Source organism: Sciurus carolinensis, chromosome 2 (assembly GCF_902686445.1).
Source record: "Sciurus carolinensis chromosome 2, mSciCar1.2, whole genome shotgun sequence".
Classification (NCBI taxonomy): Eukaryota; Metazoa; Chordata; class Mammalia; order Rodentia; family Sciuridae; genus Sciurus; species Sciurus carolinensis.
In genome coordinates, this window is record NC_062214.1 from 159,680,097 (window position 1) to 159,791,960 (window position 111,864).

Genomic DNA, 111,864 nt, shown 5'->3' on the forward strand with positions numbered 1-111,864 from the left:
TCACACTCGGCAGGCCTCCATGCTTTCCTATGAGTCAAACATCTTTCAGCGTGCGGAGTCAGGAATGGAGGCGGCAACCAGGTCCCTGCCACTTTGCGCACAACCCGTTGCTTGCCGGGTCCTGGGAGCCAGCGAAGACGGGTGAAGAGATGTGCGGTGGTACCAGGAGACCGGCGACCCAGATGCTCCCTCCCCCAGGAGCACCAGAGGGTCTCCCGCGTGGTCCCTGCCTCTGCTGATTGGTTGGAGGTTGCCGCTGCGTGACGCAGATACGCGCGGGCCGCTGCTTTCCCCGCCCCCTTTTCCCCCTCTCCACCCGAGGTCTCGGCTGGTGGAGAGCGGGTTTCCTAGGCAACCGCAGCGGGCAGTCTGTACACACCAAGCCCGGGGCCAGAGACGGTGTCGCGTCTGCTACTACAAGAGAGGAATTGAGCAGTCGAAGTCGCTCCAACCCGTCTCGGATTGCCCCAGAATCCCTCCTCTTTCTGGGATAAGGTGAGTATCTGTCACCTGGTGGCATAAGTGACCAGAGAGGTCCAGGGAGGTCCAGGGAGCCTGTTCCGCTCTCCTCTCTCTCTCAGCCACACCTGAAGAAAGACGTGAGTGAAGCAACGTTGAAATTTAGGGAACCACATAACGGTGCACTAGAAACGATAATAATAACGAGATAGTGACGTGGTTTTAGAGACCGTCAGAGTGACTTATAGGGAGAAAGGAAGGGAGTCTGACCCACAGTCACCTGTGCGACTCTTTAAAACACCCATTAGGTACGGGACTGGGAGAACCAAGTCCCCATTACCCAACCTAATACTGCGCATCTAGAGCAGGAAGGGAGTTTATTTGTACCATCGGTGATAATTGATGAATTCTAATGTGCAAGGGAGGAAATAATTCGACCATAGAGGATTTCTACTTTGCAGAGATTATTTTTCTCGGAATGACTTCTTACCCAACTCTCATGACAAACAGAAATATGGTCCTCTATAGTCTGATTATTATTATTATACTCTAAATGGTCATGTAGAGCACATCGTTAAAGTTATACCATATAGGAACCTGTGGCATAGCAATTAATTCAAACTACTTAACAGAATTTCACTGAACATCTAGCATGTGCCAGGCATTGTGATAGGTTCATAGTTTCTTACCTCCATGAACATGTAACCTGATATGGAGGAAAGACCTGAGAGCATCACAATACAGTGTGACAAGTGCTGTATTCAGAGCACCCAAGTCTCAAGAAGTGTGCTTATACTATGACCAGAAAGAATTAGTCTTCAGAGAAGACTCTTGATTAAAATTGTTTAGGGGTGCATGGAATATGCTGTAGAGACAAAGAGAAAAGACATTTTAAGGACAGAAAACAATACGCAAAAGTACAGAAACATCTCAGCCAACAGATAAAACTACATTGTGGGCAGAGCTTGGGGTGCTCTGTGAAAGTTGTGGTTAATGAGGAGCTTGAGAGGTAGGCAGGAGTCAGAGTATGGTGACTGAATAGCAGATTTACCTTTTAATGGTGTAGAGTATGGACTGAAGGGCAGTGAGACAACAGGAAGGCATCCAGGTAGGTTAAGTGAACAGGGCCTGAACTGAAGCAAAGGCAATTGAAATGGCACACAGGAAGAAATGTATATATATTCATGACATATGCATAAGGATGAGTAAACCTGGAGAAAAAGCTGAAGATAAGTTTCAGATTTCTGACTTGGATGATAAGAAGGGTGTCATTTATCCAGAGAAGGCAAACATTAGGAGAAATATACTAACTGGAAAATATAATAGCCAGTTTTGGACAAACTGATTTTGACATGCTTGTGACACATCCAGATGGAGTTTTCCATGTAGCAGAAAAAAAAAAAGACAATAAATATTAGTAATTTTTCGCTGAGAACAAAACAATTGATTTGAAAAGTAGGCTTGAAATAAGTGGAGAGAAACCAAGGAGGGGGAAAAAAAAAACCAAAGGAACAAACAAGAGCGTCATCAGCATTGCCAAATGCCGTGTCAAGGCAAAGTTGACAGTTGAAATATGTCCAGTGTCTTTGGCAATTAGAACATTATTGTTGACACTGTTAAAATAAAGAAGCAGAAGGAGAAGAATTAGAGGAAGGATTAGAAGGAAGAAGAAAAGGAAGAAAAAGAAGAGAAAGCAGCAGCTTCAGAAGGAGAAGAAATTGCTGCAGCTTCTGCTGCAGTGGAATGAGACATCTTCAGTTAGTTTGTAATGAGTTGAGTACTGAATGAAGGTAGTGAAGTGTTGCTAATGATTACCTAGAAAGCTTTCTGTGAAAATATCTAAAACAGCTATTCATAAAGGAATACAGACAGGATAGGAGGGGCTTTTTTAAAGATGTGAGACCTAATGTCTATACACAGATGAAAAAGATCTTAGAGAAGGAAAAGTGGGAATAAATGAGGAAGATGAAAATTTGACAATGCAATACTCTGAAAGAGAAGATGGAACATCAGTACATAGGAAGAGAGAGATTTGATTAGGAGATAATGAAGAATACTTCTAAGGAGTCGTAGGAGGGGAAGTATCTTTAGGAGGAAAGAGAATTGAAGGAATGTACATCCAATGATATCACTGTTCTCTGTGAAGATGCAGACAAGATCATCTTTTGAGAGACCTTGAGAAGAGGCTTAGAATAGTTAATATACAATGAATCCTAGATCTTTATCTTTAGTCCTACTCTCCTAGGAAAGGAAATTGATGAGGAAAATAAAAACAAATGTTGCTGCAGATTCAGTTGTAGAGGCCATATAGTTGAAGTGACTTCAACTCCATACCAGTTTAATCCAAACTGGAGAAGAGTTGTGATTAGATCAATCCAAGATTGTATTTTGAAGGGTGAAAGCTCTAGAAACCCCTGGTGACTTCTGGTTCCCTGGGTGAACTAGAGATGACCTTTAATCTCTTAGTTTGGAAGGCCACCAAAAGATCCTTCCCAAATGCGAGAGTAGCCAAGGTGGCCAATAGGACATTTACCTCCTAATAGAATCAGAAATTCATCTGGAAACCCTGAATACATTCATCACTGGAGAAAGCACATGAGGCTAGGCTCCAATTTATACATAGTTTCATAAAATATAGCATTTGGGAGTTTTAAACTTAAAAATTTTTGCCAATTAACTATTGAATTAGAACACGAGTTTTTTTCCTAAAACTCAATGAAGAGAAAGATGAAATGAAAGGTAATGGGCATATTTATCTACTAAGAAAAAGTTGTCTCCTTGAATAGACAGAGAGCAATACCTTGTGCTAGAGGACGACTCAATACTGTAAAGATGGACCTTCTCTCTATATTAATCTTTAGAATGCAATCTGAATCAAAACTCAGCTGAATTTTTAAAACTAAATACAAAATAATCAAAAATCTTATTTAGAAAAGTAAATATGAATGAGCAACTGGGAAACTTCTAAAAAAGGAATCCAAGGTGAGAGTTTACAGTAAAAATCAGAATAATTAAAACAGGTTGATATAGTACAAAGTAGAGAGTGTTAAGGAAGAACACAGATTAGAAAGTACAAAAGTAGGACAAGCATATGTGTATACTGAAGGAAACAGTTTAAGTCCTTCTGGAATATACAGCTTGGACATGGACTAGATTACTTGGCTTCCTGTTTGGTGACTTTGTATGTTCTGAAGCCAGGCTTTCCTTTACTGCTCACATGTATTAAATCAAAACAGGGGCTTCTTTTCTGTTGAGTAGAGGGACTATAAAAGCCTCCTGTACTTGGTACACCATCCAAGTAAGCTTAGGTAGAGAAAACTGTGGCCTGCATCCGTACTTGAGCCTTTGATGATAATATCTTTCAGGTTGTTCTTTACGGAGTGCTCCTTTGCTTAGCCACTCCTACAACCTGGGCTGCAACACCTTGGAGTTATCCATGAATGAGATAAAGATGCACTTGTCAGGGGAGTAATAAGCAGCAATTTCCTTCCCTATAGATCTGTCTTCTAACCACTCTCATCACCTCCATTACTACTACCCAACTCCAACCAATATTTTCTCTTAGGTTGTTACAGCTGCTCCTTGACTAGTCTCCTTGCTTCTATCTTTGTAGTCTATATTCAACAAAGGAGCTGGAGAGATCCTATTCAGTACTTAATACAGTTGGTGTTACTTATCTACTCAACATCCTCATACAACTTTCCATTTTATTCATAAGAAAATCCAGTGTTTACAAGGACCCACAAGGTAGCACATGGTCTGGCCCCACATATCTCTGACATCACATCCATTTTTCTCATTATGCTCCTGCCATGTGATTTTTCTTGCTATTCTGCAGACATGCCAAGTTCAACTCTCCAATATTTAGCATTTACTCTTTCCTGGTCCTGGATGCACCTTCCCCAGATTCCCTCATGACTCACATTCTCTTATTTATATTAATTCTTTTCCCTGATTTCCCCTCATCAAAGAAGTCTTCTCTTTCCTCCCCCACATCAGTGTACCTATTAGACCCTCATTATTAGTGAGTGAATAAGCACAGAGTCCAGGGTACTTTTTTTTTAATTCATTTTTATTGTAAACCAATGGGATACATCTTGTTTCTCTGTTTGTACATTAAGTAAAGGCATACCATTTGTATAACCATACATTTACCTAGGGTAATAGTTTTTGATTCATTCTGTTCTTTTTCTCCCCCCCCACCCCTCCCACCCCTCTTATCCCTCTTACAGTCCCTCCTTCCTCCATTCTTGCCCCCTTCCCACCCCCTATATGTGTCATCATCCACTTATCAGTGAGATCATTCGTCCTTTGGTTTTTTGAGGTTGGCTTATCTCACTTAACATGATATTCTCCAACTGCATCCATTTGCCTGCAAATGCCATAATTTTATTATTCTTTGTGGCTGAGTAATATTCCATGGTGTGTGTGTGTGTGTGTGTATTTATATATATATATATATATATATATAAATATTTATATATATTTATATATAAATATATATATATTTATATATATTATATATTATATATTATATATAATATATATAGTATATATAAATATATTATATATAATATATTATATTATATATAATATATATTATATATTATATATAATATATATATTTATATATAATATATATATAAATATATACCGCAGTTTCTTTATCCATTCATCAATTGAAGGGCATCTAGGTTGGTTCCACAATCTGGCTATGTGAATTGAGCAGCTATGAACATTGTTGTGGCTGTATCTCTGTAATATGCTGATTTTAAGTCCTTTGGGTATAGGCCAAGGAGTGGGATAGCTGGGTCAAATGGTGGTTCCATTCCAAGTTTTCTTAGGAATCTCCACACTGCTTTCCAGAGTGGCTGCACTAATTTGCAGCCGCACCAGCAATGTATGAGTGTACCTTTCTCCCCACATCCTCGCCAACACCTATTGTTGCTTGTGTTCTTGATAATCGCCATTCTAATTAGGGTGAGATAGAATCTTAGTGTAGTTTTGATTTGCATTTCTCTTATTACTAAAGATGGTGAACATTTTTTCATATGTTTGTTGATTGCTTGTAGATCTTCTTCTGTGAGAGTCCAGGGTACTTAGATGATTTTCAGTTTGTGTTGCTAGCTGGCGTCCCTCTCCCTCCTATTTGACTCAGTGTCTTTGTTTTGTGCTGCTGTAATGAAGCAGAACAAACCACAGCTACCCTTTCACTGACCACTGCTACTTTGAGTTTGAGGACATTTTTAGAATAGTTTTGTGAAACTTTTCCTCCTGGTACCTTGAATTTTGTCCTGGTTTGCGTTAATGGCATTTCTCTCAATCTGATGCCATCCACATCATTCTTTTTTTTTTTTTTGCGGTGCTGGGGATCCAACCCAGGGCCTTGTGCTTGTAAGGCAAGCACTCTACCAACTGAGCTATATCCCTAGCCCCACGACATCATTCTTGAAAGACCTTTATCAATATCTCTGGCAATTGATGCTCTTTTCCTAGTATGGCTGTCCTTTTTTTTTCCCCTCATGTCCATTTCTTCAACCATTCTAATGGAATTTGAGGAGGAAAGTTAGGTAAATGCAGGACTCAAGTCACCATCTTTTTTTTCTTAAAAATTTAATTTATGCATGTAATGCATATGTACATAAATTTTATGAAACTGAGCATATAAGTGCTTTTAAATAAATATTTAAGTATAAATGTTTTAAACTATAATGAACATCTTAGACATTTAATTTTTTCTCAAGGTGAGTGTATCCCCTTCTTTTGTAGAAGCCCTTCTTTTGCCTCCTAGTCACTCACCTCTGAAAGATTATCTGAAAGATAATCATTAGCCTGTCTTCTAATACTATAGTTTATTTTCATATTTTTATGAATTGAGTCATATATGTGTACTCATTGCATGTGTATGTGTTCTTTTGCTTCACATTATTCTGTGAGAATCAGCCACATTGTAAATAACAATAATTGTTTCTTTGTCATTCTACTCTCTCTAGGTACAAACCCCAAAGAAATGTATGGTTATATCCCACATAACAAAATATTCAGAGAAGCACTATTTAGCCCCCAGTTGGAAACAGTCCAACTATGTACCAGTAGTGGAATGACGAAAATCATGATTATACAGCAATAGTTTATAATACTAAACATTCTCTTCAAAAAGTGTCTTTTTTTTCTTTTCCATTTCTGCCTGAATCAATCCTAACTTTCCTATTCTAGCCACATCAGCTTTTACTTGCATCCAAAGTAACTTATGCTAACAACTTAGTTTCTATATTTCCACATTTTCTTCTTACACAATCACACAGACCCACTCTCACACACAAACACGTATCTATGGGGAAGTTATTATTGAAACAGGTAAGGATTATAATATACGTAGTTCTCTATATTTTGTTTGTCATATAATATTACAAATAGGATTTCTATACTTTTTCGGATAATTAATGTCTAGAATTATATAATGGAAATGAAAATGTTAAAAACTATGAAAATGGGGTTGAATTTTATTAAAATAATTTAGGTATTAATTGCTTCACATCACATATAATGAAGTTGTTGAATTCATTTTAATAAATAACCATGCCAGTTAAGCTCTCTAAGTATACTTAAAGAACTGTGTCCAATTTGGGACCACAGTTTAATAAGGATAAGCTGGAGGCTATTCAAAAGAGACAAACAGGAATATCTACCATAAGAACTAAAAGACTTGAACTGGGAGCAAGGTAAAGGTATAAATGAAAGATGACTATTTTCTTCAAGTATTGAAGGTTCATTATACAGAAGAAAAATTATACTTGTTTTATTTGAACCAAGGGTAGGATGACAACGAAAGGACAGGAGTTTTGGAGAGACAGGATTAAATTCAGAGTAAAAAGTAAATTTCTAACAGAAATTTTCAGAGATCAAATAGACTGTCTTGGGGCCCAGACAGACTGTTAGTAACATCATACTATGTGAAGATTTCAAGTCAGGGTGGGTGGTTCCACTTAAGTAACTTTAAGGTCTTTTTCAACTTGGAATGACATGACCTTAGTATTCATTTCAACTTTTCATCTTCCTTAACAGATATATTATTATGACCATTATTTTTAATGGAAGATGATTGAAAGTGAAAATCTACATCAAGAAGAAATAATTAAAGAACTGGTGAGTCAAAGCCAAATTTCTTTTGAACAACATTTGAAGAATATGAAAGGGGATATTTTTTATTCTCTTTTCTGGAGCTTCAAGGATTATCTAGTGATTTCTTCTGCAGTATGACTTTTGGAAGTACAGAAAAATCACATATGTAGTAAAACTTTCTTTCTTGTGAGAGATATAAAAATGGTACCAGAGCAATCAACAGTTTGTAATTTCAAATGGCAAAAGTCATTTTCATTATTTAAAATAGATAATAATGCAATTTCTTTTTTTAAAACAGTGTTTGTGCAATGGTTTATCTTATGAGATGGTTGGAAAAGAAGGATCAAATGCTTCGAAACTAGAGATGTTTTTCTCAGGGTATCCCCATATAGTTGGATTATCATTATTTCCTAATTTAACAAGTCTTACAATTGTTGCTCAAGATATAAAAGAAATTTCAGGATTAGAGACTTGTTTACAGCTTAAAGAACTTTGGATTGCTGAGTGCTGCATCGAGGTAAGTTTAAATATATAATCTTATAATGGAATATCTTACACTGAATTCTTGACTTTGGGACAATAATTCATTGAAATATATGATAAGGCATAGAGCAAAACAGATAAGTGGGCACAAGATAGAAATTGATTTTCACAAAGGAAAAATTAGAAATAAGTAATCAAAGCATAAACTTATTTTACTTTTTAGTTATCAAATCAAATCAAAGCCAGCACTGTTTAATAGTAAAATTGGTTTACTTACATACTATTGGTTAGGTATCAATTTTGAAATTCTATATTGTGTAACATCAAAAACCACAGAAATGTCCATACATTTTTAGCTCAGAAATAGTGTAGCCACTCTGGAAAGCAGTGTGGAGATTCCTAAGAAAACTTGGAATGGAACCACCATTTGACCCAGCTATCCCACTCCTCAGCCTATACCCAAAGGACTTAAAATCAGCATACTACAGTGATGCAGCCACATCAATGTTCATAGCTGCTCAATTCACAATAGCCAGATTGTAGAACCAACCTAGATGCCCTTCAATTGATGAATGGATAAAGAAACTGTGGAATATATATATACAAAGGAATATTACTCAGCCATAAAGAATAAATTTACGGCATTTGCAGGCAAATGGATGCCGTTGGAGAATATCATGCTAAGTGAGATAAGCCAATCTGAAAAAAACCAAAGGACGAATGATCTCACTGATAAGTGGATGATGATACATAATGGGGGGGTGGGAGGGAGGCAAGAATGGAAGAAGGAGGGACTGTACAGAGGGAAAAGAGAGGTGGGAGGGGTTGGGGGAAGGAAAAAATAACAATGAATCAAACACCATTACCCTATTTAAATGTATAATTACACAAATGGTATGCCTCTCCTTCATGTACAAACAGAAACAAGCTGTACCCCATTTGTTTATTATAAAAAAAATAAATAAATAAAAGATTTTCTCTTAGAGAACTAATTCAACAGCCGAAGACAAACATATGCACAAAACTATTCTTTGCAGTATTGGTAATAGCTACAAATTTTGGAATGTAAATATTCCACACAGAGTAATTTTTAATAAAATTATTATAAAGTTCATAAAATATTTTATAATTATTCTATATTATAATTTGAAAAATTATAAATACATTTTAGATGATCTTCAGTAAAAAATTCCTCACCAAATTATATACATGTTATGGTTATAGCTATAAAATAGAGTTGATTAAAAATTTAAATAAAGTATACAAAATTAAAATTGTACTTAAATGAAATAATTATATGCTTTTTCTTTTAAAAATTTGGTTCATTTTGTTGGATATTAATTTTGTAATAAAATGTTATATTTGAGAAAATACATACTTAGAAACTTTATTGTAAGGATTAATGGCAAAACATAACCTAATACAATTTAGTTTCCCTTTTAACAGAAAATTGGAGGTCTTCAAGAATGTAGAAATTTGGAAAGATTGTATTTATATTATAATAAAATTTCTAAAATAGAAAATCTAGAAAAATTAATCAAATTGCAAGTCCTTTGGCTGAACCACAACATGATTAAAAATATCGAGGTAAGATAATTTCAATGATTTGTATGTAAAACCAATTACCTCTATAGAGTTTAAACTACAATGTCTAAGATCAGATTTTGGTTAGAGACCACAATATTTATCACTAGTGCAATTATTATGATCAAAATAACTAAGATAAACATAGCATTTTATAATGCATGGAGGGCTTCATATTCATCAATATGATTACTGCTCACCACAAACATGAGGGTAAGATGATGATGTTATTTGAAGATTTTTTTTAAAACAAGGTTTAGAGAAGTTAATAACTTGCTTAGGTTATGAACATGTTGTGTAATATTCTTTTTCCACTCACTCCTCCTCTTTGGTCTCCACTCCCCTTCTGGTTCTCTCTTACAATAATTCTCTCCAGGTTCCAATATGGAGAAACAAAGATGGCTTCATTGAGATACCCATTTCCCTCTGTGCTTGTGAAGCACACAGCACCCAGTAAACAAAGCACCCAGAGAACTTACCAGATTAATCAGAGACACATTGGAAATGAAGATTTTAATGATTTTTTTCTAAATAACATGTTGTCTAAATTTTCAGGGCTTACAAACTTTGAAGAATTTAAGTGACCTCAACCTTGCAGGAAATCTAATAAGCATCATTGGTATGTACTGTTTCATTTGGAATTTGAGATAATACTACAACAGTTATTTACCAGTATAAACAAGCATATGGGTAGATTTATTTCAGGTTTTTTTGTATAACATCTTTGCAAAGTATTTTTTATGTTTATAGAATATGAAAATATTAGCTATTAATGGTACAATTAATTTTGATGATATGCAGGAAATGATGGCTATATATAACTCAGAGATAGAAGATATTAAAATGAGGTAAAATAAGAAATTTGATTTTTCTTTTATCTTATTAAATTAAAGGTCGGTGTCTTGACATCAATGAACAACTGGAGAAGTTAAACCTTTCTGGTAACCAAATATATTCTTTCAAGGTATGTTTAAGTGGAATAATTTGTTTCTATTTATTAACCTGAATCATGAACCATATCATTGAAGAAAAATTGACCAAATAGTCCCTTTTAAAGGAATAGGTTCATTATTTCAAGCTACCTGATACTTCAGGGAATTTCAGTCATCTGACTAAATTGACTTTATGATCCGACACTATTAAAACCAAACAAATAGGCTGGGGTTGTGGCTCAGTGGAAGAGCGCTCACCTAGCATGTGAGGCACTAGGTTCAATCCTCAGAACCACATAAAAAAATAAATAAAGTAAAGGCATTGTGCCCATATACAACTAAAAATAAAATAATTTTTTAAAAAAACCAAACACATAACTATTTACTTGACTCTCAGGGTTTCATTTTCTCTTAATTTTCTTCCAGTCTTTCTGGGAGTCTGTGAGGTTTCATCCTCTCCTAGCATCTAAAAATGAACTGCCCCTGATCAGTCCTGGAATCTTTTCTCATTTGTATCTGCACTCATTCTCTAAATAATCTCATCATGTCTTGTGCCTTTAAGTATCTTTTATCTATGGGTTACTCCTAAATTGGTACCTCTACTTTTGCTGATAACTCCCTATAATTATCCTTGCCCAAACTGATTTCCCCTCCACTAAACCTTCTCCTTCAGGCTTCCCCATTTCTCTAAATGGCATTTCCATTCTTCCAGTTACTTAAACCAAAATCTTATAGCAATGTTTTACTCCTTTTATTCCTTCATATCCCACATCTAATCCATCAGTGAATTCCATGGGCTCCCCCTTCAGAATATGTCCAGAGTCTGGCCATTTCTTACCACATGTATCACTGCCACCATAGTTAAGGATACCATCATCTCTAACCTGCATATTAAGAGAAAAAAAAATCTAACCTCTCTTCCTCTGTTTTTCTTTTGCCTACTATCAATTTCTTCTTCACACAGTATCCTGATGAAGCTTTTAAAACTATGCCAGATGAAATCACTCTTCTGCTCATAATCCTCCCTTGGCTTCTCATTTCTTTCACTGTGTCAGACAAAAGATACTATTCTGGTAGTGATGGAATAACTGCTGTTCCCACTTTCCATTCATACCAGGGACCCCAAACACTAATTTTGAATGACATTTTGTGCCTTCCAGGACTCCAGTGTCATCTGACTCTTGAGTGTAGGTACGGGGTTCCCGTGTAGGATTTCTGAATTCATACCCACCATTTCCTAACCCAGACTGATGATCAAATACAACAGAGCCACCCAGTAGTCAAAGGGTATCTTTATTTCTTGGAACAGCAGATGGTTTACCCTCTTTGCCCCTGGAGAATTCAGCCAAATGATAATGTGCATAGCTCTGTCCATAAATCTCCCTTTTAGAGAACTTCTACTTAGTCCCACTCCAATTGTGGACCCAGTCCTAGCCTCAGGTCAGGCCAGTGAACCATTCTCACTTGTCCAGAGAGAGTTTGGGCACATATTGGTAACCCAACCCTGTCTTACTCTTCATTCTAGCAACCTGACTTCATTCTCACCTTGCCATTCCATTTGTAATTTATCTTTAGAACTAATACTTCCTGGTTCTTCCTTTGAATTTCTCCTAGTTATGATTCTGATTCTACTATCATCGCATTCTTCTAAGTTTCACCCCACCCTAGGACCCTCCTATCTCAGGCAACATCCTAGAAATAAGGAAGGTATAAGAATGATTTGGAAAGAGGTTGGTAGAAAATAATAATGATTCAATTCACATGTTTATTTAAAGCCTACTGTGTTTTAAGTGCTGAGTATTGGGAATACAACATTAAGGTACAAGCCCTGCTTTCAAGGAGTTTATCTCAGTGGTTAGTACACTTTTTTTATACAAGGCCAGATAGAAAATATTTTAGGCCTTTTGGATCACAGATGGCCTTCTGTTGCATATTCTTCTTTATTTTTATAACACTTGAAAAATATAAATACAATTCTTGAACTGTAGTCTGAGGGCCAAAGCTCATATGACTTGCTGGCTTCACAAGCAGTTGGCTATACAGATTGATAAATTCTGTAACAAAATTAAGCCAACTGGCTAAAAGAGCTCCTAGGTGGAGCATCTACCCCAACCTTGGGCCCTGAAATAAGGTTCCCAAAGAAGATGAAAACTGGGTTGGGCCTAGAAGGATTAATATATGAAGCTGGGTGAAGTTCAGTCAACTCAAAGTGAACAGCATATGAGTAAAGGTCTAAAGACAAAATAGGTTCTAGTACATTCTGAAACTACAAGTAGTTCAGTATGGCTACATAAAATGTTAGAATTTAAGCAGGGAGGGGCAAGACTGAAGAGTTAAGCAAGGGCCAGATGACAAAAAAAGAAAATGTAAACAGTGACTTAAAGATCAGAATAAAATATGTTAAGGAGATCTGGGGAGCAAGAGAGAGGGAGAGCAGTGTTTCAAGGTGGTCAGTATAGGACATAGAGCTGAAGGAAGCTGAACCCTCCAGGAGCCCTGGGGCAATTAGTAGCAAAAGGAGCTGTGCAGAGTGGCAGCATGTTTGATGGCTCCAAGGTTCAAGTTGGTAAATTTACATGATTTGGTAAATATAGAAAAATATATAGTTGTACAAAGTCTGATGTTAGTTATTATTGATCTTTTCTTCAGTAGTTTAACATGTTTTCTATAAAGAACATTTTAGCCATCTGAATTACTTTAATGTGTTTAAGTGTGTAGTTGGAATGCACTGTATTAGATTATAGGTGACCTCAAGTGATCAAATGCCTCCTTTAGAAATGGACATTCACACTTAATTAATTGAACATTATCATTACTCTTGTTTTAGGACCTCACTAACTTAACCAGGCTGCCTCACTTGAAGGATTTGTGTCTGAATGATCCTCAATATAAAACCAACCCTGTTTGTCTGCTGTGTAATTATTCCACACACGTATTGTATCACTTGCCTTGCCTTGAAAGACTTGACACGTTTGATGTGTCAGCCAAACAAATCAAGGAACTGGCAGATGTAAGTGTATTCCTAATCAAGTATCTGTGACTTAAGTTTGATAATTAACTTCTTTTAATGTGTCCCATCGGTTTTTGTCTCTAATTCTTCTTTTACCCAGTAAATGAGGTGTTTCACATAAAAGCATACAAATAATAACATTAATACTAGAATTTGATGATAATACTGGAAGGTGAAATACTTTTAAAAATACTGTTTATAAACTATACAAAACTAAAGGAAAGAATTCTGAAACATTATCATTAGTGTTAAAATATAAATGAGTAAAAATGTAACAAGTAACTACCTCTTATCTGAAATATTACATATAAAAATTAGAAAGTATACATGGTTGATGGTAGTATGCCAAAAAATGGGTAGATTTTAATCTAATTAAAGATGGTTAGAGATTCCCTGAAAGTGTAAGTGGCTCTCAGTTCTTGCACTCTTGAAATTGTGAAGAGAGTGGTTCCTGGGCTGCTGCTGACAATGACCCTTCCTGTAGGAACTTTTCACATGTCACCAAGGGATCTATAATTTCACACTGCAGTTCATGGAAATTCTCCATGCTCATTACTAATATTTCTATATCATTTTTCTACCTCTCTTTTCCATCCAATGCCACTCTCCTTGCTTCATTATTCATTCAGTTAATCATAAACTAACTTTGAGTAACTAGAATGTGCCAAGAATGTGGATGGCCCCACATGAGGGACCTCCCACCTTGTGGCCCATGCATCTTATCAACATAGATAATGTCTTTATCCATTTATCTTGCCTCTCTTTTCTTGCTAGGGATTAATTCTCAAGTTCCCCCTCTTTCTTCACTTTTATTCTAAGATTGAGATTATTCTGTTCTCCATTCTCAATCTGAAAAGTGAACTGTCTTGTAATATGAAGCAAAAGGCTAGTGCCATTGTCTACTTGCAGATGTTCAGTCATTGGAGGCCCAGGGAGGAATGTTTTCAACATTAATGCTTAAAAAAAGAAAAAAAAAACCTGCAAAACTTCACAGTATCAACCATATTTTTGAAATTTCTAGTATCTCTAATTTTACATCAGACAAAGATTCTGCAAAGGTGAACAGAATGAACATGCTTCACAAAGTTAGTTTGTTAGCTCATTTATCTAACAAATATTTAATGCCTATTATATTTCTGGCCACAGTTTAAGACACTAGAGATGCAGAGTAAGCAAATCAATCCCTGCTTTCTTGAAGTGTATAGTCCAGTAAAGGCGGCAGATAATAAGCAACTGAATGAGTAAATGATTGGCGTGTCAGATGCTAATAAATGCTATGGAGAAAAATACAACAAAGGTAAATGAAAAGAGTTTGTTAATAAGGACATAGAAAGGCGTATTGGCTCTTTGATTATAGAATTGTCAGAAAAGGATTTTCTAATAATGCAGCATTTGAGCAGAAACCTGAAACAAGTAAGGGAGCAAGTCATGTGATTATCTGGGGAAAAGCTTTACAGGGATCAGTAAATATGAAGTCCCTGATGCAGAAGCATGCCTCTCATATTTAAAGGGCAACAAAGAGGGCATATGACTGGAGCTGAGTATGTGAGGGAAAGAAAAGTAAGGAATGAAGAAAGAAGTGGTAGGGGCCAGATCATGTAAGACTCTGTAGAACGCTCTAAGTACTTTGGCTTTGACTTTGAATAGGGGCCACTGGAAAAATTTGAGCATAGGAGGAATAAGGTATATTTTAAAGGAATTCTTTGGATAATGGATTAAGAATAGAGGATTAGAAAATTATTCCAGTAACTCAGATGAGAAATGTAGATGTTTTAATACAGGGTGTTAGTGGAAAACAATGTAAGAAGTAGTCAAGATTCTTTTAGTAGTTACAAGGTGGAAACCATCTGGATTTGCTGATGAATTTATTGGGTGTGAAGTGCAGAGGAAATAGGTAGAGAATAATTCTAATTTATAAGCAATTAAAATAGTGAGTTATTTGATAAAAGAGGAAGAGTATGGGAGAAGTAGATTTAGGAGGAAGAATAACAATTTAATTTCAGGCATGTAAAGTTTGAACAGTCTTTGAACATCCAAGGGGGGATATATTCAATGAGTGGTTGGATATGTGGGTCTGATATTTTAAGAGTTTCCCAGGTTGGAGATACAAATATGAAAATTGCCAGCAGAAAGGTGGTATTTAAAGTTGTGGACTAGGTGAATAACAAGGGAATGTTATGGATGGGTTGTGTGTCATTTGGTATTTTGCTGAGGCTGACTTTGAACTCATGATCCTCTTGCCTCAGCCTCCCGAGCCACTGGGATACAGGCATGTGCCCCTGCACCCACCTTGATACAGATTTTTAAAATGCTTTCTTTATTACCAGTCATAAGATGTCAAGTTGCAGCACTTCTCTGTGCCAAACTCTTCAACAGAGTGCTGTTGGTTCTTCAGATTTTTACCCATGACTGTGAAATAATTTGTGCATTCAACCTGTGGCAAGTAAAACCGAACCTACCAGGAAGAGGCAGGGCATCAGCCTGCGATAGAGGGAAGAGGAAAAAGACTTGGATTGAATCTCTGCCTTTTCTTAGGGTAGATCCTTCACCAAACTTCAGTTTTCTGAACTATTAAAATGATGAGAAATAAAATATCTATCCTTTACCACCAGGTTGTTGTAGGGATCCTATGGATTAATATGCATAAAAGTCCATCTGAATTGTTAGGTTCTATAAAAATGATTTCTATGAAACCATACTAAGTATACTTCTGTATGGTTTTTAATTGGTTTTGGCAATCAAAGAAGCAAAGGGATCAAAATAGTCTTAGTACAAACATGCAACTGAATTTGATATTAATTAGATTAATTTTGTAAGGAAAACTATTGTTTTAACAGGCAAGCAATTATACCAAAGTTCTTGAAAATGACTTTGGCATCAATTCTTAAAAGTCCAAACACAAAAAACTACAAAGTTGATTTGCTATATATTCATAGTTTATAAAACAGTCTATCTTACTTTTCCATAATCTTAATGTAGTCTTAAACAACAATCCCTCACAATAAATGTTTTATTGTTGTAACACACCAAAGTGATTTTGAAAAAGTTTAGGAATAGTAAAAATAACAATTTATAAAGACATAGATATATTCTTAATAAAATGGGAAAAAAATAGAAGAAATGTGAAAAATACATTAGAAACTAAAATCAGTGATCACCTATGAAAGATGGGGCAAATGGGAAACGGGAATAGGTGTGGGAAGTACAGTTTTCTTCATATCTTTTAATATTTTTGTTTTTGATACATGTGAACATATTGCTTAATCAAAAAATGTTTTAAACAATGTAACTATAATATTTTGAATCTCTTTTGTCTCTAACTTGGGGGATCCAAATTAAATTTGAATTTCATAGAAACAATAATGAATGTTTTAGTATAATTAAATAAGTATGTCTAGTAAGTATAATATTAAAACATTGCTGCTTATCTGAAATTTAACTTTGCATCTTGTATTTTTTTCTGGCAAAATAAACTCCTTCCACCCCATCTTTTTGTTTGTTTGTGCCTTTTGTGGTTTTAGACTTAAGAATTACTTACAAGGGGCTGGGGAGATAGCTCAGTCGGTAGAGTGCTTGCCTTGTAAGCACAAGGCCCTGGGTTTGATCCCCAGCACCCAAAAAAAAAAAAGAATTACTTACAAATTCTTTTTAGCTGTCACTCAAATAATATTGCATTGGATTTTCCATTTTCTCCAAACATGCAAAAAGAAAAAAAAAGAGAAAGAAAGAAAAGAAAAGAAACATCATTTGCTATTTTGAAGTTACAGTCTTTTCTTCTCATTCAGTTGTACCTCAGAAATTAAGTTCATCTTTATCAGGGATTTTTAAATTAGCTTATTATCATACTAAAACATTTTTTATCTGTCCTAAGTTACAAATACCTTATTTTTGGCAGAAGACTTAGTGATTTCAGTTTCAGAACTTCTTATGCACATGAAAAGGAAATTCTTTTGGCCTCCTCATCATACCATATATTTATTTCTATTCTGTGTTTTATACCAAATAATTCTCTCAGCATCTAAATTATATACTCTGTACTAAATGAATCACACAAAAAGAGCCCACAGTTATAGAAATACATGTCTAAAACTGTGAGTCTTTCAATTTATTCTAGATAGTCTTTCAAATTATTCTCTTGATAAGGAGAAACATCATTATTTCAGGTAAATGGTTAAAACCAGGTTAAAATCATTTTTACAGCAAATACCTAATTGGTTTATTTTCTCCCCAGATGGTTCTTTTTGGCTAATACAGTTCTCAAGCACCATTTCATAATGATGGATTTAATTAACTTATCATGTTTAACTTATTAATTACTGGATGATCCACTGGTATTAAGGAATTCAAGGTGATTGGATTAGATTGACATTTCAGTCATTTGCTCAGTCTAAAAACCAGTTCACATAAAGCACCCTTTTATAGATTTGGGAAAAAAAAATTAAATCCAATTTCTTAGGATCTTACAAAATGAATTGAGTAATATTACATTTACTTTTAATTATTTTGTATTTCTTTATTTTTCCCTGAGTTATTCAAATAGGAGTAATGTAGTTATGTTTTATTTAGTAGTACCGTCTCATTAATCAAATGATACTATTTTATAAATTTAGTTCTATCTATAGTTTCTTTGTGTTGTCATCCTGGAAATAATGTGAGTACGCCTCACACATAAATATTATCCACAAAAAGAATCTTTGGAATGTCATAGTCTGCATATTAAATTTAAATATAGAATCCTGTGAGCCATTGTCACTGCTGCTATTGTTATTAGTGAGTTAACAAAACTTCCAAATTGTTATGTAGAACATGTCATACTAATAATCACCTGTAATTTCTTTTTGGTGATCTTTTGCTGTTCTCTTTCTTGCTTTTAGACCACAGCAATGAAAAAAATAATGTATTATAATATGCGTATAAAAACTGTTCAGAGGCATCTTAATGAAGACCTTGAAAAACTGAATGATAGAAAATGCAAATTAGAGAAGTTGCCAGAAGAACGAATAAAATTATTCAGCTTTGTGAAAAAAAATGTAAGGTTTAATAATGCAAAATTTCAGCAGCTATGTCTTAAGATAACTGTAGGATAAGATAGTGAAAAAAATATATATATACATATACATGTGTACACTTACATAAAATGTTAATGCCTAATTTCAAGTCAAGTTTCCCCTAAAAATGATTTGATTCCAGATACTTAACTAAGCTGCATTCTACTTCTAGACATCTGCAATTCAAAAAAGATATAGACTTATATAATTGTGAAATTTTTAAAAAACTGTGTGATTCAATATGATTTGGAAAGTTAGAGGGCCATTAAACTTATTTCAGCTGCATTTCTATTAGACACCAGCAGGCTGTGCTCAAAATTCATTTTCTTATTTATTGTGCTAAGGTATTCCTTTATGAATACTTTTGAACCATACAACACAGTGGGAACTTTAAACAAAGCCATACTTTAGTATTAAAATATGTGTGGCTTTTATTTAGAATAAGTTGGATTTCCTTTTTTAAGCCAGACCCCCCAAATTAAGAATCTGCCTCAAAAACTCCTTATATATATAAAAACTTAATGAATGTTTTAAAAGTACAAAGAAATAACAGATGGTTCAACAAATTACCTTAGAAAAATAGTCAAGCTATTTGGAAGCTGGGTCCTTAGTTTAACTTCACCAAAAGTAAATGGGGCAGGGGGAGGTAAGTAAATGTAGAAAATGAAAATGTGAAAAAATTCAAGAATAAATATATAGAAAAATGTATTTAGCTCTCCTCAGCCTATCTAAAAGGAATACTAGAAATCACAGTGAAATGTAGATTAATTATAAAAAAGTAAAATGATTTTTTACTTAAAAGAATTATTAATGGAAGTAAACAAATGCAATCTTAGAAATATGTTTCAACAATCATGATGGACAAAGGGACTTTATCCTTAGTATAAAAGTACTCATAAGTGAAATGAGATGGAAAAAGTAAATATCCAAGTAGAACAACTGATCTAAGTATGTAAAGTAGCACTTGAAATTTGAAAAAGACTAATAAATACTTGAAGAAGAGTTCAACTATTAATTTCCAAGTGTTAATTAAGATATCAAAAAACCATTTCACTTATAAAACTATCAAAGTGTACATGACAGAATGCAGACTGGTGAATGTGAACATGATAACATGATACACAATGCACTGCTGAAGAGATGTAACTTAGGTCACACATATTAACAGCCTAAGAATACTCACAGCCTTTGGCTTAGTAAATCTACTGCTAGTACTCTATTCTGTGGTTAGTCATCAGTGCACTATTAATAGCAACAAAAACTTGGAACCTCCCTGACTGTTTAACAAGGGGAAAAAAAGTTATGAACTCTTAAGATAGAGTAATATGTAGCCATTAAAAAAACAAGACTTTGAAATATTTAATGTTTTTTTCTAAATCAGCAGGTTTTAATAATTATAATCAGAAAAATATTCTTAAGTGTAAACCATTAATAAAACTTAAATTATTTGAATAAAAATTATAGGAAACCAATGTATGAAAGTCATATTTTCCGTTTCTTTATGTAAATTATATACAAGGTTGAGTGACCCCTATCCAAATGCTCAGGATCAAAAGTGTTTTCAATTTTGGAATATTTGCATAGGTTTTACTGAACATTACTACTCTGAAAATCTAAAATCTGAAATATGTAAAAAAGTTCAGGATTTTGGAGTATTTTGAGATTAATTTTCAGATTAAGAGTGCTTAACCTGTATTAAGTTAAACCTTCAAATTAAAAAATAACAGCTGTAGATTATATAGACTATAGTCACTTTTATAAACATGCCTAATTTGTTTCCAATAGATAGATATAGATGTTTTAGTGAAGAAAAATAGATAATGAGTAAATTTCTATTTTTTATTTTATGTGCAGTACAATTTATCTTGAAATCCTATGAGATTGAAGTTAGAGTAAGTTAAATGAAGCTCTTGCCTTGGGCCCAAAATTTTGAGAGTGCCCAAAGCCTAAAATAATCGAGATAAATAATAATTAGTGCAATGTTTTTACATATCCAAGTTAATGCAAAAAGATTCATTATGAACTAAACTCTCCAATATATCAAAATTTAAAAAAAAGAACATTGCTGTTTTGAGCCATATAGGTGACTAAGGCTAAAGGAAAAATGTGTACCCCTGTATACAAGCTTTTGGGTTTTTTTTATGGTTATCCTTTTTTTCAGAGTCCATAATTGGAAAAATATTGAAAACTGAAAAGGAGACATGTTTAAAATTATATTATTTGATGTTTAATTTTTTATTTATACCAAAACCAGCATTTATTTTTTATTTTTACTTTGTAGCATAAGCAAACTCAATATTTCACAATCTATATTTTTGTTTATTTTCAAGTGAGAGCCTGCCCAAGTTGAAGTATCTAAGGTCATCATTGTTCAAGAGAAATTAACTGACCAAACTTGCATCAAAGTTGAAGTCATGTGTTTGACATGCTTATATGAAGCTTGGCCTATTTATTACACTGATTTCTTCTTTGTTAATTTAACTGTATGCTATATGTCACTAGAAAATTAATCTGAATTCAGACTTTGCCTTTGCCATGTTTTATTTTTATTTTGCTCTCGGGTATTTTTTTTTTTTCCAACAGTTGGAACGGGAACTGGCTGAACTCAAGGGAACTGGCAAAGGGCACGGTGATAGAACCAATAACAACAAAGTAACTGAGGTTGATAAACCAAAAAATTGTGAAACTGTCACAGAAGACCCAAGTCTTCAACAGAAGATACTGACCAAACTAAATGCCTTGAATGAAAGGGTAACATTCTGGAACAAAAAACTAGATGAGTATGTTTAATGAATTGTCTAGTTCAGTTTTAAAAACATGAGAATAAGAATAAGAATGTTTGGGCCTATCAGTTGACTCAGTTCCCTTCTTCAGGATGGGAAAGAATTACAATGTGAAGTAAAATGTGAATTGTGTTCTTAGTTCAGGTTCCTTGTACATATAAGCATTATTGGTTTAGAGCTGGCATACATTGTTTTGCAGCTTTTGATTAGAAACAGTGAGCTTCCTCTGAGTGACTATGTGACACATCATTGCTACTGGGGCTACAAACTAAAAGCAATAAAGCATTACTGGTGCAGAAACTCACCAACCAGGTGAAACCCAGCAAAGTACATACATAGTTCCTATTAGTTCATAGTTTGTCCTTTGTATAATTTTTATTTGTTAAGGTAGAAAGTTTGCCTTGTACTAATTTTAATGGCAGCATCTTAGACTCTTTACTAAGAGTTTTACACATAATCCTCACAACAGCCTTTTAATATATAAGCACTATCAACATTGCTATCTTACTGAGAACACTCGGGCATAAAAAGGTTAAATGTCTTGTCTAAGATCTCAGAGCTGGGGTACTCTTTTCACCTTGGAATTATTCCGAAACTAATTAATTTCAAGGTGATTTTAATTGCCAAAAATAGAATATCCTAACTTTATTTAAATAACAGCAAGTCTTCTCTCATATGTGAAACTAAAAAGAAAAAAAGAGTAAAAAGGAACATCACTAAAACAGAAGGGAGATCAGTAGAGTAGAACTGGGAACAAAGTGGGAGGGAGGTGGGGAAGGAATGGGGAAGAATTTGAGAATGAAATAAACCAAATTATACTAGATGATGTACAAATATCACAATGCATTCCTATTTTATACATAAATCTAATGTATCAATTAAAAATAATAAATAAATGGAAGATCTGTAGAGTAGAGGAAGGGGATCAGGAGTGGGAGGAGGGATGGAAGGAGTAGTACTAAGGATTGAGATGGAGCAAACTATGTTATATGCATGTATGAATATGTCAAAATGAACCCCACTATTACTTATAACTATAATGTACTAAAAATAAAAAGAAATCACAAAAATAATTTTAAAGGGGAAACTGGTATATTTTAACATCAGTTTTTAAAAAAACTATCATGAATTTTAGTGTTGTGATTTTTAGATTATTCCAATAGTTGTATACCTATTTTTCTTTAATAGAATTGAAGCAATTTATCGCATTGAAGTAAAACAAAAGAAGAAAAGTCATGGCTTATTGATACCATTTTTGCTAATTGAGTTGGAGACTGTGGGAAACATCCATTTTGAAGAAGGCACTCGATCTGATGACTGGTAAATCTGTTTGAAATTTAAGTATAACTTTAAAAATAAATACATAGGATCACTAACCAGAATATCCATTTATAATTTTAAAATGTCCCATTTTCAAAACATTTCTCATGCAGCATATTCAGCTATTGACCAATTGAAACTAGTCAGTTTTTTTGCTGTGCTAACCAAAAGACTTGACAAGAACAATTTTAGAGGAGAAAAGTTTATTTTGGGGTTCACAATTTCAGAGGTCTCAGTTCATAGATGACTGACTCTGTTCCTCAGGACCTGAGGTAAGGCAAGACATCATTATAGAAGAGTAAGGTAGAGGTAAAAGGCTCAAGACATGGCCACCAGGAAGTAGAGAGAGCTCTGCTCAACAAGGACAAAAATATATCCCAAAGGCACTCCCCCACTGACCCACATCCTCTAGTCACATCCTACCTGCCTACAGTTACCACCCAGTTAATCCCTATCAGGGTATTAATGCACTAATTAGGTTAAGACTCTCCTAACACAATCATTTCACCTCTAAACTTTCTTGCATTGTCTCACACTTGAGCTTTTAGGGGTACCTCATATCTAAACCATAACACCTGTTTTCTCACCTGTTTGTTTATCTGCTTACACTATTGCCTTGAGCCAAGGTTGAAGATATCCTAATAGTATATCATTGCCTGCATGTAGCAGGTTGTCAGAATTAATCAATCAGAAAATACTCTGTTAAAAATAAAACCAAACAAAAACCTTTGTAGTTATCTGTCATCTTCCAAATTGCATTAATACCTTCTACCTACAGTGGAGGATTCATTGTCTCTAAATTATTATTAATCCTTTTTAAACTTTTAGAGTCAGCTAAACTGTTTGCTTCACTGTTCTAAAAGCATGCATGATACCATGTAAATGGTTTTGTTCTGCTTCCTTTACCCAAAATGACTTTGCATTACTCACCCTTACTTTATCATTGCTCAGTTGCCGAATTCCTGAGCCAAAAAAAAAAAAAACTCTGTGAAAGGAGCATACTTCATAACTTCATGGAGTTTTCTATGCCCAGTCCTGGTTCTTGGAGGACTAGACTAGAAACTGGGTATTGTCTATTCATCACTTCTACCAATTCTTGAGAACCCTTGAGCCCTACTAAGAGACCTGCTAAGTAAAGAAATCCTTATCTAAAATGCCTAAAGCATTATTAACTCCGCTAGAGTGCAGGAGTATCATGATGAGTGGGTCAGTGGTTCCAGGCATGTTATTAGGGGAAACTTGACTGATTTAGGCCCAGAAAATGATCCCTCTGTAGGAAAGTCAATTTCCCAACACAAATGATAATGTAGCTGTTAAGCAAGACATTTGAACTGGTTAGCAGGCTTCATGCCAAATTACAACAGTATTCACATCTGTCGCTTCTAATATATTGTGATCTCCTCTGGGATTGATTTGATTTGAGAAAATAATTTTTCAATTCTCAGGAAGGATTGATAGTCAGCTCCTGGGTGCACTAAGTAAATCTTTAGTAAGAAAAAGAGATACTGAAGACTGAGAACTCAGATATTAGGATCAAGGTGAAACTTATGTCACTTTAGCTCAGTGTCACTGTTATATTCTGGCTCTGATTGTACAGGTAAGGGCCTTAGGCATGTCATTGAAGGGAAATGTATCCCATACTGGATCACTAATTTCCTTGTCAAAATAATTAACTTTTTAATTTTATCTTTATCTAGTTTCAGTGCTACTTTAAAAATGGAATCACAGTTTTATGAGTGACCAGGTGAGAGAAGCAGAGAGCTAACAAGCACTCCAGTACATACTTGTTCTGGAGATTTTCCCATAACTGGCCCCTCCTCTTCCTCCTCCTCTTGCTCTCGAATCAACTATCTTTTCTGAAAGATCTTAACTCATCTTAAGTAAGCCTCTCTCCACATTCAAGCCTCTCTTTCTTTAGAGCCCCTATCAGTTTATAAATTATTTTATTTATGGCTTTACTATATTTTGTATCTACTCCTCTTGGAATAGGGGACTAATAGAGTCAGAGAGACTGCCTCTTTCACTTCTATATCCCTAGTTAGGAAGTTATTGCAATAGTCCAACTGAGATTTAGCGGTGACTTAGACTAAGATGGTAGCGGCATGATGAGGAAAGGGGATTATATTCAGCATGTTATTTTAGATGGAAAGATAAATAGATATACAGAAGAACTAGATCTGGGTAAGGAGGAGAAAAGAGGGTTATTCCTGGGGTTTTGACCTAAGCTGTGAGTTTAGATGGTTGTGCCATGTACTGAGATAGGAGGAGCAGGTTTAATATCCCGTGATGGGAAAGTTAGGTTTGAAAGACCTCTTACATACGTGAATGGAGAGTGGTCCTATCAAGTAGGTAGCTGGATATTCAAGTCTGGGCATATCCAGCTAAGTTGGCTAGAGATAAACGGTTAGAAATAAAATGTTGTAATTTATTATCATATATATAAATCCAAGGAACCAAATGAAGTTACATAGGGAGAGTGTTTGTGAAAACAAGAAGGCCAAATACTGGTCTCTGAGGAAACCCAGCATTTAGAAGTCTGGCAGAGTCCTGGGAGTGTAGCTCAATGATAGTATGCTTGCCTAGCATGCTAAAACTATGGGCTCAATCCTTAGCATTAAAAAAAAAAGTCTTTAAAAAAGATTCTGCAAAGAAAACTGAAGGGGCAGCAAATACGAGGAAATTCAGGAATGTGTAAGTTTCACTGAACCCCAAAAGAAAGTGTTTCAGGAAGGGATACTTGCTCAACTAACATGCCTTTTAAGTCAAAGAAATATATAATACACAATAAAATAGTTTTTTAAAAACGTATTTCAAAATTAAGCATCCTTTTATTGACTGAAACAGCATGCCCAGTTTGAACCAAAATAGATCTACTCTATGTTTAGCAAAAAACCACAAAATAAAAGCCATAACTTTTGTTATATGTAACTTTGTGTTCACAAGCATTTTAAGAAAAATCTGTTATTTTCTTTATGTCAATTTTGTATTCACACATAGGTTTAATTCCTGCTATGAATTAATTCTATCACGTTTCTGTACATGGGACTTCAGAACATATGGTGTTACAGGAGTAAAAGTAAAACGTGTCATTAAAGTTAACAACCGTATTCTGAGACTAAAATTCGAAGAGAAATTTCAGAAGTTTTTGGATCACGAAAGCATGCATGATGCAGAGTAAGAAGTTAAATTTTGTAATGAACTAATTTTAAAAGTCTGCCTTCAATTTGTAAAAATTCTTTGTTTTAGAAGTTAACAATATTAAGAATATACCCTTTTAGTAAACATTTTCTCTTAATGCATCTTCCCTGTGTAGGATGACCTCATAATTTATCCACATTGGGCCTCCTTTTGAGAGTAAGAGTAGGGTGGAGGTATTAATAATGATCCTGGAACATCCAATGCAAACATAAACTATCCCCATAGATACACCATTTGGTTATCTATGGTTGAATTTTTGTGAAATCAATTCTCAACCTTTAAAAATTTTTCTGTTTCAATTATTCTTAAGGAGCTATCGCAAGATGTTGGAGTGCCTTTTTTATGTTTTTGATCCTGAAGTTATGGTGAAGAAAAAGCATCTGCTACAAATACTTGAAAAAGGATTCAAAGAGAGCGAAACAAGCAAGGTAGCATGTCACTTAGAACAAGGCTTTCTTCCTAATGAGTGCAGCTCTGCCACCGGTTAAGCATGATTCCCAATCCTTTCATCCATATTTATAGCAAATGTCTGCTGTTTCACAAAAAGCTTAGTCACATCATAGAAAGTATAGCATCTTTCCTTTTTGGATTAAAGCACAGTAAATCCATTAATCACTTTATCTGCCTGATTCTACTTAATCCTTCTAGGCATCTTATTTTTATGTTGCGATCTCTTTGTTGATGTTTTTAAATCTCCTTTAATTGGCTATAAATCCATTATGAATCTTCTATTGTAAACTCTCCAGGGCCTTCTCCATCTTTCAATAATCCTTACCTTAATTCTACTATGCTTTCTAACTATCCTCCTGGTTTATCTTTCCTTTTACTGCCACCATTTCTTTTTCTCTGTTTCACTTTTCCCACATTGTTTTTCTCAGTCCTCCATCCTCTTAATGAAGCAACTATAGCACATTGTCATAGAACAGTGCTTTCCAGTCCTTTTCACATCATGCTGCATTTGAATTCTGGCCTTACTACTCATCAGCTATGACTTCACCTCCCTGTGCATATGTGAATAATATTGGTATCTATTTTGCAGAATTGTTGATAGGATTTAGTGAGATAATGCATTAGAAAGTTCTTGGATCCTTGTACACCAGTGTTCATAGCATCACTATTCAAATAGCCAAAGAATAAAAACTACTCAAATGTGTGTCCACAGATGAATGGATAAACAAAGGTGGCATATGTAAGCAATGGAATGTTATTCAGCTAAAAATAATGAAAATACTGATGCATGGTACAATATGGAAGAACCTTAAAAACATTATAGTAAATGAAATAAGCTGGACATCAGTATGAAAATATTGTATAATTCCATGTATATGAACTACTTAGGATAGGCCAATCTAGAGACAGAAGGTAGAACAGATGTTACCAAGGACTGGGGAGATGAGGGAATGGGGACTTAATGTTTAATGGCTATAGAGTTTCAGTTCAAAATAATGAAAAAAATCCGGAGATGGATAGTGATGATGGTTGCACAGTAATATGTGCAACCTATGCAACAGAATTAAGTGCTTAAAATAAGTAAAATGGTGAATTTCATCTTATGTATAATTTGCCACAATAAAAAATGCATTCTGACTGCTCAGTGGAGAGTGGAGGGAGTAGGTGCAGATGGTGGGTACTACGTGGGAGTTACTGCAGCAGCTCAGGCCAGATGTGATGCCCCTGGCAGGATGATGGTGGTAAGTGTGCTCTGGTACTTTCTGGAAGGGAAATAAGAGGTCAGGAATTCAGTGTTCATGTTTACTTCTGAAAATTATAAACCATCTTGCCACAGAGTGACAAAACAGAGTTAACACTTCCTGTGTGTTTTCTATCCACCAGACTCTGTGTTGAGTACTTTATCTCTGGCATCTCCTAAATGAGATGAACTACATACTTTAATTCTCCCAATAGTTCTCTGTGCTGCTATGTCCACTAAAATAGCCCACATGTGACTCCTGAGCATTAGAAATATGGCTAGTCCAAACCCAGAGTCTAGTAAGTGTGAAATAAACACTCATTTTTAAAGATGTATTGTAGAAAAAGGACTAAAATTTTGGCCACAAATAATAATTTTTTTTTTTTTTTTTTTTTTGGCAGTGCTGGGGTTTGAACCCAGGGCCTTATGCTTGCAAGGCAAACATTCTACCAACTGAGCTATATCCCCAGCCCAATAATAATATTTTTATTACATCAGATTAAATAAAATGTATTATTAATATTTACTGCAAAAGTTATTGGACCAGTATCTGGTACATAGAAAGTTTTATATTTTATTATTGTATGAAGCATTTGATGCTATTGATTGCACTTTCATTCTCCTGTATGAGCTCTCTCCTTTTTCAAACTCTCCTTCTGTTTTTGTAATTGTCCTATCATTGTTTCCTTTTTGTTACATGTCTTGCCTCTTGACATGACTATACCATGAGGTTAAAGTTGACTGGTCTGCCCTTATTTCTTGAAATACTGTCAACTTCTCTTAATGTGAAGATCTTACAAATGGGGGAACCATTACTGAGTAGCATGTAGAAGATCAGATGAGCTAGATTTCTATGCCATGAGATTCACCCAAGGAATAAAGATAAATTCATATGTTTTGCATTCTGAGATGGGTTCTGAGTTAACAGATAGCTGTGTAAGCAGTTTAAATGAAGGATTTGGCTTTGGTTCACTGTCTTTGAAGGTAGAAGGCTGGCTGGAGTAGAGAGGAAAATTGCTTCAGTGTAGTACAATCATAGAGCATTTGCCTAGCATGTGTGAGGTCCTGGGTTCAGTCCCCATTGCTACTGAAAAACAAAACAAAGCAAAACCCTGTTACCAGATAGATTAAATATTCCAAATGAAGCATTGTGATTCCCCTAAACACAACTCAATGCCATATTTCCATTTAGTAAAATGCTGTTTCCTTCTTTTTCCTTATGGCAAACCACTCATCTTTCAAGTTAAGAAATTAAGCTAGTCACAATGCAAACTAGAATTTCAATGCATTAGCACAATAAGAAATGTTTTGTTTTGGGAAAACAATGTAGATTATTAGACCAAAAAATTATGATGTAAATAAAGCCTTCACTGATGTAATCTCATTCCCACAGGACTTTGTTTTTGGAGTTAACAAGAATGCTAGTGGAGTACTCATTGAAAGCTGTTGCCCCGGCACCACACAGTGTTCTCAATCTTGACCTTGACTTTTTCAGGAACAAATTTTGTTCTTTATCACTTTTTAATAAACCTATTCACATATGAACTTACAATATTTAAATGATTTTGCAGAATAAAGCTGCACCTGGAGGTTATCTACTTCTTTTCAGTGACTCTGCCCTGTAGGTTTCTTTGCCCAGACACATAAACATAAAATAATAAATCATCTGTATTGAAGTCAAAGTGTTGTCAATTTTGTAAAAAAAAAAAAAAAAAACTCAGATTCTTTTTCTCTTTGCAGCTGCCTCTCAGAAAAGAAGCTGTTATTCTTGCTAACAGCCTAAGTTTGTGTGAGTGTCCTCGAATTGAGTTTCTACAGCAAAAGTACAAGGATGAGAAGAAAAACTCTCTTGAGCATGAGCTCTTCAGACATGGTAATACAAATTATACAGTGTCTGAACTGTTAAGTTCTAAGTCTTCAAATGCATGACTTTCATAACATTTTTATACTTGCTCTTATCAACCCAAGAGATTTTCTTCAAACCATTTTCATGTTTACCAAAGTAGTAATGCATAATTTTCTCATTCATTAATTAGCCACACTGTCAACAAATACTTAATGAGTGATTATTATGTGTCAGCATCAGTAGGAAGAGACCCATTAGTTACTCAAATATTTAATCCAACTCACATAAACTTTACACAGCCTGCTTTTGTTCATTATGTTGTCATAAAAATAAACTCAACATATATATGTTACATACACACCAAAGTCACAAGAAAGAGAAAACAGAATTTGCCTGTATATATTATAATCAAACAGAGCACTCTAGAAGGTATGATTTATTCATGTGTTGAATCATTACAATGTAAGATGATAAGAAATCTTGGTTCTAATTTAAAACCAGCTGTGGACAAATTGTGAAGTATATGGATTGTTTAGTAAGTTGTCTTGTAGAAAATGGAATTTGGGTATTTTAATTTTTCACAATTATCAACTTTATTTGCAGCTTCATTATATATGTAATATATAAGTTACAGGAATCAATTTACAAGATACTTCTGAGTTTACTCACAGATATCATGGCCTCTCTTGCCTCACCTTCTTCCACTGTTCTTTCTTTACTTCTACAGTATTTATTGAATACTTATTTTGTGCTAGGCACTGGTAGGTCATAGGGATATTGTCTATACAAACCAGACAGTTTCTTCTTTATGGTGCTTACAAAAATTAATAATAAATAAATGTAAAATTACAATTTTCATAAGGGCTATGAAATATTAATGAGTAGTGCCAAAGAAATTTTGATAGGGAGACTAGATCAGATCAGGGAATATGGGGCACTTATTCTTTGATCTTAACCATCAAGCCTACTGAACATTGGATACTCAGAAATTTATTTAATTCTGTAAGAATGATATTATAGATTCCAAACTGTAGCTCTGCTAAAATGATTCACATTGAATTAAATGATGTGTATTTTGCAGTCCATCATTTGGTTACTAAGAAATTAATAATAATCAGAAATTTAAGTTGATTACTGAATCAAAATAGAACTACTTAGTTTGAAAACCATTTGCTACTTTTTATCTTTCTTCTCTATTTTCATCTTAAGAAAAATTTCATGATGCCGGGCACAGTGGTGCACATGAGTAATCTCAGCTACTCAGGATGCTGAGGTAGGAGGACCGAAAGTTTGAAGCCAGCCTCAGTAATTTAGTGAGACCCTGTCTCAAATAAAAATTTAAAAAGGGTTAAGGGTGTAGCTTAGTGGTAGAAAATATCCAGTACCATGCATACACACATACACACACATACACATGCACACGCACACACTTATACATAGTAGTAAAAAACATTTGAACATTTGATTTTATGCACAGTGATTAGAAATTATTTTTCATATTCACTTATTCTCAAGGATCCTTAATGTTTCATGAATTGAATTCCAAGGATCATAAGAATCTAAAGGGAAAATAAATGATTATCCATTCAGTCAATTGTATATGCCAGGTATAACTTGACCCAGAGATAAATTTTACTCAGTTAACATCAACAACCAAAAAAATCCTTTTTTTAGACTACTTAATAAAAAGCATTGCTAAATTATTGTGTTGGTTTTTTTCCTTTTTCTTTTCCTTTTTTGGGGGGGTACCAGGGATTGAACCCAGGGGTGCTCAACCACTGATCCACAACCCCATTCCTTTTATATTTTATTTTGAGGCAGTGTTTTGCAAAGTGTTTCTTTCTGTAAAGCCTTGCTTGATGTAATCACAGGGTTCTCTTACATAACCTATTTATTTATTCAACAAATATTTATCGAGCTACTATTTTATATCAAGTATGTACTTTGTGCTTTATGGTGGCAAATAAGATAATCAGTATCTCTGTCTTTATAACATATGTCAAGTCTAGAGGCAATAAAGAATGTTATATTGGAAAATTATTAAAGCGACTTCTTAAAAGTGATTTATGTTTTTTCATATTTAGGCATCCTCCTCATTACAAAGGTTTTTCTTGGCCAGAGTGTTCAGGCTCGGGAACAAGAATCTATCAATCAAGCCAACTATCCAATGGTTAATTCAGTGTTCATTCCTCAGAAGTATTTACTAAGTATGTCTGCCACAACAAAAAATATGCTTTCATTTCTCTGAATGAAAAACATTTATATCTAATACACATTCTTTCAGTTTAACCTCCACCTAACAAGATTTGTAAACTTTAAAAAAATTTATTTCTGGCCACTAATAATTTTTCTATTCCATTCCTCAAGACTTATTTTTCTGCATGCGTAGTTTATTTTGCAAAATTTAATGATGTATTGTGGGTGTATACACACACTCACACACACACACACACACAGACACACACACAGAGTTTTCCCTCTATCTGTGGGTAGTTTATTCTAGGACCCCCACCCTACAGATACCAAAACCCATGGATGCTCAGGTTCCTCATATAAAATGCTATGGCAAGCTGCTTTCAGTGATAGAGCATTTGCCTAAGATGTGCAAGACCCTGAGTTCAAGCTACAGCACCCACAAAAATATAAACAAATAAAATGGCATATTATTTGCAAATAAACTATGCAATCTTCCTGTATACTTTAAATAATCACTATATTATTTATAATACCTATAGCAAATGCTATAATACTATAGCAAATGCTATGTAAATAGCTATTATATTATGTTGTTTAGGGAATAATGACAAGAAAAGTCTGTACACATTTAGTGTAGACAATATTTTTGAAAGTGTTTTTGAATTCATGGGTACAGAACCTGTGGATGTGTATGGAAGGTTGATTGTGTATATATGTGTGTGTGCACATGAATGTGTTGTATTAGTTTTCAAGGGATAAAAATTTGACTTTTGACAGTAGATTTAAAGTCATACATTTGTGAAAAATACATGGCCATATTTTCAATACTAAAGTAAAAAAGTATAAAAAAGGAGCAGGATATGAATAAAATTAAGCCTCAGTCTATGTAGTGAAAGGATGATAGTAAGTATAGAATTAAGAAGTTGTTTGGGGGAATGGGAAGATTTTTTTAAAAACTTCAATAATATAATCATTGGAAGCTCTTGATAATAAGTCATTATTAATCTATGTAAAGTTGAAACGGTATAGTATGTTTTATTTTGAAGATCATTTCACTTGTTTTTGTTTTTATAGATTCGATCATGGGACAAAGAAATTGTGATTGTGGCTTTCGGCAGTGCAAGTGGTTTGTCTTTGATCATGACCTTGTCTTGCCAGAATACATCGTTGAGTTTGAGTATATTACAGTGGTATGAATTATTATATTAAAAAAGGAACTCCTTAAGTGAGGACAGAATAGTAATTTAAAGTCTAATAATGTTATGCCAAGTTTATCCTATATGTATATATATGTATATATATATATATATATATATATGGGTGTGTGTGCATGTGTGTATGCATATAAAATGGTTATTCTACAATGTACTTAATTTTTAAAACAAGTCATTATAACACCTAAATGTTTTCATTATGCCAACATATGACTTTATTATCAATGGGAAAGATTCAGACTACATTGAGGCAAATAAACATGAAAATCTGCCTTTACTCTGCCCCCACCACTCTCTTTTACCAGAGTATCCATTGCCAACAGTTTTGCTTTCAATTCTTTTTCTATGCATTTTACATATGTAACAACATATACATTTTATTGAGTACAATCAAGTTCTAAGTCTTCAGTGATGTTTTTTGCTTCTAAAATAAATGTTTCAGATCTAAGTTCACTTTAGCACATGTAGATGTATACTTCATTCTTTTGGTGGCTGAATATTATTCAGTAATACTCTGATTTATTTGACTATTCCTTGTTAAAACATATATAAGTTATATCTAGGTTTTACTGTTTTAAAAAGTATTTTAGCAAACATTGTGAAATGTATTTTTATATAGATGTAGAAAACACAGGATAGATTTGTAGAAAAATTAGAGTCAAAGGAAATATGCATTTTAAATTTTGTTAGATATTTTCAAATTCTTCCACAAAGACTTGATCATTTTACAAATTTCCAACATAGTGTGATAGTGCTTATTTATTTGCATCCTCATCAACATAATATTATTAGGGCATTTCCTTTTTTTAGCCACTCTGATGGGCAAAAATTGGACATTTTATTTTTTAAAGGCCTAAAATTATGTATAGTATTATGAATCACCTGTTATCTCCTTAGACCATTTTCTATTAGACTCTCTTTCACGTTGTCTGGAAAAATCCTTATGTGCATTTTTACTATTAATCCTTTATCTTATGTACATATGTTACAAATATTTTCTGTCACTTATCTTTTGTTTGTAACAAAACTTGTCATTTTAATTTGTAATTTGCAAGTTAATTTTAAAGGGTTAGCTCTCAATCTTTTCCTATATAAATTCTGAATTTTATGTCATTTTTCAGATATTAAAATGTTCTCCTTTATTTTTTCCAGTGTTCACATAGCTTGTTTTAAAGCCTTTAGCTTTTTTAATCCATCTAGAAATTGTGTTTATTTTGTGAAGTAGGGGTGGGTGAAAATCGATTTCTTAAAAAATGGTTACTTAGTCAAGCATTATCTTTTGGCCGTATTTTGAAATACCATCTTTATCATTAAAATTATAAGCAATCTAATATGCAATCTATATAAGCAATCTATTATGGATATATATTCTGTTCCATTGATCTCTTTGTCTAATCTTGAACCTTGCCACACCTGTTTCTGTTATTACAACCTTATTATGTTTTGGTATGTGACAGGGCTATTGTTATCCTCCTGCCCCCACTTATTTTTTAAAAAAGCTTCTTAGCTATTCTTGAACATTTTCCTTTTCAAATAAAATTTAGAATCAACTTGTCAGGTTCTACTTTAAATCATACTGGGATTTTATTGAAATTGTATTGAATTTAAAACTTAATTTGGGGTGAATTGACCACTTTGCAATATTGGGCTTTCCTGATAATTTAATTGCTCAGGTCCTTTCTTATAGTTATCTTTATATTTTCTTATCATAGATAGTTCTGGGCATTTATATTTTATATTTCTATCATGAATGAGATTTATCAGTCAAGAATGCTTTTGGCAAAATATACAGAAACCCAGACAAACAGTAAAGTGAAGTTCGTTTAAGTTATGTAACAAGAAGCTCAGTCATGTTCAGTCCCCAGCTCTTGTGACTATTCAATGGTGTTAGCAAAGACTCAGCTCCATCATCCTTCTTGAAACTTGATGCTCTTCTTATCTGAGGATTTAGTTCTTTATTTGCTTCTGGGAAGTTTTCTTCTCTTAGTTCCTTGATTATTTCTTCTCTTCCATTCTGTTAAGCCCTTCCTATCTTCATTTTTACTTTTATATGTTATATTTCTATTTCTTAACTCTTTGTACTAGATATCCTCAATATTAGCTTCCAGATTGCTTTTATTTGATCTGCTGCCTTATCCATTTTGTTTCTCACCATTTATTATATACTTTATTTTAGTGGTTGTATTTATCTTAGTATTAAAATGTTTACCCTCCTGTTTCTACAGCAGTTTATTTCTTTATTAGAGATGCTTTATTCTCCCAGGTTTTAAAAACTTCTCTGATGAACTATTTTGGTTTCTTCTAGAGTTAGTTGTTTTTTCATGTAGCTCTTGCTCATTCATTCACAATTCTTACTGTAATTACTTAGTTTCCTATAATTACCTGGAGCATCCTCCTGCATTTTTACTTATTCACTCTGAATACTAAGTTTCTCTGGATCTGATTTTCAAAGTGATTCTCTCCTACATATGTTTTGGTTAGAGCTCATATTCTGCTCCTATTTGTCAGTTAAGTCCCTTCTGATTTGTGTTTCACAATTTATAGTACTTTTGTTAGGGCCCTTTCCATTGTTACAAAGTATTTTAAAATTACATTTTGCCAGTTTTAAGAAATTTTTAGTGGGTGAGAATGGACATACCCATACTTGGCTTATAATTTCAATCTACTCTTATGGACTTTCTAATGTAATTCTGATCATCATAGATATTGTTGATAATGGAAAGCCAATTCATCTTTTCTGCATAGATTGTTTTCCAAAATGATAAATATAGCAACCAAATTTTCAACATTTTTACTAATTTTTTAGGTCAAGGCTCACTCTTTATTTTCTTCATTCAACAATGTTATTCTAGAAGAAAGCAAAAAATTTTCAGAAGGATCAATATTATCCCAAGATTTGAAAGTTGATGATGATGTTATGAAAATGGAACCCAGGATTAAGCCCCAAGCAAAACTTTTAGTTTGGATGATAAAACAATACTTTCCCTTGCCAAGACTAACATTTACAGTCATATTGTGGTGAGTATTATGGGGAATAAATTTGGAGACAGTAATCATGAATTTAGAATCAGAATCTAGCTTATGAATTCTAAACGATACTAAGCTACCTACTTGACGATGCTAGCCTAGGTATCATGCTATCTAATTTAAAAGTGCCCATATGTCTCCTAAGTAAATCAGATTAGTACTCTTCAATAGTAGAATATGACAACCATGCACATAATTTTAAGATTTCTAGAAGCTATTTTAAGAAAGATTTTTTTAAAGTAATTAATTTCAATAATATATTTTATTTAACCCAAACATCTAAAATATTATCATTTCAACATGTAATCAACATGAAAATTCATTAATGAAATAGTTTCATACTAAGTCTGAGTTCTGGAGTCTATTTTACACTCAGCACATCTCAATTTAGTCTAGCCATGTTTAAATGCTCAGTTACCACTTGATGTGGTTTTCCAAATAACAAGTGATTTTATTCTGAGTAATTATAAGCACTCTTTAAATGATTAAGATGAAGGCAGATAAGTTTCAAATTAGTTTCTAGGATTAATCAAATAGAAAGTGGGACCTCTATCTTAAAAATTATTAACAGAATTTGAATTACTTATTAAAGCAACTTAGTTCACACTGGGGTAATTCTAATGAGATGGTTAGAGCCTACTTCCATATCTGACTTTCAGGTCTGTCAATTTCTGATCTGCTCCCACAACTCTGTCCAAACTGTCATCTCCTAAATTACTGCCATAGCCTTCTAAACATATCTCCTGCACTTTGCCATGGCAATATTGCACAACTCCAGGAGGCACTATTCACATTATATTCCACTAACGTGCCCTTTGGAAAGAATTCACTATATAATTGGATAATCCTCAGTGCAAAGGGGTTGCCTTCTACAGTTATGCAACAGAGGTCCTATCCTGCCCCGACTTTCTTCTTCATGTTGAAGCTGGAGTAATCTTTTCACTGTACAAATCTGATCGTGTCACCTTAGCCCCCTCTCACTGCTCCTACTTAAAATCTGAATGTCTTTCCATTGCTCTAAACTAAAGCCAGCATCCTTAATATTACTGATAAGATTTTTCATGGCCTGGACATGGTTACTTTTCCAGACTTTTTTCACATTATACTCCCTTTACTTCTCTAGGCTCAGCCTCTTGCCTGTTTCGAACATATGCTTTCAGCTAACATGGGGATTCTGCACTTGCTAGACCTGCATATAATGATCTCCCCTTACTCCCTTCTCCTAGTCAAACCCAATGTATCTTTTAGATGTTTACCATGCATGTAGAGTCTCTATTACCTCTGACCTAGGTCAAATTCTTTGTTTTATGCTCTGTGTCTTTCATATACTGTAAATTCTATAGAAGCAGAGACTGTTTCTAGTCACGTGTCCTCAGCATGAAGAGAACAACATAAGGTTGTGCAGGGTGTTTTGCAGATGAAGTCCACATCAGAGGAGTAATTTTTAAATCATAGAGTACTATATTAATATAATTACTTTCTAATAACTTCTGGCAAAATTTATTGTTCTGACAATAAATTGTGACTTTTTTAAAAAAGCTAGACATAAAAGCATCTTGAGGAAAGATAGATGTCTTTTTCTAATTTACTTATAAGCCCTGTGTGGATTAGCATCAACTCCCCAATACCTAGTACAATACCTGGCACACACTAGATATCCTGTAGCTCCTTGTTTAAAATTAAAAGAATATGTTTACAAACTGGCATTGGTTCCTGCAAAGAAAGTGGATTATTTGCTTGACCCTGCAGACGTAGTAAACAAATTGATGTGTCTTGAGGAGAAAAGTTATTTCTATGACACTGTCTTCCTGTGTGTGCAGTGAAAGCTAAGATACAGATTAAAATGCAGAAATACTTTTTTTTCATCTTGCAAGTCAACTATATTGCTCCATTCCCACATTTCTAGACCCATTAAGAGGACAAATTTTTCTCAAGTGATTGTATAAAGCAGAAAGAGAATGTAAAAATATGTTCAAAAAATAAATGAGGTTTTAAGTCTGCTTCTGAAAATATTCAGGAAAAAAGTCCTTTTTAAGAAGTTTGGGGGCTAGGGTTGTGGCTCAGTGGTAGAGTGCTTTTGCCTGGCATGTGTGAGGCATTGGGTTCAGTTCTCGGCACCGCATATAAATAAAGGTCCATTGACAACTAAAAAATATTTTTAAAAAAGAAGTTTGGGATTTCATTGATTTAATTACCTTATCACCATCCACTGCATCTTTAAGTCTGGGATGTAAAGTGGTGAATAAGTCTTTACCTTAGCCAGTTATCATTATAAAAGGAGGAAAACTTCATAGCATGATGACAGTATCACCTTCTTTAACATAAATTTGCAGAATAGTGATTATATGAGCAATCTTCTAGCTAAAAGTACTCAGAAACTATTATTTTTGTACTGTAATGTCAAGATTTAATATATGAGTGATACATTTTTGTAATAAAGTATTAGTAATGATATGTTAAAAAATTAATGTGCTCTGATTGGATTGAGTTTCCACAATATATGTTTTTTATGAGTTTAAAATAATTAAATAAAATTTAAAAACAGCAATAAAGAGTTGCCGTTCCAAGCCAAGATTTAAAATTGGAGAGCATAAGACTTTATAATATGTTGGCCTGCTTGTGGCCGCTACCTGATTCTGCATTTACTTGATCAACACCCATAACATATGAATAGATAGGCTTTTTCTTCTTAAAGTTGCCTATGCTGCTTGAAAGTCAGCAAAATTCTCATGTCTTCTAGTAAGAATATTAGATATTAACAAAGAACATTTAGATACCAATAGCCCTTGCACTTCTTCCTTTGTGCCATCACTGTAAACATAGTAAGATGGTGTCATGTAGAAATAACTTGTCTCCTCAAGACATATCAAAAACAAAACAAAACAAACAAAAACCCCCTGAAACTTAGAGTTTCAATTATAAGTTTGGTTTTTGCAGTGATTTGTTTACCTATAATTTATTGAGGATTTGCTATGTTTTAGGCAGTGAGGCAAGCTTTAGGGGTTCAAAATGAATAAATCATTCCTTGCCTCAGTAACATCAGTTTAGTAGAAGAGATAGATGGGTGAACAAATATAGGAAACTTGGAGGTGGTGGGAGAGCCTCACAAAGGTGAGTTTTGAGCATATTTTTTGAGGAAATGTAGTTGTTTACATCTTCAAGAAAGAGAAAATACTCTTTTTATAGGCACTTGGTTTTGAAAGATACTGAATCATCAGGGAACATAGAAATTCAGGATGACTAGGTTATATAATGTGATGGTGGAAGGTCAAGGTAGAGGTTGGAATTCAAGGAAAACACATAAGGCTGAGACTGGAAGAGTAGGAGGTTGTAGTCACATTAGCATGGATTTTGGAAGCCAATTTAAAAGTTTAGATTCTTCTTTATAAGGAATAAATTCTCTTGGCAGCTAGTGGAGTCTATCCAAAGTAAGACTGGAGGTTTGGAAATCCAGTGAAAAACCATTGCAGTACTTCAAAGAGAAATAATAGTCTATACTAAGACCCTGGTAGGAATGGAGGTTTGAGAAATGTTTCTAAATCAAATGTATATGAACAAAAGGGGAAATGGGGTGATCAATGATAAAACTCAATTAAGACTGAAAACACAAGCTTCCAGGCAGATTCAAGGAAGATGTATTCAGTTGCAGTACTGTTAAGTGTAAGGTATCTGTAGATCGATCCTATCGTGGATGATATCTGCATAAGTTAACCCTTCACAATTTTAGTTTTGAGTGCTATTTTTGAGTACACTAGTTTTGAGTGCTATTTGAAATTTAATTGTTTTTCTCTTTGAGAATTTAATGATTTAATATCATGGTGATGAGTGAAGATGACTGGGTGTAGACACCTAATTTGATTATTGTAATACTCACTTGTGAATACTATAGTCAATTGTACTAATACATTTAATTGTGCCATTGTTTATTTCGTAGGCTATACATAAATATAGTCTTAACTTGATAACATTCACAATAGACAGAAAACCATGTAGGCATCAAGATCTTCCCTAAATTTAAAAATGTAAAAGCATTCATTTTTATAAAGTTTAGAATGAAACATACAGGGAATGTCTGGGACAAAATCTTGATGTTCTCCCACCATGTTCTTTGATGTTCTGTGTTCCAATTTTGGTACCTTCACCCTTTCTTCGCTGATCCATGTAGTGTTTTCCTTGTACTTTCCTTCCATGAAGGTGTTTCCTTGCCATCTCTTTGCTGTGAGGTTTCCTATCTGATACCTGAAATCTTGAGAACTCCCTTGTTCACTTTTCAGCCTGAGAAATAGATCATCCCTGATAAATATCTTAGCACATATATTAAACTATTTCCTAAAAAGAATTTCATGCCAATCATTGATAAACTTAGAACCAGTGGGAAATCATACCAGTCAATAACCAGGTCCAAAGATGCTATTGTAAATTATTTTTACCTTTAATATCATATATTAGATTAGTTTTTCTATTGACGTTTTCCTAATGTTATTTAAAATAAACACTTTTTAAATTTTGTGTTACATTGATTCAAGTAATTGTCCTAAACCATTTAGATAGTCACAGTATGATTTAGAATGTAATCTCTTTTATTTTTTAATTTTTATTTTATTTCAGAGTCTGAATCTACATGGAAACAGCTTGAGTAAATTGAGAGATCTCTCTAAATTAACAGGACTTCGAAAACTGAATATTAGCTTTAATGAATTTACTTGTTTAGATGATGTATACCACTTGGTAAGAACTCTCCTTTTGAAATCTAAAAAAGTCAAACTCAGAAGCACAGGGTAGAATGGTGGTTACCAGGGCCTGGGGGGAGGGGAAAATGAAAGGATTGGTCTAAGAATAGAAACTTTCACTTAAAAGATGAATACACATGGGTGGTAATGATTGTGCTAATTAATTTTATTATAGTAGTCATCACACAGTATATAATACACCAAATCATTAAACTAGACACCTTGAATATAGTCAAACTTAATTTGTCAATTTAATGTTTTTTAAAAACTGTTGATGCAGCAAAAAACTAAAAAGATAAATGATAAATTGGAATAAATGATTTTAAAAAGAACCTGTCCTTTGAAACTTTTTTGTCCTTTTGAAACATTTAAGTAGAACAATTAAAGGATAAATTATTTTTGTAACTATGACTTCATACATACCACATGCAAGGTTATATGGCCTAAATCAGGAATAAAGCACATATTCACTACATTATGGTGCTTTCTCTAAAACAGATCTTAGATTTAGATTTTATTTGCACATGAAAAATGCATTTATAGTCTTAGCTGATATCTAGCTACTTAAATTAAACATACCAATATATCAAAATTAATTGATTCATTTTTAAAATGTTCTTTGGTGTATGTCATTCCATTTCCTTCTGCCCTTGTTTTCTCACTCTTCTTGTGAGTCCTATCTTCTTCACTTTATAGTTTACTACTTCACATCTCATGTTGTCAATTCTTTTCATCTGTTCATTATCCAGGTTGCTATTTCTCTTTCTGTCTTTTCTACCTGAATGTCACATGCACAGATCTTATTTGATTTGTGTTTTCCTTCTCATATATCATAGACAAATCCAATAATGTCTGTGTCATGGGCATAAATCTTGTCTGACTTTTGTTTTTCTTGTTATATATCACATAACAAAAATAATTACATATGTGTTTTCAGAACTTCAATTCAGCACCCCCTGTTTAACTGGGTTTCAGGTCAGTCACATACTTTTCAGAATATATTATTTTCAAATCTTGTTCATTCTCTACCTCTTTCACATATAAAATCCTTTCATTGCTGCTTCTGCCATTTTGCTGACAGCTATTATTTTGCTTGCTGGCCCCTTCCTTATTTCTTTTGGTAGAACTGACTCCTTTTAAGTAAGTAGAACCCGATAGTCTGGGTTCAGTAGACAAAGGAGGAAAAAGGTAGTTGATTAGAAGTTCCACACCATATGTAGATTGTCAGCATATTTTATTTATTTCTAGTGGCCTTGCTGGCAATTCTAAAGGTTATGACCATCATTATAATTTTGCTTAGGCACGCCTTCAAAGACTCAGATACTAAGCTTAACGAGCTGCCCAGAATTTATTTCACAAAATGACTTTATGCTTCTGCCACACAAAAGTGACTGTCATCTGTCAGCTTCATGGCCTATTTGTTGAATTAATATTACCATGGTCATTTCACAGATAAAGGAAGTGTGTACATTTTATGCCCAAGTGGTATTTTTTTAATTTTAGGATTAGCAAAAGTGACTAGATACGGACATCTCAAACACTGAGTATCTAATGTGTGTCTTGAAAGAAAAGATACTCTATATGGGTACATTTGTGTAATTTTAAAAATTGTTTTATTGTTAAATAATACACAGATGCAGAAAACTAAATACTACAAATGCATGGCTTGTTGTAAGGTCGAACATATATAACCAGACCTGGATTAATAAATAGAATTTTGCTACCTAGGACAAAAAACCCTGTATGTGTCTCTTCCCTTCCTCTCCCCACAAGAAACAATTGTCTTGACCTCTTTAGTAATCCTCTCCCTGAATCTTTTCCAGATAGCTCTATCACCAACATGTACATCCCTAGCACAATAGTGAGGTTGTTTTGGTGGGGTGGGGTGGAGGTACTAGAGTTTGAACTCAAGGGCACTCAACCACTGAGCCACATCCCCAGCCATATTTTGTATTTTTATTTAGAGACAGTGTCTCACTGAGTTGCTTAGTGCCTCGCTTTTCCTGAGACTGGTTTTGAACTTGCAATCCTCCTGCCTCAGCCTTGGAGCTGCGGGGATTATAGGCGTGCACCACCCTGCCTTTCTATAGTCTGGTTTTGCCATTGTAAAAATGTACTATATTTTTTGTTGTTGGTATCTAGTTATTTTATTTATAACATAACTTACTATTATTATTATAATAACTTACTGTTATTTCAGAGGCTGCAGTTTGCAACATACACAACAGAAATTGCAGGCTAACAACAAACATACTCACCACTCAGAAATCACTCTACTATGCCTTTTAAGTTTCTCTTAAAGGTATTCCTTTTATCCCATTACATTCTACGTTATTTATATGTAGAAATACTTGGGCCTTCTGACCCAGAGTTTCCCATAGCCTTAACCCTTCTGATTGACTTAAGATACAATTCTACATGCCTTCCTTAATGATTATATCCATTAATGAATTAATGGATTGGGAATGACAAAATGGTGTTATTGTATCTTTGCTTTTTCATTTGGAAGAATTGGGCTTTATAATTGATTATTTTTACAAAGAGACATTTCTCCCTAACCTATTATTTCATTACCCAGTAATAGACTTCATGTGGAAAGAAAAGATGCTTTATTATTTTACCTTTATTTGCCAATTTTCAAGATAATTAATTGGTTCCCTATCAATTCATTGACTTTGTTGTCATAGCCTTTACAAGGACCTATAATAGAAAATATTTCAGATAATCAAAATATTTGGAGAAATACCAACATAAGCACTGGTGATGAGAATTAAGTATAGAATTATCAATGAACCAATAACAGCTTCTGGCATCACAAAAATGAGAAAATTAAGTATTATGTGCCTCCTAGAGTCTTGTCAGACATTAGTCTTCCCAAAAGAATAGAACCTGGGTCTGGTCCAATCTCTAGATCTATTTGCCTATCTGCAGGAAAATTTGGAGAAGGGAAAGTTGTATCTAAGGTACAAAAATAAATCAGCAGGTCCAGGAACCATGCAGATGCAGGTCTAATGGTTGTTAGTCATTTATTTCTATTAACTTCTTTTGGGACTTAATGGAGTACATAGTCAGGTAGTTTTATTATATTGTCATGGGATTTTGTTTTTATCTATTTGCTCTGTTTTTATGTGGGGATTCAGAGAGATTGAAAACAGGTTCCCACTGCCTCTATATTCTCAAATAAGAATTGAATTCCTATGTGTGTTTTATATAAATTATATTTATCCTAATATTGTAAATGTTATGACTTAACTTATTTATAATTCCTATCTTCTTCTGAGTTTGTAATTTGCCTTGGGCTATCTCATTTTTACTATAATTTTATTAAGCATATATCTAATGTGTACAGTTTCCACGCTCTTCTTGCATGCTTCTCATATAAATGAGTTCAGTTGGTTCTACTAGGTTGAAAGAAATACATGTATTGTTACTACAGTGTTCATCATTCTAGCTTTCCCTTATGAACCAATTTAACCAACCTAAGACTTTATTTATACAATGGAAGGATAGGGCTTCATAGTTGATGGAAAATAATAAAGACACTATATAGTTTATATAGACTATTTTAGCATTCTAAACAAGGTGTTCCACATTAGGTAAATTACAATACTCTAAGCTGCATATCTATCATTCACTTGCCTAAACGAACAGGACAAAAGAGTTCCTAAGAGACAGGAATGGGAACACATTTATTTCCCTGAAAATAGCTCCATTATAGTTGGAATTGACAAGGGAATGACAAATATGAAGGACTAATTGCAAACTTAATCTAGATTATATCTCTAATTTTTTTATTGAAATGATACTTCTCACATATTATCTTTTGAGATAAGAAATCTGTTGTGCAGGTTTTCCTGATATCTAGAGATAGCCAGTATGCTTTTAGAGAATGAATCAGGATTCCTAAGAACATTTAAATAGGGTGCTGTGGGTTTTAATATTTATAAATTGGACTATACTGTATTGTAAATTAAAGAGATTTTTTAATTGAGGCACAAAATATATTAAAACAGAAAACACTACTTCAAAACTGAAAATACCATTCCGTGTATACTTATGGAGTTCCTGAGGATACAAAAACGAAGTATGGTTCCCAAATGCTAGTCAGAAGGCAAGTGTGGTACAAATATGATGCAAATTGGGAAGAGTCATGTAGTAATTTTTTTGTAAAACTAAATTGATTTTTATTTAAAAGACTGTTCTGTTGGAGCTTATGCCCTTTGTGCTTTTTAACTGACAGATATTCTTTTGTTCAAGAAATGATGATAGTAAATTATAAATTTTGTTTTGTTTTACTATGCTTACTTATGAGAATAAAAAGTCAGTAACTCTATTTAGTTTCCAGAATTTTTTATTTAAGTCTTGATGATCTTTGTATTCAACTCTTAAAACCTGAACCACTATAATAAGTGCTATTCCACCAATACAAACTAGCATTAATAAAGGATTGATTAACTCTATGTTGAAATAAAAAAAAGTTTGAATTAAACTGTGAAGAAGTCAAGTTCATTTTAAATTTATATTAATGTTATTTTTATTTTTATGAATACATTGCAAAATAACTTCTTACAGTTCTCTTTATCTCTTTGTTGATCTGGATCTGGACAAGTATATACCTTAAAAGCAAATTTATATTTGCCACAAATATGTAAAGAGTCTTAGAGATTTCTTATAGGCAAGATGAATATCTGAATAGATACATAACCAAAGGTCAGACTAACAATAAGCAAATGAAAGGAATTTTAAAATGGCTAGTGTAAACACGAAAAGATGTTCAACTTTACTGCTATTAAACAACATGAATTATTTATTTGGCAGGTGGATGTTGAGTATTGAGGAAATGAGAATTCTCATATGCTACTACTAGAAAAAAAATTAGTACAAACTTCCTTGAAAGCTATTTGTCATCACATATCTAGTCTTAAGAATACAGAGACCTTTAGAATCAGTGATCCCCTTCCTAAAATCTGTTCTGAAAAATTTCAGAGTTGCAGTTCAGGTGTCATCATGCTCACTGATGTTCATTGCAGTGTTGCCAACAATTAGAAACATGAAAATATCTATAGAATGTTTAAAACAAGTATAATAATCTACATATTATATTTGGTCTCAAAAAGTAATTTTGAAGAATACGTAATGATGTGCCAAAATATTAAAAGGATATAAATATATATGTTTATGTAGGAAGAAATATTTCTGTACAAAATATAAAACACTGTTTTCAGTGGTTCTTTCTGAGCAATATGATCATATATGCTATTTTTGTTTTCATTTATTTACCATTTTTTCCAAATTCCCAATAAAGAATGTGTGTTACTTTTATGATTTAAAAATTCTTATTAGCCAGGCCATGATGGTGCACACCTGTAATCCCAGCAGTTGGGGAGGCTGAGACAGGAGGATCTCGAGTTCAAAGCCAGCCTCAGCAAAAGTGAGGCGCTAAGCAACTCAGTGAGACCCTGTCTCTAATTAAAATACAAACAGTGCTGGGAATGTGGCTCAGTGGTCGAGTGCCCCTGAGTTCAGTCCCCAGTACCAAATAAATAAATAAATAAAATAAATAATAAGAATTCTTATTAATAATTCTTAAAGTTGTGAACAGTTTAAAAAAAATTATAGAATCAAATTAATAGGTTTATTTTCTATCTTTGAGGATGAATCTTTTAAAACCAGTTTGAGTTCAACAGTATAAACCAGAAGCTGCCTAATTAAAAGTATATTTTATTTGCTGGGGACAAATTATCTTGCCTGTTTCTTTTTGCCTTCTCTCCCATGAAAGCAAATATTACTGTTCTATGTTGCAAGAGTCAGTGTGAATTAAGAGAGAATTACTATGAAATGAAATACTTGTAGTTCTTTAGGAGAAAAAAAACATATTGATACCTTTATTGAAGTTTAACTACTGTGTCTGTTTTCTATGAGGATTATAAGAAAGCACGCAAGGCATCTAAAGAACCAGAGAAAAGAGATAATATAAATACAAACCATGATTCTGATCATCACTTCTGTTTGTATGTGCTGCAGTATAACCTTGAATATTTGGATGCAAGTCACAACCATGTGATAACTCTTGAAGGATTTAGAGGTCTGATGAAACTAAAGCACTTAGACTTGAGCTGGAATCAACTGAAAAAATCTGGCGATGAAATAAATGTGTTATGTAAACAAACTACAAGCCTTCTCACTCTTAACATTCAACATAATCCATGGCAAAAGGTATGCAACAGACATGTTTTTGAAAAAGTAAACACTTTGAGGCCATTTTCTCACTACTTTAATTTTCAATAATAGCCAGAAGTGGGAAAACTATCTTTGTTTTCTTAGACTTAAAATCCTTCATAAGTTGAATTTAGTGTAGTAATCAAATGAATCAAATACTACCATAAGAAAAGGCTATACTTTCATGTTAGGGTTTTTTTTTTTTTTTTTTTTTCGTAACCTCCAACAGTTTGAAAGCATTATTGCTTTAAGAATGATTGACATCATTGGCTTCTGCACACCTCCAGAGAATACATTAGGCTGTGTGCCAGAACCCTACTATAATGAGGCACAGGAACCAAAAATAATATGATACAGTGAAAGAAGTATACTATTAAGGAGGAACCATAGTTTGACATGTAATTTATCCTAATCTGTGTTTGAGAAAAATGTTTTACAATTATACTTTGAATTTTGTGTTATTCTCTATTTTAAGTCCAGAAATCACCTCTCTTCATAAAACTGCATAATGAAGTCTTAAGTTATAAGATGAAATGTGATTGAACTTTATTTTATCATCATGAAAATATGTAATTTCAATATTCAGTGATTAAATATAAGTGTATCTCAAAATATTTTAAATAAGGCTCAAGTTCATAATTTCAAGAATCTTCCTTTCTCTGCCTCTGAAATGTGTATGTTCAACTTTTCGAAGGGGACTGAAGATTGATTCATTTATTAAATTGGCTATATTACTGAATTTATATTGTTGTATTTCTTCTTTTAAACTCGCAAAATTGAATCTTTTTCTTTTGCCAGAGCAGACCTTCTGAATGATCACAGTACAACAATCTCCCTGTTGCCAAATTGGATGTCAAGGGCTAACTATCCATATTGAATCACACAATATGGATATGCTGATCTAGATGAACAGGATTCGTTGCAGTTGTTCTTTTAACTCTTTTCACCATAGCCAATTTTCAAAAGTTCATGGGACTTCTCCCCTTCATAAAAGTAGAATCATCCACCTACAAACAAAACAGATTAACTCTTAAATATGATTTAATTTTAATTATTATTTAAAGAATTAAATGAAGCCTTTATATTTAGATACATGTAAGAAAAAAGGAGATGGATAATTTTGAATTATGTGGAAAGAAATGAAGAAATGCTTCTTTCTATGTTATAACCTATGTAATATTTTGTGAAAATTAACTTTTTGCTATTTTTCCCAAGCCAGCCACATTGAGGCTGAGTGTCATTGGCAGATTAAAGACTCTTACACATTTAGATGGGCAAATCATTTCTGAAGAAGAAACAACAGCAGCTATGAAATTTATTACTGGAACAAAAATTACTCAGGTTAGATTTTACTGTTTAATATTTCTTGTGCTATTGGAACATATGAATATTTCCCATACTTATTTTTAGTCATTAAGATTTTATATTCCCTCTTACCATATTAATTAAAAAATATGTAACAATTATACCACTTGATTATTTTCTTTTCATAGATACCTTATTTAAATACCATCTGGTTGTATGGACTCTTTTGATACAGCCCTGCACACAATCCCACAAATACCTTTGGGGTAATTTTTTTCCCTAGTCACCTCAACTTAGCAGAGTCTGTTCTAGAGCCTACAAAAGCAAATTTGTGAGAACAAGGTTAGGGTTAAAGGCCTTGAGAAAGCATTTGTGAATTATCTGGTTTGTTTTGACAGATGAGCCCAGGGAGAGGGGAGAGAGAAAATACCTATATTATCCAGATTAAGAATGCTATATTTTAGCCAAATAGCTTCAAACTCCTAAATATTACTATCTACTATTTACTTTTTGTGGGGTACTTGAATATTAATTCCTTAAAGTTTAACTTTGGATCTATTCAAAATGAAGGGAAGAAATATTTGGTGATAAAAAAATACCTTATCAACACTCCTGAAGACTTGGGAATTAGCTCTACCAGAAATCAGTTTACTAAAATTTTTTAAGACAGTGTGATATTAACATAGTTAGACAAACAGACCGACAGAACAGAATAAAGATGCAACAGATCCATACAGCTGTGGAAACTTGATAAATAACAGCTACCTTTGCAGATAAGAGGCTATTTGATAAAAGTACATTAAAGACTTCAGTGCAAAAAGCAAAACCAACCATATTTTAGAAGAAAATATCAGATTATTATTACCTTGAATTAAGGAAGAATTTTGAGACAAGAAACAAATAGCATAAACCATAAAAGATTGGTTTTGCCTAGTTAAAATTGTTATGTCTTGTTCTCAAAATATACCATAAAGAAAGTAAAAAAAAAAAAAAAAAAAAAACAGCCTACATTCTAGAGAAAGAAATTTGCAACACAAGTGTCAAAAGATATTCTTTATATATCCAGAATATTTAAGGGAAAAGACAACCAACCAAACAGAAAAATGAGGAAAAAATTTGAACAGACATTTCACTGAAGATGAAATCAGAACAGCCAATTAACTTAGGAAAAGATGCTTCGCCACATTAATGTTCAAGAAAATGAACATTAAAACTACAATGACCTACCATTTATTAAAGCTGACAATATCAACTTTCAGCAAAAATATAAAGTAACCATTATAATTGGTACAATTTGATGCTGTTATACACACACACTCACACCGCCCACCACAGTCCAGCAATTTTACTTAGTGACATATACTCTAAAGAGCTCTTACATGTATGTATCAGGAAACAAGCACAAGAATATTCATGATAACAGATTCAGCAAGGACACTGAATCTACCTGAGTGTTCACTGGCAGGAGACTCATTAAGGGAATACTATTTAGCAGTGACATATAGATGAACTACAGCTACGTAGAGAAGCACAGATAAAATCTCATGAATAAAATGTTGAGCAAACAAAACAAGTCATAGGAAAACTAAATTATTCAGTTTTTCATAAGATTCAAATATATTCAAGACTAAATGATGTATTGTTTGTAGGCATAAACATAAGTCTATAAAGCAAGCAAATGAATGGTAGATGATAAAAAATTGGCCCATCCTAACATGACAAGGAGCTTGTAGGGCATTAGGAATATTCTAACTCTCAAGCTGCTTTAATGACTGGATTATATTGGTGTCTGTATTATAGTAATTCTCTTCAAAGTTTTATAAATATTATCTTCTAATAGTTCAATATTTGCTAAAATTAAAAAATGCATACTTAAAAATACATCTAGATATTAAAAATATGTTAAGGCAAATGAAGTGCCCTGTTTTAAAATTATGTATCATACCATTTATTTTACCTAGGAAATAATACCTTTTAACTATATGTAAATGAACTATTTCTTTTATTCATCACATTTTTTATTTTATTAGTTATCTATCTTAAGGCATTCTAGTACTAAAGAGGAGAGACCACGGATACTTAGCATATGGCCTTCTGCCAAAATTCTGACACAGATTTCAAAGTTCGGACCACATTTACATATGAGTGGAAACTGGTACTTGAAGGTAAAGGCTAATTCTATAAAACTTAATATAAAGCTTAATTTAAATTGATGTTGTATGTCAGTCTTGGTTTATCATAAAGAGGGCATAGATATGTAAGGGGAAGAAAATTGAAAGAGAGGAATTAAAATAGGGAAGGAATACTTAATATGCACCCTCTTAGCAAATTTCAAGTGTGTTATACAATACGTTTAACTTTAGTCACAATATTGTACATTAGATTTACAGAATTCATTTATCTTGCATAATTGAAACTCTGTGCCCTTTGCCTGAAGCCGTTGGCAACCACCATTCTTCTCTCTGCATCCATGAATGTGACTGTTTTAGATTCCATATATAATTGAGATCATGCAGTGTTTAATTCACAATGTATACATGCAGATCAAATGAAGTTGTATACCTTAAACATATACAACTTTAAATTGATAATTTTACTTCATAAAGTTAGAAAAAATAAAGACAATGTTATTATTAGAAAAAAGGTAATAAATCTACTACATTCCAAAACATTAAAAAGGTCAACTTATGAATAGATGTCACTGTTGTGATAGATTTTGACTGTTGTTACCATAGAATTAGAGATTAGGTATGCTGCAAAGTGAAGGATAGATTCTGATAAAATGTCACAATCGGCCAGCAGACTTTAAAGGATTAGAGACAGAGATCAAGCCAAAATTTGGGTGATAAGGGATCATGAGTCTTGGCAAGGGGATAGAAGAATAGGTCGGAATTCAGCCAAGGTAAGGGAAAGGACATAGAACACTAACAGTATCTTGTTACAGAAGGTCAACAGAACTCAGCAGAGTCCTTTCTAGAGCCTACATGAAAGATGCACACTGGGCTAAGGAAGGGAAAAAACTTGCCAAAAATATAAACTTGACTAAGGGGGGTCTTTGAAAATAAAAGATAATAGTGGCATTATTTTTATTATGGAATATATACTGATATTGAGCTGTAGTAGAGGCACAATGGCAACTTTGGTCAACTCCATGGGGTGTCCTGGAATTAGAAGTGTCCTTTAAATTTTTCCCATGTTGGGCCGAGATGCCCAGGCCTTTATCTATCTTCATCATTGGAAATGGGCCAACCTGGGAAGGAGCGTGACCTTAGGTGAGGCAACTCTCTCTGTAGTCCTAGGGGTACTGACAGCCAAAGGTTTTCTGCCAGTAGCACTTCCCGCAGCTGGGACAAGTCCTTCACTGCAGGAGGAATCTGACTGGCACATCAGTGTCCCTAATATGTAAGTCCCTATTGGACTTACAGTCCCATCAAATTTTATTTTTTTATAAATTAAGAACTTCACAATATTTTTAGTTTCTGAAGAAATTTGGAATTCTATTGTTCAATTTTTTATCTTATAACATTGAATTTATTTACAAGATTCAGAAGTAACATACAATGTGAATTATTGTATAGATAACTGCCTTAAATTTAGATGGACAACATCTCTTTGAAATCACAAATTTAGAAAAATTGGAAAATTTGAAATGGGCATCATTCAGCAATAATAATCTCACTAAAATGGAAGGCTTAGAATCCTGTATTAACTTGGAAGAGCTCACCTTAGATGGAAACTGCATCTCAAAGATAGAAGGTAAGGTAATTGAGAACTTTGAAGTCATAAAATGTGAATGTCTAAACAACAGGAGTAAAAAAATTAATGACACTCAGGACAGAATCTCTGAAGAGCAAGATCACTAGAGAAGTTCCAGGAAGGTTTGCAGCAGATATTCTAAATACCTATGAAGTGGAATTGTAACAAAAAGTATACTATGCACAATGAGCCCAGGTGGACTTTGAACTCCTCTGCCTTCTTCTCTGTGCCATTATTTAGCAACTATTACTACTCCCTAGCACATACTAACTAGGGAGTTATTAATATCTGTTAAGTTGAATAAAATGATAAATGATGTATATTTTGAAAAGCTAAAACAGTTAATTTTGCAAAATATGAAATTAAGGTTGTATTTAAAAATTTTAAGACTTCAAGAAATATAATTACATTTACTATAAAATGAAAATCAAATGTACTATATATATAACCTTTCATATGGATCCATACACAAGTACAATTAAGCAACTTTAGTAATATCTCAATAATGAAACCAATATAATATGTTTTATTTGAATTTTTAAAGTTCAGTATTAAACATATTTTTCTGAGGCACAGAGAATAGGAGAGACAATTCCTGTCTTCAGATTTCCTAGATTCTTCACTTCATTTGGGTTTATGTTTATCTGCAGCTAAAAATCCAGAGTTTAGAGGGAATGTTCTAGAATATTCTGAGTTATATTTTCTGACTCCTTTATTGACAGCTTTATGTTTATTTTCCTTTACTGCTTTGAATCTGGATAGAAATTGAAAGAAAACTTCTATAGCTTGCTAACAACTTTCTCTTATTCTTTCTCTCCAAAAATCACTGCATTTAATTCCACAACCCTTTAGAAGTAGATTTTAATATGTCCCTTTTAACGATGAGGGAAACTGAGACTCATAAGTTTCATAATTTACCTATGGTCCCAAAACTAATAGTGATACATTCAAAACCAACCATGACACCAAAGGTCTTATCTTTAAACTGAACTGTCTTGCCTACAATTACAAAGTACCTATAGTATAAGGGTCACACGGGGGTAGATTCTAGTGAGAGTAGCCATTTTCTAAACTCTATCTTAGAGCATTTCTGAACATACCATGGTAAACTTAGGTTAAATGATTCTCTTAAATTCAGGTGAGTCTATAATGAGTAATCCTTTCCAGGGTTGTACTCTAGTTTCTTACATTAATATTTTAAAATGAGAGCTATGTAATTATTGAGAGTTTTGTGTATCATTCTGTGTTGTCTTCAAAATGAAAGTCCTCATTAATTATATTTTTTTAAGGTTATTTGATGGATAAATTAAGTATTTGCTTTGTGGTACTTTTCTTTAACACCTAAGAAAAATGAATCTACTTAGAAATCTAAAATTAGAATTAGATGTTTGAAATGGGATTTTATTTATTTTAGTTTCATTCTGAAACAAAAGGAAAGGCAGGTATGGTTACAGAATCCTAAAAGCCCTTTGAATTTAGATACAGGGTAACAGTAAAATGACTGGTGGGCTAGGGATATAGCTCAGTTGGTAGAAGGCTTGCCTCATAAACACAAGGTCCTGGGTTTGATCCCCAGCACTGCAAAAAAAAAAAAAAAAAAAAAAAAAAAAAATGACTAGTCAGTTATTTACTTTAAGTTCACCTTTCAGTGCTGTCTGAATTTTTTTTTTAATTTGTTTATTTTTCTAGGCATTTCTAAGCTAACTAAATTAACTCGCCTCAGCATAAATAATAATCTTCTGACTGGTTTGGAAAAGCATACTTTTGATAACATGCTTCATCTTCACTCCCTTTCTCTTGAGAACAACAGAATCACTTCATTGGGTGGTTTACAAAAAACTTTTAGTTTAATTGAATTGTACATAAGCAATAACTATATTGCTGTCAATCAGGAGATCTACAATTTAAAGGTAACTGGGGTATGAACTTGTTTCTTTAAAACATTAATTCATACTATGGAAGTAATATATGTTAGCTGTACAGAATTTGAAAAATATAGAAAAATATGTGGAAGAAAATTAAAATGAGAATAATAAGGGTTATTAAAATGCATTTGCATTCATTTTGTATACATGTATAATCATATGTGTGTGTAACCATAATGACCCCAATTGGTAACTTTTTATTTTAATACTTCAATAAAAGAACCCAAACCCATTCCTCTTAACAAGTGCCTTCTTCAGTATTTCTAAGGATTGACCAACCTGGTTTCTGGAAGTAGGATTCCTTAACATTCTCCTTTGTCAATACAGTTCTTGATTATCTCTCTGTTCTTACCAGTAGTTCCAATTTTTTTTTCACTCTTACTCAGATTTGTTCTCTTTAACTCCCCTAAAGGAATCACTAATTCAAGACTACTGTGTAACAGACTTTACTTAAGGTTTGGAAGAAATGGAGTGTTTTTACAGCACAGAATGGGAATTCACTGCAAATATAATGTGTGATGATTTCATCTTAAGTTCAATGGCCACTTTCTACCATTGGGAGTATTACACTGGCCTCTCCTTTTGCTGATACATGTTGTAGGACTTTATCTCCTACCAAAATCTTGTGTCCTTTCCCTGGTTTTCCTTAGATTCAGTGTTCTCCTCATCCTATTCCCACAAAATAACCTCTAAAGCAACCTAATAAATATTAGCCACAAAATAAGCCATTTTACCATTATGATGCAGAGAAATTTTACTTCCCATTGTTTTAACTTCTGTCCTACCCTGCTAGGAGTCCTTCCTTCATAGCATATCTAAATGTCTCATAAAGTAAGAAAGCACATTTTCCCTTAAGTTGTATTCTGTCACCCTCTCAGAAAGCAAAAACACTGCAGTTTTAGCTCTTTTCAAATGGCAGTGTCTTTTCATTCCTTTTATATCTGTATATACACATACATACTGTTTAATATGCCATTATTACATAAACAAAACATATTGTCTTAAAAGATATCAAAGTTTCCCTCTAAGCCTTTACCATTGAAAGAAAATATATTTAAGTCTAGTGTCCTAAAAAAGATTCTGATCAGATAACATATATCAATGAAAATGTTACACAAAAATATACCTTAGCAGTCTGAAAAGGTAACCCTTGCATTTAAAGATACACCTAAAAACACTCAAATTCTATAAAATTATAGATGATTCAAGGGTGTTTAACCTCATAATGGAAAAAAAAAACTTTCTGGGGCATGATATATATCTTCTATTACCTAGGGTTTATGCAACTTGGTCATTCTCGACATGTATGGAAACATTATTGTATGGAATCAAGAAAACTACCGATTATTTGTAATATTTCATCTTCCAGAACTAAAAGCTTTGGATGGAATCTCAATTGTAAGTTGTTTGATGACTCATAGCATTTGGTTCAAGCAGCAAATTCATATACTCATAGGCCATAATCATTTAGAACACTGACTTATCATTAGCATACCAAAACTTACTATGCTTATTAAAATCTCAGTCTCCAAAAACTCATTTTAGATCTGAATTTGAAAAATTTTCTCATCTGACCAATTTTTAAATGTCTAAATTGAGATGGAAAGGGAGGGAAGATAATACTTACATTTGTATCCACTGAAATCAAGGTCTAAAAAGTAAAGAGCATAATTTTATGGAACAGGATAGAAAAGCTATGCTCTGGAGCCTTACCATCTTTTTAGACCTAAAAATAGCTTCCCGTATTTTGGAAAAATATAATTGTTAATAATTAAGGAACATTGAATGAACAAGTGTAGTATGGCAATATTACTAGTAAATGGTTTTTAAAAAAGTAAAATAAACACAATTCATGGCTGACTATAAAAGCAACATTTGGAGACTTGGATTCTATAAGAAGCAAGATGGGGCTTAGGATTTCCACAGGACAGGGTAAATGCATGACAAATGTGTGAAGAATAAAAGGTTTCCCTGGGTAATGTTGCCAACTCCCATTAGTCAATAAAACGTATACAGTTTTCTAGTAAATTGAGAGATGGTTCATGATTATTTGGTACTCAGGTGCTCTAAAAAGATTACTAATCCCTTTCCTGCTTCTTAAAGTGTCCTCCTAAGAAAGGAGAATCTAAAACAGTCTTACTGCAATAAATACACATTCTCTAAAGTCTTGTATACTGGGTTTTATTTAATTGTTAGCTTTCATTGAGGAATGCTTTTGTAAAATAATCTTATGAAACTAGTACTGCATTTGCTCTAAAAGATACTGAAAATCATTTCTTCCTATCTCTCTGTGACCTCCTTTGAAGACCCACATGAGAAAGTACTTTTAGTACTTTAGTATAGAAAAAGACTTTTTGCCTCTTAGGAAAAGTTTTGTTCTCTCACTCATAATGAGTAATATTCAACTTTTTTTTTTTTCTCACTTTGACAATTAAAAGCTCAGGCCCAAATTTATAACTGATTAGGATCTTATAGTCTCTCTGTCCCTGGTTTTTACCTATTTTAACTTAATATTGTTCTTGGTCTTAGTCTTCATTATTTATGATTTGCATTTTACTGTTTGATTTTATGTTTCCTGTAAACTGCCACAAGTTCTTTGCAGAATGAGGTATAATATAAATTTATGAATTAATAATGTTGCATGAAGACTAGACTGAAGAAAGAACTTAGATATTAAATAAGAAACAATAGGAATGCATTCAGTTTTGAGTAGGGAGATAATATATTCAGAAAACATATATGTTAGGAAATTTAACCTATGTTCATCAGAGATATCATTCTATAATTTTCTTTCCTTGATGTGTCTTTGTTTTGTTTTGGAATCAGGATTATGCTTCATAAAATTAATTTGGGAGTGTACCCTCCCTTTCTACCTCATGAAATGATTTGAGGAAGATTGGCATTAGTTTTCCTTAAAGGTGTGGTGGAACTTGACTGAGAATCTATCTGGTCCTGGGTTTTACTTGTTGAAAGGCTTTAAACCTCTGCGTTTTATTATATTTGAAGTGAATTTCTTGTTGACAGAAGATAGTTGGATCTTTTTCTTTTATTACTACAAATTTCTATCTTTGATTGATTAACATAGACCATTTACATTTAATGTAGTTTTTGACATGTTAGAGGTTAAGTTTGCCATTTTATTTTTATTTTCTGTTTGTTTCTTATATATTTTTTCTGTTTTCTTCTTCTTGCCTTTCTATGAGGTGATTGAACATATTTATAATTTTTATTTATCTATAGTGTTTTTAGTGTATCTCTTTATATAGACATTTTAGTGATTGCTCTAAGTACTAAATTACATATACATAATTTATTAAACTCTACTGGTGTTGAAATTTTTACCAGTTTTAATGAAGAGTGGAAATCTTACCTTCATTCAAGTCTTTTCTACTCCAATGTTAATAATTATCTTAAATATATTCTCTGTATATACTTGAGAACTACATCAGATATCCCTTTTTACTTTGACCAAACAAAGATAATTTAGAAAACTCAAGAAGGAAAATCGATTGTACTTGCTTCCTTCCTAGTACTCCAGAATTCCGTTCATTTGTTGAGAATTCCACTAGCCATCTTTTATGGTGGTTCTGCTGATGATGCTTTGCTTAGTTTTCTTTCATCTGAGAATATCTTAATTCCCCTTGTCATTTCTGAATGATATTTTCTCTTGATACAGGATTCTGGGTTGACAATTATTTTTTTTTACCACTTGAAAAATGTTATGCCACTTTCTCTGTTCCACGGTTGCTGACAAATATTCTGTCATTCAAATTGTTCTTTCCTTTTAGATAAAATTTCACTCTTCCCTCACTGCTTTCATAATTTTTCTGTCATTAGTTTTCAAAAATTTGATTATGATTTTCATTGTGTCTATGTGTCCTTGCATGAATTTGGGGGAATTTTTCTGTTCTTGGATTTGCTCAGCTTTTTAAATCTGTAGGTTTCTATCTTTTACCAGATTTGGAGGATTTTCTGCTATTATTCTTCAAATATCTTCTCAGCCCCACCTGTTTCTTCTCTTCTTGTATTAATCCAATGGTAAGAAGAGGGTTTTATTTTGTTTTTGTTTATTTGCTGTTTTTCTATTTTGCTCATATTGAGTAATTTTTATTATTCCATCTTCTGTTTCACTGATTCTGTCCTCTGTTTTCTTCATTCTACTATTGAGCATTTATTTCCATTGCATTTATTTGTCTATTGTGTTTTTCAGTTCTAAAATTTCTATTTCAATCTTTTTCATTTCTTCTCCTTCTTTGCTGATAGCTTCAACCTTTTTCATTTGTTTCAAATACATTCATAATTGCTTGTTGAAACATTTTTGTGATGGCTGCTTTGAAATCTTTGTCAGATAATTACGACTATCTCTGTTGTTTCGGAGTTGGTGTTTGTTGATTGTGTTTTCATGCTTGGGTTTAGATTTCATTGGTTTTTGGCATGATGAGAGCTTTTTTCTATTTTATTTTGGACATATTGGGTATTATGTTCAAATTTTCTTCTTAAATCTATTTTAGCAAACTTCCCTTTATACTGTACCAACAAAAGGATGGGCCACTACTTTGTTGTTTTCAGTCAGAGACAGAAATCCAAGTTCCCCCACTTCTGCTGATAACCTGAGGTGAACTTCTTAATTAACTGCTAGACTGGAGTAGAAGTTCATACATCCCACCAGGCCTTCATTGAGTTACTCTGGGTAGGAGAGGAAGAGACCCCTGGTTACTGTCCCCCATAGGCCTCCACTCATTCATCCTGGCTAAGAAGTAGGAATACCTCATTAATGCTCCACAGAAACCTCATTATTTCTGGGTAGAACTGGGAATCCAGGCTCACCATGTGGTCTGCAGTAGTACTTTTTTTTTTTTTTTTTTTTTTGGTGAGGGGAGTCGATCAAAGTCCCCGCTGACTATCAGCAGGGGAATGGTAGAGGAGTGTTTTGTTACCGCTGACCAAGTCAGAGCAGTCCGTTTTGCTTTTTTTGGTGAGAATAGAGTTAGGACTACAGTTTATTTTTTGGTGTTCACCTGGAGTAGACCTATTATTGTCTAAATGTTTTCTGTCTTGAGGCTTCCAGTACCCTATTTTTTTTTGATTAGAGAAGACAGTGTTTTTTTCCATACCCCATCATGGACTTTCTTTTATTTTCTATTATTGACATTTCTGTATTTCTAGTTTCTTCAGCACCCAGAATGACATAAATGAGGCAAAAAGAAAAGCCAGGTTATCATTCTTCAGGTCCCAAGATCCCTAGCTACTGTTGTGCCCAAAGGCTTGAGACCCCACAAAGACCACCAGAGACCATGATCAATGCAAGCAACAAAGAGTCATTTATTAGTAAGCTCCAGCCTGGTCCTCCGCGTCCTCAACCGGTGACGCTAAGAGGCCCTGAGCCCTCGTTAGCAGGGTTTATATAATGAAAGGCAAGCAGTTATACAGTGTTCTTCCTAATTGGTTAACATATACAATTGTAAAGCATGTTATCTTAAGTTCTGAGTCACCCTGACCTCCGAGAGGAGGGTTGTCGTTAGCAAGGTTTGCTCTTGGGTCAGCCTCCTGGCCTTCACAGATGAGAGACGGAAAATTCTTTGCCACTTTCAGGAGGCTGGGGGCAGTTTGGGGAAGCCTGTGTTTATACAGGTGCGGGCTCCCTCTATCTTTCACTACTACCTTCTCTGCACCATTTAGTACTCTTATGTTTTTAAATATATAATGTGCAGGGGTTTTACCTGTACTTAGTGGGAAGAAGAGAGAGAAATGAATCCACTCCATTTTTACCTGAATCCAGAGAATTAATGTGATTTAGTCATCTGTAAGCAAGGACATTACTTTCCTAATGTCCTATATAGGAACCACCAGAGACTGAAAGTGCAAAAGATTTGTTTGGTGGAAGACTTACTTCTGACATGATTACAGAACGACAAGGACATTCAAACTTTACCCAAATGCAGGAATTAAATTGGACTTCATCATCCATAAGGTATAATCATTTTATTAGCTACCTTTCGATATTATTATTAAATATGTAATTATTATGATTTTTCTGAAGTTCATACATTTATACATCTTAATCTAAATATAACCAATAATTCAACGCATACCAAAATTCATGCTAACTATACCATCCTTTGAAATGAGTTAATAATTTTTTATTTTTGTAAGACTATAATTTCAAATATCAATTTCTTTCTTGGATCTTATGCTTCTTTTTCTTTTCAACCAAACCTATTAGTTTTCTCTCTTTTTTTTTTTAGCAAAAATTCAGTATTTCAGTTAAGAAAATCATAAAGATCAAAATTAATTTTAAAAATTCCATAACACTTTAAATTGCAACTTATTAATCACATCAAAGACATATAATAGACATGAATGCAGTATTCTTTTGTTCAGGTCTCAGATATCTGATAACATGGATTTCCAGATCCTCTCTATTAACTCTACAGCCTGCAGTTGCCACTGTGTAGAGCTGGTTGTGGAAACCATGTTTAGGTGAAAGCCATGGTGAGAGAGAGGGTGGGGGGGGAGTGGGGGTGGGCAACAAGGGAGGAGAATTGCCCGAATTCCATAAACTAATAAATAGTGGTGTTAGATGGACAACCAGACCAATGTTAGAAACAGGTTATGCTGCTCTTATCTTATCCCTCTATTTCAATGCAGCAGTTCTTCCACTGACACTTTTTTTTTTCATGTGGTATTGGGAATTGAATCATCAATGCTAAGCAAGTTCACAACCATACAGCATACCTCTGATAGATTGTTTTCAGTTCTTATCTAACTTGACCCCTCTGAGAGGGCAAGAATGCTAATTCCTGTTTCACTTCTTGTCTCCCTTTTTTTTGGGGGGAGGGAGGCAGAGGGTTTACTAGGTTTGAACCCAGAAGTTCTTAACCACTGAGCCACATCCCCAGCCTTTATTTATTTATCTTTAAATTTTCACATAGGGTCTTGCTCCATTGCTTATGGTTTCACTAAATTGCTGAGGCTGGCTTCAAACTTACAATCCTCCTGCCTCAGGCTCCTGAACTGCTGGAATTACAGGCATGCACCACCATGCCTGGTATTCTTACCTCTTTTTTTTTTTTTTTTTTTTGCGGTGCTGGGGATCAAACCCAGGGACTTGTGCTCGCAACGCAAGCACTCTATCGACTGAGCTATCTCTCCAGCCCTCTTACCTCCCTTTCTAAACCATAATTTCACATTCTTGGTTTTTCTATAAACTTTTCAGGTTTCTTTATGAGTTCTTAACTTTCTGATGCTCTCTGAATTTTATTCTCAGCCCTTCTTCTATTCCATCTTCCTTTCTGTATTTCTCTCCTATAATTACCTCTTCTTTTCTCTCATCTTTTTCTTATTCTGTACTCTTCCAGAACAGACATATCTCTAGCCAAAGATTTAATTTTTGATGACGATTCCCAAATTCTCACCTAAACACCTAATTGCTTTGTAATGTAGGTAGTATCTAGAAGACAGTATCTACCCAAGCCAAAAAAAGAAAGAAATCTATGAATCTGAGTTTTTTCTTTCCCTTCTTTGTTTTTCCTTTTTAATCCATCACCATCTTTCTCAACAGAATTCATGTCCGAAATTCGTCTCATAATTCCTTTGTCTTTCCAGTCCCTGCCATTTGCAACAAACGATTTTTGAAATTCCTTTGGTGATCTTTTTGTTTGATTTACATGAATCTTCCCTGAAAAACCATTCTGTAACCTGTATTACCCTCTAAGACGCAAATCTTGTATTATTTCCTTTTTCAACTTTGTCAGTGGATTTCATTGTCTACAGAAAAAAATTTAAATTCTGCATAGCATAGAATAATTTTATCTCTTGTAATCCTTACCTTTGCTTCCCATGATACTTATACTTTAGAAACTCTGAAATATTCTAGCTTCTAAATCTTAATCATAAGATATGGTTTCATGTTTCTGCCTTTGTGCCTGTTGCACTGTCAGCCTCCTAATTTGCCTGACAAGTACCTACAGGTCAAATCATCCAAGTGTCACTCAAGATCTTTCTCCTCCAAATAGGTTTTCTTTCCCTAAAATATCATTACACCTAAATATATTATACAATTTCCCTTTGTTTTTTTAGTTTTCTGGCTCCCACTTTTTGATTACAGATATGGTTTCTTTCAAATATGTTACAACCTTTCTAGGAAATATTCATGAAAATTTGTCAAATTAATAAATTATTTATTAATGGATAAAAGTTTGCCATAATTTCAACTATGGGTTTAGGATTTGCTTACAGAAGTGGTTAGAAGAAGGCAATTTAGCTTTATACTTTTCATTGCCATGACTCAAATGAAGGTAGAACATTGTATAACTATAGACTAGGAATCAAACATTCTCTTTGTTTGCAAGAACATTCTAAGATGTTGGAATGCCATAAAATTCTTAGAAAATCCCTCAGAAAAGTCTCTTTTCCAAAATCATACCTACTTTCTCCTTTTCTTTCCTGTCCCTATCCACTTCCTATCATTTCAGAAATAACCTGCTTTACATATATATTCTCTAGAGTTTATAACCTCAAAAACTTTTAATTTACCTTATCAATTTCACTATGATTTCATGGACATATAAAGAATTTATAAGTAAATGATTTGATTTTTATTTTATAAGGTTTTACAACAGTGCTATGTTTATGTGGTAATAGGCATTCTTAAAACAATCTAATTCTATCATTTTCTTATACATGTGTCCAACAAAAGTATGTATTTAGCTGCTTATTTGATTCCTACATTTTATATGAAGGCAATTATTTTTCATAGTATTTGTTAGATGACTTTTAGGAAGTACCTTTGGAAGTTATACATGAAGGAACCCATATTTTCCTATGTTTTTTCCCCCTGTCCTATTAAAATATTAACTGTGTTTGCTTTGTTTAAATTCAGAACTGTAGATTTGATTCCAGTTGACCAATTTAGAAATGTGTGTAATGTGAACCTACAGAACAATAATCTTACCTCTTTCAGTGGACTAATCTATCTGCCTAATGTGAAGGTGAGTCACCTACAAATTTTTTTTTTTTTTAGTTTTCAATGCAAATTATAATCTTCTTTATTTTGAATTAAAATATATTTTCATTCATTGAAGCAGAGAAGTTATTCCATGGGTTTTGGTTTCATTTTTATTTATTTATTTTTTACTAAGCAAGAAAAAGTGTCACCTCCCAAAGTTATTTTGATTTGACCTCCATTTTATATGATTGTCTTGAATGCAGTAAATCTTGCTCTGCAGGAGGAGATGGGATGAAAGGCTGCCTCTCTAGTGAGAAGGTATGAAATGAAGTTGAGAATGCTAAGATTCTGCAAGCAGCCTCATTGTCTTCTTTCCTGTTGCCTCAATTCAGCCATCAAATAAGGCCTAGTCTAAGGAGTTATTCCATCCACATCAGACTTGAAGAAATCAGGAATGCAGATTGAGAAAACTGTATAGCTTTCTCAGGTCTTTCTTATGTATGGTGTTATAATTTCCCAGCATGTGAGATAACTAAAAACACATCTAAAACTAAATCTACATAATTTGGGATATAAAAATTTATGTTTGATGCTGATATTTTATTAAATTATGTGCATATTCCAAATTTTATCCTCATAATTTTAATAGTTTACAGGATATTTGATTAATAAGATATTCTTCCCATAGGTCTTATGCCTCAACTATAATCATATTGAATCAATCATGCCTAGACTAAAGCCTCAGACTCACTTAACCAACAGACAACTACTTTACCAGAAAGTACCTTCAAGTGGTTATGGACAACAAGGAACTTCAAAAATAAACAGGTACTGTTTTTTTTTTAATTTTTAAATTACAAATAATTTTGATTGGGAGTTTTAAAATAACATGTTCCAGTGCATACATTTTACTTATTTAATAATTATGTTATTCAATAGCTACATGCCAAAAGTGAATTTCTCAAGTAAAAAATAATAATAATACTTCAACTGTTCTTTGCAGCCAGGCATGGTGGCACATGCCTATAATTGCAGCAACTCTGAAGGCTAAGACAGGAGGATCACACATTAGAGGCCAGCCTCAGCAACAGAATGAGACCCTGTCTCAAAATAAAAAATAAAAAGGGTTGAAGATGTAGCTCAGTGGTAGAGCATCCCTGGGTTCAGTCCCAGGTACCAGTGAACAAACAAATGAAAACTATCCCTTTGGTCATTTTATCCCTGCTTCCTCCATTTCATACTTACCTTGTAAATAAATGAAAAATAAAAAGACTTGTAGATTTAATGACCTTGGGTTTCTTTTTTAAAGTTAGCATACAATTCACATACTACATATAATTCACCCTTTGTGTCCAGTGCAAGGATTGTCTGCTTATTTGCAAGTTGTGTAACCATTACCACTATCTAATTCCAGAATATTTTAATCATGCCACAAAGGAATCCTTTATAGTATGGGCCTAGGTTTCTCTTAATATTTGTTTTATTTTTATTTCTAAATTATTTGTACATTTAATGCCCCAACACCAATGGCAAAGATAAATAGATACTTCCATGAAGATGAGGATATATATATATATATATATATATATGCATTGTATATGTGTGTGTGTATTATGAACTTCATAATAAAATAAGCTTCATAAATAAAAAGATAAACTATATGTATATAATTTAATATATATGTTTTTATGTATGAGTGTGGGAGATGTATGTATATATAGATATAGAATATATATAATACATATATCAGTCAGAATGCTTTCAATTAAGAACATTTCTTGTGCTTACCACTTTTATTGAAGTATAATTTGCATGTAATAAAATATTCAATAATTTAAGTGTACACTTAATGAATTTTAACTAATATATTCCATCATATAATAATTATCACAATCAAGACACAAAATGTTCCCACCCCAGAAAGTTCCCTCTTATCTCTTTGCAATCTCCTCCCACATCTTCACCCCTGTTAACAACCACTGATCCACTTTCCACTACTATAATTTTGCCTTTTTCTAGAATTTCATAAGATTGGAAGTACATAGTAGTTACTCTTTTGCGTTTTACTTCTTTCACTTAGCACAGTGCTTTTGGGATTCATCTATGTTGTTGCAGGCTGGGGATATAGCTCAGTTGGTACAGTGCTTGCCACACAGCCCTGGGTTTAATCCCCAGCACTGCAAAAAAAAGGATATGCATCTATATTGTTGCAACTGTCAGTAGTTCATCTTATTTTATTGATAAGTAGTATTACATTATATGAATTAAATCACAAAATTATACCACAAATTATTTACTGTTTACCACTGATGGGCATTTTGGGTTATTTCCAGTTTGATGCTATTATGAGAAAAGCTACTATGAGCATTTATACACATCCTTTATATTGGAACTGTTCATATTTGGTTATTCTAACATTTTTATTGAAGTGCCTGTACATACCATGTTCATTCATTTTAAATGTATAATTCAATGATTTCTACTAAATTTATAGAGTTATACAAGTATTACTAAAATAGAATTTTAAAGCATTGCCATTACACTGAAAAGATCCTTTGGGTCCATTTTCAGTCAATTCCCTTTCATACCTCTCACTTTAGCAATCTCTAATCTCTTTTCTGTGGAGCTGTTTCCTAGACATTTCATATAATATGTGGTCTTTTGCATCTCATTTCTAATATACAGCATAATGGTTCTGAGGCTCATCCACTCTGTGTCATGTATTAGGAGTTCGGATATGATTTCTAATAATCCTTTGCCTAACCTTAAGTCACAGATTTTCTCACATTTTCCTCAAAAATTTTAGGTTTTGGTTTTTACATTCAGACCTGTAATATATCTTGAATTAATGTTTGTGCATATTGTAAGATAAAGTATGAGGACTAAATCCATCATTTTGCATGTAGATATCCAATTGTCCCAACACCGTTTGGAACATATCTTTCCCCCATTAAATTGCCTTGTCACCTTGGCTGAAAGTCAGTTGATCATAAATGTGAAGGTGTATTTCTGGGCTCAATTCCATTCTATTGATCTGTGTATCTGTCTCTGTGCCAGTACCAGATTGGTTTGGCTAATGCTGTTTTACAATAAGTTTTGAAATCAGGGATGTAAGCCCTCTAATTTTTTTCTTTTTCAAGTTTGGTTTGGATATTCTGGGTTCTTTGTGTTTTCTTATAAATTTTAGGATTATTTTCTGTGGGAATGGAGAGGCTGCTATGCTTTATAGAGGTTATATTGAATCTATTAATCAATAATAATTATCATCTTCTAATCTACAAACATGAAATATTTCTTCATTTATTTAGATCTTCTTTAATTTCTCTCAGCAATGTTTTGTAGTTTTCAGTGTGCAAATTTTATACTTCTTTCATTAAATCTATTCTGAAGTATTTTTTTCTTTTTATACTATTGTGAACAGAATTGCTTTCTTAATTTATTTGCACATTATTTATTGCTAATATTAGAAATGCTGTTGATTTTTGTATATTTATCTTGTGACTTTGCTGAACTCATTTATTAGTTCAGATAGTCTTTTGATGTGTTTCTTTGTATTTTCTAAATACTAAATTTTCATGTTATCTGAGAATAAAGACAATTTTACTTATTTCTTTGAAATTGGCTGCATTTTTCTTTTTCTTGCCTGATTGCATTAGCTATCACTTTTCATTGTGAGTTTCTGTACATCTTTATTCTTTACTACATAAAACTGAGAATAAAAATTAATACTAAATAAAATACAAAGACACTATATATTATAGCTCATTCTGATATATTAATAAATTCCTTTTTCTCCTCTCTTAATTTCAATTTATACTAAATACATATCAGACTATCTTTTTATGACAGCTGGTTTGAAATTAGGTTTATGATCTGAAAATTATGTGTTTCAGAGATACAATCAGCAGTGAAAATTTACCTCCAATAATGCACAGTTTAGAGGTTCTTCATTTGGGCTACAATGGAATTTGTAATTTAATCCAGTTACAACTTAATAGACTAAGAAATTTAAAATTCCTCTTTCTACAGGGTAAGTAGAAGCACTGTTAATGTCTAAATGTTTTGAGACTTGATTCTCATATTGTTTTGATAAGCAAATACAAGCATCAATTTTTATTTAAACATTTATTAACAAAAATATTTTAATAATCACAAATGGGTTTTTCTTTGGTTATTTGCATATTTTCAAAACCATTTTGAAGGAAAATATAATATTCTGGGGCTATTTATGGTATTATATCGTAATTTACTTTTATATCATTCTATTTTAAAAACAATAGAAAGTAACCAGTAATGCAGATATTTCTTAAAGTCAGAATTTTGCTACATACTATGAAAGTACTATATTATTGCAATTATATATAATAGAGATCCTTGACCTCACGTAGTTTCAGATCTACCTGTAGAGATGTACTGAGGCAGATAAATTAAGTTCTGACTATGTGTTACTACATAAGTGCAATAGAAGTTCAGAGAAGAAGAAATTGAAAGATTAACTCCTCTACATATCAAGGAATCTTTGAAGGATTAATAGAATTTAGATTGTAAATGAGCATTTTTTGAGAGCTTTGCAAGGGAGATAGAAAAGAGTCATAGGACACAATTACAGTATCTGTGGGCCAACACTTAAAAAGGGGCCAACCTGATGAGAACAAAAAGTATGCAGTTCTCTGAGAGAGTTTTAAAGCCTCTAAGCACAATCATTTTAAGAGATAATTTGTTTTATTTAGTTTGGTTTTAAGTAAGTGTCATCACTTTATAGTATTGTTTTTTAATTGTGTGGAATAGTGAAGAATTGAAGTTGAAAATACAGAGCAGGACCAAGCTAAGGAAAGCCAGATAGAGATTTAGACAGAATATAGTCAATAATAGATAGGAATTATAAATTTTTTAGAAAAGTAGCATTAAAAACCCACAGGATTTGGAATTTTAGTCTAACAAGTATTTAATATCACAGGAGATTCATTAAGTGAGACATGGAAAGAAATTTGGATAGTTAAGTTTTTTTCAAGAAGACAGATTTCCAGACCATATTTAAAAATTAATGTATATTTTTTGCCTGTCAAAGCTACTTTTGATTGGGATCAAATATGGAAACTTAGCCTTAAAAAGAATATGGAGAATATGGAGATTTAGCCTTAAAAAGAAAAAGAAAGAAAAAACAAAAAAAGAAAAATCAAGAAACTGAGCACAATAATGACAGATCTTTTAAAAGATACTTTGACATAGCAAAAAGTGGAAAACCTAACCAATGGAAGGTCTATTTTAATCTAATAATGTAAAGGGGGAGTGTGTGCAGTTGCCGTGGTTAGCATGGCAAATCCAAGCTACCACCTACGGAGTCATTGGCAGCGTTTGTCTACATAATCTCATTCAATATTCACCGAAACACTACATAAATGTTGTTATATGATTTAACAAAAAAGGAAATTGAGGTCCAGTGAGGTTAAATAATTTCCCCACTTTGTGCCAGTTATGTTATGGTACAGAGTCAAACCCAGGTCTATTGATTCCAAAGCGTATGTGTTTTCTATCGGTATGAATAACAATAAGAACCTGAACTAGTGTGGTGTCGGTGGGGTGGTGAGACTTAAAGACAACTTAAAAGGAGGAGATATTATGACAAAGTGACTAATTAGATATATAAGGAGAGAAAAAGAATCCTGGATGTAATTTTAATAATTGTATTGCAAAATGCATAATTGCATTTTATAATGGCAAAGGATCTACTAAAGCTATATAAAGTCCTTTTGGGGAAAGTTGCTCATTTGGGGTTAGAGAAAGAGCAACTTGTTTTGTAAACATTTTGAGACATAAAAATGAAAATTACCCTTTTAACTCATTTGATAAAAAATATTTAAATGAAGGTAGATAACTTTTAATTCAGGAAATTTGGACTCACTTCATAGATCATGACTTATCTTTTTTCAGGGAATGAAATCAGTCAAGTTGAAGGGCTGGACAACTTAGCAGTCCTTCAGGAGTTGGTGTTAGATCATAACCGCATCAGAGCATTTAATGACAGTGCTTTTGCCAAACCAAGTTCTCTGTTGGCACTCCATTTGGAGGAAAATCGACTACGAGAGCTAAGCAGATTGCAACCTTTGGTAAAACTAGAGAAACTCTTCCTAGGATATAATAAAATTCAGGTAACGTTTTTATTGTTGTGTTGAGATTTATAAGCTTTAATTCCTCTAAACACTAAAAAACATAAAACTTCCAAACATACTAATGAAATTTTTACTAGTATATAAATGCTATTTATCATTTACATTCATGTATATTTTGAGGCACATACTTTGTGATGCAGACATGTCCACCCTACTTCTGTACCTATAAACTGGGCAAACCCACATGTACCCACCCACTGATAACTGTTGGCTCTAAATGTTCTCAGGCTTGTCACATCGGTCCTCTCCTGAAGTTGTCATTTGACTGATACTGGTTCAATTGGTTTTTGAGTCTCAATTCCAGACTTCCTCTTGCCCATTACACTTGGCATATATACTTGTTTTACCTATAATTTGAATCAATTCCTAATAGTGGACATTCACTTGACTTTGATATTTCAACTCTTTCCACTCAAGTCTTCCTTAGAGAGATTCCTTTTAGTTTTACCTAATTAGGCACTTTTACTTTTAGACCCCTGAGCCTGTTTAGACTCTCTCCTGAGACAGTGTACTAATAAGAGAGTTGAATATTTTTTATGTGGTCCTAGTATTTTTCTTAGCATTTTGTCCAGTGAGCTTCTTTTTACTGACTGTTCTATTTCTGTCCAAACTTCTCAGACAGCCTCAAAGACAGACTGAACTCTGGACTACTTCTCTAAGTCAGGAAAAAAATTTATCTTGTTTACATCTCTACCAGTATATAGCATATATGTGGTGCATAGTAGATACTTGATAAATATTTGTGACCTTGTTTGATATAGTTCATGAAACCTTTTCTGGGGTGGTATAAAAACTCTCTCCAAGATTAGAAGGAAATCATGAGCAGTGCCCCTTTCTACATAGCAAGTAGAGAATGTACATACAGAGATAAACAATATACAACTCATTTACCCAGATTCAAACATTCATCTGTGAAAAGCCTACCAAAACTGGTCATGATTCTTCCAAATATTTATTCATAAGAAATCTAAATTTGGAAAATTGTTATTCTATTGGAAATATTTCCATTGATAACAACTGGGTTAAGTAAAGGACTGTCATCTGTTCTTACATCTGGGGGTGTAACTCAGTGGTAGAATGTGTACTTAGCATGAGAAAGAAAAAGGAAAAGAAAAAGATCTTATCTTACATCAGGCTTTACTAATAATTTCAAGAATACTCTAAGGACATTCCAGTGCTTCTCAGGTCCTTTCTTCCCACATCACACACACTATCTAGACTAGAATAAAAGATGAGATCTGCAAGTCAGATTTTGTGAGGTACTCTCATATAGTGAAGGAGTGTTTCATTTATGAAACATTTCCATTTTATACTTGAGCTTATGTGATATTTTATAGGGAGCTATGCCTTATAATTTAAAGATTCCAGATTTGTTTACTGTAAACAGTCCTTAGCCAGGCAGATCAGCTTAGAGAATACTATAAAGACTTCTTCCCAACAAATATCATTGTTCTGTTTGACAGGATGTCCAGTTACCAGCATACTTACAAGATTATAAAAGGTAATTGGGTTTTCCCCAAGAGTGTCCCTTCCCCACCTCACCAGCTCCCCCTATTCCTCTTAAGGGGCTGAATAGAGGACAGGTCAGCTGGTATGGCAACTTCCTCCTTAGCAACTTAAACAGAGTAAAGCTTAGTCAGGCTTACTACAAATAATAAAGTTAAATGACAAACTATATTATAAATCATGGGGAATGATGCATTTATCATTGAATGAAAGGGTGAGTTTTATTGACTATTTAATGATTTCAGCCCCTCCTTATTTTTATTCTTGAAATGGTATTTTCATTGATTTAGATTGATCATTTTGCCATTAAACTTATTCTAACCATTAATATTATAGTACCTTAATGTGACCATACATTTAGCTAGGAGGAAAAAAATGAACCCGGAATAAGAAGGGCAAGTTGGAGGTTCTGTTGAATTTTTTAAAAACATGTTCTTCAAAATTTTTAACTTTGAGGGCTGAGGCTATAGTTCAGTTGCTAGAGTGCTTGCCTTGAAAGCACAAGACCCTGGGTTCAATACCCCAGCTCTGCAAAATACAACAACAACAACAACAAAATTTTGAGTTCAAATTTTTTTGAGGGGAGAATTTTGTCTCTAGATTTGTACTAACTTGGACAAACTGATACCAACATTAATTTCCACACTAGGCTGTCAGAGTACGACCTTTGGATTGATGACATTCATAGAATAAGAGGGGGAAAGCTCATAAAAACTAGTAGAAAAATAATATTTCATAGGAAGGTATATGTACTCCCTAATTTTATCTATAGATTCTGGTGTGAATGTTTTGACTTAGCCATCAATGTCCACTAATGTAAATTTGGGAAATTGTGGCCTAAATAGTCTTGCTTCTAAGAATCACAGAATGCAAATGAAGATGAGTTCAACTTTATAGTCCCATTTGATCCCTGTGTCTGAATCATTCCTCTATAAGACATCCAGCTACTTTGCTTACTTCCTAAACATCTGGATAATCCTGAAGCCATAAATAATACCAGGAAACAATCCATTGGAAATGAAGGCTCCAATCCAGACTTAACTATTATTGTGACTGTTTTAAGTGCTTATCCTGACAATGTACTCAAAAGGTAATAAGCACTGATGTGCTGGTGATTAATGTTTAACAATTGAGCTTTTATAAGAAAAAGCCCTAATTAGCAGCATTTGCCAATTTGCAAATGGTATATTTTTCTCTACCATGGCCAATTGCAAGCTAAAACAACATCTTGTAAAGTTCCTGAAAATTTACCAATCAACTTTTGTGAGCCAGTAAAAGGTAACTCCAGCACAGTACTGTATAAAATGGCCTGTATAAAAAATGGAAAACTCTCTTCCTGTAATTTTATTAGTTTTCTTGTTATCTCTTTAAAATTTTATGCCACAATTATCCTCTAAAAATTTAACATAGTTTATTTCAGTAATGTATTCCATGAGAAATGAACATTTCAATTAGGAATGTTTCACTAGTAAGCATTGCTGTACTTTTGAGAAAATAATGTAAAGCTTTTCATGTGTTTTTGATTTCTAATCAGACTTTGATTTCACAGATAAGAACTACCTGAGGGTAAAAAGGCACAGTCTCCATAGATAACTAGATGTTCAGTGTTTTCAAAGCCCACCTTTATGATAGTTCCAAAATCAAAATAATTTTAAAGATCAATCATTTTAAAAATCAAATTCCACTTCCAAATGAACTAAAATAGGTCTAAATATAGATAAGTTGCTCTTTGTTCACTTGTAATTCTAAATATAAACATGGGCATATCAATAACTTTATTGTATTAATACAAACTATCAAAAACCTTAAGTGGAAATTGATGGTTAAATTTTTGGAAATAGTAACAAATGTAGTCTACTTGATTGTTCCTTTATTGTTAAGATTGTATTTAAGTATGTATCTTTGATATTATTTTGACCCGATTCACCTTTTCCACACTTCTGGGTCAATATTCTAGAGGAATTAGCCAAATATAAACCCTAGAATAGATCATAACTTTTCTGAGAAAATATTTGGTCTTTTCTTGTAAGCACTGCTATATGGCCCATTTTCCATGTTAAACTATTATCTCTGCCAATCATATATTTGGATTCTACATTACATGGATCTGCCTTTATTCAACATTCAAAAAATTGTCACTCAGGCTCACGTTGTAGAATTTGATTGTGAGCTGCCTGCAATCCAATATTTACATAAAATAAATCCATATTTTAAAATTTTGGGTCTAACTAAATAATTTATTGTTTCATTTTTTTAATAGGATATCACAGAACTGGAAAAACTTGATGTTATCTGTACTCTCAGGGAGCTTACAGTTTATGGCAATCCAGTGAGTATGTTACCTTTCTAATTTATTAATTTACTCTGTATGTAATTTATTCATTTTTTAGAAAGATTTTAATATATTAATTTTATCTGCATAGCCAGTTAATATATTGATTAGTGTAAAAAAAACTATTGGTCCAGCACAATTTATTGACTAGTGTCTTCTTCCACCTGATTACAGGGCAAACTGCTACCCACCTCTATAAGAAGATCTATTTCAGGGTTCTACCTTGTGCTCATTGGCTTGTCTATCTGTTGCTGTACCAGTATTATTATACTGTCTTAATTACTAACATTTTATATTGTCTGAATGTCTGCTAGAGTAAGAGATTCCAATTATTCTTCTATCTCCTTCTCATTCTCATTATGTGTTTCTCTTTCTTTACTGCCGTAGTTATTCTTGGCCCATTACGATTTACTATTATTTTTGGACAACTTCTCAAGTTATGTGAGAATTTTGTTAATATTTCAATTGAAAATGCATTTATTTTTAAATTAATTTTGAGGGAAATTTGCCATCTTTCCTGTTGGAATCTTCAAGGGGATCCAATAAGCACCACCCTTGTCACCTAATATATGAACAAATTGAGAAAAATGACAGTGGAGAGATGAAAATATCTTCTTAGCTTCGTGTTCTGACTCTGATAAAAAGAACTGGATGGCAAACAGATTACATAAAGTACAATTTATTTGGGACTTTCTGACAGGTGTGGTGAAGGGCAGCAGCAAAATCAATGGATGTTTGTGATTTGGGTTAGAGGGAAGGTTTATATAATGGTCAGCACAAAAATGACTTTCACCTAAGCCAGAATGTCTGCTCTACTCAAGCTGATATCAAAGACACCAGGCACATTCCTTGCTGTGTTACTGTAGTATGCTGATCGTAAGTCCTTTGGATATAAACCAAGGAGTGGGATAACTGGGTCAAAAGGTGGGTCAATTCCAGGTTTCTGAGGAATCTCCATACTGCTTTCCAGAATGACTGCACCAATTTGCAACTCCACTAGCAATATACAGTATGCTTTTTTCCCCACATTCACGCCAACACCTATTGTTTGTGTTCTTGATAATAGCCATTCTAATTGGAGTAAGATGAAATCTTAGAGTGGTTTTAATTTGCATTTCTAATTATCATTGATTCTTGTTTTTATTTCTTGCAATTTGGGAGTCTTGTTAAGGAAGTCTGGTCCTGAGGTGACATGATGAAGATTTGGGCCTTCTTTTTCTTCTGTTTGGTGCAGGGTCTCTGGTCTAATTCCTAAGTCCTTGATCCATTTTGAGTTTTGTACAGGGTGAGAAATAGGGATTTAATTTCATTTTCCTGCCTATGGATTTCCAGTTTTCCCAGCACCATTTGTTGAAGAGGCTATCTTTTCCCCACTGCATGCTTTTGGCATCTTTGTCTGTTGTAACTGTATTTATGTGGGTTTGTCTCTGTGTCTTCTATTCTGTACATTGGTCTACCTGCCTATTTTGGTGCCAGTGTCATGCCATTTTTGTTACTCTTGGTCTGCAGTATAGTTTAAGGTCTGGTATTGTAATACCTCCTGCTTCATTCTTCCTGTTAAGGATTGCTTTGGCTATTCTGAGTCTCTTATTCTTCCAAATGAATTTTATGATTGCTTTCTCTATTTCTATGAGTTATATCCTTGGGATTTTAATGGGAATTGCATTGAGTCTGTATAGTGCTTTTGGTAGTATGGCCATTTTGACAATATTAATTCTGCCTATCCAAAACATACATCTTTCCATCTTCTAAGGTTTTCTTTAATTTCTTTCTTTAGCATGCTGTAGTTTTCATTGTAGAAGTATTTCACCTTTTTTGTTAGATTGATTCCCAAGTATTTTTTTTAGGCTATTTTGAATGGGGTAGTTTTCCTAATTTCTCTTTTAAAGAATTTATCACTTATGAATAGAATGCATTAGACTAATGCATGTTGATTTTATATCCTGCTACGTTTATGAATTCATTTATTAGTTCTAGAAGTTTTCTGGTGGAGTGTTTGAATCCTCTAACTATAGAATTATGTTGTCAGCAGATAGTGAGAGTTTGAGTTCTTCTTTGCCTATTCATATACCTTTAATTTCTTTGGTCTAATTGCTCTGGCTAGAGTTTCAAGGACTATGTTGAATAGAAGTGGTGAAAGAGGTCATCCCTGTCTTGGTCCAGTGTTAGAGGGAATACTTTCAATTCTGGTCCATTTAGAATGATATTATTGGCCTTGGGCTTAGCATATATATGGCTTTTACAATATTGAGGTATGTTCCTACTATCCCTATTTTTCCTAGTGTTTTGAGCATGAAGGGGTGCTGTATATTATCAAATGCTTTTTCTGCATCTATTGAAATGAGGATATGATTCTTGACTTTAGGTCTATTAATGTGATGAATTACATTTATTGATTTCCTGATGTTGAACCAACCTTGCATTCCTGGAATGAACCCCACTTGATCATGGTGCACTATCTTTTTTAATATGTTTTTGTATGTAATTTGCCAGTATTTTGTTAAGAATTTTTGCATCTATGTTCATCAGGGATATTGATTGGTCTAAAGTTTTCTTTCCTTGATGAGTCTTTGGTTTTGGTATCAGAATGCTACTAGTCTCATAGAATGAGTTTGAAAGGGTTCCCTCCTTTTCTATTTCCTGGAATACTTTGAGAAGTATTGGTATTAGTTCTTCTTTAGAGGTCTTGTAGAATTCGACTGAGAATCCATCTGGTCCTGGGCTTTTCTTGGTTGGTAGGCTTTTGATGGCTTCTTCTATTTCATTGCTTGAAATTGATCTTTTAAATTGTGTATGTCCTCCTGATTCAGTTTGGGTAGATCATATGTCTCTAGAAATTTGTCAGTGTCTTCAAGATTTTTCTATTTTGTTGGAGTATAAATTTTCAAAATAGCTTCTAATTATGTTTTTTATTTCAGAGTGTCCATCATATTTCCCTTTTCATCACGAATTTTAGTAATTTGAGTTTTTTATCTCCTTCTCTTCATTAGTGTGACTAAGAATTCATCAATTTTGTTTATTTTTTTCAAAGAGCTTTTTGTTTTGTCAATTTTTTCAATTGTTTATTTTGTTTCAATCTCATTGACTTCAGCTCTGATTTTAATTATTTCCTGTCTTCTACTACTTTTAGTGATGATTTGTTCTTCTTTTCCTAGGGCTTTCAGATATGATGTTAGGTCATGTATTTGTTGACTTTTTAATTCTTTTTGTTCAGTGAGCTCAATGCAATGAATTTTTATCTTAGTACTGCTTTCATAGTGTCCCAGAGATTTTGATATGTTGTATCAATGTTCTCATTTATCTTTAAGAATTTTTTAATCTCCTCCCTGATGTCTTCTGCTATTGGTGCACCATTCAATAGCATATTATTTAGTCTATAGGTTTTGGAATAGTTTCTATTTTTTATTTTATCACTGATTTCTAATTTTATTCCATTATGATCTGTTAGAATACAAGGTAGTATCTCTGTTTGTATGTACTAAGGGCTGCTTTGTGAAATAACATATGGTCTATTTTAGAGAAGGATACATGTGCTGCTGAGAAAAAAGTGTATGCTCATTGATGGATGGAATATTCTATATATGTCAGTTAAGTCTAAATTATTTATTGTATTTTTGAGTTCTCAGTTTCTTTGTTCAGTTTTTGTTTGGAAGGTCTATTCATTCAGTGTGAGAAAGATGTGTTAAAGTCACCCAGTATTATTGTGTTGTGGTCTATTTGATCTTGAATTTGAGATGGGTTTGTTTGATGTACATAGATACTCCATTGTTTGGGGCATAAATATTTATGATTATTATAGCTTGATGATTTATGGTTCCCTTAAGCAGTATGAAATGTCCTTCCTTATCCTTTCTAACTTTGGCTTGAAGTCCACTTTACCTGATATCAGGATGGTGACCCCCACTTTTCTACTGAATCTGTGTGTCTGATGTTTTTTCCCATCCTTTCACCTTCGGTCTGTGGATGTCTTTTCCTGGGAGATGAGTCTCTTGAATGCAGCATATTGTTGGGTCTTCTTTTAAAATCCAATCTGACAGTCTCTGTCTTTTGATTAATAAGTTTAGGCCATTAACATTCAGGGTTATTATTGAGATATGATTTGTATTCCTGCTCATTTTGTCTTATTTTTGGTTTTTAACTTGACTTGGTTTGTCCTTTGATTGGTTTTTCCTTTAGGGTAGTTCCTCCCTTTGCTGACTTGCATTGTTGTTTTTCATTTCCTCCTCATGGAATATTTTGCTGAGAATGTTCTATAGTGCAGGCATCTATTTGTAAATTCCTTAACTTTTGTTTATCATGGAAGGTTTTTAGTTTGTCATCAAATCTGAAGGTTAGTTTTGCTGGACATAAGATTCTTGGTTGGCAACCATGTTCTTTCAGAACTTGGTGTATATTTTTCCAGACCCTCCTAACTTTTAGGGTCTGAGCTAAGAAATCTGCTGATATTTGTACTTGTTTGCCCCTAATTATAATCTGATAGTTTTCTCTCACAGCCTTCAGAATTCTTTCATTATTTTGTATGTTGGGCATTTTCATTATAATGTGTCTTGGTGTGGATCTGTTATAATTTTGTATATTTGGTGTCCTGTAAGCATCTTGTATTTGATTTTCCATTTCATTCTTCAGGTTTGGGAAATTTTCTGATATTATTTCATTGAATAGATTGTTCATTCTTTTGGTTTTATCTGTGCCTTCCTCAACCCCAATAATTCTTACATTTGGTCTTTTTTGTTTGTTTGTTTGTTTGTTTTATTGTAAACAAATGGGATACATGTTGTTTCTCTGTCTGTACATGGCGTAAAGGCATACCATTTGTGTAATCATAAATTTACATAGGGTAATGTTGTTTGATTCATTCTGCCATTTTTTCCCTTCCCCCCCTCCCCTCCCACCCCTCCCCTCCATCTGTACAGTCCTTCCTTCCTCCATTCCTGCCCCCCTCCCTAAACCCAACTCCAACCCCAACACTAACCCTTCCCACCCCCCATTATGTGTCATCATCCACTTATTAGCGATATCATTCTTCCTTTGGTTTTTTGAGATTGGCTTATCTCACTTAGCATGATATTCTCCAATTTCATCCATCTGCCTGCAAATGCCATAATTTTATCATTCTTTATGGCTGAGTAATATTCCATTGTATATATATACCACAGTTTCTTTATCCATTCATCAATTGAAGGACATCTAGGTTGGTTCCACAATCTGGCTATTGTGAACTGAGCAGCTATGAACATTGATGTGGCTGTATCTCTGTAATATGCTGATTTTAAGTCCTTTGGGTATAGGCCAAGGAGTGGGATAGCTGGGTCAAATGGTGTTTCCATTCCAAGTTTTCTAAGGAATCTCCACACTGCTTTCCAGAGTGGCTGCACTAATTTGCAGCCCCACCAGCAATGTAAGAGTGTACCTTTCTCCCCACATCCTCGCCAACACCTGTTGTTGCTTGTATTCTTGATAATCGCCATTCTAATTGGGGTGAGATGGAATCTTAGGGTGGTTTTGATTTGCATTTCTCTTATTACTAGAGATGTTGAACATTTTTCCATATGTTTGTTGATTGCTTGTAGATCTTCTTCTGTGAAGTGTCTATTCATTTCTTTAGCCCATTTGTCAATTGGATTATTTACATTCTTGGTGTAGAGTTTTTTGAGTTCTTTATAGATTCTGGAGATTAGCGCTCTATCTGAAGTATGATTGGCAAAGATTTTCTCCCACTCTGTAGACTCTTTCTTCGCATTGCTGATAGTTTCCTTTGCTGAGAGAAAGCTTTTTAGTTTGAATCTATCCCAGTTATTAATTCTTGCTTTTATTTCTTGTGCTATGGGAGTCCTGTTGAGGAAGTCTGGTCCTAAGCCGACATGTTGAAGCTCTGGACCTACTTTTTCTTCTATAAGATGCAAGGTCTCTGGTCTGATTCCGAGATCCTTAATCCATTTTGAGTTTAGTTTCGTGCATGGTGAGAGATATGGGTTTAGTTTCATTCTGTTGCATATGGATTTCCAATTCTCCCAGCACCATTTGTTGAAGAGGCTATCTTTTCTCCATTGCATATTTTTGGCCCCTTTGTCTAGTATGAGAAAATTGTATTTATTTGGGTTTGTGTCCGTGTCCTCTATTCTTTACCATTGATCCACCTTTCTATTTTGGTACCAATACCATGCCGTTTTTGTTACTATTGCTTTGTAGTAGAGTTGAAGATCTGGTATTGCGATACCCCCTGCTTCACTCTTTCTGCCAAGGATTGCTTTAGCTATTCTGGGTTTTTTATTCTTCCAGATGAATTTCATAATTGCTTGCTCTATTTCTGTAAGGTACATCATTGGGATTTTAATTGGAATTGCATTGAATCTGTATAGCACTTTTGGTAGTATGGCCATTTTGACAATATTAATTCTTCCTATCCAAGAACATGGGAGATCTTTCCATCTTCTAAGGTTTTCTTGAATTTCTTTCTTTAGTGTTCTGTAGTTCTCATTGTAGAGGTCTTTCACCTCTTTTGTGAGATTGATTCCCAAATACTTTATTTTTTTCGAAGCTATTGTGAATGGGGTAGTTTTCCTAATTTCTCTTTCTGAAGATTCATTGCTTATGTATAAAAATGCCTTAGATTTATGTGCATTGATCTCATATCCCGCTACTTTACTGAATTCACTTATGAGATCTAAAAGTTTTCTGGTGGAATTTCCTGGTTCCTCTAAGTATACCATCATATCATCAGCAAATAGGGATAGTTTGAGTTCTTCTTTTCCTATTGGTATCCCTTTAATTTCTTTGGTCTGTCTAATTGCTCTGGCTAGAGTTTCAAGGACGATATTGAATAGAAGTGGTGAAAGAGGGCATCCCTGCCTTGTTCCAGTTTTTAGAGGGAATGCTTTCAGTTTTTCACCATTTAGAATGATATTAGCCATGGGTTTAGCGTAGATGGCCTTTACAATGTTAAGGAATGTTCCCACTATCCCTATTTTTTCTAGTGTTTTGAGCATGAAGGGGTGCTGTATTTTATCAAATGCTTTTTCTGCATCTATCGAAATAATCATGTGATTCTTGATTTTAAGTCTATTGATATGGTGAATGACATTTATTGATTTCCTGATGTTGAACCAACCTTGCATCCCTGGGATGAAACCCACTTGATCATGGTGCACTATCTTTTTAATATGTTTTTGTATGCGATTTGCTAAAATTTTGTTTAGAATTTTTGCGTCGATGTTCATTAAGGATATTGGTCTGAAATTTTCTTTCCTTGATGTGTCTCTGTCTGGTTTAGGAATCAGGGTAATATTGGCTTCATAGAATGAGTTTGGGAGAGTTCCCTCCTCTTCTATTTTCTGGAATACTTTGAGAAGTATTGGAATGAGCTCTTCTTTAAAAGTTTTGTAGAACTCGGCTGAGAACCCATCTGGTCCTGGACTTTTCTTTGTTGGAAGGCTTTTCATGACTTCTTCTATTTCATTACTTGAAATTGGTCTATTTAAATTGTGTATGTCCTCCTCGTTCAGTTTAGGCAATTCATATGTCTCTAGAAACCTGTTGATGTCTTCGAAATTTTCTATTTGTTGGAGTATAGATTTTCAAAATAGCTTCTAATTATGTTTTGTATTTCAGTCATGTCTGTTGTGATATTTCCTTGTTCATTCCGAATTTTAGTGATTTGGGTTTTCTCTCGTCTTCTCTTTGTTAGTGTGGCTAAAGGTTTATCAATTTTGTTTATTTTTTCGAAGAACCAACTATTTATTTTGTCAATTTTTTGTATTGTTTCTTTCGTTTCAATTTCATTGATTTCAGCTCTCAGTTTAACTATTTCCTGTCTTCTAATACTTTTGGTGTTGGTCTGTTCTTCTTTTTCTAGGGCTTTGAGCTGTAGTGTTAGGTCATTTATTTTTTGAGTTTTACTTCTTTTATTAAATGCGCTCCATGAAATAAATCTTCCTCTAAGTACTGCTTTCATAGTGTCCCAGAGATTTTGATATGATGTTTCTTTGTTCTCGTTTACCTCTAAGAATTTTTTAATTTCCCCCCTGATGTCTTCTGTTATCCATTCATCATATAGTAGCATATTGTTTAATCTCCAGGTATTGGAGTAGTTTCTGTTTTTTACTCTTTCATTAATTTGTAACTTCAATCCATTATGATCTGATAGAATACAAGGTAGTGTCTCTATCTTCTTGTATTTGCTGACATTAGCTTTGTGGCATAATATATGGTCTATTTTAGAGAAGGATCCATGTGCTGCTGAGAAGAAAGTGTATTCGCTCTTGGTTGGATGGTATATTCTATAAATGTCTGTTAAGTCTAAATTATTGATTGTGTTATTGAGATCTATGGTTTCTTTGTTCAATTTTTGTTTGGAAGATCTGTCCAGTGGTGAAAGAGGCGTGTTAAAATCACCTAGTATTATTGTGTTATGGTCTATTTGGTTTCTAAAATTGAGAAGGATTTGTTTGACATACATGGATGAGCCACTGTTTGGGGCATAGATGTTTATGATTGTTATATCTTGCTGATTTATGCTTCCCTTAAGCAGTATGAAATGTCCTTCTTTATCCCTTCTGACTAACATTGGCTTGAAGTCCACATTATCTGAAATGAGGATGGATACTCCAGCTTTTTTGCTGAGTCCATGTGCATGGTATGTTTTTCCCCATCCTTTCACCTTTAGTCTATGGGTATCTCTTTCTATGAGGTGAGTCTCTTGTAGGCAACATATTGTTGGATCTTTCTTTTTAATCCAATCTGCCAGTCTATGTCTTTTGATTGATGAATTCAGGCCATTAACATTCAGGGTTATTATTGAGATATGATTTGTATTCCCAGTCATTTGGTTCATATTTAAAATTTTTGACACATCTTGGTTCCTCCTTTATTTGACAGTTCCTTTAGGATAATTCCTCCCTTTGCTGATTTGCTTCTTTGTTTTTTATCTCTTCCTCATGAAATATTTTGCTGAGAATGTTCTGTAATGCTGGCTTTCTTTTTGTAAATTCTTTTAGCTTTTGTTTATCATGGAATGATTTTATTTCATCGTCAAATTTGAAGGTAAGTTTTGCTGGGTATAAGATTCTTGGTTGGCATCCATTTTCTTTCAGAGCTTGAAAAATGTTGTTCCAGGCCCTTCTAGCTTTTAGGGTCTGGATTGAAAAATCTGCTGATATCCGTATTGGCTTCCCCCTGAATGTAATTTGGTTCTTTTCTCTCACAGCCTTTAAAATTCTGTCTTTATTTTGTATGTTAGGTATTTTCATTATAATGTGCCTTGGTGTGGGTCTGTTGTAATTTTGTGTATTTGGAGTCCTATAAGCCCCTTGGACTTGATTTTCCATTTCATTCTTCAGATTTGGGAAATTTTCTGATATTATTTCTTCAAATAGATTGGTCATTCCTTTGGTTTGTTTCTCTAAGCCTTCCTCAATCCCAATAATTCTCAAATTTGGCCTTTTCATGATATCCCATAGTTCTTGGAGATTCTGTTCATGATTTCTCACCATCTTCTCTGTTTGTTCAACTTTGTTTTCGAGGTTAAATATTTTGTCTTCAATATCTGAAGTTCTGTCTTCCAGCTGTTCTATCCTATTGGTTATGCTTTCTATGGAGTTCTTAATTTGGTTTATTGTTTCCTTCATTTCAAGGATTTCTGTTTGGTTTTTTATCAATATCTCTAACTCTTTATTGAAATGATCTTTTGCTTCCTGAATTTGCTCTGTTAACTGTCGATTGGTGCAATCGTTCAATGCCTGCATTTGCTCTTTCATCTCATCGTTTGCTTCCCTAATCATTTTAATTATGTACATTCTGAACTCCCTTTCTGTCATTTCTTCTGCCATGCTGTCGTTGGATTTTATTGATGTAACATCTAGATTTGTATGGGGCATTTTCTTCCCTTGTTTTCTCATATTGTTCAGGAATCAGTAGGTCATTAAGATATTGCAGATTTCCTCTATCAACTTATAATGTCCCTGAAGATTGCTAGTATATCCCCTCTTATCCTTCAGTAGCCTGAAGTCTTGGAGGAGGTTGATAATGCAGAGCTCCACGAAGAAGCTGCCTCTCTAGGGGTGGTGACCCTCAGGTGGCGTATATTCCCTGCTAGTGGGCAGAGGTGCCTCCACTTGTTGACCAATGGTCATCCAATGGGGAACTAGACTGCGGGCTGAGGCAAGGCCTGTTTGTGCCTGTGTCTCTGGTTTTACTGTCCCTGTGGGAAAACCTCCCCCGGCAGGGAAGAGTCACTCGGTGGGGACGTCTCGCTGGTCAGTTGCCCTCCTAGAGGTTCCCCTCAATCTACAACTACCACCTGGGCTGGACTGTCTTCCTCTGCAACAATCCCAGGGGCCCGGACCTACGTCCTGGGCCTGGGAGCCCTTCGCAGGCGAGTCTCCTTAGGCTGCCTCTCCCAGAGAATCTGCCCGCTGCCCTGGAAACTTCGCTCCGCCCCTAGGCGTGTCTCTGTGCGGCTCTTCCAGCAAGAAGCCACCTAGCTCCTGGGACCCTGCTCTGCACCAATCGCCTGGCTATGCAGCCCCTCCTCTGAGCCACCACCTGGAGCCCCGTACAATAGCTCCGAGACCCACAGACCCGCCACACACCTCCTCCTCCGGACAGCCGCCCGGTTTCCGACGCAGTCACTAGGAATCCAAACAACTCACTTCAGGTCTCCTCCTCCCACCAACCACCCGTAGCCCTAGGCAGTCACTCCAAGTCCAAGTGACCCGCCCTGTTCCTCCTCTTCCTCCTTGGGGTAGCCCCCCGGGTGTTCAGGAGCGGTGGCTCCGAGACCAAGTGACTCACCACGCTCCTTCTCCAGGCAGGCCACCGGTGTTCAGGAGTGGTCGCTTTTAGTCCAATCAACTCACCACTCGCCTCCTCCTCTGGCAACCACCTGTGGCTCTGATGCAGTCACTCCTAGACCAAGCGTCCCACCGCTTTCCTCCTCCAGGCAGGCCACCAGTGTTCTGGAGCAGTTGTTCTGAGTTCAAACAGCTCACCATGCAGCTCCTCCTCTGGCAACTGCCTGTGGCTCTGATGCAGTCACTCCTAGGTCAAGCAACCCGCCGCACTCCTCCTCTTCCTCCGGGCATTCCCCCGGTGTTCAGGAGCACTCGCTCTGAGTTCAAACAGCTCACCACGCAGCTCCTCCTCTGGCAACCGCCTGTGGCTCTGATGCAGTCACTCCTAGACCAATCGACCGGCCGGGCTTCTCCTCTTCCTCCGGGTAACCCCCCGGTGTTCAGAAGCGGTCGTTCTGGGTCTAAACAGCTCGCCACGCAGCTCCTCCTCAGGCAGCTGCCCGGAGCCCCAGTGGTTGCTCGAGTCCAAGCCCTGTGCTGAGCCACCTCCTCTACGATGATCCCAGTTGTCCGAGTTTACCGCTCCAGCGGGGGGAGGGGCGTCTCGCCGAGCAACTCCACTTCACAAATTCCCTGCGTTCCGGGGCTACTGCCCCATCCGGGACACCTCCCCAACAGGAGAGACTCACCCGGCGGCTTTGAGTTGGTCCCAAGTCTCTCACTATCTCCTCTTTTGAATCTTGCGTCCTGGAGCAACGTGAAATGCAGCCGCCCTCTAGTCCGCCATCTTGGCCCGCCTTACATTTGGTCTTTTCACGTTATTCCATAATTTTGGGGGGTTCTGTTCATGACTTCTTAACCATCTTCTCTGTGTGGTCAATTATTTTCAAGATTAAATATTTTGTCTTCATTGTCTAAGGTTCTGTCTTCTAAGTGATCTAGTCTGTTGGTGATGCTTTCTATTGAGTTTTTAATTTGGTTTATTGTTTCCTTCAATTCAAGAATTTGGTTTTTTTTTCAGAATCTCTATCTCTTTGTTGAAATAATCTTTTGTTTCCTGCATTTGCTCTTTTAACTCTTTATTGAAGTGATCTTTTGTTGTCTGCATTTGCTCTCTTATATCATCCTTTACTTCATGGATGATTTTAATTATATACATTTTAAACTCCTTTTCTGACATTTCTTCTGTGCTGTCAATGGGCTCTATTAGTATAGCATCTTGGTTTGTTTGGGGCACTTTCCTCCCTTGTTTTTTCATGTTGGTTCTTCATGTATCTTCCCCTCTAGCAGTGCAGATCCATGGTATTACAGTTTCTACCCTATAGATTTATAGTGTCCCTACAGGTTTCCATTATCTTGCTTTTAAAAGGGAAATCAATATTAACAGTACCCAATGCAAATATGTAGCCTTAAACCAAATAGCCCCTATTAAGGCATTAACAGTATTGTCATAATAAACAGAAATTATGTGTTTATTATCTACAGCATAAACAATAGGTTTGCAATAAAGTTTACAATTTCTAATAATGGACAAAGAGAATGGGGGAGTGGTATAGGTTGTAATTTTAATGAGGTAAGAAGGGAGAATATAGAGGTACTAGATCATAGGAAGAGTGAAAGCAGAATCCTGGTTGTTAGCAGGAGAAAAGAGAGGACGAGATTCCATGGAAACAGATAAATAAGAGGAAAACAGGGAGAACAAGTAAAAAAAATAATAATAATAATCTACAATAAAACTGTAATATACGATTCAAACCTCCCAGTCTTCAGTAAGCTGAAGCATGAAAGGTACTTGATTTCAAAGATGATGGGGATATGAGAGTGGGAAATGAAAAAAGAAAAAACATGGGGAAAGAAAGAGTCTTGAAGGAAAATTGAACAATTGTGTCTGTTGGAGTTCCACATCTTCTCTGCTTCCCTTCTCATCTGATAGGTGGGGTTGTCTGGAGTTTGCTGATAACTCCAGTCTCAGGATGATGAGTTACTAAGATGTAGAATTAAACTTGGAGGCAGGACTCCTGAAGGCAGGGTATAGCAATTGCCAATCCCTCTGGGTGACTACACCCCCAGGACTCTCCTTTGGGGTCCACTGGGGAGCATGGGGAGCATGGTCTTAGCCCCTCCCCTCACTTGTGGACCCCAATTTAGTCTCTAAATTGTATCTCTCTTACCCCTGTCCTTTTGACTTCTCAGATGTCCTGAAGGCTGAGTGCCAGGACCTGTGCACCATCTTGGAAAGCTGTTCTGCACTGGGCAAAATCAGGACCAGGCATTGAATGCTGCGAGCCAGTCATGTAGCTATAGGCACTTGGCCTGGTTGATGGCTAGGGGATGTTTGGGAGACTGGGGATTGAGAAGCCAGAGGGCCCTGTTGATTGCCAAACCAGTGGGACCAGGTGATCCATGGAGTCATGGACCAGGCTGATACTGGGTCCCAGCAAGTACTGCCTGAGTTGTCTCTGGTATCCCACTGGATGCCGGACTTATTGACTGGACAAGCCAGGATCAAGAAGCCCTCACATCCTTTTCCCACCTACCAGCCCTTTGCAAGGCTCTTTCCTCTCTCTGCAACAAGATGGTAGCTGTAAACGCACCTAGCAAGGATACCTCAGATGTAACCAAGCCTTCAGGGCTCTTGGTAATGATCTTTCAGGTCCTGGCTATTATCCCTGAATGCAAGCAGCCATGTCCCAAGTTGGTGGCAGCAGCAGTGGCTAACCTGTAGGTACCTTGATAATGAGCTTCTAGTCTCTGGTAAGTGTCCCAAAATGGAAGCTGCCACAAATAAAGATGGCCACAGTGGTGGCAGGCATAATCCAAGATGGCAGCAGAGGTGTCCCAGCATTTCTAGATGGGGAGCCACAGCATGTCGCATCCGCACTGGAGGGGGCACAGCAATGGAGATCCCCATGGGGCAGGTGCCTGAAATTTTCTTTTCAAAAAAAATTTCATAAATAGGATACCTAGCTCAATAATTTTCAATTCCTCTTCTGAATCAATCAATAAACTTTAGGTTACAAAGTACTACCTTAGCAGCATTCTAAAAGTTTTGGTATGTAGTTTTTCATTATTTTTTATTCTTACAATTTTCTGATTTGCAAAAGAATTTTTCTTTAATGAATTATTGAGTAATGTGCATGGGTTTGTATTCATTTCAAATATATAGTATGGTTTTAGTTATCTCTGTCATTTATTTCTGATGTTATTTTACTTCGATCAAAGAAGAAAACATTCTATACTTTGGTATTTATGATACTTGGTCTGTGGCCTTGAATGTGGTCAGTTGTTTGTTCTGTGTGTGTGTGTTTTTTAAATCAATCATATATTGCAGATATTTCTCCATTAGTGTATATGTATCTACCACATTCTTTTGAAATAATTTATTCATTGATTACAATGACATGGTAAGGGTACACATCGGATGAAAAGGGAAAAGACAAGGAAAGTCTGGAGGAATCTCCATGCAGACTTCCCTCATGCTCATGCCTGTGAGAAGGTCACACAGAACACCCTCTTCATCTAGCATCAAAAATGCTGCTTCTTGTATATTAAATTTTTGCTCAGTGAAGCCCATTAGAGACTCAGCTTTAAAGAATTGTGTTGGAAACTGATCACATAATCACATAGGCACCCTCTCCTAATCATGTGCCAAATTCCAGGTTCTCAGTTAAGTATTAATCATATCATTTTTATTAACATCCTAGGCACAGTGAACTACTCTTATCAGTTAAGAAATGGTGGGAATACTTCAAGTACCAAATAGCAGGCAAGAGCCATCCTTACAAGCAGATCCTTCTAAAGTTCAGGCCTACTCAATTTAATACTTTCTACATACCTTCTTAGGCACATTTATAATTTTTTTTTTGAAGTAGCTTGACACTAGGAAGGGTTGGAGCATATAGAACACATATAGATATGTACTGAATTAAATTGGATAGTGCCTTTGGGAAATGTCATGTAAGCTCCAGAACTTTAAACAAACTTTCATAATGTAATCCTATCCATAAATTGAGATTGCCTGTAGCTAATAACAATACTTTAAAAGGAGAATAAACCTTTAAATGATAGCCTTAGTTTTAAAAAAATGTTCTTACCTGCGTTTGACATGACAATCTTTCAAAAGAGGACTCATATCTGAAGTATCTAATACTGTAAATTAACTGTCACCTGTCATCTTTGCTTTCTCTGTTAAACTGCCTTCTTTTAAAGGTTAATATTTGAAGTAAAAGTGATTTGGGGAATAAATCCTTATTTTTAACTTTCTTTAGATTTGTAGGAAAATGCTACATCGTCATGTGCTCATATTTCGACTGCCTAACTTGCAGATGTTAGATGGAATTCCTGTAAATTCAGATGATAGAGTAAAAGCTGAATTTCACTTCTCTGAACTACAAGCAAAGAAAAATTCGGTAATTATATCATTGGTACTTTTCCTTTTGAAATATATAGATTATTAGTAAATGAACATTACATTCTATGCATTTTGACTAAATCTGTGATGTTTAAATGATAGTTTTATAATTTATCTTAGTATCTATTTTGTGATAACTACCAAAGGAAGCTCCTTTTTCTATTAATGTACCTTGACAAAAGTCATATTACTTAGTATCTATATACTTAACATATCAGATGATGCTTGAAGGTAAGAAACTGTAACATATCACTTTCATGAAAAGAAACTAACAATAAAATTGTTTCCATTTAGGCAGAGAGGAAGAGAAGGAATGAGTTTTCACCTCAACTCTGTATCCTACAGTTCACCTAACCAGGGAGATAATGTGTCTCTATTCTTGTATGTTGACAGATTTACTGGGCCTTTTACCTTTGAGCCCTAAAATGTATCTGACTATGGTGGGAAAGAGATTAGAGACAGAAGAAACCACAAAAAAAAAAAAAAAAAAAAATCATTAGGAAATTCTATCACAGACCACCCCTACTCTTCATGACTTTGCTCTAATGACTAAATTTAACACAGAAAATCAATGGCTTTTGAACAGACACCTAACATTATTAGAGGTGAGCCTTTGTAAAATTTGAGGAAGAGACTGGAGGAGGTAGGGAAAGCAGACATTAAGAATAATCCAAGAGAGATGTTGCAAAGACCAGGATGGATGTGGATGAAGAATATAAGTGAGCCTCTGATGTAAGTGAAAACCAGAGACCAAAGGACCTTGAAGTCAAGGAACAAAGGTTATTTTGAAAAAAGCATCTTGTAGAGGAAAGAGATAGGACTCTTTACTGTAGAAGCCCTCCTAACAGACTTTCACTTAACTTACTAGATTAATTAATGCTGTCCATCCCTCTGTGAAGCAAATGGATTCTCAGAACAAACAGAACTTTTGATACTTGTGAGCTTCTCTCTAGTCTGCTTCTCGCTTCAGCAATAGGTTGACGTACTCATCAAGAGCTGAGTGTGGGGCTGGGGTTGTGGCTCAGTGGTAGAGCACTTGCCTAGCATGCGTGGAGCCCCAAGTTCAATCCTTAGCACCACATTTAAAAAAAAAAAAATGTGTTGACTGTGCTTTTTTTTTCAAAACCTGTTGTGCTGATTCTTTGGTTTTTTTTTTTTGTTTGTTTGTTTGTTTGTTTTTGTTTTTTTGGTGCTGGGGATCGAACCCAGGGCCTTGTGCTTGCAAGGCAAGCACTCTACCAACTGAGCTATCTCCCCAGCCCCTGTTGTGCTGATTCTTATTTTTAATACATGAACTGTAAGAGCAAAGGTTAAATTATTATGTTTCTATGAATACAAAATTGGGTATTTTGGAAAGTCTGGATAAGAAGTAAGCACACACACTCTATATATAATGTCAAATTAGGTATGGGAGAAATCACTATAAAATACAGGAGTAAGTTATTACAATTTAGAGAAAATACATGGGGAAATTACTTTTTAAAATCTAGACAAATTCTTGTGTTCAAATCTTCTTCACATATCTTTAAATTCTTGCTATTTTAAAGAAAATCAAACTAGAAATTGTAGGCACAACCTTAAGGGTATGTTTTATCCAAGGATAATGAGATAAAATACCAGTTGAAAGATGCTTGCTTACAGAAAAGATCTTGGCCTTTTATCAAGATTGGTGAATGCATGTACTTTTATGTTATAAATTTTTAAAAAGATATTCATTATATTTATATTTTAGAAGATTTCCTATTTTTTGATATTTTTTTATTAACCCTAACTTTTCTAATTAATCTTAACTATTTTATTATTATAAATTATTTATTTTTTAATTTTTTACAGACTGCATTTTGATTCATTGAACACAAATAGGGTACACCTTTTCATTTCTGTGGTTGTATACAATGTAGATTCACACCATTCGTGTAATCATACATGTACATAGCGTAATGATGTCTGTCTCATTCCACGATTTTTCATACCGCCCCTCCCTCTCATTTCCTTCTACATAATCTAAAGTTCCTGCATTCTTCTCTCACTCCCCACCCCTCCACCCCCATTATATATCATCCTCCACTTATCAGGGAAGATATCCGGCCTTTGGTTTTTTTGGGATTGACTTATTTCACTTAGCATGATATTCTCCAATTCCATCCATTTATTTGCAAATGCCATAATTTTATTCTTCTTTATGGTGGAATAATATTCCATTGTGTAAAGATACCAGAGTTTCTTTATCCATTCATCTGTTGAAGGGCATCTAGATTGGTTCCACAATCTAGCTATTGTGAATTGAGCTGCTATAAACATTGATGTGGCCGCGTCACTATACTATGCGGATTTTAAGTCCTTTAGGTATAAACCGAGGAGTGTGGGTCAAAAGGTGGGTCCATTCCAAGTTTTCTGAGGAATCTCCATACTGCTTTCCAGAGTGGCTGCACCAATTTGCAACTCCACCAGTAATATACAAGTGTGCCTTTTTCCCCACATCCACACCAACATCTATTATTGCTTCTATTCTTGATAATAGCCATTGTAATTGGAGTAAGATGAAATCTTAGAGTTGTTTTAATTTGCATTTCTGTAATTAGTAGAGATGTTGAACACTTTTTCATATATTTATTAATCGCCTGTATGTCTTCTTCTGTAAAGTGTCTGTCCAGTTCTTGACCATTTATTGATTGGGTTCTTTGTATTTGGGGTATAAAGTTTTATAAGTTCTTTATAAATTTTGGAGATTAGTGCTCTATCTGAAGTGCATGTGGAAAAGATTTTCTCCCACTCTGTGGGCTCTCTTCACATTATTGATTGTATCCTTGCTGACAGAAAGCTTTTTAGTTTATTGATTCTGGTTTGATTTCTTGTGCTTTGGGAGTCTTGTTAAGGAAGTCTGATCCTGAGCCAACATGATGAAGATTCAGGCCTACTTTTTCTTCTATTTGGTGCAAGGTCTCTGGTCTAATTCCTAAGTCCTTGATCCATTTTGAGTTGAGTTTTGTGCAAGGTGACAGACAGAGGTTTAATTTCATTTTACTGCCTATGGACTTCCAGTTTTCCCAGCATCATTTGTTGAACAGGCTGTCTTTTCTCCATTGTATGTTTTTGGCTCCTTAATCTATTATGAGGTGGCAGTATTTATGTGGGTTGGTCTCTGTGTCTTCCATTCTGTACCATTGGTCTGCCTGTCTATTTCGGTGCCAATACTATGCCATTTTTGTTACTATGGCTCTGTAGTATAGTTTAAGGTCTGGTATTGCGATACCTCCTGCTTCGATTTTTCTGCTCAGGATTGTTTCAGCTATTCAAGGTCTCTTATTCTTCCACATGAAGTTCAAGATTGCTTTCTGTATTTCTATGAGGAATGTCATTGGAATTGCATTGAATTGTAGTGCCTTTGGTAGAATGGCCATTTTGACAACATTAATTCTGCCTACCCAAGAACATGGGAGATCTTTCCATCTTCTAAGGTTTTCTTCAATTTCTTTCTTGAGTGTTCTGTAGTTTTCATTATAGAGATCTTTCACCTCTTTTGTTAGATTGAGTCCCAAATATTTTTTAAGGCTATTGTGAATGGAGTAGTTTTCCTAAATTCTCTTTCAGAGGATTCATCACTTATGAGTAGAAATGCATTAGATTTATACGTATTGATTTTATATCCTGCTACTTTGCTGAATTCATTTATTAGTTCTAGAAGTTTTCTACTGGAGTTTTTTGGATCCTCTAAATATAGAATCATGTCATCAGCAAATAGTGACAGCTTGAGATCTTCTTTTCCTATTTGTATCCCTTTAATTTCTTTGGTCTGTCTAATTGCTCTGGCTAGAGTTTCAAGGACAATGTTGAAAATAAGTGGTGAAAGAGGGCATCCCTGTCTTGTTGCAGTTTTTAGAGGGAATGCTTTCAGTTTTTCTCCATTGAGAATGATGTTGGTTGTGGGCTTAGCATAGATAGCCTTTACAATGTTGAGGTATGTTCCTACTATTCCTATTTTTTCTAGTGTTTTGAGTATGAAGGGGTGCTGTATTTTATCAAATGTTTTCTCAGCATCTATTGAAATGATGATATGATTCTTAACTTTAAGTCTACTGATGTGATGAATTACATTTATTGATTTCTGGATGTTGAACCCACCCTGCATTCCTGGGATAAACCCCACTTGATCATGGTGCACTGTTTTTTTAATATATGCCATTTGCCAGTATTTTGTTAAGAATTTTTGCATCTATGTTCATCAGGGATATTGGTCTAAAGTTTTCTTTCCTTTATGAGTCTTTGTCTGGTTTTGGTATCAGAGTGTTACTAGCCTCATAGAATGAGTTTGAAAGGGTTCCCTCCTTTTCTATTTCCTGGAATACTTTGAGAAGTATTGGTATTAGTTCTTCTTTAAAGGTCTTGTAGAATTTGGCTGAGAATCCATCTGGTCCTGGGCTTTTCTTGGTTGGTAGGCTTTTGATAGTTTCTTCTATTTCATTGCTTGAAATTGATCTTTTAAATTGTGTAGGTCTTCCTGATTCCGTTTGGGAGGATCATATGTCTCTAAAAAATTGTCAATGTCTTCAGTATTTTCTATTTTGTTGGAGTATAGATTTTCAAAATAACTTCTAAATATGTTATGTATTTCAGTGGTGTCTGTCATGATCTGTCCTTTTTCATCACAAATTCTAGTAATTTGAGTTTTTCTCTCCTTCATTAGTGTGGCTAATGGTTTATCAATTTTGTTTACTTTTTCAAAGAACCAACTTTTTGTTTTATCAATTTTGAATTGTTTCTCTTGTTTCAATTTCATTGATTTTAATTATTTCCTGTCTTCTACTCTTTTGGGTATTGATCTGTTCTTTTTGAGATGTAATATTAGGTCATTTAGTTGTTGACTTTTTTTTTTTAATGTATGAGCTCAATGCAATGAATTTTTCTCTTAGTACTGCTTTCTGAGTGTCCCAGATTTTTATATGTTGTGTTGTTGTTCTCATTTACCTCTAAGAATTTTTTTATTTCTTCCCTGATGTCTTCTGTTATCATTGCATCATTCAATAGCATATTATTTAGTCTCCAGGTGTAGGAGTAGTTTTTGTTTGTTATTGTCTTTGTGGCATAGCATATGGTCTGTTTTGGAGGATCCATGAGCTACTAAAAAGAAAGTATATTCACTCGATGATGGATGAAATACTCTGTAAATGTCCATTAAGTCTATATCATTCATTGTATTATTTAGTTCTATAGCTTCTTTGTTCAGTTTTTGTTTGGAGGATCTATCCGGTGGTGAGAGCAGTGTGTTAAAGTCCCCCACTATTATTGTGTTTGGTCTATTGATTCTTAAAATTGAGAAGGGTTTATTTGATGTACATAGATGCTCCCATTGTTTGGGGAATAAACATTTAAAATCATTCTGTGTTGCTAATTTATGCTTCCCTTAAGCAGTGTGAAATGTCCTTCTTTATCTCTTCTGACTAACTTAGATTTGAAGTCCACTTTATCTGATCTGAGGATGGAGACCCCTGCTTTTTTACTGATTCCATGTGCATGGTATGCTTTTCCCCATCCTTTCACCTATAGTCTGTGGATGTCTTTTTCTATGAGATGAGTCTCTTGAAGGCAGCATATTGTTGGGTCTTTTTTTTTTTTTTTAATCCAATCTGCCAGTCTATGTCTTTTGATTATTGAGTTTAGGCCATTAGCAATCAGGGTTATTATTGAGATATGATTTGTATTCCTGGTCATTTTGGCTTATTTTTGGTTTTTAACTCAAGTTGGTTTCTCCTTTGATTGGATTTTCCTTTAGTGTAGTTCCTCCCTTTGCAGACTTGTATTATTGTTTTTCACTTCCTCCTCATGAAATATTTTGCTGAGAATGTTCTGTAGTACAGGTTTTCTATTTATAAATTCCTTTAACTTTTATCATGGAAAGAGTTTATTTCATCATCAAATCTGAAGGTTAGTTTTGCTGGGTATAGGATTCTTGGTTGGCATCATGTTCTTTCAGAGCTTGAAATATGTTGTTCCAGGCCCTTCTTGCTTTTAGGGTTTGGGCTGAGAAATCTGCTGATATCCATATTGGTTTTCCCTTATAAGTAATCTGATGCTTTTCTCTCGCAACCCTTAAAATTCTATCTTTATCTTGTGAGGTATTTTCATTATAATGTGCCTTGGTGTGGATCTGTTGTAATTTTGAGCACCCGGTGTTGTGTAAGCCTCTTGTATTTGATTTTCCATTTCATTTTTCAGGTTTGGGAAATTTTCTGATATTATTTCATTGAACAGGTTGTTCATTCCTTTGGTTTGTATCTCTGTGCCTTCCTCAATCCCAATAATTCTTAAATTTGGTCTTTTCATGATATTTCATAATTCTTGGAGGCTCCTTTCATGATTTCTTACCATCTTCTCAGTTCATTCAACTTTATTTTCAAGATTAAATATTTTCTCATCATTATCTGAGATTCTGTCTTCCAAGAGATCTATTCTGTTGGTGATGCTTTCTATTGAGTTTTTAATTTGGTTTATTGTTTCTTTCACTTCAAATATTTGTTTCTTTTCAGAATCTCTATCTCTTTATTGAAGTGTTCTTTTGCTTCCTGCGTTTGCTCTTCTGTTTATTGGAATTATCATGCATTGCCTGCATTTGTTCTCTTATCTTGTCTTTTGCCTCATGGACCATTTTAATTATGTAAATTCTAAACTCTTTTTCTGTCATTTCTATTGCCATGCTGTCATTGGATCTACCAAAATAGCATCTTGGTTTGTTAAGGACACTTCCTTCCCCTGTTTTTTTCATATTGTTTCTGTATATTCCCTTCTAGTAGTGAAGATCTGAGGTACTGAAGTTTCCCCCTTGCAGGTTTATTGTGACCCTGCAGTTTTCCAGTACCTCTCCTTTGAAGGGGAGATCAATATTAGTAGCACCCAATACAGAGAAAATGCAGTCCTGAACCAGATAGCCCCATAAAGACTTTAACATTATTGTAATAAACAGGATGAGTTCAATTATTATTTACAGTATTTCTAGTGGAGAACAAAAAGGATGGGGAAGGGTGTAGGATGTAAGTGAGTAAATAGAGGTACCTGTCAAATGGCCTCCAGTCTCCGGTAGGTGTCTCAGGAAGGGAGCTGCCCTCCCAGTGATGGTGGTCACACCCTTAGGAATAATTCAAAATGCCTGCACCAGCCTCCAAAGAAGCTGGGGAGCCCCAGTGAGGGCACACAGAGTCAGCGTGGGCAGGCAGGCTCGGCATCAGGCATCCGTCTGCCTCGACTTTTTCAAAAGAGAAAAAAAATGATGAAATAAAATATACTTCAGTAATTGAAGGTTTCTTTCCCTTTTTTGATTTTGTATTTTTGGAGCAAGTCACTTCTTGAAAAAAATGTATGCTTCAGGAATTAGTTTTATTTTCCAACTGCAACAAATTATCACAAATTTGGCATCTTTAAACAATTTATAAAATTTTATTATATTACAGTTCTGGAGATCAGAAATCTGAAAAAAGCATTGGCTGGGCAGCATTCCTTCTGGAAGTTCTAAGAAAGAACTTGTTCTTTGCCATTACCAGCATCCAGAGACTATCTGCATTCTTTTGCTCCTGGCCTTCACTTAGACCTCTGTTTCCCCCATCACATCTCTTCTCTGTAAGATCTTTCTGTCTCCCTCCATCTAGATATTCCAGAGTAATCTCCCCATCTCAAAATTCTTAATTCAATCACACCTGCAAATTCCTCTGCACTAGGTATTCACATGTTTTGGAAATTAGGATAATGGATATCTCTGGGAGAAAGAAATTATTCTATCATACCTCATGCAAAGGCTCCATTGAGAGACCTATAAAGATTATCGTATTAAAATTTATAAATTTTATTTCAAAGTAATGTTAAATTTTAAACAAATAGTCTTTTAAAACATCTTTAAAGATCCCAATTTCCCTAGATAATTCTTTTAAATGTTTTCATTTAGCAGATAAAGTACATTAGTTCAAATTTCAGTCAATGAATATTTCATTAAAGTGTTTATCTGTTGTCCATTTTTTCTATTTTTTACATAGTGAACTCAGATTTTCCCAATGCTTTTCTGTGATGTAATCTTGAGTTATTCTAGATAATATTCTTGCCATGTGAATCAGTTCTTCATAAAAGAATTTAACTCTTTCCACTTAGTTTTTCTATATGTAGACATTTTATTTTAAATTTTGTTTTTGGCCCATCAATACCTGGTTAATAAAATAAAGGGTGTGTCTGAAGATTTTATTCTAGAGAAATATATTTTAAGATTCAAAGGTAATTCTCATTTTCATGAGTAAAACAAAACTGAGCCATCATCAGTTCAGTCTAATGTATTTATCTTTATTTTGTGACTGCTAATTCTTCCTTTTAAATACCAGAAAAGGGAGAAATGAACTCTAAAATCTGTCTTTTAAACCAGAACATTTTGGTGGTTTGCTTTTAAAAGAAAAATGGACAGCATTCTAGATTAGTGATAGGACAAAACTCCAACAAAGGAATTAGGGAATTTGGGACGGGCCAACTGTAGTAACAGAATTTCAAAGCTATCTTCTTGGTAACAAGAATTATGAGGTAAATCAGGGATTTTACACAAACAGCAAAGGCCTATGTTTGTAAATAAGTTCAATAATATGTTTAGAATTCATATCTTTAATAAACAAAGTCCCAGTGTTAATTGACAGCAAAACAAGCATAAATTTCTAGGAAAAGCAAGAGTCTCCTTCCCAAAAAACTTTTTTCCTCCATTTGCTGATTCCTAAAATTCTTCTAAAAGTTTCTTAATCCTTGATGGTTTACAATGTAAATACTATTTAGAGCTTTGCCACATTCATTAAAATTGTTTTAAGTTGCTTTTCTTAGTCCCTATTTTATTAACTTGGTTTTAAAAAACTAATTAACTGCAAGATACCTGCTGAGGTAATGTGAAAAAGAAGAAACATTATGAAGAGGGGAATATTAATTCTAATTTTCTTAATTCTACACTTACCTTATTAAGACCCTTTGGAAAGAGGAAGTGCCAAGAAGCACTAGCTTCTAGTGATAAATACAAAAGCAATCTGAAGAAATAGAACATAAGGTTCTGAGGGAAGTTTACCACCCAAAGGGCTCTGTGGATTCTATAGATTTTAGTTAGTACCAGTTCTGCATCTAGGTAACCATGTTAACTGCTAAGAAAAATTTGATTGTCATGTGAGGTTTGTGGTTGATCTGAGTTTTGGAGGTAACACATTCTTAACTGTTTTGTTTTTTTATGTAGTTTATTCCAGTTACCAACTCTCCTATGGATGGTGGATCATTCTACTCAATGAAAGCATCTCCCATTAAAATAACAAATGTAATTCTGCCTGGTGGATTTAGCCATTGCTTGGGACCTGACTTCACTTTAACTCCTGAAACTGAAGGTATTTTGACAAAGTCTCAGGGAGTGTAAACAAAACACTTCATTTAAAACAAAAATCTCACTTTGACTTTACTTTTAATATTCCTTAAAATTAGGTGTTTTAAATTCTTATTTCTTAAAATTGTATGTTCAAGTTTCTGTGACCATTCTGATTTCAGACTATGGTATTTTTTGTTCTACTCATCTACTAAATTAGCTAAACATTTACCCTCTCTCAGTGTAAACTTTGTGATACTTGCCCTATTATTTCCTGACTTTTTCCAAAACATTTATTTTATTTTATTTATGCTGTAGCAAACTTACTAAGATCAATTAATTAGTGAATCCTGCTAAAAGTAGAAATCAGAAAATTTTGAATATAACAACAGAGCTAGGCACAGTGGCACATGCCTGTAATCTCAGCAATGTGGTAGGCTAAGGCAGGAGAATCACAAGTTTGGAAGTCAGTTTGGGAAACTTAATGAGACCCTGTCTCAAAATAAAGTGAATGCCCCTGAATTCAAATCCCAGTACCATAAAAATATAAATAAATAAATAAATAAAAACAGAATCTTTGGGAACAAAGGATATCTTAGAAAGAGGTCATACTTTTTCACTGAGACCACTGGTAAATTCATGAAGCAATACAAAGGAAGAGTTTCAAGAGGTAGAGCTTTAAAGGAGGGAATATATTAAAAGAATAGGACATGGAAATGATTTATTCTATTATATATGTTTTAATGCAGATTAATAATAAACCTGTTCCAGAATCCCAGATCTTCACTGGCTATCTACTGTTTTGGCAAATTGGGGATAGCTAGTCTTTCTTCAGGGCTCATCACTTCCATTCCCATTAACTTTCCCTTGACCTCACACAACAATATGAGACAATAAAACTCAACATTACAATAATTATAAAATTATCTATGGTTACAGTTTTAAAGTAAACACAGTTAAAAGACACCCAACTAATTTATTCTGTTATGATATTTATCTTATTTTTCATACTTCTACATATTTATGAGTTCACAGTTTAAGCAAAAATGAGAACTGGTTTTGTCTAATATGTAGAACTATACACAAAATTGGACACACCAAATTGTTTTTAACCTCCCTAACAGTGTAATATCACCTTCAGGAATGTCTTTTCTTTTTTTCCCCTATTAGTTCAATCTTGGATTCATCTTCATAACTTCCTTTTCATATATCCTTCTTCAAGATTTGTTATGCAATAGTTTCTTAGGATTTTCTGGAAAAATCCTTAATTTCTTTTCTATTTTTTAATTTTATTGCTCTAATTTTTATTTTGAAAAGTAGTTATTTCATCTGTACATTTATTACAGTATGCAGATCTGGATATTCCTATTTTTCAAAATTACCCAGAAAGGATCAAATTGATTCACTAACTCACAAAAATTTAAGCCATATTAAGTGTTAAGAATGAATGCCCAATTTTATATTTTTATTTTAAATATTTAATTCATACTGTAAAACATGTATAGCATATTTTCATCTTAACCACAACCAAACCTTAATGCTTTTCATTATTTCATATTTTAACTGTCTGAATTCCTACTTTCAGACAAAAAAGACAAGAATACAGGGATCCTGACAAGTAATCCTCGAAGCATCCATGCAGAAATAGCTTTTCGGCAACTTAGAGGGATAAATCTCTCTCCCACTCTTCTGTCACATCAGAATATTACATCTCCAACTGCACAAATGTACCAGAGCAACCAAAATGAGGGAAGGTAAAGCTCTTCTATTTTGATACCATCATTTTTCGCCATTTAAAAAATCTCTCTACATTTGCCAGTTATGAATAGAAGTAGTAAATATATTTATTATTATAAATTTACACTGACACCTGAGAAAAGTTGTCAGCATGGGGCTTCTTTTCATCCATTCACCAAACCTTTCCCAAAGTTCAAAGTATTCACATAATAGTTCAAAAGATTTGAAATGACAATCAGGAGTGAATAGTCCTCAAGAAATTCTGAGTGCTCACCAGTGAGGGAACACTGAAATAATTACCTGGAAACTACTTTTAATTGTATTCTTTCTCCACTTTACTCACTGAATATGAAAAGCAGTTTACTTAAATTTTGAACTACAGATAAATTCAATTCTAAATTCTTCAAAGCTTTTTTTCAAGTTCCCATTTATCACTGTTTCTAGCCTGGACCCAACCTTACAGCCCAGCTTGATCCTAAGAAGCTTGTTAGTCCTCATTCAGAGTCCACTCTGCTGCATAAACTTCCCTACCTGAACTTCCCAGAGTTGCCTGTCCCCTGATTTTTTGCAGCTATACCTTCACTCCCCAATAGCACATATAGTGCAGGCCTGGCTCTTTCTGCACTGACTCCCCTGCTATAATCGGTTGTGTTTCAGTGAGTCCTCAGGATAAACTAATTTTTAAACAGCCAAAAATAGAATCATTTTCTCCTTTATATTATCTTTTTGAAATTGAATGCATATAAAATGTAGAAATTATTTACTGTACAATTACCTTAACTACCTCATTAAGAGATATTAAGTTACCATTATTTGACTTATAAATATCTTACTTCTTACAGAATTCCTGGGAGCAACTTTTCAAGATCAAACCGAATGTAACTGCCTAAAACAATGAGCATATGCCAGGAAACCTATTTCTTTTAGGAGTTGTGCAAAAGGTAGCAGACAGTGGTCAGTGGAAAAAAAAAAAAGAATAAGAGAATCATGTTACTTATGTTACTGAAGCACTCAGTTCCAACTGAAGATAATCTATCACTCCTGATGAATTTGATTTAATATCACCTCTCTTAAACTTTCTTTATGGTTATCTTAATTATTTGGATTTCTATATTATAAAAATCATGAACTATTATAGCATTCAACAATTTGAAAAATGAATGTGACATAAAACAAAATCCAGAGAATCAAATGCTTAGTTCTGATATTAAAAGTATTCAACTATAGTCTGTCACATGAAGATATTAAGAAAAGGTAATTTTAGGAAATAAGCATACTTTCATTCATAGCATGTTCATTTGGAATTACTAAACTATAGTATACATTGCTTACCAAACACAACCATTACTAAAGCTAGTTGTTTGCTACAGATTTTTAGGATAATACCTGAGAGAAAAAAACAAAAACAAACAAAAGAACCAGGTCTTCCCTCAAGATTGTTGAGATTCAAATAGTAAGCATCAATACTAATTCCTCAATGTGAGCAAATCATTCCTGCTCTAAGAATGAAAAAGTCATATTTTTTGTATGAATCGTTAATTGTGCCTATAGGGAAAAATTTTTACAAGTAGTTTCAGGTTGAAAATATATCTTTGAACTGAGAGAAATTTTGATCTTTAATAATTATATTTAACTGAAACAATTTTTTCTAAATTATTGCATGCTTAAAATATCATAAATATGGTTTTGAATTTGTTAAATAGTTATTTAAGTTGGTGATTAAATTATATTTATATATAAATAGGCTCCATGATTCAGAAAGTATCCTATTTTTAAAGTATTGGTTCAACAGTTCATATAGTTTTCATGCAATTTATATGTTCTTTTAATAAAGAAATAAATTGTTTTTGCCAAAATGTTTATACTTTATAATCTATCTGGCAATAATTTCAAAGGAATTTTGAAAAGATAGAGCTCCAATATATATGCAACAATTCTGTATTTTTCTTCCTCAACTGCTGTATGTTTGTAATTTAATCATGTAATATATAAAATTTCAAACCTAATTATAGACTGATTTTACACTTCTTAATGTGTGGTTTTTAAATAACTATTACACAAGTGGAAATAAGGTCCTTTGTGTAAAAAACAACGATGCAGTTCTTAAGATGTCCAGAAGATGTCTTTGTTGCCCTTTAGTTTTACAACTGCTTTTATTACAGTATTGTGACCATGTCTACTCTATTACTAAACTGGCATCATTTGGATTTTTTTTTCCTTTTATGATTATATATAATGAAATGATGAATATGTGCAATTTTAATAACAAAAGTGTCTTAAAATATGTAAGTGGGGAAAATAGGTATAATATGTTTTCACTGGAGAAAAATATTCAAAAATAGAAAAGTAGAAAGCAGGAAAAACACATACCATATTCACTTAACATTTTTGCACATTTTTAAACCATTTTTCCTATGAATTTTTAAATTATATTTGAGATTTTTCATTTAAATTGAATGTTAGTTCACACTGTTAAATTTTGAGGTATCATATAGCTCTTAATAAATTTTAATTACATCTAAATTTCTTCTTGAAAATAATTTTAATACATAATTTGATAGCAACACTAATAATAATAAACACATATTTAGGCATTGGTAGGTATTATACAGAATATAAATATAGACTCAACATTTAAGAACCTTTTGATATAAATACACAATTAAGTATTTTCATATAAAAGTACTGAATGGGTGATTGTTTACATGATTTGGCATAGCAGTTCTGAATTTTTTCTGTTATGACAGCAAATGTTAACTAACATGATATGCAACAACCCCTGGAAATACTTAAATAGGCTAAGCTATTAGTATACACAATTCATAAGGTAAAACTGTACCCTCTGTTCCTTTCCTATTCAACAAAGCAAATGAAAATGTTACTGAATATAAGTGATTTTTATAGGAGTGATTTTAAGTTATTAAAATAATTAAAGTAAATAATTCACAAACTGAAATTTAAGTTGTAGTTACAAATTATTTGTAATATTCTAAACAACTGATTGCAACAAAACAAATAGTGCTATAAATTTACAAACCACTAACCCACATTTTAGGTGACTTATAATACTATGAAATAGGCATGGCATGTACTGTATGCACTTACACAGAAACTGTGACTACAAAAAGAACAGTACATATCACACCTAGTTCTACATTTTTTTCAACTCCAAATTCATTGTTTTTTCCATTACAAGTGAATTGGCAATTAATTATTAATAAGGCAGTTTAATAATTTATTGTAGAGCCCTAATGTATGTAAAGACTGTAAACTATTCATTCCCTTCCAGTGTATTTAGCTTGGATAAAATGTATAATTTCTGTAACTGCAATATAGCAAAAGTATTATTTCTTTGCTTCCAGCAAATGTCTCGATAGATTTATTTTGCATGCAATCATATGCATGATTATTTGACTTATTTTCAATTTTCAATTCCACAAACAACCTGGAAAGCTGGAAATTAGGGCACTTCATAGATAAGAAGCCTACAGTGCTGAACTGAATGTAGATAATGTCATACTGACTTTCTGATTCTATACATGAAGATTAACTACTTAATTTGTTAGATAAGAACTTTATTACTTACTCCTATTTTTATAGCCCTGGATTTTTCTATTGTCACAAAATTAACTATGGTTGTGAACATGTTTTTGCCTAGCATTTATATTATACACTGTTACCTATGAATGTACACTGCATGTATGTTTATAGTCACTATTGACTAGTTTGAAAATAATCCTGCCATGTCTTTTTATCATACATGATGAGAAATGTTTAATATTTTTAAAAAGTAGATTTTAGTCACTTTCTAGGCTCTTAGCTTCAATTAAATGTTACTTATAAAAGAAAGTAAATTATTTATAGTTTTTTGTGAGTAGAAGCAAGTATTTATGGCCAAGTTCCATTAGTGGATTTTTTTTTTTGTCATTTAGTTTTTATTCATAATCACAAATTTAACTCTGCAATCCAGCTAGATTTGGGAGGGAAATAAGGAAAATATGGAACCATCAATTTGTTTATGGACTAGAAATTGGTTGGTTCTTCTGATGCCTCTGCTATAAAACTTAATGATTCTAGATAACTTCCAAGCACAAAACTTCTTAAATTCATTTTTCTACACTTCCCTCCATTATTGAAATATTTTGAAAGAGAAACCTATACTAAATTACAATTTAAATTTGCAGCTGCCTTTTAGTACTAGTTCAATAAGGAATACACAGTTATTAAAAATATTCCACTTTGTTTTTATTAATTATACCATTCTACCATTATTCTTTTGTGAATAGAAGTGTTTTGTAAACTACTCAAAAACATCTCAGTCTATATATTTTTATCTTAAAATTTTGTTTTGGTGACAGTTTTTCCTTATAATTAGATAAAATTAACAATTTAATAGAAAAAATTTGTAAACTAAAAAGAGAATAGCATATTCAAAGAAACAGAAGTATTTTTTAAAATATTAAAACCTTAAGATAAATTATTTATCTTTCATATTTTGTTAGGTCTTAACTATATGATATTTTAGGTAAATCAAAAAATCAGTTCATCAACATTGTCATGGTCCACAGAAGATAGCAATGATTCTGAATTACATACAATAGATTTTTCTTTGTATTGTATCATTTAATGTAACAGTATTTCCACATACTGTGAATAAGAATCCATCGGGATAATATATTTTGGTGAGCTTTTTAAATAAATTACATTTGATCAAACATAATAGACATAAAATGTCTTTCACAATAGTTTTCTACATTTTTTTCCTGGCATTTAATTTTCAATTCTAATTTCTAAGTTTTTAAAATATATTCCAGCAGAGTTAAATATTATACATACAAGATTAGTGGTGGCCTTACTACTTTGCAAACCATGAAATAACAACTATATTCTAATCAGAAAAAAGTTATATTACTCATGACTTGTGTGTTTTATATCTTATTGTAAAATTAGGTTTTTCTTTTCTAGAGAATGTTTTTGATAATTTTAGTGGCTTGGCTCTACTATTTGTTTCATCTTTAATTATAACCTAGTGCTCCCTCTCCCCTCCTTCCCAGAATGTTTTACAAGTATGTCTCTCAAAGAAGAACCAAAAATAGACTAATCTATAAAAAATATATCAATAACATTTTAAAGTTTCAAATTATTTCTTATTCCTTCCTATCAGTTTGGCTTAAAACAGATATTTACAAACACCAGTAGCCTACTTTTCTATGGCCTTTCATTTTTTATGAAGTGCTTTAAAAGAGTTCAATCAACCTTAATGGTACAGTTTTTAGTTAAGGAAATAGAATGAGGAGAAGTCAATTTGAGCTCCCAGATGAACAAGTGTCTTCAGAAAGAATAGGTATAAATGGGTTTAGAAATCAGGAGTACAGTAAAATGCAGTGAGCAGAGCACTTGGGGAAGCCAGACACAATGGAAAGAGTAAAATACTGCAGAGCTTTTTAAGCTGCATACAATTGGAACAATGGACTTGATCTAGCCATCTATGTTAAACTGTTAAAAGATAGGTGAAAAGCAAGCTGGAATTCTATATAAAATGTGTTGAGGAACTGTAAATGAAAAGCTTTAAATCTAAAGAGAATGAATGCAGTCATTCAATAGGATGGAAATGAAGTCAAAATTGGCATATTTCCCTGGTTAATTTTCCTTGTGAAGGACTGTGTTCTATTTTAGGCATTAAGACCACTATTTGCAACAAAATATCTTTAAACTGCCACCACTGGAGTTTTTAAACAACATAGTATATACATGCACATACATATACAATCACAAATAAAATTATAGCATATAGGTCTCACGTAATTATAACAAGTTAGTGTTATAGCCTATAACAATCATTACACTATGTCAACTTTTTGCACTACAAAAAAAGACACAAAGGCACAAGTATACAATTATAAAAATTTGAAATAGAAAACAAAATTAGGTAATGTTGCTCATAGAATAGGAAATTATTAAGTGGTTTAAATTTTTAACTAAAAGTCAATTGAGTCTTGTTTTGTACATTTTGTAAAAATTTTATTCTTAAATGCATTATTTTCCTACTTTAATAAATAAAACTAATTCAATATCATTGTAAAAGGGGGCCATTAAAAATAAACTCTAGAATTTGAAGCTGTTAAGTATTTAAGAAAATGAAAAAAATCATACTTCAATTCATCAATCATTAGCATCTTAGAGAAAAAAATGTACTTCAAAATAATTGCTAAAAATTAGCAGAATATAACAACTGCAAATAAAATTATTTGGGCTGCAAATAAAATTATTGTAGATACAGCATAGTAGATAGTTCATACGACCAAAAAACTGGAAAGCCAGACTCATAGAATGAGACTTAGGGGAACTGGGTGGAACAATCACAGGCAATGTCATGCCAAGGAACAAATTAAATAGGATGCAAGTGTCTTGCTGCTGTCCCAGATGTGGTGCCACTATATGACTGCTACTGACTCTGGATGTTCTAACTGCTATCAGATTGAATTAGAACCATTCCTACTTGTTTCTCATGCTCTGAATTGAAAACTCCAAGAAGAAGATAGTCAAATCAAAAGGGGGAAAAAATTCACTTACAAATTTTAGTTATGAGTGTTTAAGAAAAACATCTGTATTTTCCAACTTCCATGGTGGCCTGTTTTCCCCACTAAGGCCTTCAAAATGGAAAATTCCATAAGAAACGAGATTCAAATGTTAAGCCAAATGGAGACAAATATGCAGTATATTACATGATTTAAAATATAATGAATCAAACAGGAACATTGGTGCTTTCAGTATCTGGAATTTAAAAAAAAAAAGGAATTGCTTCATTAAAAAGTGGGAAGATACTGGTTTAGTGGACAATGAGAATTGTTCTTTTTTCCCTGCCCTAATTAATTTCCCTATCCCCTTTCTTCAGATTCCTTTGGAAAACCCTGCCCCAATTCTATGTGTTAAAGTTGGGACTACCAGTCATAGGAGTAGGTGGGTACATAGAGCCTGAAATTCAGATATGAAAACTCAGAAAGAGTTCTTTGGTTTATTTACTTGATTGCAATTGTTAACTGAAAGGATGTGAGTCTGAAGTCTCTGGCAGCCATTTATTTGTCTGCCTCTAGAAAAGTCTACTTGAAGAATAAGGCAATGCAAAGAAAGAGATAAGTTTTTTACAGCAGTATCTGAGCCTCCAGATGCAGTTTTTCCTTAAGATGTACCCTTGGACTTCCCACTTACATGAGTCAGTGAATCCTTTGGGGGGTGAATTTTTGTCACTTGCAACAAAGTGTTCAGACTCCATGCAAATGCATAAACTTTAGGAGATAAACTCAGTGTCACTTCTATTTTGAGTCTCACAATTACTGGTAAAAGTGGAATAGGAAAGATATTTAGGCTATAGTTCGTAAAATAGATTATTCTTAAAAGTAAAGAAAATGCAACCTCTTAGGATCAAAAAGGGAGAGCTATGAAGTTAAAAATTTCTTGAGAATATTTTTAAAAAATCAAAAGTGGGAGTATAAGACAAAGTATTGCACAGGAACTAGATGTTTGACAAAAGAATTTCCCAGTAGAGAAGAAATAACAAAATGTTTCATAACATGATTTTTTTTTAAAAGACTAGAATCTGGCCTACTTGTGGTAGTACAAAGCCTAAACAATACTATTAGTAGTCAAGGGGGTCAGTTCAATCCAGGTCTGTTATTATCAGTTAAAAAGTTTGGATGTGAGATGTCTCCCAAAAGTTCCTGTATGAGACAATTCAAGGTTTAGAGGAGACATGACTGGATTATGAAAACCTTAACCCATCAGTGAATTAATCACCTGACAGGATCAACTGAGTGGGTAACTGAAGGTGGGTAGGGTGTGGCTGAAGGAGGTGGGTCATTGGGGCCATGCCTTTGGGTATATATTTTTTATCTGGTAAGTAAATTCTTTGCTTTCTGATCATCACATGAGCTGCTTCCCTCTACATACTCTTCTGCCATGATGTTCTGCCTCACCTAGAGCCTTAAAGAATGGAGCCAGGTGTCTATCAGCTGGAACTCTGAAACTGTGAGCCCCAAACAAACTTTTCCTCCTCCAAGATTGTTCTCAGGGTCTTTTAGTTCCAGCAACGAAAGAGCTGACTAAAACACTGTCTATATAACTTCTCTGGACCTTCAGGTGTTTTTTTCATAAAGTAAATATCTCTAAAATTATAATATTCAAAGTTCATTTTAGTCTATTACAAATTTTTACTTCTCCTACCAATATGGGCTTAGAAAAAGGCTTGATAAATACTCAGAACAGGGGCTGGGGAGATAGCTCAGTCGGTAGAGTGCTTGGTTCGAACCCCAGCACCCCAAAAAAAAAAAAAAAAAAATACTCAGAACAGATTTTAATCATAAATTTCAGTTTAATCAGACTATATAATTTGGTGACATTTATCTTTAGAATTCTCTTTCAAGTTGCTTATGAATTTCAAATTTAGTCCCCTTTCAACTTCTCAAATATAACCATATAAATATAAATATAACCTGCTTCTTGATCACTTTAATCTTTTTATTGTAGTAAAATATACAGAACATAAAATTTACCATTTTAACCTTTGAATTTTTGTTAAGGCCAAATGCACATAACAAAATTTATCTTAAATCATTTTTAATTGTACAGATTGATGTTAAGTATACTCACAAAACCATCTCCATAACTCTTTATCACCTTGCAAAATTCTGTACCTATTAAATAATAACTCCCTACTACCCTATCCCCAAATTCCTGTTAATTATCACTATATTGTCTTTATTTTACTACTCTAGGTACCTCATATAAGTATAATCATGCAGCATTTGTACAGTAATTTTGCAAATGGCTTATTATACTTCCCATAAGGGTTTCAAGGTTAATCCATGTTCTAGTATGTGTTACATTTCCTTCCTTCTAAAAGCAGAATAATATTCCACTGTAGGTATATACCACATTTGATTTATTCATTCATCTGTTCATGAATACTTGTTTTACTTCTACCTTTTGGCTATTGTGAATAATGTTGCTATGAACATGGTGTACAAATATCCATTTGAACCCTTTGAGTTCTTTGGGGAGATACTTAGAAATGGAAGTGATGAATCATATGAAAATTCTGATTAATTTTTAATATTTTTTTTAGTTGTAGATGGACACAACACTTTTTTTATTTTTATGTGGTGCTGAGGATTGAACCCAGGGCCTCACACATGTGAGGCAAGCGTCTACCACTGAGCCACAACCCCAGCCCCTCTAATTAATTTTTTAAGGAGTCACCATATTATTTTCTATAGCAACTCTACCATTTTATATTCCCACCAGCAACGCACAAAGGTTGCAATACAGAACTGTTATGCATTAAAACATTTTATTAGTTATTTTAAAATAAGTATATTTGGCAAATGGATATAAAGATAATCATCTAAAACCCACCATGCTAATATAGCTATCATTTTTTAAACTTTTAATTTTTAGTTTCTCAGTTGTATATTTTTACAGAATTAAAATATACGATTTTTTTCACATTACATACCTAAACATTTTCCATGGTATGGCAAAATTAACATAATTATCACTTTCATTTTTGTGTTATAGTCAACCAAGGGTAAACAGTGTAATTTTCTTAATCATTAAATCATGCAACATTTAAGTTTCTTCAAATTTTCTAGCATTAGAAATTTGTAATAAACACATATGTGCATTAGTCCTTTTACTTCCTTTGAATTAATTCTAAGTATTAATCAGTTAAAGGGTATGCAGATTTTTAGACAATTGCTAATAAATGTTAAATTTATTTCCAAAGTGATCTTATAGATTTGTATTACCCCAGCACTCTAACCAGAAGGGCCCATTATAGGAGCTACTGTTATTCCTCTATGCATCACTACTCCTCTAATTTTCTATCACACAGTAAACAAAACATAAATGTCCATTAACTGAATTGATGAATGAATAAATGAGCCAGCCATGGCGGCACACACCTGGAATCCCTGAGGCAGGAGGATCACAAGTTCAAGGACGTCCTCAGCAACTTAACAAAGCCCTAAGCAACTTAGTGAGACCCCATATCTAAATAAAATATTAAAAAAGGGCTGGGGATGTGGCTTAGTGGTTAAGTGCCCCTGGGTTCACTCCCTGTTACCAAGGGGGAAAAATATATATATATAAATTTTATTTAGCACTTATGTATAATAAACAAAATAGTTATCTGCCATGCTCAATTCATCATAACTGAAACGCAATTGGTTCTAATTTGTTTCGTTTATCTGTGAATTTTATATCTACCAAACATTTATATTGTTAAATGTTTTTTAATCACTGTATCTGCCAAACTGATTAGCAAAAATTTTGCACACAGTAGGCATCAATAAATATTTCAGGTTAAATTAAAGTATATTTTTTGTTTGACCTAGTGAGAATAATTGTAAAGAATCATGATAAAAGTAAATTATATATGCATTAAAAATACATACCACAAGGACCCTTCTTTATGTTAAAGTAGAATAAAATTAGTATGTAAAAAGGAAACCTTAAACTATCCTGATAGTCAATGTAGTATTCAATTTTTCAGATTGTAAATTATAATGGGAATGTTACTAGAACTGTCAAATTCTTCCCAAAGCAATCTTCAAGGCTAATCAACATAGACAATCACTCTTTTCATTTCTACAGCAAGAAGAAAATTTTAAGCAATATCTTTTGATTGGGGTTGTCTTGAAAATTGCTTAGTTGGAGGCCTTATTTTAAAATGCAACAAGCCTGAAATATTAGATGTAATTTGCCATGCAGTCTAGAGAAAGAATGAGGCATTTGGTACATTTTTCTTAATTATTTCTGATTGCTGCCTGGGTAGCTCCAGCACTTCGTCATCTTCAAAATCTCCTTTGAGGGCTTCAACATCTTTTGACCACTACTTTTAATCAAAAAGGAGATAAAAATAAAATAACTTGACTACTACAAGGTAGAAACCTTCCCAATACTTGCTTTAACGTTTTTATTTAATTGACCTTAAGGAAAGAGCTTTCAGAAGTTAAATTGTTGGTACTTAATGAAAACTGATTAAAGTGACACATTACTTGATGTTAATATTGACAGAATCACTGTCCCAGGAAAAGTGGTCAATACTGAAGTTACCAGAGTTTAGTTTTCTAATGATAATTCATTTTGTTTAGGTCCGAATATGTTGGAAGTATGTTATTTAGAAAATTCAAATTTACTTGCAAAAAATAAACTTTTAGACTATTTCTACCCATAGCATGATAAATTTTATATAAAAATACAACAGCAGAAATACAGAGTTATATGGAAATTTAGAGATGCAGTCCAATTTCTTAATATGAGGAAGACATTGGGGTATGAAAAGTCTAAAGTGACTTGCCCAATGTCAAATTATCAAGTTTCTTACAGATATTGAATTATAATTTAGATATCATTAATACTAATTAAATATGCTTTCCATAACTCTATAAAAATCATAATCTTTCACAGTAAGTGTTTTGTTAAATTCTTGTTGTTATAATCTGGAGTAAGGTTCCAATCTTCCTTTGTCAAAGATATAAGGAAAACACTGATCTAGTGAATGGAGAACATGCAAACAGGACAAAGTATTTCAGAGTGCTCTCAGGTAGGGATGGTTTTTATGCCTGAATGGAAGAGCCATTCTCTTTAGGAGGGGGCAGTAATAGGGTATAGGTAATAATATCAAAAGGAGGGGAAAATCAGCTTAAGGCCTTCCTCATTCTTGAAGATTGTTCACTGACTTATAAGGCAAATTACTATGCATTCTGTACATCAGGAGACAAAGGAATAAAAATTTTCTCAGGAAAAGTCCATATAATATTCAGGTTAGTATTTTTAAGACATATTGTAAAGAACATCTATATTGAGAAAAGGTATAGACAGACAAAGGAGGGAATTTCATAAGAATAAATGTAACTTAGGTTTTCATAGGTGATTATTCTACTCTGACTGCAATTGGGTACACCAATGATAAAGATACTGAATTATTGAATTCGGAGTGTATACTTCTACACTTTTGGGGACAGTCACAATAAAAAAAAAGATATTCTATAGTACAGAGATGAATATTTATTTGGTTTTATTACAAGTATTAGGCAAAGCTTCGATATACTTAGAAGAAACCTCACCTCTAAGATTTTATTTTCATTATTATGATGCGAGGTAAAAAAGTTCACGGGAAAAATCCATAGGCTAGTTTTACATAGAAGTCACAGATAAAAATGATATGATTATCTCCACAAGTAAATGCATTTTTCTTATACATGTTATTCTTTACTGGCATATACATTTTCTACCAATTACAAAGTCTTGAGGAAGAAAAATTTCTAAGTAAAAACATGGATCCAATATTTGCCTTGAAATTCATAAATAACAGACTTTTAAAGTTCAGTGGGATTAATAATTATTCTAATGTTCATTTCTACACATTTGTTTTCTTTTAAACTAAGTGTCTTAAAAAGATCTCAAAGTAAAATTTTAAAAAATTATTGGCATAAATTTTACTAAAATGACTATATTTAAAATTACATTGCTAAAGGCAAACCACGTATGAAAATTTATTTCAGTAATAGTCATTGCAAGCTCAACAAAATAGTTTTCATGTATTTTGTTTTGCATGTTATACACAATATACATTTTACATATGTAGAAATATTTTACATATATCCATATCTGTATATATACACTGTGTATTTTACATGTATACTAAAAATATGGATTTTTGTATACAACATTGGAAAAAGACATAATAATCTTGAGAATGTACATGTAAATTCAG

General features: G+C 33.7%; 1 protein-coding gene across 1 annotated transcript; it reads left to right on the forward strand.

Annotated features, from left to right (window-relative positions):
- The first annotated feature begins 372 nt into the window (after positions 1 to 372).
- Lrrc9 (leucine rich repeat containing 9) lies at positions 373 to 100,106 on the forward strand. Its single transcript, XM_047542345.1, is given in 34 exon segments — positions 373 to 495; positions 7,525 to 7,605; positions 7,880 to 8,098; positions 9,511 to 9,651; positions 10,204 to 10,267; positions 10,542 to 10,612; positions 13,408 to 13,590; positions 18,465 to 18,620; positions 21,222 to 21,418; positions 22,610 to 22,741; positions 25,739 to 25,915; positions 26,250 to 26,367; positions 29,370 to 29,502; positions 31,560 to 31,682; positions 32,746 to 32,861; positions 35,692 to 35,839; positions 35,842 to 35,903; positions 40,521 to 40,640; positions 46,667 to 46,858; positions 48,077 to 48,202; positions 50,197 to 50,331; positions 51,745 to 51,922; positions 53,612 to 53,832; positions 55,123 to 55,245; positions 59,688 to 59,818; positions 62,729 to 62,837; positions 63,483 to 63,622; positions 66,688 to 66,824; positions 68,726 to 68,943; positions 72,731 to 72,799; positions 87,858 to 87,998; positions 97,233 to 97,377; positions 98,938 to 99,106; positions 99,932 to 100,106. Coding segments are annotated over 33 exon segments (4,482 nt in total). The 5' UTR covers positions 373 to 495; positions 7,525 to 7,557; the 3' UTR covers positions 99,972 to 100,106.
- Positions 100,107 to 111,864: the final 11,758 nt, after the last annotated feature.